This window comes from Pieris rapae, chromosome 6, assembly GCF_905147795.1.
Source record: "Pieris rapae chromosome 6, ilPieRapa1.1, whole genome shotgun sequence".
Taxonomy (NCBI): Eukaryota; Metazoa; Arthropoda; class Insecta; order Lepidoptera; family Pieridae; genus Pieris; species Pieris rapae.
Window position 1 is genome coordinate 1,687,250 of NC_059514.1, and position 139,838 is coordinate 1,827,087.

The 139,838-nt window shown below is 32.6% G+C and overlaps 7 protein-coding genes, 1 long non-coding RNA gene and 1 other non-coding gene across 13 annotated transcripts; 4 read left to right on the forward strand and 5 right to left on the reverse strand.

Moving 5' to 3' along the window:
* The first annotated feature begins 342 nt into the window (after nt 1-342).
* Nucleotides 343-33,458, forward strand: LOC110997279 (U8-agatoxin-Ao1a). Of its 4 annotated transcripts, none has more exons than XM_022265367.2 (4): nt 343-407; nt 29,598-29,709; nt 31,323-31,401; nt 32,488-33,458. In XM_022265367.2, exons 2-4 carry the CDS (start codon nt 29,625-29,627, stop codon nt 32,648-32,650), a joined length of 327 nt encoding a protein of 108 aa, XP_022121059.2. In that variant the 5' UTR covers nt 343-407; nt 29,598-29,624; the 3' UTR covers nt 32,651-33,458. The 4 variants fall into 4 exon arrangements, with proteins under 4 accessions (XP_022121059.2, XP_022121041.2, XP_022121051.2 ...); XM_022265349.2 differs by having other exon boundaries at nt 349-478; XM_022265359.2 differs by having other exon boundaries at nt 349-478; nt 32,515-33,458.
* Nucleotides 33,459-56,815: 23,357 nt separating this feature from the next.
* Nucleotides 56,816-56,887, reverse strand: Trnad-guc. The gene has a single exon. It is a non-coding gene; the product is annotated as a tRNA-Asp (tRNA).
* A 19,367-nt stretch (nt 56,888-76,254) lies between these two features.
* On the reverse strand, nt 76,255-77,378 carry LOC110997083. Its single transcript, XR_002600311.2, has 3 exons — nt 77,229-77,378; nt 76,958-77,079; nt 76,255-76,473 (listed from the first exon to the last, which is right to left on the reverse strand). It is a non-coding gene; the product is annotated as an uncharacterized LOC110997083 (long non-coding RNA).
* A 200-nt stretch (nt 77,379-77,578) lies between these two features.
* Nucleotides 77,579-104,296, forward strand: LOC110997235. Of its 2 annotated transcripts, XM_022265295.2 has the most exons (8): nt 77,579-78,024; nt 78,416-78,605; nt 78,857-78,895; nt 87,457-87,567; nt 99,625-99,789; nt 100,408-100,499; nt 100,892-101,039; nt 101,664-104,296. In XM_022265295.2, the coding sequence occupies exons 2-8, from the start codon at nt 78,494-78,496 to the stop codon at nt 101,942-101,944; spliced, it is 948 nt and encodes a 315-aa protein (XP_022120987.1). In that variant the 5' UTR covers nt 77,579-78,024; nt 78,416-78,493; the 3' UTR covers nt 101,945-104,296. The 2 variants fall into 2 exon arrangements, with proteins under 2 accessions (XP_022120987.1, XP_022120997.1); XM_022265305.2 differs by lacking the exon at nt 78,857-78,895.
* A 1,153-nt stretch (nt 104,297-105,449) lies between these two features.
* LOC110997228 (telomere length and silencing protein 1 homolog) lies at nt 105,450-110,800 on the reverse strand. The gene is made up of 3 exons (XM_022265284.2): nt 110,701-110,800; nt 106,275-106,748; nt 105,450-106,080 (listed from the first exon to the last, which is right to left on the reverse strand). The coding sequence occupies exons 2-3, from the start codon at nt 106,693-106,695 to the stop codon at nt 105,587-105,589; spliced, it is 915 nt and encodes a 304-aa protein (XP_022120976.2). The 5' UTR covers nt 106,696-106,748; nt 110,701-110,800; the 3' UTR covers nt 105,450-105,586.
* Nucleotides 110,801-113,025: 2,225 nt separating this feature from the next.
* LOC110997012 (malate synthase-like) lies at nt 113,026-120,016 on the forward strand. Its single transcript, XM_045628524.1, has 7 exons — nt 113,026-113,044; nt 113,174-113,432; nt 113,808-114,135; nt 114,748-114,922; nt 118,190-118,298; nt 118,617-118,871; nt 119,721-120,016. The coding sequence occupies exons 2-7, from the start codon at nt 113,388-113,390 to the stop codon at nt 119,970-119,972; spliced, it is 1,164 nt and encodes a 387-aa protein (XP_045484480.1). The 5' UTR covers nt 113,026-113,044; nt 113,174-113,387; the 3' UTR covers nt 119,973-120,016.
* A 1,361-nt stretch (nt 120,017-121,377) lies between these two features.
* On the reverse strand, nt 121,378-124,192 carry LOC110997020 (AN1-type zinc finger protein 2A). Its single transcript, XM_022264959.2, has 6 exons — nt 123,923-124,192; nt 123,766-123,808; nt 123,300-123,486; nt 122,975-123,129; nt 121,874-121,973; nt 121,378-121,601 (listed from the first exon to the last, which is right to left on the reverse strand). Exons 1-6 carry the CDS (start codon nt 123,975-123,977, stop codon nt 121,482-121,484), a joined length of 660 nt encoding a protein of 219 aa, XP_022120651.2. The 5' UTR covers nt 123,978-124,192; the 3' UTR covers nt 121,378-121,481.
* A 2,497-nt stretch (nt 124,193-126,689) lies between these two features.
* LOC110997210 (actin-like protein 6A) lies at nt 126,690-131,603 on the reverse strand. The gene is made up of 8 exons (XM_022265259.2): nt 131,297-131,603; nt 130,514-130,665; nt 129,706-129,932; nt 129,384-129,501; nt 129,021-129,152; nt 127,828-127,978; nt 127,426-127,626; nt 126,690-127,064 (listed from the first exon to the last, which is right to left on the reverse strand). The coding sequence occupies exons 1-8, from the start codon at nt 131,496-131,498 to the stop codon at nt 126,961-126,963; spliced, it is 1,287 nt and encodes a 428-aa protein (XP_022120951.1). The 5' UTR covers nt 131,499-131,603; the 3' UTR covers nt 126,690-126,960.
* An 861-nt stretch (nt 131,604-132,464) lies between these two features.
* Nucleotides 132,465-138,912, forward strand: LOC110997003 (probable pyruvate dehydrogenase E1 component subunit alpha, mitochondrial). The gene is made up of 8 exons (XM_022264934.2): nt 132,465-132,685; nt 132,778-132,852; nt 133,174-133,342; nt 134,247-134,470; nt 134,856-135,027; nt 136,025-136,174; nt 136,654-136,829; nt 137,836-138,912. Exons 1-8 carry the CDS (start codon nt 132,632-132,634, stop codon nt 138,013-138,015), a joined length of 1,200 nt encoding a protein of 399 aa, XP_022120626.1. The 5' UTR covers nt 132,465-132,631; the 3' UTR covers nt 138,016-138,912.
* Nucleotides 138,913-139,838: the final 926 nt, after the last annotated feature.

Genomic DNA, 139,838 nt, shown 5'->3' on the forward strand with positions numbered 1-139,838 from the left:
TACATTTTCTCATAACCACAGGAACTCGTTTTGTATAACAAGACCATATTATAATTGCATAAGATCCATGAGTAAATTTTATTCTATACGTTACATAAATTCGAAATATTAAAAATCTTTTATAATTGTAAAATAGTTAAATATTGTTTAGTTTCTGATGACACGTATTTTTAATTATTAATAAAGGTACTGGTATTCGTACTTTATGGATAAACCTTTTTCATTATCTAATGTATTCCCCTAGTAAATGCTGAAACTAACAACTCTGTATAATTCCAACAACCGCCTGTCGCTGGGGTTGCCAGCGCACGTATAAGGGCAAACGTGCCCTCGGCCGCGTCCATTCGCGCTAGGAACCGCCACCCGAACAGTCGGGGTGGCGACCACTACGATCTACGATCGCGCTCGTATGTATATTTGGTGTTCTAAAATTGTTCCAAGTTTGAAATTATTATTTCTCTGTGTTTGTGCCAGTCTGGTGAGTTATTAAGTTGAATTTGGAACGTGAGTGGAAATGCTATCAATAGCTAATTTATTTCGTTTTTTTCTATCTATAAACTCTTTTTATCAATGTATTACATATTTTATTATTTACAATGCTCGCTTCACGTATAATTTTTCAAATTTTACCAACAGTGAGGATAATGTTAATGATAAATCTCAAATTATGAATTAATTATTACTATTAACATATTTTTTTATATGTTCCCAAGATTTTTATAAATATTTGTTTTTTTTTAATTATCTAGTTATCAGTAAGTAAAATTATAAAAAAATGGCGTTATTTTTAAATCTAGATTTAAATGTTTCTTTGCGGTAAACGGTTGTCACCGGATCTTAGTTTAGGTAAAACAATTGATACAGGCTTCGATTGCTTTTTGTTATAATATCTCAAGAGAAGTATGGGCTTGGTAGCTTAAGCTGGCAACTCTAAGTCCCGTGACTTTGAGATCTTTTTTCTATGTGTGCAATTAAAACTTCCTACCTCGGAGTGTAGTAAGTTTAAGAAGAGTTTAGTCTCGGAAGTATCGTAAATCTTAATCGACGACATACGTCAGGCACAAATGGCCTGGTTCACCATTAATTTTATTCTCTTCGTTTACAAAAAAAAACAATGCAATCAAGTGTCACGGGATTATGTTTAAGTTTAGGGTTTTCTGGCAATGTATATTTCTAAGGCGGCGGTATCACTTAACATCAGGTAAGCCTCCTGCCCGTTTGTCTCTTACACAAACAAAAGTTTTACCTAAAAGCTTAATAACTACTGACTAAAAACAATTAATTACACAAAAGCAATATTTTTAAGTTCTCGTATAAATGTTATCCATTCCTTATATTTATATACACTATCGACATATTTATATACACTATCGACATATTTATATGTTCACAGAGTGAATTTACAGTAGCAATATTCTATATTATGTGTTAAATATTATATATAAACTTTATTATATTTTATTTAATGTTTCTCGACATTACCGTATTGGCATAGTCTGTTAGTATAATGTATGTATTTCATATTTATATTGTAATAAATAGATAAACCTTACAATATTTATTATTGTTAGGTTTAAAGAAATTTAATTTTATTAAAAAACAAAACATAATTGTCACATATATGAGAAACTTTTATTTGCGTATTGGCTGTTATAATATACAAATGAATCGGCATATATAATGACATTCCTTTTAATAATATATTTTGGTTATTACATTTTAAGGTTAGTTATTATATTAGAATTGTATATAAAATAGTTGTTAATTTAATGGACATTTAAATAAAATAAATATCGTATTAAATTTCTACCTCTATTAATTAATCTAAACAGCCAAATTCAAGAAATTTATAGTAATAAATCTAGATTTTATCTTAATTTATTCCATTTCACCCTAGAAATTAATATCGCTAGCCCAAATATCTAGCTTGTTCAAGCAGTTAGCAACGAGTTTCATGACTTATTTACGTCCTTATAGTAACCCGGAGTCTAGAATAGAACCTTATTTAACTATAACGTGATTTAGTGTTTAATTCAAGTTTAATAAAAGTAAAATAAACTTTAGTCGTAATTAAGTCCCAAGCTAAATGTTAAAGGACATGTGGATAATTGAAAATTCTATTGCATATTCTATTAAATGAATTGAAAATTGTATGAATTCTATCTAGTCTTAAATAACAAACTTAAATAGATTTAAGGGTTTTGTAATTGAGGGAACCCTGACACAGGTATTGAGTTACTGAAAAAGGTTCTCAAATCTTACTCAGAATGCATTGCTGTCAAATAAATCAACAAATTTTTTATAGCTGTTAAACGTGGTAATAAAATTAAATTAATAATTCTATTAGTTATACCTTGGTTGGTAAACCGAATAATATTGTTTTTTTTTTGTTTTAAATGCTATAGTATTTATTAATAAGGGTAAATTAAATCAAAATCCAAAATTTACATATATTGAATAAAATAGAACACAAAATGTTAGAATATAGTTCTTAATTCCAAAAAATACTTGTCAATATTTGAAGGTTTATATGCTACGACTATGCTTGCAACATCGTAATTGCTACGCTCGTCGAATTTTCGTAGCACGTGCTACGAAATAAATTGCATACAAACTAACTTTGTCATCTTAGCAATTCAAATGAGAGTTTTGAATAGAAAATAGGTAAATATCTACCGAAATAGTATTAGTTAAGCCTGCAATTTTCAACCTAGAGTACATATGAGAACCCCTCAATCGATGTTTCTTTTTATGTGCATCATTACATGTTTCCTACATATATGTAAAAAATACAGATCGGTACAACCTTTTTATGTCTGGGCCTCAGATTTTTGTAACTGTTTCAGAATCATTTGGTTATCTTGCAGGCAAGTAGGAACGTCGTTTTTTTTGGTTTTTAAGCAAGCCGGTTTCACGATGTTTTCCTTCACCATTCGAGCGAATGTTAAATGCGCATATACAAAGAGTCATTTGCTGCATAGCCGCGGATCGAACCTATGACCACACGAATAAGAGTCACACGCTTAAGCCATTAGGCCAACACTGCTAACATATACCTATAATGTATGTCAGGATTAAAATCATTTGCTTTAAATTAATATGTCTAAAGCTTTGTAAAATTTAGACTCAAAATTTAAAGACGTATAAATTTACTATAATTATTAACAGCTTATGTGTTTACCAGCAAATTAAAGCTCCAACAAAGTTAGGTTGTATACTCGTGAACTACTCGCAACTGCTGTTTAATAGGCCTGTACTTGTGTATGCGAAAAAGTTATGCATGACATACTTTTACTTATTGATCATTTTCCTTATCAGGCCAATCTGAGTGGCGGTTATCGTATCGCTTGGTTCTTAACATTTTGCCAATATTTTAGGTTTTTATGTATGATGTTGGAATTAATAATAATTCAATAATTAATGACAGAAATATATTTTTCACATTAAGAGCATATGCGCCCCTTTATTGTGAGCCAATATTTAGAATCTTTAAAAAAATAAATGATATTGCAGAAAAAATTCTAACTTTCTTTTTCTATTTACGCAGTTAAACCGGTAATGCAATTCATTGTAGGATGTCTTAACACTCGGCTTGACAAGGAGAGCAAATGAAGCAAGCATGCAAAACGACGAGACAGTTTCATATTACTAAATTCGATAACATAAAAAAATGTTATAAAAAAAATAATTTTACATAATTGATTCATACTTGGATATAAATGAATTTTGATTCTGTAAAAATGTAGTAATTTAACTGTTTTAGTCATAAAATAAAAAAACAGTTATGTGTGTTTTTCAAATTTACCCTTTCACTGGAACACTGTTTACAGATGTAACTAGATTACTCTTATTAAATAACAACACAGTAACAATGTTTTGTTAATTTAGTACCTGTTTGCACCTGGTAGAATTATGCGTTGTGAGTTTCCTAAGCAACGGCACCCATATTTCTATTGTTATATGTACTTAGTCTGGCCATAAATACTGATACAACTAAAAATAAACAAAATATTACATTTGAATTTGGAATGTGTCATTTTTATATGATTGTCCATTAAGTTTTCTCATTTTGGCGCCAATACTTTATATATTTTGCGATATTAAAATGCAGTGGGGTGATGAAGAGAACCAAATCACTGTGATTGGATTACACAAAGTAGGTATGGAGCCAAATGCAATTTTTAAAACTCTCCATACGCTTGGTATTAGAAAAATATTTGTGTACCGGGCTATTAATAGGTACAATGAGACCTCCTCTGTTTGTGAGTGAATAATATCTGGCCGTCCACGTAGTGTTTGTACGAAAAAGATGGTCAAAGCAGTAAGGGAAAGAATTCGAAGAAATCCTGTCCGAAAGCAAAAGATTTTATATCGGGAGATGAAGATAGCACCTAAAACCATGTCGCGTATTTTAAAAGGTGACTTAGACTTGTAGCCTATAAGAGACTAACTGATAATTTCTCAACTGATAATTTAAAAAAGATTAGGGTGATAAAATCTAAAAAAATTCTTAAGCGGTACGCATAGATAGGTCACAAAAAAGCTTTGTTTACGGATGAGATTTTTTTTTACAATCAAGCAACATTTTAACAAACAAAATCACCGTATTTATTCTCAAAGCTCTAAGGAAGCTTCCCAATTAGTAGACAGAGTGCAACGTGGGCACTATCCGACTTTAGTGATGGTTTCGTGGGGTATTAGCTATAAAGGAGAGACTGAGGCATACTTTTGTGAAAAAGGTAGCAAAACTTCGGCACAAGTGTATCAAGATACCATCCTTGAGAAGGTAGTGAAGCCCCTTAATAACACCATTTTCAATAACAAAGAATGGTCCTACCAGAAAGACTCGGCACCGGGTCATAAAGCTCGGTCTACGCAGTCTTGGTTGGAAATGAACGTTTCGGACTTCATCAGCGCTGTAGACTTGCCGTCGTCTAGTCCCGATCTTAATCCGCCAGATTATGATTTATGGTCAGTTTTAGAGAGTATGGCTTGCTCTAAACGGTATAATAATTTGGAGGCCCTAAGACAATCCGTACGATTGGCAGTGAAGATTTTTCCCATGGAAAGAGTGCGTGCTTCTATCGATAACTGGCCTCAACGTTTTAAGGACTGTATCGCACCCAATGGAGACCACTTCAAATAAGCTTTTTATATTATAAATTGTTTTTTATTTATGTATTAAACTAACACATTGTAAAAGTAATAAATGTTATTTGCAACAGAAAAAAAAATGTTTTTCTTTGTTTCAGTATTTATGGCAAGACTAGGTATGTGTGGTATTGCCAAAATGTATCGTATTATATATATGTATTTTATATGTTACTTAAGGCCTAGTTTAAAATTAAATGAGTGATTTGGCTACAAAGTACTATACTATATTTTATATATGATCAGTATTTTGTCACACTGGGCCTTAATTCAGGGGTTGGAAACTATTCCGTTATATTAAGTTTAATTTTTTTTTTATATACATTAGGATGCAAACTGGCAAGAGGCTCATCTGCTGTTAAGTAATACGGCCGCCCATGGAAACCCTCAATTCCAGAGGGCTCGCGAGTGCGTTGCCAACCTTTTAACAAATAACTACTAAGTATGACGTGTATTTCCGCTACATTTAGTCGCTTCAGTCTTTTTATCGGACTTAATAATAACGAAGGAGGTTTTGATCTGTCTAATCGCCTTTTGTATCCTCAACTTATTATGAAAAGCAAAATGCAAAGCTAAGAACTTTATTAAGTACTATCGAAAATACATTCACTTTAGCGACTTGACATATTTACAGCAGCGTGGCTGACCCACCGCGCCGTATTTGGGTCATATGTACTCGTTATATACTAACATATAGTTGACAAACACACCACCGATGTGTGCCAAATGATATTTGAAAACATTATGTGGATATAAGCCAAATTTGTTTTGTGTGCAATTCAATTACCAAAAGCTTTTGATATCATTTGTTTAATATTTGTATGATCTCTTCGTGTATATCATGTTTGCCTATAAGTGCTTGTCAAATAAAATATAGTATCTTATGTTTATTTTACCGATGTAAATGGTGATGATGATATCCTAAGTGTTGGCAAGCTTTTATCAATAAAAGAAAAAAATCATCACAAGAATATTTTATATAGATTTTTGTTATTTCATAAAAATGTCAAACAAATCAAATAAACGGTGACATTAAATCATTTATATAGATTTAAAAAGTTAGCTCCCTCTTCAGTTTTTTATGTAATGAATGTTTAGGGTTTACTTCATAGTTTTTAAACTCGCTGTTAACGTTTTTCTGTTTTATTTTATTAAGTAAGGCCCAGCGCGCCGCGCTTTTCTGACTGTGACTGTTTCCTCACTTATAACTAGTCTGTGGATATGTATAGAGAATGCACGCATGACGTGACAACTGGGTGACATTTATGTATGCCCACGCGCGAACAAGCCCATGACGAAACTGACATCGCGCCGTTCAGTTTTCATAGCAGAGCGCGCATGAGTGGCAAAATTGTCACTTGAAGCCTGTGACTAAAAAGGGGGTCCACCCAGTTTTCTTTTTTCTTCTGAGTCTGATGAGTTCACAAACAACCGTCTCTTCGAAATCCATACACTGTTTAATGTTTAAAGAAATTTATTTTTTCAGTACAAAAAAATATATTTTATTAACATGAGAAACTTAATATTAATATGTATATATTCGAGCGAGATACACGTCGCCATTAGCCGTCCAAATTTTGGTCAACTGTGTTCACTCTAGCATGCATCTTTACTGCCTTTTCGAATTTGTCAAACACACCAATATTGCAAATTTTAGATTAAATAATTGCACACCCTCATACCTAATAGACAACTAGAATATAACAAAATTAAAAAAAGTTTTGCCGCTGTCACCTTTCGCAGTTCATTATTCAAATAAACAGCAAGTAGTTTTTAAACGTCTCCTTCATACATCATCTATGGGACATGGGAAAAGAAATATTTGTTTACAAGGGTTGAGGGAGAGGTACAAACGACTCTTCACATGTTACTTAAAAACTAGTTATGATACTCTAATTCACTTTCCTAAAAATTTAAATATCGTTTAGTGTACCCAGCCTCAGCAACTTAGAAAAGTAGATTACATCCCCAGGGGTTGAAAGGGAAAGTTTGGAGTGTAAAAGTGCTTTGGGAGCATCTGGTTCGCACCGACTGTTAATTTATTTCGACAGGTCTAACAGACCTGTTATACGATATAGGTCTATCAAATTGCTTGAAATTCACGATCATTTTTGTTATGATGTTTTGTTTATTGCATCCATTATGCAATAAACAAAATGATATGGATATGATAAAGTGTTAAATTGCTCGTTCAGCTGCATATTTAGCATCGATTAAGCTTAAAAACTTATAGAATTAGCATACGAAAATAATTTAAAGGTTCTAAATAGTATGTACAAAAAAAGACCGTCAAATAGATGGACATGGATTTCACCAAACGGACTCTATAAAAATGAAATCGATTTTATTCTCACAAATAGGGCTAACATGTTCAGCGACTGTACAATTCTTAAGAATCTAAACTTCAATACTAACCACCGTATGGTCAGAGCTAATCTAAAAATAAAATTAGATAAGACTAGACCTTTTAAAGCTAGGACAAGCGAATCAAAACACCTTATCGGTAATATCAGCGAAATAAAAGAACATTTAATCCAACTAAACTTGGAAGAATTATCAGTACAAGAAAAATACAACAATGTTTTAGAAGCCATAACTTACAGTTCAAACAGAGTGCCTCCAAATAGAAACAAGTGGCATTCGGTATCAGACGAGACGTCCTTACTCCTTAAGCAAAGGCAGGAATTAATTAAATTGGAGAATAAAACGAAATCGATCAGAGTAGAAATAACGAAGCTTAGTAAACAAATTAAATTATCACTTAGGCAAGACATACAAAAACTAAGATTAGACACACTTGAACGGTACATAAACAAAACTGGTGGCATCAAGAAAGCTGTCAAAGAACTAAAAACTAATATTAACTGGATCCCAAATATAAATAACAAAAGAGGATATAAAATAACCAAACGCCCGGATATTGTCTCAACGGCGACAGATTTCTACAAACAACTATACTCTACCCAAACAAGCAGAAAGAAAGAAACGACGCTAGAAGATGGAGAAGAGGTACCTGATATATTGCCAAGGGAGGTAGAAAGGGCTATCGAGACTCTGAAAAAGGGACAAATCACCGGGTCCAGATTACGTCACCAACGAGCTTTTGATAAGTCTAAAGGAAGTATTGGTACCTACTTTCACCGTTCTCTTTAATGAGATAGTTAGAACGGAATCAATACCGGAACAATGGGCAAACTCGACGATAACACTTATACACAAAAAAGGAGACAAGAGTGACATCAACAACTACAGGCCCATAAGTTCTATAACGAATATATACAAAGTCTTCGCTAAAATAATTCTACATAGACTTGGTAAAATCTTAGATGACAACCAACCTATAGAGCAGGCAGGTTTCCGGAGTGGATATTCGACAATAGACCATATCTTCGTAGTAAGGCAAATCTTAGAAAAAAGCAAAGAATATAATCTCCCAATCTACCTATGCTTTGTTGATTATTCTAAGGCGTTTGACTCTCTGGAACATGAAAAAATATGGCAAGCCTTGCAAAGTCAGGGGATAAACAATAAATATATAAAAATAATCAGGAATATATATAAAAATGGAAAAACTAGAATAAAAATGGATAAATTAGGAGGGATTATAAATATTGAACGGGGAGTGCGACAGGGAGACCCTCTATCACCTAAACTGTTTTCGGCTGTTCTGGAGGAAATTTTCAAAAAACTAAGTTGGGATAAGTACGGACTAATGATAAACGGCGAAAGATTGAACCACTTAAGGTTTGCAGACGACCTAATTCTATTTGCCTCAACACGCGATGAACTGGAGAAGATGGTCTCAGACCTTGACACAGAAAGTAGGTTTGTCGGTCTGAAAATGAATACCGAGAAAACCAAAGTAATGACGAATTCCAGAAAGGAAAAAGTACTGTTAAATAACAATATTATAGAATACGTAGATGAGTACTTGTACCTCGGGCAGACAATATCTATGACCGATTCAACAACAAAAGAAATCGACACAAGAATAGCAAAAGCATGGAAGAGCTTTTGGGCGCTTAAAGAAGTCATGAAAAATAAGAAAACAAGCATGGTAATTAAAAGAAAGGTCTTTAATACTTGTGTACTACCTGTACTAACATATGGATCACAAACTTGGGCGCCTACTAAAGCGCAGTATACAAAGCTACAGGTGTGTCAAAGAGCGATGGAACGATGTATGATAGGGAAAACAAGAAGAGACAAAATAAAGAATACAGTATTAAGGAAAATAACTAAGGTAACAGATGTTACAACAACGATCAAGAAGCTAAAGTGGAAATGGGTGGGACACATCGCAAGAGGTACAGAAAAGTGGAGCAAAAAACTGCTTAACTGGTGCCCAAGGTACAGCAAGCGCAAAAGAGGGAGACAACTGAGAAGGTGGATTGACCACATTAAAGAAACGGCAGGTGGTACATGGCAGAGAGTGGCACAGTGTAGAGAGGAATGGCGGGATTTGGAGGAGGCCTTTGCCAAAAAAGGGCACACAGATGCACCTGAATTAGATTAAAATGAAAATTTGTTTAAATGTATAAAATATGTAATGTAGATTATCTGAATAAAGGCTATTATTATTATTATTATAAGCTGATTTTGATTACGTCATCTACATGTGTCAAAAGATCTGGGCGATGCCAAAAGGAGTAACAGAGTACATATTTTGCCAATTTTATAAGATGTTAATTTTAGTGAGATGCATAGTGAATGATGAGGACTTATTTCAAGGAGACTGTTTTTTTTAAATTTAGTAATATAAATAAATTAATTAGGTAATAGAAATTACAGTTAACTAGTTTAATCCAAAATATGATTTTTTTTTCAAATTTTCATCGTTCAAATTCCGAAAAGTAGTGGTAATATGTCGAACAAAAATTTTGGGGGCCAGATGTCGTAATTGATCCAACAGCAATTGGTTTCACGACTCCGTTCTTTTTGGTGAGGGCAATGAAATATGCTCCGAAAGAATGGGAACAATTTCATTTATTGACATTACCTTATTTAAGTTGATTAATTTAGTGATCAAATTAACTAATTGCTCGCCTGCATCGCCCACAGAATGCGATGTTATGTCTTTCAAATATTGGGGTGAGATTCCATCCAAACTTGCAGCCTGGTTGTTATATGCGTCAATTACGAAATTACATTTTTTTAAATATTGCTAAAACTAAACCACTTTATAAACTTTAATATATTTTATTAAATTTTTCCATATCTGTATTTGTTTAAACCAATTAAATACACAATAACTCATAATTGTAAAATCTATTTAAATTGCAAGCTAATTCTCAACTTAAAGGGCAATGAACAAAGTCAGAACGTAATTACAAATGTAGTATTGTCATTAAATACCCTAAGATATTTTATGAACAATGACGTAATAAAGTGGCCCAAGGTTCTACGTCATATGTAAAATCATTCAAGCTTAATAACCTATCAGATTACATATTCGTTGAAGCAGTTAATTGAGATATCTGTTAAATTAGAATTGAGTTTGCAGAGCTCTCAACCGCATCTCGTCTTGATGAAGTTAGGATGCTCTCAAACCTCGATTTTAGATCTTCAATAATATTGGAAAACAATACTTTATTTACTATACACAACTGTATTAACCTACATAGTAATATTAAAAATAAAAAAAATTATAAATAGAAAATTATAACACATTCAAAAAGTTTGCTCCCAGTAGTCAATGCCTCTCGGTATGTGTGTTCGTATTTTTTTATAAATAATTTTAATAAGAATAATATGTGTGCTCCATAGAATCGTGTTCGCAAAATCGAAGCGGTATTTTTCTTATATATTATTGGAGTAATAGTTAATTCTGTTTGGAAGAGAAGGTTTGTTTATGATTTATCTACCGGCCGGAGTAGGAAAATAATTTTTTACCCTTATAAATTTTACTCGAACGCTCAAGATTGTTATCATAACTTCGGACCAGGGCCACTCGCACTCTTCAATTTGTTTACAGTTTCTTCGTGATTGTATATTTTGTGGCCAGAACGAGTCAGGTGATTATAGATTGTGTTGCCAATAGGAATATTTTTTTTTTACACAATTAATAATAAATCGACTACGTGTCTGCGTGGTGTTCCCAAGAGGAAGTGCGAGCTCCTATTTCACCATGCCTCCTGCTGATAGATGAAAAATCTTTGTTTTTAATTTATTTTATTATTATTAAATACTTAAGATGTCATGTGGTACATGGTGTATTGGTTGGAGCTTCTCACAAAACAAAAAAAATTGCCGATTAAAAGGAGTGGCGGATAGTTCTACGTTCTACGCCCATGATTTGAGAACTGGCAGTAAATGTAAAACTAGAAGCATTTCATGTACATCTCTGTTGACGTTCATAATTCATTCATTATATTTGAATATACGACACAAGATATAATAGTAAGTAATAATATAAAATGTTGCATTTATTTATATAAAACCCACGCTCACGGGCCACCAAGGCATTCCAGAATTGTCTATTTTTCTATCTCTAGCCATCTTTCTCGCCGTCATCGCAATTAAAAAAGCCGGCCTTTCGATCTTGTGCCTCGCCATTTCACTAGTGAAATGGCCGTGGCCACAGATAATAACCATCCATTAAATAAAACAATGAAACGTCCCCTAAAAGCCTATTTGAACTGAGTGCGCGACGCCAATACACACATTTAATGATAATCACGCTAACAAATTGTCAAAGGAGAAATAATCTTTACCCAAAATCTGACTTAAACATTAATTAGAACCTCAAAATCAAACAGTGGTAAGGAAGCGAAATCACAAAGTTTAATTAAATTCAGTATGTAATATGCTAATAAGGCATTTACATACTTTGTTGAACTTGCGACGGTTAATATTGTTGTTATAAAATTTTGATTTCGATTTATTTCTGACCCTCTTTTGGTTACGCAAATTTAAAAAAGATTAAGTCAATTTTTTGGCTTTGTTCGGAGAAGCTTGTTCTTTCTTTCATTCCCCTTACAAGTAAACATTAATTTTGCGTGAATTTAATAAGTATACCAAGGGCCTATTATCTATGTCAACTGAAATGAAAAACTTTGCGAAACAGCTGCCCGTCGAGGTATTTCTGAATCAATTTGACTTAGAGTCCTTCAAGAAAAGAGTATTTCTAATATTGTGTGTCACCAACGACGCCGGGGCGATATTATACCAAGTGAGCCTCCTTTCCGATTTGCCACCGTTCTGTTTAAGATAAAATGATCTATCATTATCTTATAATTGATCAGTATATATTTTATACTATGAGTACAAAAATTAGTTACTTAAATAATTAAAACGGCAAAATACTACTAATATATTCAAGACATAACGTTAATTGCTAAATTGAAACGTACCTCGCAATATTATATAACTCCTTATTTTGAGTGAAGTGACTTATAATTTTAAAACATAAGTGAACGTCAAGTCGCAAAATGAAGAATTGGCTTCACATTTATACAGCTAAAATATTCTTATTGAATCCAAGTGCTGACTCTAAAAACGGTCTGGATAAAATAGGTTGTCGTAAACTTCCTTGAAAGAAAACTGAACTCTATACCGGTTTCATAAAGGCGAAGATAAATGTTCATTATATGTACCCAAAACAATAAGGAACACCGAATTGTTTTTTCCTTAAAAATAAGAACTGTTAATAAGTAAACAGCTGTTTTCAATTTGAGTTTTTGAGACGTCTTAATAATCATTGTATTAAAAAAAAGTGTGTGTATGTACACGCGTTAGAAGTTATATTTTTTTGGCAAATGAAAACAATAACTAAAATGCAGTAGTGCAAAAGAGACAGAGTGGTGTTTAAGGAATGGGTGCGGTAAGGACAGAAAATGAGGACAGATAGAACCTTAGGTAATTGGATGGCATGAACACACTTATTTAATCAATTATATCAATAGAATAATATAATAATGATAATTATATTTAAAGAACGCTCGGCTTCTACCAAACTAACATTGTTGAACAATTCCCAACTATTAAGTGTAATTAGCTAGAGGCACTTAGCAGAAAGTCGCCCACTTCGGATAAAAGCTGCCGTTATAGACTTCATAATTTTCCTCAAAGCACCATAAATATCTACTTTTCAGGTTACTACTCTCCATCTCTTTTACGGGAATATTTTAGCACAATTGTTATTACCCGAACCGTATTGAGGTAATATTTTATACTAATAAATTTTTACATCTCTGATACTCTGGTTTTATTGAAAAAATATCACAATTAAATTTATTACTGTAATCATATAAATGAACACATACTATATAGTAATATAGCAAATGTATACATAGAATGCCGAAATTTGAGAAAGACGCCAGGTTTTAATTTTGAAATGCGACAAGGTGTAATCTTTATGGCAGATCCGAGTGTCTCTTTTAATTGATTGTTACAGCATCCTTATGGAAATATTATTTATAAGCATTGAAAACTGTAGAACTGAATGCCACAAGCATATAAGTCCGTATGTTTGTCCGGAAGTAAGATGTGATATACGTGTTTCTTATTGGAAAGCAGAAAGCTACTCGAGCCGAGAGAGGCAGAATACGAAATTCCACCCGTATCACCCGGACTGAGCGTTTTTATTATGTCCAACTGCCCATTGAAGTATTTCCGAACCAATTCGATTAATTCATAAAAGGCCGGCAACGCACTCGCGATCTCTTTGGCATTAAGAGTGAGAATGAAAACATCAGCTGAGCTTTCTCCCTCCTGTAACATAAAAAAACGAAAATAATTACCTAATTAGTTAAATATCACACATAAAAAATAATACCCATTGGGCACGTAAATATTAAGAAAAGATTAATCGCTATAAGATGCACCACAAAGCTTTGGCTCCACGTACAATACCGCAAAGCATTAAAACTCAGAGCTTTGGAATTGCCACGTAGAAAATGTGTCATACATGTCGCTTTGTAGTCACGAATGGATTACACTTGTCATTGCTGGATATTGCTATAACCTATTATAGACGGTTTATATAATAGTAGTATTATATTACATACTATATATATATATCTTTAGTGTTTGCATATATTTCAATGTGCTTTCCCCTTTTTATGGAACCAGCTGCCCTGCGTGGACACTCTCAATGTCATAGGGCTCTCGAGTCCGTTGCCAGCCTTTAAGAATTGGTACGCTCTTTTCTCTCAGTCGAATTGGTTCCGAAATACTTCAGTGGACGCTGGTTCCTCATGATGAGCAAAAACTTCCTTAAAAAACGCTCAGTTGTAGAACAATGAAGATCGTGATTTTTTTCTAACATAACCAAAAGCAAAGCTTTCAATTACAAGTCTATATTAAGTTAGTTAACGTATAATATTAAACTCATATACTCTAACACACTATGAAAATCTCTTAAAATCGATAAAGCTATGATGATAAAAGCGATAACTCGGTTCATTATCTATCAAATTAAAAGAGAATTGGTATCAAATCCCTCCACATGTGCACGGTTCGTATGATATTGATCCTTTGAAATTACTCTACTTAATGCTCGTTAATGCTTGAAAACGTGAGCATCAATTTGTATGTCAGATTATCTTTACTAAATAGTTTAAAATTTAATGTTCTTTTACTTAGATATGTGAGTGTTTTATGGCCATTTGTTGATCTAAAGTTAAACGAGGCATTCTCAACTTTGTTGTGCCCGTCTGTTTTTTTTTTGAAAGGAATCTCGCTGTTAGCCTCAGCACGGGATGTTTTGACGAACTTAGCTTGGCCTAAAATGTACCCGTCTGGCTGTACCACCAATTATTTCTTTTATTAATACAGAATGGACCGAGAGGAAACCAGTAACCGGTTGGCTTTATTTGATACGACGGAATTTACTCACAAAATTTACGATTTGTAACGGAACTAACGACACCAATCTTTCCATCTTCTACTCAATATCCATTCGGTAGAAGGTGAAAGCGGGTGAAGGAGGATAGATGATACTTATGAATTCGCTCTGTGGAGCCACATTTTCATTTCCTCCAAAGGAGGGCATTGTTCAATTCCGCTTTTAATGTAAAAAAATCATATAAACTTCACTGTTACCATGTAAAGGCGAAAGTGTATTTATATAGAGGAAAGTAATAGTGGTGTGTACACTGTACATGTTACAATGTTCTAAATAAAAGAAATTCACATTTAAAGTAAAACAATTAACTTCTATAATGCTTAGGCAAGATAAACTACTACTATTAATATTTAATTATTAAAAGAGTGTGCTTTAACTGCAATATTAAAACTAGAATTTTTGTATTTGTTCCTAAAAGTTTAAATATTTTAGATAGTTAAATTAAGAGTTTATGTACTCTTAGTTGAATTTTATCATATTATTTTTGAAAGGTAATAAGTTTATTTGTATGTAATTTGATTGTCTTACATACCATTTAATTGAGTATGAAAGTGGTACAAATGTTTTTTACCACTCACTCCTTAATCCTTTAAAATGCGCAACCAATTTTAATGTGGTTCTTTTACCTTTTATAACAGTTACACAGGGTAATTGAAAGAAAAGGTATTTGTAATAGGTACACATTATTTATTATTATATTAAACAAGCGAAGTTAAAAATTTAAAACAAAAATTTCGCGAACGTCTTGTGTATTCTCTTTAAATAAATATAAAATATAAATAAAGAAAATATTAAAATAATTACAATAATTACAATAGCTAATAAGCTACATATATAAACTATTTTTATTACATTTATCAAATGACGTTTCTTACCTCAATAACCTCATTATATAAAATGCCAAACAGCGACGAAAAGCATTCCTTTCTCTGCTCACTTTTTACGTTTATGTAATACATTTTTATGTAACGTCATCCATTTTCATGGCTATCATTATTTTAAGACCCAATTTACTTACTTAATCTAACTGAACAAATGAAAAATAATTACCTATATAGATAGAACGAAACCGGACTGCCTAATCAAATAAAACGATGCTACTAAATCAATAAATACGCTTCGGTTATTACTGCTATAAAATAATTAATTAAGGAATCAATAGCGCTTAATTAAATTTAACCGTCTTCAATATCACAGTCGAGTGCAAAATAGAAATGTTTTAGTACTAAGCAACTTTATTGCATTTCAATTAAAGGTTCGGTCGTAACTGAAACTGGTTTGCTCGCAATATTGATAGCTTCTACTTTCTACTTCCTTACAAGTATAATAATTTACAATTAATTCTTGCATTTCACTGGACTGATAAAAATATTATTTCGTATTACCTCGACGTCCTACGTTCCACAACTGCGCGTTTTTCTAGGCAGTTTTTTGCCGCGCACTACCACTTTGTGGAACCAGCTGCCCACTGAAGTATTTCCGAACCAATTCGACTTAGGGTCCTTCAAAAAAAAGCGTACCAATTCTTAAAAGGCCGGCAACGCACTCGCGAGCCCTCTGGCATTGAGTGTCCACGGGCGGCGGTATCACTTAACATCAGATGAGCCTCCTGCCCGTTTGCCCCCTGTTCTATAAAAAAAAATGGTATTTCTTTTGGGTTTAGATTTGTGGTATAATTAATTAAACCCTATCAAGCGTTGGCTAATTACTGTCATTTGCGTATTTAGTATTGTGGTGAATGAAAACATCGTGATTAGACTCAAAAAGTAGAGGTCTTGTGTCTATTACTGAAGGAACCCCATAACTATAAAAAAAAAGGATTGTGTGGTTGTATGAAACCATGGTAAAAGTGAAACTTTTTTTCACATTATAGACATTTAACTAAAAATTTTTAGAATAGTAATATTATATTATAAAAATAGCTTTATCAATCTTAATTTTATACTTGGGAAATTGGAATGATAAAGGAATTTTAAAAGTAGACTAAGTCTCCAACTAATATTTTTATTGAACTCTGTGTCTTAGAGAGTATGGCATACATAATACTTAACAATCATTTACATTATATGCACATATTAAATAAACAACATTAATATTAAACACTGATAAAAACAAACAAAATAGCGTGGAGCACTGGCACAAATGAATAATAGTCTACACACTACACGGTCAGCTGCTGCGACCTATAGGCGCCGCCATATTGTCCTTGCTGCTATGACGAGCGCCTTTCATTTTATCCCTACTCCGCGGCCGACCGTCACGCGACATGCAACACACAGGCGAAAAAGTTCGAGACGATATAATAAAAGTTTCACTTTAAAAATAAATGATAATGAAAACAGATGCGCAAATCTGAGAGCATACTTAAAAGGTTGTAGTAGTGACACACAGAGATACTTTGAAGATTATACTTTCGGCTTATATATGATATACGCTAGCTACACGTATATGAATTTCTCTCTTATCTAACATAGCTCACGAAAATCATCATTTTTTTTTAATTTTTTAGTCAATTCGTAATCGCAGAATACTTTGTTTTAAATAAATATTGTAAAAGCTCGTGTAATTTCACTGTCGGTAAATTTTGTACTTTGGGTGTTGTAATGTACGAAGTTGAGGATTGGTTAAGTTAATTAGTAATACACCTCGGGGTAAGTTTGTTCGTCTATGAAATCTAATATCGTTAAACACAGCAGGGCTTGTCTAAAATTCTAAATTATACTGTATTTTAGTAAGGAATTATTAGTCTGGGCAACGTCGAACATTTGATTATAATCATGTTTTAGGGGTATCGATTATTTCACCAGAACAGAGAGCAAACCCGCAGAAGGATCGCCTGTTAAGTGATACCGCCGCCCATGGACACTCGTGGAAAGACTCGTGAGTGCATTGTCGGCCTTTAAATTGATACGTTCTTTTCCTGAAGGACTTACTCAAATAATGGCTAATTGGTTCGGAAACACTTACGTGGGCAGCTGGTGCGATACAGTGGTGCGCACAAACACGGCATTAAAAAACGCACAATTGTGAAACTGTATGAGGAGTTTTGTTTTCTATCCGACTATAAAATGGCTATAGAATATAAAGGTTGGTTCGGGACCCCTTGGATCTTCTTTGTAGGTAGTGCAGAAATAAACAATTGATGCCTGCCATTTTGAATAATAGCCTTTTGGCTTATATATATAGTGTACGTTTCAAGTTAAATGTTAAAGGTGTATGTATGCTATTTTTGGTCGTCTATTTACGGCACACTCATATCGATTTGCATCGGTGATTACAATCTTACCTAACCATCGTTGGACCTTAATCCAAATCAAACGAAATGCAAACAGAGCTCAATCAGTAGTAATTGGTGAACCGTAAAATCGTTTGTGCTAGACGAAGGTAGTTTATTTATCTTACAGTTAATACGATTCATTGTGAGCAGTGTTGGCCTAGTGGCTTCAGCGTGCGACTCTCATACCTGAGGTCGTAGGTTCGATCCCCGGCTGTGCACCAATGAACTTTCTTTTAATGTGCGCATTAACATTTGCTCGAACGGTGGCAGTGTGTGGGTGAAGGCTGATCTACTTGCCTATTAGATATAAAAATGATCATGAAACAGATTCAAAAATCTGAGGCCAAGACCTAAAGAGGTTGTAGCGCCACTGATATTTTTTTTTAATACGTTTCATTTACATACCAAGATGATAGCTAAACGTATGAAGCTTCAGAAAGTTTACAAAGGCGAAACTGTGAGAGCCTTTTCTACATGTTATCAATATTTTTATTGTGTTTAAATTATTTTATTTGAATTGTTAAAATTGTTTTGTTCCGTGCCTATATAGCTGTTACTCCAAGATAGTTTGGGTCGACGGAAAATCAGTGTTGCTCGTGACAGCAACATAAATCTGAGTTGGGTCCATTTTCATTATAGTTTGTGTTTGTATTTCTATAATCAAATAGTTTTTATTTCTTTCTTTCAATAATAATACCATTATAATAGACTAGACTAAGGACCTGTTTCACAATGTATGGATAACGTGCCAAATAGCTATGCAACACATAAATTATTCGAAAGATAAAAGTTCCAAATAAGATACTTCGAATTACAGCGCTATCTGACAGTCGTGAAACGCAAAAATACTATTTATCATACCAATAAGTAACAAATAGCTTATTTGGAACTTATCCGGACATTGTGAAACAGGCCCTTAGAATTCCATTATAATAGACGTGTTTTATAAAAAAACACACAGTGTTTTACAAAACGTCCTGTTTGCTTCTATTTGTTATAGTTAATTGAGTTTTAAAAGTCTATATAATTTGTAAAGAGTTAAAATTATATAACGACTTTCATTTGACAAATTCAAGGACCACTCCACAAATTAAACTACAAAATGAGCTACTAATGAATTAGATTTTTAATTGGATATTGAATACTTAATTATATATGTTTTTATTTAGATGTACTTTTTTTCTTGACACTAAAGATATGTAATATAGTGTGCTTGAATAATCAAGCCTTTGATTTTGATAAATAAGTAATTACAATATTAGCACCAGCTCCTCAATTGTTTGCCAGATGATAAAGACCATTATTATTATTTATTTATTTATTATTTGCTTAAATACATTTATTATGAACCCTGTGTCCAACTGAAATATTTATAGAAACATTTATTTTTATATAAACATAGCAACTAATAACAATACTTATTGTTTGTATAAACCAACCAAAGTTCTAAAATGTAATGAGCTTTAAACGTAAACGACTGTTCTGTGCTCGTCTTCCCTTTAGGGATCAATCTTAATAGCCATTTGTCTTCCCCAAGCAATAATTTTGCCGTAAATTCCTGTTTTAGATACGAGTTTTATTTAAATTCGTGCAAGAGCGTTAGTACTTTCCTTGTGTTTGCATATTTAGACAAAGTTGTAAAGATTAGAATTAAATCACAGTTATCACCCTGTTGTTAATTGATAAAAATATCTCTGCATATATGTATCAGTAATATTACAGCTAAAACATATAAATATTATAGAATAAAACACGTATACGATATAGAAAGCCAAAGCAGATTACATTGATAAATAAAATGAATACAAAAATTTGACCGACTTCCGATGACGAAACTCAACTTCACACACTCTGTGGTAAATACGGAAGTAGAGAGATGCAGAGAGATGCAGAGAGATCTCGCTGTAATGAGGATGTTGAGCACTCGTTCTTCTCTGTCAAAATATGTTAGCATTAAAATCTCACGTACCCGTACACGTAATCTCACAGGTTAACCGTGACTTTTTTAAATTTAAAGGTTAATATATACTACTAAAACTATTTTGTACCGAATGACAAATTGATATACTATACTTTTGTTTGATCTATAAAAGGACTATGTAAAATGCCAATTTAGTTCCTACCACGCAGCGGTGTACCCGTTTGCAATAGAAACTACACGATAATGTTTTCGAATCGATTTACGTACCGTTCATGCTAGCTGATTATTCATTCGTAATAATCATTCAAAGACTTGTAGGATATCGGTGAATTTGTGAAACGGAACGTCTCAAACGTACTTCTATAAGCGGATGGATCGCTATACTGCTATGGATACTGAAACCTCCTTAAATTATAATTTCAATCTATGTTTTTTTTTATAGAACAGGGAGCAAACGGGCAGGAGGCTCACCTGATGTTAAGTGTTACCGCCGCCCATGGACACTCTCAACGCCAGAGGGCTCGCGAGTGCGTTGCCGGCCTTTTAAAAATTGGTACGCTCTTTATTTGAAGGACCCTAAGTCGAATTGGTTCGGAAATACTTCAGTGGGCAGCTGGTTCCACAAAGTGGTGGTGCGCGGCAAAAAAGTTAGCTATCTATTGATATAAATATATTTTACATTAATTAATGAACCTGGCCTTTAACTAATAACTTGAACTTTGTAATGGAAGTAAAAAGAAATAATTAAATTAAGTTTACTTTAATATAATCTTATAAAATATCAATATCGATAAAGGCGTTTCTAAACTTTTGGGTTCGCTAATAGAAATAAATTCAAATGAGAAATTCTTTTACATTTTTACAGTCTTTGCGAGCGTTCAAAGTTCGTTAATTTGCTACGTGACTTGAATACTTTAAAAAAGTTTGCATATTGTGTTATTATAAACAAATTAAAGTGTCAACTAGCATCATTTATGATATATATATCTTGAGGAAACCGACACGTCTTAGACGCAAAAGTCGACAGCGTGTGTCAGGCACAGGAGGCTGATTACCTACTTGCCTATTAGATTGAAATAGGACAATGAAACAGATTCTGAAATTTGAGGCCTAGACTTAAAGAGATTGTAGTGCCACTGATTTATTCACTAGATAAGAAAGTAATGCATTTAATAATTGTCTTATTCGACACATTAAGATTTTAAAAGCCTGTTACTACTGGATACTCATTATAACGCATTTTATTAAAGGTTATATATATACATATCATAAATATGGAAGAAAAATATATTTATCCCTTACTCTATCCAGTATATAGTTTATTGCCAGTTCTTCTCTTCCGTTCTACGCCCCTGATTTGAGAATTGGCTGTTAATGTAAAATTAGAATCATTTTATATTTCTTTTCTTTTTTTGACGTTCATAAGTGTACATTATGTTACCTATATGAATAAATTATTTTTGACTTTTGACTTTTATTAATGTTTATATCAATATAACCTTAATTGTAGAAAAGATAAGACTCGTATTTTGTGATTGTTTCCAAGCCCAAAATACGAGCTCAAGATAGCCCAAGGTCAATGACGCAATACAGTCCCAGGAACAAACCAATAATCGTAACAATATGTACACCAAATACGAAGTAAAACTCTAGGTACGTTACCATAGACGAGAATATTAACAACGAAATGGGAGTGGAGTGCGGAAATTTTCTCGCAGATCGCATTAATTAGCCTCAAGTCAGCATTGTGAGACCGTCATAATCACTGACCTACCGGATATAAAGCCTTTTGTGTTAGACCAGACATGCTTAATCAGGTTTTGTTTGGTGCTGTTAAGGTTTAATAGCTTTTTGAGTTCAAAGGAAAACGCTACCGGGATCAAAGGAGTGGACGAAATTAAAGATTTGTTTTCTGTTTTTTATTGCGAGGCCAGCTTCAATATAAAGTTAACGAGGCTTTCTCGCTTGCTGTTTTGGGGACAAGTAAAGGAATTCTTATAAAATTTGGTCTATGTCTGAGTGATGAATTATGTCCTACGTTTAACTAGGTTTAATTCTCGACAAAGGAATAAGTTTTTAGTATAAATAACATTTGGAAACTTTAAGTAAAAAAATCCGCTTATACAGGTAATTTTCCTTAAAGTCTTTTTTTTATAGAACAGGGGCAAACGGGCTCATCTGATGTTAAGTGATACCGCCGCCAATGGACACTCTCAATGCGAGAGGGCTCGCGAGTGCGTTTCCGGCCTTTAAGAATTGGTACTCTCTTTTCTGGAAGGACCCTAAGTCAAGCTCATCCTTAAGAAAGTTTATATATAAAGAGCGTACCAATTCTTAAAAGGCCGGAAACGCACTCGCGAGCCCTCTGGCATTAAGAGTGTCCATGGGCGGCGGTATCAATGTTTTTTATATTTAAATTTTTAAAATAAATTATTCTTCTAATTTTGAAGAGCATTACACACGTGAGTCCATGAGTGAGTGTGTGGGTGTGTGTGAGTGTAATGTTAATGAATGTGATACTACATGTAAGGTCTCAGTAGCGATAATGAAGAAAAACCCACGGACCACAAGCAGTTTGAGTCGTGTGTGTTTTGTAACTTTATTCTGCTGTGATGTATCTTATAAACTCGTTGACAAAATAATAATAAAGAATAATATTCACCCAATTGGAACGCCTGACCACGCTCAGATAACGTCCTCGTTATATAATTCTCGTGACCAAATATATTTAAGGGGCACCCAGTGGTACTATAACCTTGAACTTTTGTTCCATAATTTTTATTTAATATATATTATATGATATTTATTATAGCTGTACGATTCGTGATACCAATCTCAAAGAATACTTTGATTATATCAAGTTACGAACGTCAAGAAAGAAATATATATGAAATTCTTCTAATTTTATATTTGCTGCTTATATTTGATGTAGAACGGAAGAGAAGATCTGGCAAAAAGTACTCCGCCACTCTTTTAGTCGCCAAGTTTTTTTGTTTTACATATTGCTTGTAAGGAGCTGTAACAATTACACCATGTTCCAAATGACATCTCAAGTAACTTATATGTAGTTCATGAATAATAAAATAAATTAATAACAAAGATTTGTCCTCTATCAGCAGGCGGTATGGTGACATAGGAGCACGTATAACATTCTCGTACACAACAACACACAAATATATAATATAATTAGGTTTTTGTTTAATATAAGAAAGAAAGAATTTATTCCGATCGCCTTAAGTTTAACTCGAGAACTTCGTCTTTACGAATTGGGAAAAACTCAGTATCAAAGGATCAAATAATTAGGAAAAGTTGCAGGATTCGCCTTCTGCTTCACGATTCGTTGTTTTTAAATTCATCACTTCGTAGTTCGTGTTTTTGACAATTTCTTTTGTTTTCGGCAAGCCTATGGGCCTGGGTGATGATAGCATGGCAAGTCTTAAGACTTGAACATTCCATCGAGTTCAGGATTGGCCTTGAAGTCTGGTGCCCCCTCTGCCTTATGTATATGCAAATGTAACAAACAAGAGATTTCCGTTTATTGTGTTAAAAATACTATTTAATAATGTTAAACAAACACTATGTTGTTAAATGTTCGACGAATCCTTGCCTGCTATATCAGCAGCTCAAAAGATATTAAGCAGGTAATATTCAAATAATTAATAATGGTAGTTACAATACAAATATGTTTTACACTCTCTGTGTTATTATTAGCTCAATTTTGTTTTTTTTTTATTATTACTTACTACTAATAATAGTTACTGCGATCGTGTCCTACCTGGACTTTTTCTGACTCCTTTTTCTATCTCACAATTTTTTTTTAAATGATACGTTTCATTGCTTCCAATACACTATGTCACAAATGACATGCTACGCGTCGGGAAATACGCCCCGGCTACATCGCCAGTAATATTTTCGCTCTATTTTCGTTTGGAATAGATCACTTATAACGCGTATAGGTAAAGATAAGGCATGTTTCATTCAGTCGTTTATTACTCAGTTTTGTGTACAAATAAATACACAAAAGTTGCTATCACTCACTAAAATAACTCTGCCTTTATCTACTCTGGCTTAAAAGGCGCCATAAACCTGCCAGCGAGCTTCGAGCTAAACGATATTGGGTTTGAGGGCAAGTGAACTGAATAAACACGACAGAATGGCTTAACAAAAGATTCCTATGCGTATTTTTCATAGTTGCGACTGACTTATTCAATTATCTTAATGCAGATTATTATAGAATTATTTAGTTTTTACTTTTAAAAATAATATACCAGATATGGTTTATCATATAGTTTACTAGCTGGCAATGAGTTCTTCCACTTGTATCTTGAATTTTTGAGGATACGTATCTTGACATCGTTATACTACTACCCACTAAACTTACATTCTCTAATTCGATCGCAATAAAACCCTTACCCAATTTCCAGCCAATCCTATACCACATGCCATGAAAACCTTAGGAGAAACAGATATATCTAATATCTGTAAAATAGGTCTTGAAATAGGTTAGTTTTTATAAAATTAGTAGGGAAAGTACAGAATAAATAAAAATTTAACTACTAAAGTACTCGCTAAAGATATCCAAGGAACTAATGACGCTTTGACCCCATAGTTAAATAACATTATTTTTTTCAATCTAACTACAGATTCTAAATCTTGGTAATATAATTTTAATATAAGTTATTAAAAATATAATTATTATTAAGCTAGTGACTACGTCATCCGTATGAGATATGCATATAATAATGATAGATTGTAATTGAAAGTGATAATAAATTAATAACCAATTTAATTACTATTATAAATTTTTATTTCTTAATTATACATAAGAAACTTATAGGCAATCGATGGTAGACTCTGAAAATGCAATTCAGTAGAATATAGTATTTATTTATTTATACCTTGTTATTTAATATGAGAACAGTATGTACTTTAAAACGTTTGAAAATCATTTTTCACATACAGTATACAATGTTTAATGAAAGTGCATTTTCAAGTATGATTGATCTTGCTTGCGCTCGTGGTATGAAGAGAATACCTCTTAGGTTAAAATTGCATATCAGTTTACATTTATCGCGAAACCAATTAAAATTAAACGATGTAATTTCTTGTTAGCTAAAGCTAAAATCTACTAGAAATTGTAAAAAAAATCTACACGTCTTGCTACTTTTTCTTAACCAATACTATATATAGTCTCATTTTAACTTATTGATAAATACACAATATCACTAACAATATAAAATTAACTTCAATGAATTATTTCTTAGTTATAATAAATTAAAGAAAAAATATTTCCAAAGAAAAATTTCAAATGTATTTTCACGATACGAGAACGTTTCGAACAAAACGAAAATTTAATGCATACAATTTTATTAATCTAAACACAAGGATTGCATTTAACTTCAAATTCTTCACTATTCGCTTGATCCCTGCTGTGATAACTTCCGAGCAAAGTATGGAAGATGATCAAAGATCAACGACCATCTTCATCTCGACTTATGGCAGATGCTGTTACGTTTAGATTTTGCAAAACGTGGTTGGACCATCATTTTATGTGGCCTGAAGACTAAAAAGTGTGTAAACTCAAACTCAAAATATCTTTATTATGTGCCAATATTATATATTACTTTACAAATTATACATTTAATTATATTAATATACAATTACAAACTAAAAATATATCTAATAACTAACCTTAAAATTTAATTATTAAAAAATATTATTAAAAGGAGTCCCTTTAGGCAAGGTTCCGAAGATACTAGCAGCGTTCCCTCTTTGAATAGCTAGACTAATTCTTTGTGCAAGGTATATCTTTATTCATGTAACAAATACACTTATGAAAGTCAAAAAAAAATTAATTGTAAATTTACATTTACTACCAGTTTGCAAGTCGTGTAACTGTTATATAGATATGAAAATAATATTAATATAATCAGATATCAACGCTTAGTCAAAACCCGTCAGAGTTCGTGTTGTTATTGAAACTTTGTCCTAAAACTTTGTACATCCATCATTTATGAGTTTACGACAATGACGATAATAAGATTCGGAAACTCGAAATCCAAGATGGTGTTAGTTTGTATACGATTACTAATTGCTAGATAGCTGGTTAACAAAGGAGAAAGATTTTTTTATTAACATTTCAAGAGCACTGTTAGCCTAGAGGTTTCAGCGTGTGATTCCTGATATCGTAGGTTCGGACCCCAGCACTAAACAGACACTTTTCTGTTTATTCGCAACAAAAGAAATACTACAAGAAAAATTTTCAAAAACAATGTTTACTGAGTGTAGTTAGGTACTACTGTTTCGGAGAGTTCTATCAAGAAAAGCAGGGCATAGTCATTTAAAAAATAGCTGACCATGACATGATAGTTCTAGTGTATTGTAAAAAGTTTTCTATTATATACAGAAACTATATTCATTTTTCATTTTCATTCTATTAATAGACACATAATAGCTTATGAAATATATTCTAAATACACAACACTCGAAAAATAATATTATTAGCTATATTCCTTATCTAATATTTATTTTGCTTTTATGTATGAATACTTCGTTGCAATAATAAAAAATATAATACAATTAAAATAATTCAACAAAAATGGAGGGTAACTCGCAGCTTTATCGTTTTCGAGCGATCTATTCCAGGCAAACTTTAAACCACACACACACATAGGCAACACAAACAGTTGAAGTTTCCTGGTACGTATTTATAAAATTGTTTAAACAAATGATTGTAAAGAAGCAATTGGTATAAATAAAATAGTTCAATTGATGCCAAGAATACTAATAATGGATTGACTCAATAGCAATCAATAGACGCAAAGTAATGAAACTTGTATCGAAGCGGTTTCACCCTCTTGTGGTTTAATATAGCCTTTAGGAATGCCAATAAACCTGATTTAGTATCCAAATGATTACCCTATAAACACGTCATATATATGACATTACCTTGATTAAATTAGACTTGTGTAGTTTGGTGGAATACGATTTTATTGAACCTTTCAAATATATATTGGGCTCGTGGGTTTTTCATCAAACTACGGATGTTTCGTATCGCGTGTTTGTCTTAACTTATCTTTGCTCCGGTTCAAACAATTTGTATTAAAAACTTGGCGATTGAAAAGAGTGGCGGAAAGTTTCTTGCCAGTTCTTCTTACCCGCTCTACGCCCTTGACTTGCGAACTGGTTGTAAATTTACAATTAATTTAGTTTGTTTTTCTTGACGTTCCTAAGTGTACATGTTTACCTATATCAATAAAGATATTTTGATTTGATTTGATCAACTTTACGTATACACTTACTTTTCTTCTGATATCGTTTCATTATACAAAGATTTACTGTTCATAATTTAGTAAATTTATTTGTAAAACAAAATTCATTTTCAATTCAAACTTTGATCAAACGTGGCTTGGGTCATTGTGGCGTGAAACTCAAGTGACAATTTCTGATTAGTTCCATGTTACCTCGACACTCATTCGATTGTTGCCGACTCGTACGGGAAACTTTGTTATATTCAGTCCTATTTAACCCTCGTCTGTAAAGGATGATTTTCAAGCAAGGAATAAATTAATTTCCATAATTCCGTACACAGAATTAGTCAGAAAGAAGAAATTATTAATATATACAGTATCGTGTTTGGTGAACTTTTTCTGCACTTGCTAATTATGTAATACATAACAAGTTGGATTAATCACACAAATAGTTTAAATGGTTTTAATAATGCTAGTGACGTCCTTAATATACTGATATACTTAAGAAAAGTACCAGACTTCCGGGTAGTAAATGGAAAAGAAAAAGTTGGCGCTTTTTATACAAATCTATTCAACATAATCTCATTTATCTTACATCGCTATACCTATCGGCATTACATTTTCCTTAAGAGGGTGGACAAATAGCAATATCAGTGGAGAGACATTATAGATATGTTTTCCTTATATCATAGTCGTTGGGGGAATCTCAGAGGCTTTTAATTGATATGAAATGAATAAACCTTTAATAGTTTTCTTGGATTTTATATTTCTTGCAATTTTTAAAATATAGTGACGATACGACAGTGGGTCGTGGAGTCTTGCTTTAGATAGATATTAATTTATTAGTTTGATCCGTTTTCCTGATGTACTTTATATTTTTTTCTTTACATGCAAATCGTTAACTAGAATGGATGCAAAATATAAATTACGCACATATATAGAACGCATAGGTTTTAATAATTATACAAACAAAAATATCTTTATTCATCTAGGTAAACAAGTACACTTATGAACGTCAAAAAAATTTAATTAATTGAAAATTTACATTTACTACCATTTCACAAGTCAAGGGAAATATACACTTTAATACTTTGTATGTTATCTGATGGAGTGAGTAGGGGAATAGATTAAAGAGCGAGGTGTCACAGGAACGAGGTCAGGACCTAAATAATAGTCCAGGAAGATCCAAAAGGATTACGCGTGGAGAAAGTGTACAAAGTAAAGGGAAGGAACTAACTATGAACGATAGAAATATTGTTGTATAACGACAGATTGTCAGACAGGGACGGATTGTTGACAAAGTAGGAAAATAAAACCTGAACAATGATTCCAAAGCATGACCTGTACTATAACAAAAAAATATTGAAAATACGTCAGCATCAGTCGTTTTAGTTGGCTGAGATCAGATCATTTTTTTTTAAAGCCTTCTTGCGCTTTTGCTCTAAATCGAATTGAGTTCAGCACCAACTATCAATCAATCGTCAACTATTGAATACTGGTTCATTTCTTTCTTTGTCCATTTCTTGGTCTGCTCTAAAACATAACCAATTTGCATACGCAAGATATCGCAATGAATTTTTCATTATTATTTAATGTACACAGAATTGTTTTATTAGAACTTATTAAATAAATAAAAAATAACCCAAATGTATATTACAAATACGAAATATTTTATATAAGATCATTGCGAAGCTTATAAATCAAAACACCATACTATGATCTATTTAAAGGGTGACTGAATCGTTTCGATAACCACTTATGTGGAACAGTAGTCACAAATGGAGAAATATTATTATTGGACAAACAATCTAGTTTTTTTTATTATCAAAAGATATTAGAGAATTCGTTTAATATTATTTTAAAATACATTGAGATTAATCAAGGCTTATATGAAGTAGGTTAGGTCTTATATAATTTGGTACCTTTTTAGTTTCTCACGGTGTTTATTCCTATCGTTTATCATTATGCAATGACTGTTTATTTCAAAATGAAATAAAATCGTTGTATTTCTTCAAATTTACTTAGTACTTAAACTTTATTTGTGACTAACATATCTTTTATTAGCATTTTTTCTGCTAATATAAGTCATAGACTAATGTGTATATCATATAATATGTTAAATAGGTAATAACTGAAAAACTTTAATTACAGATAAGCAGTGGTTGTAGTGAGGCAAGCATGCCGCGCACCGGCGCCATATTGCTGGTGCTAGCGGCGACGATGCTGACCCAGCATTGCGCTAATTCATCCTACATTGATCCAGGTAAGTAATAATAACCTAGTGGTGAAGCAATGTTATAGGTGCCTAATTGCATCCAATTCTCAGATGATTTTTAATTCGTAGATTAGTAGGTGATCAAACATTTCATGGTCATCGTTGGTGGCACGTAATTTCTTTCGTACGACCTCATGATCGAATGCTTATGCCACTATGCTAACACCGAGAAAAGAGCGTACAAATTCTTAAAAGGCCGGCAACGCACTCGCAAGCCCTCTAGCATCGAGACTGTCCATGGGCGGCGGTATCACTTAACATGAGGTGAGCCTCCTGCCCGTTTGCCCCCTGTTATATATAAAAAAAAACATTATTTAGGTAGAAAATATCTATAAACTTCTGCGTATTATGACTTATTAATAAAAGATTACTGTGATTCAAATGATATGAAGCTATGGTTCGTATAAGTTTGAGTTAGTATGTTATCTGTTATCATGTACCACATCACAGCATCACACCCAGTGGAATGCCTTGAAGTAGTCAATTAACGTTAGAGTAAGGGAGTGTTAAATTCCCGGCTTTTTTCTAATCTTATCTATCATTTAATAATCTTACTTTGACATATTTGATCAGAGAGGGCTTAGGCAACTGAGTGACATTTATATATGAAGCGGAAAATTTTAATGGAAGAAGGTAGATTATGTATACGCTTTAAAATTTGTACATATAATCTCCTTGTCTCGAAGCTCGCTTAAGCCGATTATTCTGTATATGGTGAGATGTATTTACTGTGCCACTGAAGAATAGCAATGAGGGCTTAGGAGTCACTTTGAAAAGTAAACAGAATTTATTTTATGTATCAGACATTTGATAGGTGAATTATTTTATTCAGCATGGGAAAGGGAATATTTTATAATCTAAAACTAATGTACTGAATTTTATAACAATCTTTAGCTGCTCTTGGGTAAAAATATATATTTATTATAATATCTGTTAAGCATAATTTTCATTTCTTCTAATTTTATTTGAAACTTCGATCGTTGTTGTTTTTGTTGATTTTTCTAGAGAATATTAATTTTTGAAGTAAACGTAATCATAAATCGATTTTGTTACCGTAGAAGCGTGGATTTTATAATCAAATTGTACAAACGGTGAAAATCTTATTTTAAAAAGGCTTTTGAATCTCTATGCATTAATTAAAAACGTATTAATCCGTTGCGAAGCTTGATAGATCTATAGAGATGAAAGTGCGTGCTCCTATTTATTCCTGCCGACAGAGGACAAATCTTTGTTTTTAATTTATTTTATTATTCTTTATTACTTAAGATGTCACATGGAACATGGTGTAATGGTTGCTCCTAGGTTGGTAGCTCCTTACATCATGTAAACGAAAAAACATGGCGATTAAAAAGAGTGGCGGAGAGTTCTACGTTCTACGCCCTTGATTTGAGAACTAGCAGTAAATGTAAAATGAGAAGCATTCAATGCATATTTCTTTTTTGACGTTCATACATTATGTTACCTACATGAATAAATGATTTTTGAATTTGAATTTGATCCTAAGACAATTTTTTTGACGTTCGACTGATGATAATATTATTATTAAATTATATCATATAATACATGTTTTCTTCATATAATACATTTTTAATAAAATACAGGTGACGATGACATCGAAGTGAGTGGCCCGGATTATGGAGACGACCCCAACGACCTGCAAGTGCTTCAAGATGTTGGCAAGTGAGTAATATCGTTCATCACATTTTATCTTTTAAAATTTAGTTTTTTTTAATACTACTTTAGAATTTTACTAGTTCAATTTCATTATTAGTGCGAATTTCAATTGAACGAAAATTAAATTTATTTTGACGTCATAAACATTAATTATAAATTTTTATTATTATATATCTTACCGGAAATGTATGTAATCCGTACTGTAATATATTACTAATATATTAATTTTATTTTTAGGAATTGTGTACATTACCTAGGAAATTTATGTAGTTTTCGAAACAATATTTTATACATTTCCTAAACAGCTTCGGAATTATATAAGTTTCCTAGGATTTGTATACAATTCCTAGATTACATACATTTCCGGTAACATTCATAATACGCAAGACAAGACTCTATTTTCTACACAAAGTTCATAATATGCATGTTGTTTCTTGATATCGTTTGTACAATCTTTGTATAAGGGCGCATATTTAATACATAATTGCTTTTTCCTTGAGAAGCACTTAAAGATAAAAACGAAATTTAACGATAAGAATACTTTTGAAACAAAATATATTTTGTTTTACAAATATATAAATTACGCGTCTCGTTGTGTGTCCACTTTGGAATCGGGAAAGAAACTATTTAACCGATTTCAATCAAATTTGCACACCGTGTGCAGTTTCATCTAACTTACATGATAGGATAGCACACACGCATACACACGTACAGTATAATTATATGTATATCACTAAAATATCACTGAACTCCTCTTAAACGACTGGACCTATTTGAATGACTCTTTTTTGGAGCCCTGGATTGTTTAAATTCACAAATGCGACCGGCAGATGGCGTGTCCGTACTTTCATACATTGGTAATATCCTAGTAACTTGATATATCATGCAGGACAAAGTCTGTCAGGTTCGCTCGTATGACATTTGATTCGCCCCCTTCACTATGTTTGCCTTCAAAGCTGAACAATTGACGTTGTTATTCAATAATCTAAATCCAGGTGCGTCTACGTTCCGTATATGTCAGATATATAATTAGGAGCGATTGATATTATTATACCATATATCAATCCTTAGGCTAGTCGGTGATGGTTTCAGACGTTCGTCGCTGATCTACGTTTTCAGGCGTGCGTGTATTCGACGCGGTGGCAACTGCGACCATCGACCTGGGGACTGCTGCCACTCTTCCTCCTGTCGCTGCAATCTGTGGGGCTCCAACTGCCGCTGTCAGCGCATGGGCCTCTTCCAGAAGTGGGGCTAGCTCGATTAACTCCTACGATGAACGGTTCTGTACCACCTTGTAACAACTACTCCAATGTTCGCCGTGAATCGTAGTCCATCGACGCCAAATCCCAACAACTGACCGACCGAAAATGACCTCTCACTGAACCCGTTGCGTTTTTTCTCATATCTTTCCGATTTGAAACAGGGATTAGTATTTTTTTTCGAAATTCGGACCACTTTAACGATTATTTCTTCTCTTTCTTAAACTAATCGTACCGAGTGTCCGCTTACTCGGTTGGGCAATCACCCAGCCTTATTGCCTAATCGGTAGGCCATGACACCAGCTCGGTCGATTAGGCCCGGACTGTCGCAAAGGATGGGTATAAAGTTCCACTTTAGTTAATTTTCTTTTCACCACCCTTGCGGCAGTCCATATACTATGTATGTATGTAGAGTAAGAGTAGATCTGCTAATTGGTGGTAAACTTATGTCTATGGAGTAGCTTAAAATAGAGAAAGTAACTTTTAAATGTTCTAGTCATATAAGACACTATCGGAAACTTGGTGAAGGACGCTTTTATAAGCCTTTATATAATACCGCCATTTGTATTTGCGATTGGCAACTTAGATTTTTAATATATCTATAAATGTGTCAAAGTATAATTCTTATAATAATGAACGAATCTTTAATGTACTTTATGCAGCTCTCGTATAGGGGGTAATAGTATTGCAGCCTAGTAGATCTTCTGTATGTAGTTTCTTATGTGTTGCTCTATGGGGTGACGATAATTACAATTAAGGATAATGAAATATGGAAAAAGATATATTATACTAATAAATGTTTATGGAGAATCCTCTCGTTTGTTTATTTTAAGAACCCTTAATAATCCTATTCTTGAGTACAGCAAACCCATTAGTAGTACTTCAATTAACTATAAGTTTTTTTTTAATTGTAATTAGAGGCTAACGAGTAAGAGGCTCATATGATGTTAATGATACCGCCACTCGTGGACACTTATATTGCAAGAAGGCTCGCAAGTGCGTTGCACGCCTTTTACATTTATACGCTATTTCATTCTGAAATACTTCAGTGGGCAGCTGGTTCCATATAGCGGTTGTGCGCGGCAAAAACTGCCTCAAATCAGATCTCTATATGTGTATTTACGCTGTGATCGGGAAAGATGACTTCCCTGACTTAAGTGGAATCGGTGCAACGTGATTGATTATTTTAAATGATTAAAGGGAAACTGATATACTAAGCTGGCGAACGCTAACAAGTAAGTTATACGTGCGGATTTGACATTCGATCGAACGGTTTACCGGTTTACGATGAACCGGCTTTTCTTAGACCCAAAAAGACGACGGCTTGCGACAGGTACAAGAGGCCGATCCGCTACTTGCCTATTAGATTGATCATGAAACACATACAAAAATCTGGGACCTAAAAAGGTAGCGCAACTGATGTAATTTTATTTTTCTTGTCTATTCATTTACGTATCAATCACGTATAGCAGGTAAAATTTGTCGGCAGATAATTTATAATGACTGACCAGTGATGTTGCGTACAAATTTAACTTAATAGAAAGACATTTCTTTCTATTAAGTTAAATTTGTACGCAACATCACTGGTCAGTCATTATAAATTATCTGCCGACAAATTTTACCTGCTATACGTGATTGATACGTAAATGAATTAGCTAGCACATACGTTGGTTGTGTAGCTGGTTGCCGATTTCATTAATTGCTGATTAATATGTTCTAAATATAAAATCTGGTATAAAACATAGCAATAATTCAAGTAACTGATTTTCCATTGACTCTTCTTAAACGTTTACTTTACATAAAAAATTCTACAAATTAAAATTATTTGGGTCTTTCAAGAAAAGAGCGTACCAATTCTTAATAGGCCGGCACGCACTCGTGAGTCCCAGAGGGCTGCCACAGCATTGAGAGTGTCTATATCACTTAACATCAGGTGAGCCTCCTGCTCGTTTGCCCCCTTTTCTATAAAAAAATTACATTACCACTAAATACATATAAAATATACTTTGTAATGTCAAGACAAATCTCTCTTGTTTTAAGGAGAGCTTAAGCGTACTTTCATTGTAATATATTAATTAAATCTATATAATCGCGAGTGAAATTATTAATGTGAGAAACAAGTTCGGCAACTGTAAGACGGCAACAGATATAACACTTACGTTGTAATTGTATAATTAGAACGCGACGCGTATTATACAGAAAGTTTTAGAATGAAATATGTATTACAGAAACCACGAAACTTGAACTCATTAAATGGAAAATGTATGAGCTGAAATGGTGATGATCACATAATGTTATTAATATTAAACATACTTTAAGCTTTTAGATACCTCTTGTATAAATATTTCTTTAGAACATTTTTGTACTCAAAATCTACATGGTGGAGGAGACTTTTATTGTGATACGGCATTTAAATAGTAATAATATATCCCCGTATAATTCTTGAATCTGAAAGACTATTTGGCTTTATTTCAGAACAGTAACTGGATCAATACTTGTATTAGCGAAGTAAAGGTTCAAAGAAGAATATGACTACGTCAGTAACCTTTAACAATGTGTTTACAACCCGTAATACCAAAACTTTTTCTTCATATGCTAGCTAAGAATCAGAATTGTATGCATAATAATACACTCAAAATCTTTGTACACATTAAAGTTTTTCTATAAGAATAAGCAAATAACACACAAACTGTTTTTATTGTGTTTTATTTTTTTTACATTATTAATTTTGTAACATTTATATTTAGTATAATTTATTATTTATTATATAGTTTGTAACATACTGTATAGGAATATATATAATATAACTTTAATAAATAAATAAATTATAGCCCCGGGCTTCGGTAGTAATACCCTGATAACTTAGTCACTCCGTATAGATATTCTGCTTTTTATGGCATTGTTAAATACCAGGAAAATATTTTATCATGCCTATTTCGGCTTATAGAGCAGTAAAAAGGTTATCTCTCAAATCATAACGTAAACAAGGTACGTGCCTGCTACACATGAATTTGATTCTTTGTATACAAATATATTTGCAAGTTTACTACTTTATCGTGGGTCGGATCCAAGTAGTTATTATTTTGGGCGGAAAATTTTAATATTTGAATACGCATTTTGTTTTTAGTAAATTTCTAAATATTTAATTTTTTCAACTACATTGTGCGTTTGATGAGAAACAATAATTGTAGGTAATACCATAAAGAAGCCATAGACGCAATACAGATTGGGTATAGAACTAGTTTTTCTATATTTTCTTTGTGGACTCTCGTCTCTTCGTGTAACATCTTTGCCGCTTTGTAAACTATGAACTATGAATATTGTAAGGCACAAAAAAAATAATATAACTTTTAAAAAGTTCAACTAAAGTGTAGTTGAACTTGTAATTTGAACAATGGTGCAATAACTGTTTTATTTGACATATCATCAAATAAACTAAATCAGTATTGTTTTACTCTTTCACTTTTTAACTAAAATCCTCTTTCATCTCTTTCTGCAAAATTGAGTTACTATTTATAGAACAGTTACGCTCTTTTCTAGAAGGACCCTAAGTTGAATTAGTTTGGAAATACTTAAGTGGGCATCTGCTTCCACATGGTGTACACAGGTGGCTGATCACCTACGTGCCTATTAGATTAATCATGAAACATACAAAAATTTGAAGGTCACACCTATAAAAGTTTTAGCGCTACTGATGTATTTTTATTTTTAAGTGCAAGTAAAAACTTTCGGCAGATATAAACTGAAAGCTCTGGATGGCGTTATTCTATAATTAACATGATTAAGAGTATTTAGAGTGAAAATTAACGTCCCCATGGCTTAGTTCGATCGAATCTCGGTGAATAAATATTATACCGCATTAAATAGTAATTTCATACTAATATATGCGATAATAAATACTTAACATACCGTTGGTTTCAAGAAAATTATCTGATCTTTCTCCTTCATATTGATAAGTAAACGATTAGGCTTCTAAGCCTGGTTTCAAACGAATATTAGATATAAAACTCTCTAATTCTCGATGTTTTGTCGACAGCATAAGGTTAAGTGGTAATTGGATGAGTCGAGAACACACACTAAGTAGGAATATTTAAAGCCTACATTTTCATGACGATAATTATAACATGTCAAGTACATCGCTTATAATATTAAAAAGTGGTTCAATTAAGAGTTTAAAGAATTTTGGTTCAACTAACCAAGTATGGAATGTTCAATCGATGCCAACATCTTTATTTTAGCTACTCTTTTAATGATAGTCTAATTGCTTTGACCTGAATTTCAGTAGAGCAGATGAAGAAAGCTTTAATTATCACGAATAGAAGACTTTGTTTTTCATACCATCGCATAAAGTTTGGTTATTACAGCATTGATATTTGTATAAGAAAGGGGTGGATTTAAATGGTGCTATTTTTCATGAATTGTATCCGTTAATAGTGGAATTTTTTGTCAAATTTATTTTTATGTGGTATGATACTTATTATATTGAGGATTACTTTTTTGTTCCTTTTATTTGCTCGATTGTGTATGACATACTTTTATATCACCATTATTGAATAGACTATAGAGAAACAACGTAAAGAGGTCAACGACCTAGTCCTAGATTTATCCTTGCTAACTTTTGAAATATATTGTTAAAAACAGAATTTTATCTAAAGTTAGACACAGATATATTTGAAATAAAGAATTAATGACAAATAATAAAAACTCAACAAGCTAAAAAAGTATTTTGTTCCATCATGGTATGAGTATTCATTCATGCTACGAAAGTGCTACGCATCGTAGATCGAACGTAAAACCTCTTGTATTAAGCTTCATTTGTTTTGTATATTATTACTGCCACCACATGAGGCAATCGTTATGATTTTCTTCATAATGTTTTATTGGAATTTTATCCTTAAGTTAAAGTACTTAAATTATAAATTAAAATAATAAACGAAAGAAGTACCAAATTGTTATTTCAACGTTTCAATTAAATTACTATCAATAATCATTATTGTTAAGATTTAATGTAAACAAGTTGGTTTATATGTGGAAAATAACGTAGACTTTATACAGATTATAAAAACAATACATCGGCTACTAATGTCTAGGCAAGGGAAAAAAACGAGTGTGCTTATGACCACACGACTGAAGTGAAACTTCCTTCTTTCTTTCTTTCTTCTTTCTTTATTTATTTATTTATTTATTTATTTAATAATAAGTAATCAACAGCTGCTTAACACATATTACACACAAAACACAAATACAATACACAAAGCCAAAACAGATTACACAGATTAAATAAAAACAGTAAACAAGCATTAAAAGACAAAGTGTCATTTAAAAGAAAAACAAAAGAATAAAATTAAAAATTGCAAAATTAGAAAAAGCTACAAATAATACTAAGAATTTATTAATATAATAAAAAAGTACTACTTAAAAAAATCGGAGTCTTCCCGCTTCTCCAGGCACTTCTTCACATCTCTCTTATTGGGGTAGAAGATATCAATGTCTTGAAAATGGTTGTCATAATTCGACAAAACCCTAAACATTGGAGAATTACGCAGGTAATTCGACTTCGTACGAGGCACACTGAACAATTTTGAGTATCTTGTCGCATACACAGGAGGAATTTTAAATGTAATTAATGATAGCAAATAGGGGCTGTCTATCCGCCCGTTAAGAATAGCATGTAAAAAGAACAAGTCTTGCTGACTCCGTCGATATTCTAGCGAGTCTAAATTAAAATATGAGCAAGAATCAGTATAACCATCAAAACCCCTATACCCCTTGTAACAAAGAAATTTGACAAACTTTTTTTGCACACCTTCCACAGCTTTTTTGTATTTTACATAATATGGAGACCAAATAATACTTGCGTACTCCAGCACGCTTCTGACATATGCAAAATAAAGGGTTTTTATGCAATTTATATTTTGAAATGTCTTGCATGACCGCTTGACAAACCCTAACTGCTTATACGCTTTGCCTGTTATGTTATCGATATGTTCTGATAGACCCATTTTTTCATCTAATAATATTCCAAGGTCTTTAACTAATTTTACTTGTTTAATGGGGATGTTATTGATTTTGTAAACATATTGTATTTTTTTGTTTTTACGTGAAAAAGTTATCTTATTACATTTGTTTATATTTATTGTAAGTTTATTTTGTTTGTAATATATTTCTAGTCTACTAAGATCTTGTTGAATTTGATTGCAGTTATCTATAGATTGTATTCTTAAGAAAATTTTTTTGTCATCCGCGAACATAAGATGTTTGGAAAAGTGAAAACAGTATTTTATATCGTATAAATAAGCATTAAATAATAACGGCCCAAGTATTGACCCTTGGGGTACTCCTGATGTAATGTTAGTGAACATGCTTTTGTACCCGCATATTACTGTTGCTTGTCGTCTGTTAGTTATGTATGACTTTATCCATCGGTAAAGATCGCCACGTATTCCAAGGGAGAAAAGCTTATGTAAAAGGATAATGTGATCAACACGATCAAAAGCTTTTTCTATATCCGTGTAGATAGCATCAATTTGTTCGCCCTCATCCATGCCTCGCAGTATATAGTCAGTAAAAGTAGTTAAGTTAGTAATAGTTGAACGATTTTTAGTAAAGCCGTGTTGTTGTTCCGGTAGTTGTTTAGAGATTAATGGACTTATAACATTATGGACTAGTTTTTCGAATAGTTTGCTAAAAGAATTAAGAATTGAGATTGGTCTATAGTGGTCAATTTTATTTTTGGAGCCTTTTTTATGAATTGGAACGACATGTGCTTCTTTCCATTTTAAAGGAAATGCACAGAATGTGTTAAGGGACAAATTATAGATATATGATAGTGGTGTTGCAAGTTCCTTACTACATCTTTGTAGGAAAACTGCAGGTATTCCATCACTACCTGGACCCTTATCTATATTTAATTTTGTTATAGCTTTAAAGACATCATGTTCCGTTATGTAAATGTTGTTAAATATAACATCTGACTCGGGTAGGTCAGGTAGATCATAAGTATCGCTGGGAGAGTGAAAGACGCTGTTGAAGAATTTGTTAAAACCATCACAAATCTCAGGCGCCGATTTGTATGAAACATCGCCAAGAACTAGCATGCTTGGGTACTCAGATTTACCTTGCCTCTTATTTCTTAAATATGACCACAACGCCTTAGGATTTTTAGCCATGCTATCTTGTATATGCTGTTCATAAGATAGCATGCACTTTTTGGATAAACGCTTTTGCCTACTACGTAACAATGAAAATTCATCATAGTCCCGCGGGTTCTTATACATTTTCCAACGTCTGTGAGCTTTTAGTTTATCCTTGATAACATGTATCAGAGATTTGGAGTACCACACGGGGTACTTATTATTACAGGTATTACGACTCATTGGGACATAATTTACAATAATTTTATTCAGAATATCGTAAAACTTTGCAGTTACTTCGTCAATAGTATCTCCATTTAGAAGCTGCGTCCAGTTGACCTTGCTTAGTTCCTGATTGATAGCATTATAGTTAGCGCGGTAGAAATTATACTTCAGATCTACTTTTGGAGACATTTTGCGTAGAAGTAAGTCAGTTGCATCTATACTCAAACAGGGATGATGCATATCGGGCTTAACCAATGCTATATCAGCTCTGGTACTATCTAGAGAGACGTTACTCAATATTAAATCCAATACGTTGTTACAAGTATTGGAAATAAAATTATGCTGTGTCAGGCCAGAAGAATGTAACTTATTTATAAAATCTTCGGAGATTTCTTGTAAATGGGTCGTTCCTTGTTTTAAAATAATAGGGCCCGAGGGAGACCAACTAATGTTAGGAAGATTAAAGTCACCAACAATTATGAAGTTGTCACTTGCGTTTGATTCAATTATATGACTGAACGAGGAAATAAACGTCATAAGTCGTTGTGGCTGCTTAGAATCGGGAGGTATATAGACCAATCCGATGTGAAGATTACGCCGATCATTAGCTCCAAGCAAATTTTCGGGTATAGTTATCCACAAAGTTTCGACATTAGTGCAGTTCCATTCAGGTCTTTCGTATGCCTGCAATTTACGAGATATATAAATTAATAATCCTCCCCCATATTTTTTATGTGATGTTTCTTTTGTTCTGTCGCGCCGAAACATAGTATAGTTACCCCCGCAGAGTTCGCTATCGTAAAACTTATCATTTAACCAAGATTCCGTTATTAGAACTATATCAAAAGTAGACAAGAGTAGATTACGACAAAATTCACTCGTTTTAGTCCGCAAGCCTCGCACGTTCTGATAAAATATGGTTAGGGTTTTATCAGACATTTAAAGAAAAATGTAAATGTACCAACGTTTACGCAAATATTCTTACTACGGCGGGAAGACCTCGACTTTTGTATTATTATTGCTGTTAAATTGTAAATCAAAAAACAAAGCGTTGCTAAAACTACTGGAGAATACACGAACAATGCCGTAAAAAAATTGATAATATAAAAATACAGATGGGAAGTGGAATAGGAAATTTTTAAGAAATTTTTGATAAGTCTCGCTCCGAATTTATTGTAGTGGCTGGGGACTCTTCGTTTCTGCGTAAAAAAATGCAACAGTTTCTGACCCAAACGAATTTGTAACCTTTGGCCGTAGCCAGTGTTTTAACGTTTTTTAACAGATATTTGTTTTCAGGGGTCAGGTGCTCGTTTACAAAGAATTTCTTTGAATTTCCAACCAATCCGATGTCAGATGTTTGAATTCCTCGCCGTTTTCTTAAACCAGACAAAATTTTATCTTTAATGTCGCGAGATCTGAGACGCACCACAATTGTTTTTGGCTTTCCTGGCATAGATTGTTTCGGCTGTATACGATTGGCGAATTCAATATCGCCCGGCTGCAAATCCACATCAGCATGTTTTGCGATTTTTTGCATTAGTGACCGTGTCGACTCGTTGCTAGTTTGAGGTAAACCTACAATCTCTAATTTCTAATAATAATTTGTTATTATTTACCCGAAAATTCACAAAACATGAACACTAAAATGAATTTACAGTTTTTTAAATGAATTTTCACTTTAAACGTAGAATATTGAATGTATTGAACAAATACTAAAGTAAAGTTAAAGTTACGTTAATTTTAAAATTTTGCCCTTTATAACAGAAACGTTCACCACAGATTTAGTAGTTTTATTAAATACCGAAAATTCCAGCATGAAATGTTTACTTCTTTCTCGCAGTTATTCTGGTTAAGTCATGGTAATTCTGCTTGCGCGTTTAATTATGTTTATTTAATTGGCCAAATGCAAGCATATTTTCAATGAGTTCAGTTAACTTCTACGTTCATGTTTCAGTTGCTTATATTTTCCTCGCATTGCCTATAAATAGTTCCCATTTCCAAGAATACAAAGGATTGCTTTTCATATCAGAATTTGAATTGAAACTACACATATTTTTAATTTTTATATATCGAAAAATATACAATATTATTTTGTGTAGATAAAAAATCTTCTGAAAAATCCTTGAAGCTATAAGGTTTAAGTTAAGTATCTTTAACAGTAACAATTTGCTATAACTTTCCTAATAATTTCAGAATTCTGCGACGAGAGTACAATAACAATTTATTTATCTTTATTGTTCAAGTTATTGTAACCATTATATTATGTTATAAAGTTATAACTTTATACAACTGATTTTTAAAAGCTCACGTTTTCCCTTTTACTTTAAATAAAAGAACATCAAAAGAAATAATGAATGGTGTTTTTTTTTTATAGAACAGGGGGCAAACGGGCAGGTGGCTCACCTAATGTTAAGTGATGCCGCCACACATGGACACTCTCAATGCCAGAGGGCGAGTGCGTTGCGGGCCTTTTAAGAACGCTGTTTTCTAGAAGGACCCTAAGTCGAAAAACCCTAAGTGTACACAAAGGGAAACTATGTTGTGCGTGTTTAATTATTTTGATGTATGACGTGTACATTATACATTTCATTTACTAATTGTTTTGTTTAAGCAATGATGATTTATACTTTAAATAGTATTTACAATATTCTCAACCTACATAGTAATAATAATTATAATTATAATTTAAATTTAAAATTAATAAATAATAAAAAAATTTTTGGATCCTTGTAGTACCTTTAACGCTGGCAGCATTTCCTCGCTGTATTGCTTATTAGTTGCCGGGGCCACCATCTCTGGGGTCCTCGGTACTATCTACTAGGCGCCAACTTCCATGTCTAATTACCACCTGTGCATTTTAACCACTCGGCCCAAGAGTCTCATCAATCAAGGCTGGCAATGAAACAAAATCAAAAGCCTTTTATTATTTTGGATTTAGAATTGTTGCAGCATGCAAACACATGGAATGTTTAGTGTGAATGCGAAAGGTCACAAATCATAGAATAGAGCATATTGTGTAACAAATCATCAGTGACGTCAAAGCGTGGGAGCAGTGGCGGGAAGCACAATCCCGATGCAATGCTAAATATATACATATATAATGTAGGGTGACCATAATGATAAAATACTTTGTACAATTTATTAACGTGTAACTGAAATAATGGATTCCCATTGGATATTAGGTGGCTGCAGTATATGAAGTAGATATTTAACCATCAGTACCATATTAAGATCTTTATATGGTAAATAGGAGATAGAGATATGGGTACAAACAAGTCAAGTCAAATTCAATCGGAAATACTTCGGTGGGCAGCTGGTTCCACATAGTGGTGGTTTGCTGCAAAAACTGATTTAAGAAACGCTCAGTTGCGGAACGACGGACGTCAAGGTGGTATGGGTGGAATTTCGTATTCTGCCTTGCCGTGCTTTTAGAGCGAGTTTTTGAAGTGAAACTTCTTTAGAATCGTTGTGATTTCAAACCGGATGCAACGAAAAAGCGACAGTAAAAAGAGACAGAAACATTAATTCATATGATTTAACGTGGGAGAAAATGAGATAGATAAACTTCTTTCGAATCGTCGTGATTTCAAACCGGATGCAGCGGTAAAGAGAGACAGAAACATCAATTCATCATATGATTTAACGTGGGAGAAAATGAGATAGCAGGCATTATACAGCCTCTCTTTACTGCCGCTTTTTCATTTGATCGAATTTCAAACTTTCGATGTTTTAGTTTTTCCCAAATTAAAAATTTATATTAAACTTATAAATTAAAATTTATCATTAAAATATACTGTTTTAAAAGAACACACACATTTAGATAATGGAAAATGATTAATTTATATATGATTAATAATAAACAAAATGTTTTTGAAGGTTTCACTTCTACCATGTGTGAATTGCACATATGTTTTTTTTTTCTATCTTACCTTAAAAATAGAAAAAGCGAATACATACATTACATACAAAATCCTTATTCGATTGCAGATAAAAAAAAGTGGCGAAGAGTTTATTTCCAGTTCTTCACTTCCGTTCTGCGCCCTTGATTTGAGAACTGGCAGTAAATGTAAAATTTGAATAATTTAATGTATATTTCTTGTTTTTTACATTCATAAGTGTACATTATGTTACCTATATGAATAAATGATTTTAGATTTGATTTGATTAAAAAAAAAATGTTATTAAATTATCTCCTAGTATATTACCCATCTTCGTAACACGCATGAATATTTCGTACACATTTTGCTCTTACGGTTCCAAATACATGTGTAGGAAAAATTAAAACCTTCACCGACTCAGGGCTTACCTCATATCATATGCACCCTACTCACGCCATTTTTAAGCTCTTTAACTGCCAATACTTTGCTATTGAATTTGTGATATGAACCATTATATCGATTTCATATGCGCATTTTATGGATGCGATTAAAGTATTTTACTTACTTAATTATTTTTACCTATTATTATTTAGTTGTAGAGCAGTTTTGGCCTAGTGGCTTCAGCGTGCGACTCTCATCCCTGAGGTTGTAGGTTCAATCCTCGGCAGAGCACCGATGGAATTTCTTTCAATGTGCGTATTTAACATTCGCTCGAACGGTGAGGGAAAACATCGGAGGTTGATCATGTCTACTTGACAAACGATCATGAAACAGACACAATCTGAGGCCCAGAAGTAAAAAGTTTGTAGCAACATTGTTTTTTTTTTATTATATAGTACATATTTTTATTTTGGAAAGTATTTCAACAATACTTTAATTAGCTCCGAATTAAAGGTCTCAGGACTGATTTAGATTAAGGTAGCAAACAGGAAACTTTGTCGTGATTAAAATATTTGGTCTAAAACATACAATTTTTACAATTAAATGTCGTCTTGACATGTGAGAGGTCTGAACAAATTAAGCACAAATCTAATCTAGGCATCACGGTACATTACAAATAAACCTTTCTCTTGTTATGCCAGCGAAAGCACCATTTGCAAAGAAACTAATAAGTACATTAAAACAGTGGAATTCAATCTCTTCACTTCTATACACAATGTATGTCTACCTCTCTTTGATCACCTACTGCAGATTCTAAATAAAAAAAAATTGATTTTGGATATGATTTATTTAAATTTAAACCTTATTCTTAGTAAAATAATTATTAATAATTTATTTTAAAGCTACTTAAACAAATTTACATGGGAAAATAACATAATGAAAGTAATCTGAACGAGATCCGAGCCTTCCGAGAATATTTTAATAATGGTTTGTTGTTACTAACAATTTTATTATCAAAGCAAAGGTTTTGGTTTTGTTAAGTATTTTATTATTTCAGAAAATGTTGTTCCTGTTAAAACAATTTTGTTTAGGACGGTGAGATTTTTCACTGACTGGGAGATAAGTTGAATCCAGAAATATGGTTGATGTTGTAACATAAAAATTTATTTACTGTGAACATTACTAGTGTATACATCGTGTATGTATAGTATGTAGTGTATAATGTGTAGTAATACATTATAGCCGATGTATTGTTTTTTCAAACTAAATAAAGTCTACGTTATTTTTCACATGTAAAACAAAGTAGTTTTTATTAAATCTTAATAGTTTAGATCAACTTTAATAACTTTTTAAGGTATTGCATAGATTTTCGAATCAACAAATTTCGTAACGAAAATAAAAACTTAACACACGATGTCGTATTACAGATGCTTTTTTGTGTAGATAGATAAACCACTCCTTGTTCTCGCATAGATTTACCCACGTCATCAAAAAAAGAATTAAGACCTAAATGTCTGCTGAATTAATAGTAATATATAAGGTAGTAAGCGTGGTTAAGCCAAGTGTTCCTTAGAGGCGCATAAATCAAGCGTTAGGTGTAATCTGAACGCGCTCACTAATTTATCCGTCGTCGAGCTGACAGCATATCATTTCTCATCTATTTTTATGAGATTATTGTGTACAGAAAACTGAACCTCGAAAAGTTATCAGATCATTTTATATCGCATTATCATACATTATTAAAAAAAAAATTTTTTAATCTGTTGCGTTGCAATCTTTTTAGATCGGGGCCTCAGATTTTTGAATCTGTTTCTTGATTATTTTACTATGTGGGACTTAAGGTTGTATTCACTTTGATTAGAGATAAGTGCAGGTTTTTAGTGATTAGGAGAAAACAAGTGTGGACAGCGACTGATTAGTGCAGGTGATTAGTTGGGCATGTCGGTGTCCTCGATGTTTTCCTTTACCGTCTGAGCGAATGTTAAATGCGGACATAAAAAGTCCATTGGTGCATACCCAGGTATCGCACCTATGACCTCAGGGATGAGAATCCACGCTAAAGGCCAACACTGTTAATAAATATATACTTATACATACTACTAGCTTTTACTTCTTGCAAAGTCAAATTTATAAGAAAATAAATTATATATATGTTTACGGATTCACGGATTATATTATTATTATTATTATATATTCCTAGTAAGTTGCGTAGTTTTAGTGATAATTTCATATAAATAATATAAATTAAAAGAATCTAAGAATTGGTACATCTTATACCTATACAGTGCCAAGTTTATTGTGAAGTTGTGTCGTCACATCCATGCTGCCAAAAAACTTTGATAACAAAAGTTGAGGAAACAAGCCAAGTATTTAAAAAAATTAAATTTGACAATCATGGAGGCAGAATGCGTAATTCAACCCGTAAGATTTTGATCCGTTCCACAACTGAGTATTTTTTGCCAAGGTTTTAACTATCGCTATGTAAAACCAGCTGCCCACTGAAGTATTCTAAAACTAATTCGACTTAGGGTCCTTTAAGAAAAGACCTTACCCATTCTTAAAAGTCGGCATAGCACTTGCGAGCCTACAACAAACATGTTACAATGCAAGTTTTTCAATTTACCTAAGCGCGAAATTATTAGATTATTTACATCTAAATGTTTCTGTTGAAATCTGTTTATATTTGTTAAATAGCTGCTCTGTATAATAATTATTTATCATTTCGTTAAAGCATAATATCAAAAAACAGATTCTAGTTATAAAAGACCTTAAGTGAAACTCTAAACGCAATATAATCACCTTGAAAGATTAACGGACTTCAAAAAACTGGAAGGATCAGTTACCTCGTATAAAAAAAATTATTTACATATTTTGAATTTTTACAGTAAATATGAAATTAATTCACAATCAGTATAGAACTAGGACCACCATGGATGGAAGAAAAATGCAGGTATTCATATAGTTTTTTTTATTACGGAAATGCATTACAACATGCAGTAAAACATTCGAAAACACAGTATTCTCTATGTGGGATACGATATCGCCACATCGCAAGCGCTCCGCAATTATAAAACATGCCGCAAGTAATAATCAAATCAATAGATATGAACTATATGTGAGTTATTAGTTGGAGTTTAATATAGTATGTTCTTTTATTAACATAGCTTTTACCCATTTAAGGAAAAAACTTTTAACCGGATTGTAGCTATGTATTATTATAAACTTTATATTTAACATAATTTTAAAATTTCCGACGTTTCGCGTGCCTTTGCCAATTTTATTTGTGCGTCATTCAATTGAATAAGTCGCTCAAGATTCTTAATTTTACTTTTTTCTTACAACTAAGGTCCTGAAAGGGAATTTAGTTAATTGTCATAGAATATTCATTCTGATTTTTGCGAAGAATAAAGTTAATCCAAACTTATTCTACTAATTTGAAACTCATAATAAATTGTAATGCGCATCTAATCCAGTACAGATGTCAGGATGAAATGGGTAGACGTTTTTGACATACACGGGTAAGCAGCGCTAAACCTCGACTTGGAATCTTACCCTTAGAAGCCATTCTATAACAATTATAGGACATAGTGAGAAAGACTGGAATCTGAATCTGAAATAGGGATTTTGGACAAACATTTTCCAAGATAAATGAGATTTCAGAGTGATCGGGTTACAACGTCATTACCAAGTCAATTAAACTTTGGAAAAAATAGCAACTACTCGACGGAATTTCGATGAAACACTTAAGTGAATTCAGAAAAAAAGTTACGTAACACTAAGTGAATTCTGAAATTGTTTGAAACTTCTGAATAATTTGAAATACTTCCATATTCAATCGACAGGATATTATTTATTAATTATTTATATGCCTTACTAAATTAATACTAAATTTTTCAACTACCTATTCTAAAAACTGGCTAAACCCGTACTTTGTTTATTTAATGGAACTTTTTATTATTAGTGGTGTGATAAAACATGCTTTATCACACTCATGCTGAGTGGCCTCCACGCAGCACAAGTTCGTAATTTAAGAGGTAAATTGATTTATTTCTTTTCCAAACAAATAAAGCACTATAGGGGGGAATCTGATTTCTTATTTGGTGATTACTTCAACAGTAATTATTTACTTTTTTACATATATATTACCTACACAATTGCTTGCATTGCACGCACTACCCTCCACACAAATGTTTTTCTAGTAATAAATGAGCTTTAAGTATAATTAATAAGGCTTATTATTATTCACAATGTTTGAAAACGATATGAATTTTCAAAGATTCCTACTAAAAAATAAAACGTTTTTGTACTAACTGTATTTTTAAGAGCTTTGCTTATTTTGCTGACAAGAAGGAGGGAGGGGGGAGGCATTAAATATGTTTACGGAATACTGGAACGGCCCCTTGGTATAACAATAATAATTATAAATAACGTCTATAAGCACTCTTTGTAGACACTGCAAAGAGAATACTTCTGCGTAGAGAGAATCAAGACGATCAGTAATACGTCAGTGATTGACAATTCGACGTGTTCTTCGCTGAATTAGGTTAAATGGAAGAAGCTGGTATTTGGGAGCAACAGCCCAGAAATGTGAGCAGTATTCCATATGAGGTCGTTAAAGAATTTATTTCATAATTTTGGCTTATGTATTAGGGATAAATAGAACATGTGTAATGCAATAAGTTAGTTTAAGTTTATGTTCTTCGCCCAGCTGGTCAATAAATCACTTTTGACAGAGGTCCAAGAGTCGTAAAACACACGATACGCCAAATGGTATTTAGTTCAAGTTAGTTACGTCGTCATAATATATTTAGAGTTACAAAGGGTCTTTTTGTCTGTTTAAAAAAATATTTGTATTAAAAAAATCTGTCACAAATATAATATATAGATGATGCTTAGTTCATCGGGTCATATAATATATAAAATCAATTTATTTTAACGATATTAACGTATGATGGACAAAACTATCTTAAATTTCGTTTAACAAAAAGTGCTTATCGTATGATCTGAACTGTTTAAACAGGAAAATCGTAACCATATTACCAAAGTTGCGTTACGAGTTTTAATTAAAAATGTTTGTCGGTCACTATTTTGGCTTTGTTCGGTAAAGGGCAACTGTCAATAAAAGGTAGCCTTTTTGTGCATTACCACGGAAGGGATCCAAAATGTATTTCAGTAATTTATCTCCGAAAAATGAATATATTTTGCTTATAAAAGAATATTCATTGTATTGTTCAGTTTACAGAGTAAACAAAAATGTTTGAATTTGAGTAAAGAAACCTATTCAGTTGATTTTGATGTGTTCGTTTTGTTTTCTAGAGTAATTTCTGCTGTAAAGTAATGCTTATCTCGTGCCTGTGTAGCGCAGTAATAATCTGTGTGTGTTGGAGTATTGTAATAATTGATTTATTGTTATAGTTGAAGATAAGTAAATGATTATAAGACCATTAGTGCACAGCCGGGTTTGGACCTCAGGGGTGTCCCAAGTATCGCAATACAGGGACAAAATGCTGCCAGAGACCAAACTTTTTAATTTTTTTTGTAAATTGTAAATATGTATACATAAATTGTATTGTAAATTGTAAATATGTATACAAAAAAAATACATATTTGATAGTTATGATAACTAATTAATATTATTCAAACAAACCATTAAACGAAAATACCTAATTCATGTTGATAGACATTGGATCGAAAAATTCAATTAACCCACTAACATCAATCTTCACAAAACAAAATATGAACAGAAATTTCTTTTTAACTCTAAGATACTTCCTGTTTTGTGTTCATCAATCATTTGCAATTTCCCAAGTCGCGATAATCCCTTTTGGATTTTTCTCCGCTACGGTCCGGAAAGTTATTAGTTTTCAATTCTTATATTTTTATCGGTCGTTGATTAAAGTGTTTATTTCAACGAAATGTATGTACATTCTTTTCATTATGTACTTTAAATTACATCAATAGAAAATTAGATCGATTAGGGTCAGTCAATTTGAAGGTTTATATTTTTTTTATTGAAAATAAGATTATTGTCAGATTTCATATACGACAGTACACATAGCTATATATATGTTTAAATTCTAAAACCTGTATATTTAATTATGTTTACACGAATAAAATCTTTAAAACGCTATAGGATAGTAATTTTACTGTAGTTTTTCGTTGCTTGTAATATTTATATTTACGATAATTGTCAAACATTTTAGAATATATAGTACGTAACATATACTATAGATATAGCCATGTATGATGAAGTAAATTGAATAAATAAATAATAATCTACTGGATTGAAGCCCTGAAATTGACCAAAATGACGAAATGTAAGTGTATGAATTTAATAATAATACATTTCTTTAAAACTACATAAGATACATCCCTCGTTCATAAAGTTCGTACTAAATTAGGTGCCAGTAAAAATGCTTCAGCTACCATTAGAGTGAATTTTACCTAGACTTGGGAATCAGTGTCATTCTCCTAAGAATGATGTCTGATAAACACATCATAAATAAATAAAATAAAATAAAAATAAACTTAACGGTTGATAGACATCCTTGATGTTCTCTTATAAAACATTTCCGATCAATATGTCAAGTTACTGGTAGCTGTTCATGCACTGTTATATTATTTGCTTTATGTTTATTAAATTCATGATAAATATATAAAATAGTGGCGCTACAACCTCTTTAGGTCTTGTCCTCAGATTTCTGAATTTGTTTTATGATCATTTTTAAATATAATAGGCAAGTAGGTGATCAGCCTCCAGTGCCGGACACACGTCGTCGACTTTTTGGGTCTAAGACATGTCGGTTTCCTCACGATGTTTTCCTTCACCGTTCGAGCAAATGTTAAATGCGCACATAGAAAGAAACTCCATTGGTGCACAGCCGGGGATTGAACCTACGACCTCAGGTATGAGAGTCGCACGCTGAAGCCACAAGGCCAACACTGCTCTATAAATATATTCATGTTGATAAAAATTTTGATTCATCAGTGTAAGTAAAAAGCCAACGTCGGGTTCTTCACTGCTTTGGCTCAAGCTAAAATGATTTATATTTGTTTTTATTTGCATCTTATCTGCTTTATTGGCCAACATTGAATCGGGATATCCGTCTCATAAAACATTCAAATGATGTCCGTAAAACGACAATGTTACCCAACAAACGGCAAATAAAACTTTGCAAAATTACGCATATTTTAAATGACACTTATATTATTAGGCCCCTTTGATAAGTTCTTATTTCTTATTTTTATCTTCTCTGTATATTTTCAAGTCTGGCAAGCACATGTTAGACATGGCTAGAAACAGCTTGACATGGCTTTAGTTTTAAGTATTGCCATGTATTAGACTTAGAATTTGTTCCAAGTATGTTGAATTCGCCTTTTAATTTCTAAATAATAAAGCCATTTCATTTCATAAAACTTATAAGTCTATTGTTATTTCCATTACTAAGAGTTCAGCAGTATGTCCTATACAATAAAAGCATTTATTAAAAATAATGTTAAAATTCTCAGGTATAATTGGAGCGATATTGATCATGCAATCGGTACGCGATTGTGATAGGTTTGCAATCAATTTACTCTGTAAACAACCGCTTCGGTTTCAATTACACGTATTTATGAAGACATAATTAAATTATATACTTGGAGTATAAGAAAAATATATTTTATATTTAAAAAAATCTGCTGCAGTGAACGCTTGATGTGTTTTAAAAACATTTTTTTAGTTAATGTGAGTACTACAAATAAATTATTACTTCTTTATTTGAATTACTTTGAAAGAGCTTCCAGTAGTAATATGAGCGGGAGTCTTTAAAAGATTTATTTATCGAACTTTTTTTCTGAGACCTTCTAAAGACAAATCGATTCTAAAATCAAATTTTCTCCATAGACAATACAAACGTTTGAAGCATATTTTACCGTTATTTCACATTCATAGTCGATAATTAATCATACGATGAAAAATATTTCATTTCTATGGAACTGGTTTCTTCAATTTATGACCACTATGTTCGCTTTAATATCGATAGCACACGCTTTTGATTGCAAGCCCAATGAAAGCTATGGAAACGGAAATTGGAAATCCGTTCTATTAGAACTACAATCGTGTTTGTCTTGAGCTGAATGAATTGACACGTCCAAGTTGTTCAATGACTGGCGGTTTTGTTTTTCTGCTAAATTTCCAGTTTTAGCTTGCAAGTAATAGCTTGCAATAATGTATTTGTACTTTTGAAATTTAAGAATGATAATAAACACATAGAACGTTGACATTTATTGAGAAGCGACACCATCTTGCATAGATAATTAAGCATTTTGGCGGGTTCGAGAAAAAACTGCGTAAGTAATCTACTAAATATCCAATAATTATCAGAAGTAGACAAACGCCTATTGTGCGGAGTAATAAATAGAGATTCCTAAGCTGAAGAACTATATAAATAATCAAAAAAAAACAAACTCTTAAATATATTGAAGCATTCTTATTGGATGCTGAGGTGTGGAGAATTCCCTCAAGTTTCCTCACTTTGCTGACGTAAGGACTACACCATAACTCAAGCGTAATCCTTCGGGACCCTGTTATTTCGTATCGAACTTGTGTCAATTTTGTTAGTTCTCTTTTAGCAATCTTGAGAAATTGGTTAACTAAAATGTAAACCCATTTCTATCTATATTATATCGGGTATATTTACAGAAATTCTAACTAAAAGTAAAACAAATCAGTGGCAATACATAGTATTGTCTTCTATCAACATTAAAGAAAATACTTTTTACTGGATTGAAGCTATGCACATAATCCACGTACGTGGTTACGTGTGAAGTGTTTTCTTTGAGTGGCACTACAACCTGTTTTGGGCCTGGACCTCAGATTTCTGATACGCTGAAAGAAAACAAACGACTAAAGGTATAAAAGACCGCTAGGCCAACACTGCTGCTGGCTGACTGCCTTTCGATTCCGTCGATAAACACACTAGTAAGGCCAGCGATACAAAGGGGTTAGCAAATTAAAGTGACAAGCCAACTCGATTACTAGACCATACAAATCCAATCGCTGCAGGAATTGTGATAACTGGTATGATATAAAAGAAGCGTGCGACAATTTTTCGTTTGTGATTTTTTTCTAAGACGGGCCTTAAAGGAAATAAAGTAATGTTAAAAATAAATTTAATTGATTGGCGTTATTAGTTTCATAAATGTAGTAATAAATAAAATGTAAAATACATAACTCTTGCGAGCTTCTCCATTTCGAAGCTCGCAAGAGTTATGTATAATAACATTCGTTTATTTACATAATAATATAATAAATCATAAAAAAACGCAAACGAAATGATAATAATCATCTTACACTATATTGTACATATACACCAATAAATTGTAAAATGTCAGTTGTGTGGGCCTTAGCATCCGGAAGCTATATCCAGGATGCTGCCTTGCCTTGGTAAAATAAGATGTACTGGTTCGGCTGTCCTGTGTCAATAAAAAAAGGAATCCTAGAATCAACCTATGACTAGCACTTCATCATCTTAGTGTCCGACTCCAAGAACTGGATCCTTAAAAATGATAAAATAGAAAATGCAGAGCTATAGTGGGTCGATTTACGTGCGCTGCGGCGGTTAGTTAAATTTTAACTACCTATCTCTGCGCCATTACGCCGGGACACGACCATTTCCGGTTAGTGTGTCAATGTCATAATTGACAAATGTCATTCTTCTGACTGACCGGTTTAGCGCAAACATCAGTTTTAGTAGTGATAAATGAGCCCATTAATTTTTAATACATTCATAACCATTCATAATTTATTTTATCATAAATATGTTTTAATTGTATTTTTTTGTAACACTTATATATTAAATAAAAAAAATTAAGCTGTAATATAACATGATCAAGAATGTACAATAGGCTGACATAACTCATCAGATATGTCACTTACTTTAAAGAACCCATAAAAACCTTAATATCTGTTTTTTATTTGCCAGCGTCGGAACCCCTAATTTCATGTTAGTTATAACCTTTTGTTTTAAATGATTAAATCCTGTCGATACTCCAAATTTTTTAATTTGAAATAATATAAATATGAAAATAAATTATTGTTCATTTAAGATAACTCTGTAAAAACTGAATTTTGTGATGAACCTCGCAATCTGTTTATGTCAATACTTGATAATCGTCTTTATTCTGTAACATATAAAGACAGATTTTGTATGTTACTCTTATATGCGGGTTTTAGAAGATAAAACTTAGGAAACTACTTAAGAACTATTGCACTGAGACGAAACTTATTCATATTTCAAGTCCATATCGCCCGCATCGTTCTTCATTTTATTCATACTTGTATGAAGAAGATCGCCGGTGAGTTGCCGGAATGTTATAAACAAATCATGTGTGACCAGTGGCTCTAGGATATTTTAAGTCTAGGCAGATTTATGTATCTCTGTCGTCGTCACATGTTTTTCTAATGGACAAGTAGGGTCTTCAGTGCCTTACACATGCCGTCGACTAGACCATCGCACAAGATGTATTCCTCCATCGTATGAGCGAGAATTAAATGTGCACAGCCAGAAATTGAATCTACTTCATGAAAGTCAAAAAAAGTTTAAATCACTAGGCCAACACTGCTCAAATTATATTAGTTACGTATGACATATTACTTAAGTACTTAATATGATATTATTTTAATTAAATATAAAATTTGTTGCGCAATTTTACCTGTTTACAGCTTGCGGCAGATTAATGATGCGAAATATGGTTGCATTTAATGCAATTTTTCAAGCTTTTTAATTTTCCATTAAAATTATATAATGTATATTATTATTGTATTTTTAATTTTTGCAACATGTATGTTTACCATATTTTTTTTAATTAAGAAACGATGGCTTAAAGATACTACGAAAACGATACTGTAGATTTCATGTATGATGTGGAGAATTTAATAAATAAGTATAAACATTTATGTTACAGATTTTTACTCACACTAAGTCTATATTTACACTTTTTTATAACACACTATTGTACCAGTCATATATTTTATCCTTATCAGCAGACGTGTGAATTTTCCGGAAATTTTAGTAATTTCGCGAACAAAAAAGAAAAAGTGGCATGATAAGTCTCTTTGTCAATGTGAAGGGAACATCTCTCATACAGCTTTTCCTGTTCAGTGCTTACTGACTTACTGTAATTACAGTAGGTTATCTGTAACCGTTTCACATTGTGGAATGAGTCAAAGATGAAGAGCTAATTGTGGTTTTTAAGAAAGGGGAGATTTCGACACCCTTCCCATTTCCCTTGCTGCTTAGCCACTCGGTCACATATCTGCCTGATTGCGTGCCTGATAGGCTAGGATGTAGGAGTCCCACAAAAAAATAGTGGTCAGACATCATTTAAGTTGTAAAACATTAAAACTTACTTGTCTGCTTTCGTTAATTTTCAGCACACAATACACACACATAATTATATTAAAGAAGGTACAGTACTAGAAGCTTGGAAGTAAAAAATAATTTGCTCCAGCTATTTAATTTGTATTTTGTATTTGTTGAGGGAGGGTAAAACTTGCTGAGTTTCTTACCGGTTCCTCACAGAACAAGGTCTCCTGGTAGTTTTGGATAGCGTAGTCTTGCTCTTTCGCGAATTTTGTTAACAATCTTGACATTTATAAGCATGCACTAAGATGTATCTAAACTGAATAAACGTATTTTGATTTGTTTTTTGTTTATATATAAATTATGTTAGCTGTATATTACAAAATAAATAAACGAATACTGCAAAATCTACTGTATTTTTTCAGGATTTGTCTCCAGCACTCGCGAGCTGGAGGCACTTTTCCCTTCGGATCATTTAACCCTATTTTCTCACGCGACCTCACACGTTGACGAGGCACCGTTAAGCAACGAATTAATGGACTTTGACCCATATCTATTCCCGAGCTGTACATAAAGTGTTTCATTTCTTATATGAAGTGCCCGCAACCTTGGTAATATAGCTGTTATTGTTACCAATATCGTAAGCATGAAATAAGAAGAGATTATAGTTCAGGCTAACATTTCTCCCAGTTTAGTGTACGTTCTGTTTTGTCCATGGGCGACGGAATCACTTAACGTCAGGTGAGTCTTTTAGTTACCGGGGTTATAAAAAAATACTTATTAGCAATCCTTTCTTGAACTGTATTCTTTTCCTTTTGCTTACGAACTTTTCTCTTGTATGAATGTAATTTTTCTTGAAAATAGTGTTTGTGATTATAGAAGTTTTCTTTCTTACCTGCTATCTAGCCGTTATAACTTAAAGTTAATTAAAAGGTGCTCGCCTATCACGCAAATATGGTTGTCGAGACAAATATTATAAAACTGACTCAAAAATTTCGACATCGAATGCAATTACCATTTACAATATTCATTTCCAACATATTTTAAAAATCAAATGTAGGTATATATACCTAATAGGGTATATGTTATAATTACCCTATTGAATTGTTAAGTTATTCTAAATAATGATATATTATGGTAAAATTGTTTAGGAACTGTATGATAAAAACACATTTACCGTAAAAAAACTCAAAAGCGAACTCTCCGGCGGGGAATCGAACCCCGGTCTCCCGCGTGACAGGCGGGGATACTGACCACTATACTACCGAAGACTTGATACGCCTTTTGAAATTAGTCTATATATTTTTTTTTTAAAAGATGATAAACAAACGAATACTCGTAGTAATCCTGTAAAGTTAGGTTGTAATATTTATACGAAAGTACGTTATAGTAAATTATATATAATAAACATTTCCTGACCAAATATAATTTATTATTTGTGTAAGGCTACGAGGTGTGAACTGAGCGTATTATAAGGCAGTTTTTTCCGCGCATCACCGCTATGTGGAATCAGCTGCCGACTGAAGTATTTCTAAGAGCGTACCAATACTTGAAAGGCCAGCGAGAACTTTCGAGACATTTTTTTTACATAGGCGGCGGTTTCACTTAACCCCAGATGAGCCTCCTGCATGTTTGTCTCCTGTTACATAAACGGAACTAAAGTAGGTGTGTAGTGGTGGTAGTACTTGTAAGACTATGTGTACCAGGAAAAATATTACTTAAATAATCACCCCACTTTACTTTATCTTTAATATTGAATATATCAGTTCAACTGTAAGCTTTTAAAACTTTTTTTCAATAATTGTATTACTTCAATACTCTTTAGAAACTTGTCTTTGATTCTTGAATGGATTGCAAAATGGCACGATCCATTCCTCAATCGTAAAATTAATAGCACAGCTGGGGTCCAAATCCATGGTCTCAGAGTCGAGAATCACAAGCCAATATTCGCATTTATAATAGAAATTTCCGCTTTGGAACATCACAATCAGTGTTTGTCAATAGAAACAGTACAAATAACGTGAACAATGTTTAGCAAAGCTTTTAAACAATCACGAGTTTGAACAATATTTTACTGTTTAACACGTCACGAACTATAATAGTTTTAAAGTTCATTTCACACTGTTTGTACATAACTCAGTGGTAAGGAGGCATTTGATCGATGATAGAAAGAAAATGTTATTATGTTAATGTGTATCACCAAATAATGTTTGGTGATTAAAAAGCAAAATTAATTCGTAAAATATTTCATTATTTAGTACAAAGACGATCTACCTATAACAAGATGTTATAGATAGATCGTCTTTAATAAGTTAATAAGTAAAAAAAATAATAGAAGGTAAGGATTAAAACTGGCAGGAACAAGGATAGTAAATTCAATAAAGACTTTTCTAAAGCAATTGTACTTTAAATCACAAAAACTCAAACTTAACCTTACTTGTGTAAAACAAAACGACTTGGCGATTCAAAATAATGGCGGTGAGTTTATTGCCATATTATCTTCTCTTCCGTTCTACGCCCTTGAATGAGAACTGGCAGTAAATGTAAAACTAGAAGCATTTAATGTATATTTCTTTTTTTGACGTTCATAAGTGTACATTGTGTGACCTGTATGAATAAATGATTTTTGACTTTGACTTATACAATGTCACTCAATAGATTCCACGTGGAACCCATGTCATTGGACCCGTGGCATAGGACAGCGATACTATTAGGTGTTTGAATAATAGTCCAAAAAAAATGATGTAGCTAACCTAACCTAGCCTAACCAACGATTTCTGACCGATAACAAGCGCACATTGTCTCTCAAAATACGCTTATATTCACGTCAGTAATCAATTAGATGTTGTGAATGGTTACCACAGCTTCCATCTAAACATTATTAGATCGTAAGAAAAGTGCAAATCGCTACTCAGAAAATCAGAATTTAAAAATGGAATACATTTACTAAATTCTTATTCATATAAATATTATGAATATTATAATATCTTGAATATTCTAATATTAATTGTAAGAAATTATGATACTATTATTGTAAGAAGTATGATAACACCGGCGAATAAAATAAATAAAACTGTTAGGGGCATAATTTTCCAGGAACATTTCATTTTGAACTCTTTTTTGGAAATAAGCATCAATATTCGCTTTGGCGGATTCGTTTCTTTCATCAACTCAGAATCTAGCAGACGTTAGATCGCGAGTAACTGAAAAGTTTCGAAATCTAGCGAGCAAATTCTGCCATCATCAAAGATATATTGCAACAGAGACCTAAAATTTAAAATATACCTATAAAACTTCCTAAAAAAGTAAAAAAGTTGCGCTGCAATTCTTGGTCATGTTCTCAGATTTCTATATTTTTTCTTGATCTTTCCGTGGTTTCCCCAACATATAGTGATTCACCAGAAGCGAGAGCAAAATCAAGAAGTTGATCAGCCCTGATTAAGGCCTGATAAACTTCTTGGCCAATATTCCTGATGAGTAAGGACTTCTTTGAAAGGCTCACTCCACTGTGTTTAATTATGTGGCCTACATATCTGGAGAGAAATATTCAAACCTAGTTTTATTGTGATTGTAAAGGCATCGATTTTGGTATATAAATCCAATAGTGTAAAAATAAAATATATAGCAGATATCTATTTAATATTGTTATAGAGGAATTAAAATATAAATTCTAGTAATATAGCGTCTCATCTGTTCATAATAATATTCCTAACATTTTTAAAAACTGTACAGCATTAAACGATCGAATTGCTACTATTTCGCCAGAATAAGACCATCGATTGAAGGCTCTTGAGGGGTCCCGCGTTTCCGTCTCGTTGGAACCTCCTAGTCCTCACTTTGTTGCCTTCTTTGCGAATTACCTACGTAAAAGCTTCCTTTGCACTTGCTCAAATTGAAGTTTCTCTTGACTTTCGCCATTATGTCAGGTAATGTGGCCGCTGTCATAACATAAATTCGGAAATGATTTAATATAATGTGGGTTCTAGTCCAAGATTTAAATATATTTAAACAAAGAACGATAGCTAACCTTAAAATAATTAAAATATAGTATTGTCTTTTATTAACATAACTTTTACACATTTAAAGAAAAACACTTTTTAACGGATTATAGTTATGTATTGTTGTATTTAAACTTATAATTATTTGTACATAATTTCAAATTTAAACCGACGTTTCGCGTGCTTTACAGCGTGCGTGGTCACGGTGACTGAAGACAAAGGTGTTAAATGTCAAAAAGTATTACAGCTGCAGAAAAAGCGGGGAAATAAATACAGATAACTCAACATTTTCTTTTTTAAAAGGAGTCCCTTTAGGCAAGGTTCCGAAGATACTGGCAGCGTTCCCCCTTTGTATTGATGGACTAATTCTTTGTACGAGGTAGGCCAGCTCTTCGGTCCTCTGTGATGTCGACTAACCTATTTACTATTTCCTTAAAAAGCCTTATAGCGTTAGAAAAAAAGTGACTTGACTTGCGAACTGGTAGTAAATGTAAATTAACAATTAATTTAATTTTTTGGACTAAAGATATTTTTGTTTGTTTGTTTAACCCACGGTCCAAGGGTCTCGAATGGAACAAAATCATATTTGGAGTCTAGTATTTGCATGATTTAGCTTTTGCAGCCGTTTAAACTCTTTTATTTAATATGTGTTATGTACATTTAGTTGTTAATTAAAATAATTGAGGTGGATAAAAAGGGTTGTCACAAATACCCTTAAAGCAAATAGGACAGCCTTTCACATCACCCTTTAAGAAAAGAGTTAACCAACTCTTTAAAGGCCGACAACGCACTCATGAGCGCCCTGGCATTGTAAGTGTCTAGTGTATCACTTAATAATCAGATAAGCCTCTTCCGTGGGCCTGTTACAAAAAAATAAGTCTTAGAACATAACCCTTAGTATAAGTTCAATATAAGTTAATTATAAGCCAACGATTTCCATGAAATTGTGTGTTATTCGTCTAATTATGTTTGAAACTTATTAATTAATTCTGAAGGCAAGAACAAATTTACCAAGAATATGAAACCCTTGTTTATCTTCAACAAGATACTCAAATGATAGGTATTCTGCTATTCACAGGCTTTTGAATATTTCATCTAAGTTTTAATTACTATAATATAAACATAATCATGTTAGAATTATTTTCACAACATTATTGTGGCAATTTCATGTGGAACAAGTTTAATTGATGGATAGTTCGCAAATAGGCAGGACGCTTGCAAGGCGTCGTCAGCGTTTTAAGATTACTCATTGCTTCATTGTGAGCATAATTTATTAGGAATTTAACTTGATAGCTTGATTGTATAAATAATACTCTATGATTTGCTTAACAAAGAGCGAATTAACGTAAACGCTAAATTTTCCCGCTAATTATGGCGTGCCGCTACTCGAAACATGTAATGAAGTAATCAATTAATTGTAAATTATAAATAAGTAACTGTTATTAATCTCATATTCGAACTCAGATATTTCAAAATAAGTAACAAACATACGCGAGAAACTTATCAAAACAATAACTAAAACCGAACAACAAAACAAATACGAAAAAAACACATTCTAAAACAACCGAATCGAGCCTTCCCGCTACGATTCGACGCCGCGGGGAAATCAAACCACCGCCCGCTAAATATATATATATATAGGATAGCTCACTGTAGAAGATTCACAATAATTAGAGAACTGTGGAAAGGGTTAATAAAAGTATATTAAATAACATAGGTAATCTAACATTACAATATTACATGTTGTGTTTGTTTCGGTTCGGCTAATACGAGCGAGTATTGTACTAGTATTTGCATTGACTTAAAAAATCTTAGTTCAGCACCTTCTTCAGGCGCCACTTTATTTTTCTGAAGGTTATCACTAGCTAATCACTAGTCTAGTGATAACATGTATTGCGGGGTATCTTGCGCTAGTCTAAACAAAATAAAGTTCTTTATCAGATGTGATGTCGGCCCACTCCCGTACATTTAGCAACCACGACTTTTCTCTCGACCTCTTGCTTTGAATTTAGTCCGTCATTATAATTTTACATTAGCTGCACCAACTCGTATATCGATGATGACGCAAAATGTATCCGAGATATGCGAGGGTACGGCCGACATATAACAAACAAATAAATAAACATAGAAAAATGTCAATCGAATCTGTTTCAGAAGAGCTTTGACGAATATGTAATACATTCGATGAGAAAGGTCCGTTCGAATATTAAATCCGCCTTCGGCGCTATCAGAAATTTTCATTTAGCAGAAGAGATTTTCAATTTCCCCTCTATACCAATTTCCGAACGCTAAACCTACTAGTTCTCACGTATTGCAATTAGGTTCAAGGTGAAGGATATACAGGAGTAGGGTGAACTTACGTGGAGTCAATAAAGACAGTAATGTATTTTTTATTTGTTTAAAATAAATGAAAATAAATAGTGGCACTACAACCTTTTAAGTCTGCTGGCCAGCCGAACCAAGTTAACATAATCGTGTTAATAAAACATTTTTCTTATCAAACTTAGCTAAGACTGATTTCTATTGTTTTTAGTATTATAGAAACCTTTAATATGTAAAGGCATATAAGAATGTATTTATGTAATCATTACAAACACATTCAAACAAATAAATATCGTATGCAAAAAACATCAATTTGGGAGTGCAGAATTAATAGTAAAAAAATACAACTTGAAAATAAGTCTGTTAGTGTGTAGTAAAAACCAAGGCAGGCGCGGGTGCAAACCGTTTTGTGATTCATTAGCGTTAGTCTCATTACTAAATCTCACTCTTTCACCCCATGTCGTAAGATATGTACATACAATTGTTATTCCACTTAATATATGACCAGCACCGTCTCTGTATCTCATTGTATACAGAGCACCATGTTACTTTCAAATTAGCAAAAACAAAGTCTTCTCAATAGATATAATCCCATACATAATAAATTAGATTACTTTTTCATGATGATATTCAAAATAAACCGTAGACGACATTATTCAGTTATTCATGATTCTTATTAGAATATTGAGAGCACCTGAAAAACAAAATATGGTTAAAGATAGGAAAAAAACGCACTCGCGAGTATCACTTACCATCAGGTGAGCCTCCTGCCCGTTTGCCCCATGTTCTATAAAAAAAGGTTTTACTAGGTTGGTTATTACTCCTATGGTAGTAAATCTGATATTCTTTATAATGAGAAATATGCTATGTGCAAATGTGCAATCACTATCGACAACACTTTATGTAGGTATGTTCGCAGAGTTAGTTCACGATAGCGATGTTGCGTCTTATGTATTTAATATCATATATAGTTTTTATTTTGCACATTATTATATTGGTTTAGTAAGGATAATACTATGTGCTTTTGTAAATATTTCTTTTTGCCCATGAGTGTCTTGACAATGCCAAACAATGACGTGCCATTGTGTTTTCATCAACAATCAACAATTAATCGTGATTAATTATTAATTGTTGATTGTTGATGAAAATATGGCCTTAAAAACAACAGCACAGTAAATTATTATAATTTAGAACTCCCTTTACTAATTTATCAGATAACACTAAAACCAAAAAAACTAACTTAACTACAATATTATGTATGCAGATGTATATTTTTACCTTTTAAGCGAAAATAATTTTAGGCTAAATCAAATATGATTTAATATTAGTAAGTAACTTTTTATCCTGCAATATTTCATTTACAAAAAATTCAGAACTATTAGAAGTTTAAATCTATGATTTAACTGAGAATCAAATCAGGTTTGTAGCGTTACAAACTAAACCTCTCAAGCGAGGTAGGTTTACACTCCGATGATCAAGAAGAGAAACTATAATACTACCAAAAAAAGAAGGTAAATTTAACGTGGTTTCTGGATTTTTGTGTAAACACATTGTGTTACATACTTCAAAGGTATTGTAAGTTCTCAAAGACCTACAAAATTGCGGGCGCGACACCCAATTAGTGAGCCAAATGCAAATTGCCATTTCACAGCCGACACGTGTGAAGGTGAAAATTTAGTCAATATACGTACCAACTATAGTAATGGAACTCAACACATTGAATGTATAATATTATTTTTATTAAAAAAACTTTTTTTCGTGGGCGTATGGGTGGAGTGGGCGACATCCCTACTATAACCCGCTCCACTCGGATCTGAGATAAGAGCACTTAAAGTGTTAAATTGTCAAATACAACAAGATTAATTTATTTGATATAATATTACTGTCTTAGAATTGTAATATAATTACGGATATTACAAATACTTCCTTTATAGGGTGTCAGTGGCCGCAGACGAACTCTTGAATGGAGACGAGCGTCCTTCAAGAGCCCTCGAAGATTCGGACAACATTCCACTACGCCGCCCAATACTCTTTGCCCTACTTTTTTTTATTAATTATAATATGCAAGTAATTACGGCATAGTTAACTTTTTATTCACAACATTGTGCCTAACCAAGGTACTTCTTTTCCTAACGTGTCACGTGTAAAATATTATAGGAATGCAATAAAAATTTGAGTTGAGTATATGTATACAAAAGTCACGTGATTTAAGAAAGAATATATTAATAAATGTGTTTATTAATTAGAAATAATTCATTATAATGTACACGATTTGAAAACCGTTTTAAGTAAAAAATACCTGTGTCAGGGTTGCCAGCTGTTTAAATGTAAAATACATTTAAAATTATTAACATCAATTAAAAATTACGTATTTCCAGTTCCGGTTTGGTGTTTAATATGACCCTTATCAAGCTTTCGACAAAACTTTGAGTATCTCTTTAGAAATCCCATTTCATTTTAATGGAATTTAAAAGTTTTTGGTGTGATTGAAGTTTATGAGGACCTAGGCTTTAATCAGTTTCAAACACCGCAAAAAGGTTGGTATTTGATATGTCGTGTCTTATTAGTTGAACCTTATTTCGTTTGTATTGGCTTGAATTAAACTATAATGTTATTTATGTATGCCTGTTGCAATTCTTGAAAGGCCTGCAACACACTTGTGAGCCTTCTAACACTGTGAGTGTCTCCTGCCCGCTTTCCTCTGTTATGTACATAAAAAACAAGTGCAGTATTTCCCAGCAGACGCTTTATTCAAATTATAAAGAGCGAAATGGAAGAAAATATAGTACATTAAAATATTTAAGTACGACACAATTTATTTGTATATTCATGAATAAATATTTAAAATGTTCTAAAAACACGATATACATTTTTATTTTAAAATAATAACAATCAATTATACAGTTCTATAATTTTCTTAACTAATAATAAAAATAAATAAAAAGAAAATTAAAATAATTCCTCGCTATCATAATTCCTGTCAGTCGCGCCAGTTCACTTGAATCCCACGGCCCAAGAGTCTATATTCTAACAAGAAAAAAATCTATAAGATCAGGTGATCTTTTTTTTTCATCATCATTTTTTCATCAGGATAAAGTAATCGAGTCTCCTACTCAATTGCCCCCTATAGGTACTATAAAAGCAAAGTAAAATTTACTATGAAATCTTCATTTTTTAAGTTTAAATTATGTTCGTGGCCATCCAATATCTAAAATTTCTGCTTAGAGTAGCTTCAAATTATTTTCCCCGACCCAATTAGCATTGAATGAACGTTGACAAGTTTTGGCTTTATTTTATACTCTCTAAGTACTCTACAAAAGTATTTAATGAAGAGTAAATTTCTGTTACTGACTGACTGCAAAAACGATGTATTTTTATAGCCCTCTAGCTCAAGTTAACTAAAAATAATTTAGCAATGTAGGACGTTCTGGGTATGGTCTAATAATAAATTACATTTGTAATTAATATTTACAATTTTATAATTACGTTAATAAAAAAACACAATGAATGCTATTTTTGTATAAAGGGTTTCAAAACACCAGTTTGATTTGTTATCCCGCGATTTCAATTTTGTGACAGCGCTTTTAATATTGCGAAAATTCTTTGAATCAGGGTAAAAAATATGTATTTTTATTTATTTCGCAATCCTACAGCTAAGAGAAATTTTAAATAATACCAAAGAATTTCACTGAAAATACAGCCAGAGATGATATAAAAATATTTACCTACAAAAATGTTCAAAAATTTACAAAAGGGAACAAACAATAAAATTATTCAATACTTTTAACTAAGAGGTACCTAATTTATGTGTTGTGTAATGATGTAAAAGTAAGTAAGTACGTGAAGGTGTGTATGTGGAGTATGCTCATGATGCAGGATTTGGTGCTATGGATATTCTTAATACTCTTTTTACCATATTCCGCTATAACTGTAATAAGTCAAGGCTTAAATAAAATTGAGGTTTTTGCATAGTTAGTGCAGATGTGAGAAACATGAAACAAAGCACGATTACGAGTCTGGTAGGAACAAGGAAGGGAAATTTTTCTAGAGAGTATAGAAAAATAAAATAATAATAATAAAAAGTTTCTTTATTTGACCCAAAACAAATACCACATTACACATATATTATATAAACTCAATATTTATAATGGTCATTACAGTTTAGTTCACAATTCATATAGCACATATACAAGTAAAGAAATATAGCTAGTGCACACTGAACAAAGCGTTTAATGATAGAAATCTTATTCGTTTGCAGCCCCGTCTATAAGCTTCAAGTGCCTGATGCCTACCACTGCTTTTCTCCAAGATTTCGTTTTCCTTCACCATACAAGCGGTTCGTTATGCATACAGAAAAGAAAGTCCAGGCGGACTTCCAAGTTACAAGGCCAATGTGAATACTTATAATAATATAATAATAATAATAAAAAAGTCTTTATTCATTTCAAGTATTTACATCTTCCTTTTCAAAGTGTAAGATTTGGGAACCCTTTTAAGTAAATATACCTGTGTTAGGGTTCCCAAAACTTAACCTACTGGTTAAACAAGGTGTAAAGGATCCTTACACACACATAAATATCATGACAATATAGGTGGAGAAGATGTCACCGATCCCGGCAGGAGACGCCAAGACTATTAAGAAAATAAAGTTCCTTTATGGGTCTCCTGGCAACTAGCTTCTGGGCCACAGATCTGTCCAATCGCTGGCTTGATAAGCTGGTTTAATCGCTATTTTCTTATAGCCTGTACGGTGTAAGCGAAAGCTCAATGAGCCGAATCTCAGAGGGACATAAATCAGGGTGCAGATGTTAACGGAGCCGCTAATTTGAGCCGGGCCAGTTAACTGCCGCTGGAGCCAAATACAATTAGCTATTAATTCATTCACAGTATAATTTAACGCAAGCCTTTATCGTTCAAACAAAGGTTCACCAAAGTGACGTTTTTATAGAAACAATATTGGCGCTACAACCCTTTCAGGTCTGGGCCTTAGATTTCTGTGTATGTTTCATGATCATTTGTTAATCTAATAGGCAAGCAGGTGATCGGCCTCCTGTTTCTGACACACGCCGTCGACTTGGGTCTAGGGCAAGCCAGTTTCGTGACGATGTTTTCCTTCGCTGTTCGAGTGAATGTTAAATGGCCACATAGAAAGAAATTCCAATGGTGCACAGCCGGGAATCAACACTAAGATCTCAAGAACGAAAGTCACCTAGTTTGTTTGGGAAGATGAAATAAAAGAGATAGTGATAAAGATTGGTAAATAGTGGCGAAGATGAGAGACCAATGGAAGAATTTGGAGGAGGCTTTCACTCCATCGGAGGTTTGTATCAATAAACTTAATGTAACCCTTATATACTTATACCTTTTTTAACTACTTTAACTACTACCATAATTATACGTTTTTTGGCTGCTTTAATTCATCAACCAGAAGATCCACTTGAAATACGCCTTTATTCCGTGCATAAGAAACTGTACGCATGCTGAAAATGTCGATGACGATACCTGATTTCCTCAACTCTCTTTCGGATGGACACGGAAGAAAGGGTGAGAAACGGACAGGATTTTCATCATCTTGCATCTCCACAAATTGTATTTGACAAATAAATACAACAGACGAAACAAATCACTTGACTTACTTAATGTCCTATAACCCCTCGGTGGGGCAGAGGGCGTCCACAGTGAGTCTCCATCGCGTTCCGTCTTGAGCCTTGTATTTCATCTCGCTCCAAGTCATCCCGGCTCTCTTTGCCTCGTCTGCGACTGTACGGTGCCAGGTTTGTTGAGACGGCCACGCTTTCGCTTTCCTTGCGGGTTCCAAGCGCCTGCTTGGGTATATGATACACCCTCGGAATAGTATGACCTATCCAATTCCACTTGCGTCTGTTGATCCGCTGACTGATCGGGGTATCTTCTCAGAGCTCCCAAGAATTTTTTCCGGCCAGTAGATGCAAAACAAAATCACGCTTTTGTTTATAATGACGACGTTTCAGCGCTCCTTGATAAAATATAACATTTTTAACTGACGCTAAATGTGTAGCGACAACGGCGACGATAACATTTTATGAGTGTTATTGCACGGTTGAAGAATTCATAAGCAACGCTTCTTGTAAACAGCCCATTAGTATGCCACAGCGCTCGAATATTTTCTTACCCTCGAATGATTAATAACTTTGATGAGAATATGTCAAGTGGGGGAAAATATGATATATACGAAAATGGAAGAAATATCATACCAATATATTTGCGTTACTTATAAATATTTAGGTTAGACCTTTACTTTTAGCGTTGATAAAATTCAGTCGTGACACATAACATGAAGTTTATCAAATATTTTAACATATGGGACTCCTAGCTCGCCATACGTCTTATTTTTGAATCTTACTTACTCAAAGTATTGACAAATCAATAATAAATAATATAATTAATCAATAATTAAATATACAATAATATTTAACAGAAACATAGTGCCGTAATGTTCTGCTTTATTGAGTTCAAGTGTAAATTCATAATCATGCTGGCTTGGTAAGATAGTATTATATGTACATACGGCTAATTCCTAAACACATTAGGTCCTTACAAATTTGAAATTACTGGACTGGCTACTTTGACCACAAATATCTCTACTTTGGTTAGGGACTTCAAACACAATTATTACAGCTATTTTCTTGTGCATTTGTTTTTCGACAACCATAATTCATTTCATTTTCCCGTTTTATTTTTTCTTTGCGTCTATTTATAAAATAGAAAATATTAAATATCGCGTTATTTACGAGTACGGATCCATCATTACCAGCCCTGCAGGAACCGGTGGAAGGATTAATGATTTGTATGGCGGCGATGCAAAAGAAAACACAGTGCGTTCGATATGGAAATTTCACCTGCAGAACAAGTCCTGTGGACGGCCGCAAACCAAAGTTGATAACGAAGAAACAACCTTGTTCTTTAGATAGACGCTTAATATTAACTAGTGTACCGTTCTTGGGTCATCGGGGTGCTTTGAATAACAGAGCATTTTTATTTAATCTATATTAAGCACTCGCGTATAACAATATAAGCGAAATAATTGACTGTTAATTGCAATGTAACGAATGAATGCAATGTAACAGTTGAAGAGAGTGCCTGCGTCTGGCTATACTCTCGGAGCGAAATCTACAGCCTTATTACTATTATACATAAAACAGGTTTGATTTGATTAACGTCTAATTAAATATACGGAAAATATTCATAGCTGTTGCGATTATGCGAGTGTGAACTCGCTTTAATGGCACTAGGTCGGTAAAGGTCTGAAGATAGCTCCGTGTCTAGAATTCAAATAAGAATAGACGCTATCAAACAGTCTAGAAATAACTTGATAACGTCATTCTTCTTTATATAACGAATCGATTAGGCGAGACGAACTATATCAGGAGTAATCTATATTAAACGTTACACTTTTTATTTACATACGGAATTAGTTTCTGGGGAGAGATTTCGTTTAAAATCCAAGTTTTACTTGTGTTGTTTAGTTTAAGATTTACTTCGTAAACGATATTTATGAAGTATTTAAATATTAATTTTAAACGATTATATTAAGATAGAGTCCCAATGAAGATAGTGCCGATCTCTGCACTGGAGATTATTGTGGGGGTAGTACCGGGTTCATAGACCAATGGCGATATGTTAGTCAAAGGGGGTGAAGGCATAATAACATGTTTGCAAGTGCATCAGGGCACCGCAAACAAAAATATAAAAGCTGTTGTTTGCTTAAAATAAATTTCTTTAAGGCAATAATATTTTATTGCTTTTCGTGTGCTTTGCCAGCGATCCATACCCTCGCGTGGTTGATAATACGAATAATAATTGTAGCCGCTAGTTTTATAAGTTTCTATAAATAGAAATAGTACTTGAAAGTTGTATTTTTTAGATAAGAATTATTACAAATATTGGTGTCTAACTAACTCTGCGCTGTCATTTTTCTAAATGTATTTTTCTAAATGTAAGATTTAATAACTAGTCTTGTTATTCATAATTATTACTTGTCTACGGCATCCCTTACATAATTTATAAGTGTGTCATAATGAATAAAACCAATGAATAAACAAAGGTAGAAAATAAGAACATGAACAAAAGTACATACATGTCTGAAAGGATAATAAATGTATTTATGTAAATAAATAAATAATATAGATTGACATTTGCATGTCTATTTATATGTGGCGGATTTTTGTTGATTTTTTGTTTGAATATTGATAATGAATTGTAGTAAATCTGCTTAGTACTTGAACGGCCTACACTAAATAGAGTATTCGATATATGGATTTACGCACTCTCCAACAAACAAATGTTTCATAAAAGATAATCAAATGCCAAAAAGTATTTTTAAATAACGCCTTAGCCTCCAAGACGATGAAATAACAATTTGTTCAAACTCCCGCCTCATTGATATTTATGTTCCTCTTTTCTTATTGAATATTATTTCATTGTTATATTTTCTACTAATTTTAATGAATAGTCTTGTTTTGCCTTTGGTCATAATTATTTAGTCTAATTTAAATCAAAACATGTTTTAGTATTTTTGAACTTACGAGCCTCTGGCAATGTGATTGTCCAATGTCCATGGGCATGTCACTCAGCATCAGATAAGGCTCCAGCCCGTTTGCCTCTTATTACATAAAATCAATAATCACAACCAGAGACAGGGAGAGACAGAGTTGGTATAATTAACTATTATGTAAAGGGAATTTAGTTTTCGTGTAAAGTGGGTACATATTTTTTATAATTTTGTTTTTAAAGAACAGGGGGCAAACGGGCAGAAGTCTCATCTGATATAAACTTATACCGCCGCCCATGGACACTGTCAATGCCAGAGGGCTCGCGTGTGCGATGCCGGCATTTTAATAATCGGTACGCTTTCTTGACCTTAAGTGTAAATACTTCAGTGGGCAACTGGTTCGACATTGTGGTGGTGCTTGGCGGACGTCGAGGTGATAAGGTAAACTGTAAACTGTGGTATGCTCACCTATTGGATGGTCAACCAATAAAAATGACGCCCGTAATAACAATTAGTTATGTAAAACATTATATTATTAATGTATTTCTGAAATGGATTACTTGGATTGCAATAAAATATATCGTTTAAATTTTAATATTATGTTCTATATAAATTTTCGTCATAAAATGAATTTGAAGTGTCAAATATTGGCTATGTTTGTTTTTTTTTTCTATCGAGCCAAGTTATTTAAATCGTGAATCGATATTTCGAAATGGTTGCATAAACTACTCAACTCCATCATATATTTTTCCATTCGCCCTACTGTAAGAAGCGATGACAAAAATGAAAACAAACAATGTGTTTTTTTGGACTTCGGCGACCAGATAGGTCCTTAATAGTTGCTGGTACTGCAAAGGCGTCGTGAAGTAATGATATAGACAGTTGTTAGATTACCTTTAATCAAACCATTGATAACTATTCGAGTTTTTTAACGCATCAAACACAAATCACCTTTTCCGTGACCAACAAGACCGCTAAAGAGGTCCCAGGGGAACGTCTCTATTTTTGTCACAGTCTTATAGCTTTTGTAATTTTATGAGGTGTAATAAACTCTGGGTGGGGTCTATTTTACAACCAATAATCACGGTATATTTCCGGCAGTCGACTAATTTATTAAGTAGTTTCTCTACGTGAAATTTATTACCGATGCTTGCACGAACGTAGTGAAAATAAAAATGCTAGTAAAACATTTCGGATACTTATAAATGCTGGATGAGCTACTTTTACAAAGTCAAATTCGGTTACCTCAATAAAATCCTTACATAAGACGGCCTTCACCCGCGATTGTGTATAGGAACGCGTTTATTCGAAAGCTACCAAACGGATATCTGGACGGTTTATAGAGATACTTAGGTTGATAGATTAAATGTAAAAAATGTATTGTTTTTTAATTTATTTGCTGACTACAATAATAAATTATGAGATCGCAAGAGTTTTGCTGAAATATACAAAACAACAGTCGAATCTGTTTTCGGAAGCTACTATAAAATACATAAACATACCACCAGAACAAAAGTATGAGAGAAATAGCACAAGTTAGCGCTCACCGTCTACAATTGAACACACATTATGATAGGATTCATGTGTATGTACATGTACCAGTGCGATGCGTTCCGTGCTTTTAAAAATATAATTTTTTGTAAAACAAAACAAAATTTCTGAAATATTAAGGTATGAACTGTGTATTTGTTATTTATTTTTTGATGCTCTTGCGTAAACTATTCTAATCTCTTGTACGAAATATTGTTTGTGTTGAGTTCTGTGTTCGGTGGCGGTTGTTAAATATATGTTAAATGAAACACATTCTTCGAAGTTGGGTAACAACTTACTTTAAACGTTTAAAAGATGAGCGTATAACTAATATAAAATTAAGGGTAATGGCTTAACTAACATAAATCCAAGTGACACTTCAATACCAGTGCAGAGTGGAGAATGGAGAGTGTTCAGAGGAGTTTAAAGTTCAAACTCAAAGTTTCATTATCGGACGTCAAGGCAGAATAAATACATTTTTATTCTGCCTTGACGTCCGTAATTGATTTTTTAATATCACCTCGACGTCCGACTTTATACAACTGAGCATTTTCTAAGGCAGTGATCTTCTATTCTTCAAAAAAGAGAGTAAAACGAATTTTCAAGCGTTCTGGCCATGTGTGTCCATGGGCGGCGGTACCTATCACTGAACATCACTTAAAAATGAGCGTGAAAAAAGTTAAAGGGCTCATCTTGGCTTCAAGTGTGCGGCTTCTACTTATTTAGTATATATATAAAATTTAAGGTTACATAACTATTGTTACGAATTATTCCTTTATATCTTATTTTTCATTCTGAATTCCCCCTATCTACAACTCTCCTACCGCACACTTAAACCATCCCACTTCTATGTCCGCAATAAATCAATGTCGATAATAATCAAACTTGATCCAAAAGTCGATTTGTGTACAGGATAAATTGTTGACATTTTAAACGTTTTAAAGGCTACCAAGGCTACCAGCCTCGCGTGTCTGTCAAATTACAAATAAAAAACAATTATTGTTTCTTCTTCAGGACTGACCACTTTTCCACGTAGGGTCAACTATGTAATAAAACACTGATATTTATAAATCGTTTATTTAAAAAATGTCGTGAACACATACACAGCTGTAACTACAGCTTGGCAACTAATAACACTGTTAATAAATGCATTATCTACATAAGAATTTTATTTAAAGGTTTTTCCTCAACGAAATCATTTATTTTCTCAATATAATTAAATTTAGAATGCTCAAGGCTAGGTTTCTAGTAACACTATCAGTCTATTTATCAATTACATCTTAATATTTCTAATTACCGAACTGTCTGGCTGCAAATAAATTTTTCCATCGAAGAATCAACAAGAGCAACAAACCCCTGAGTTAGGGCAATAACGCACTAGCGGCCAGCGAGATACATTATTACGAAATCGCCAATTCATTAAATCGCAACGGGACCGAAGCGAGGCATTTGCGGCCCGTGGTTGGTCGCAAATTTAAAATTTAATTTTGATGTAAAACATCTATAGCCGCACGTAAAACCGATTTCTAGCGTGGCGACGCATGCCGTGGCGACGCTTCGCCACGCTATATGATATACAGTCTAAATGCAGTAGTAAATTTCACATTAAAAATATTTAATGAAAATAATGTTTATTCAACAAATACTCATCGTTATCTGGAAAAAAATTGTAATATTTGATTTTATCATTATGACATATTTAGTTCCTATCACAATCTGTTCTTTTCTACATATTACTTTTACAAAATAATGACATCTGCCAGGCGTCCCGTGACAGCTCACATTTTTTCTTTTGTTTTTTCGCTTCTTACTTGAGGGATACGCACGCACTACTGTTGCCTCAATGTTGATTTTGAAGCGCGCTGTTATGTAGTTACAAATGTCATGAACATTTTTGACAAATATTTAATTGAGATACTTAGTTCTGTTAGAGACCGCCAGGGGCGCTGTAAGCTTATTCATAAAAATATTTGATAACATTACATACCATACCGATTCCAGAAAATGTTCCAGCATATAAAAGGACACTAGGGTTACTATTATAGGTCGTAATGTTTCCAATATCAGAATAGCCTACGATTCCCTTCCAAAATTTATAAAAAGATATTGCGAAATTATGCCGAAAATACAAATTTATTCACAGAATTAATATTGCCAAGCTTCGTAGAATTACAATAAAAATATAATATACAGTTGTAGAGAGCTTATAAAATTAATATCAGTCATAATAGAAATTGTTTACATAAAAAACAATATCTTGGTTAGTATTAAAACATTTCAAGAAGAATCCTATTATATTATGTGTGCGTATTACCTTATTTTGTTTAGAATTTATATTATGACTAGGTACCTTAGATCATTAAGGATACTACAGTGGAATCTGTATAACTCGAATGTCAAGGTAAATGCAAAAATCGAGTAATATTCTTTAAAGGCCGGCATCGCACTCGCGAGCCCTCTGGCATTGAGGGCGGCGGTATCACTTAACATCAGATGATCCTCCTTCCCGTTTGTTTTTTTGTTCTATAAAAAAAATGAATTTTCGACTCAAGAACGAGATACATATCAATTAAGTGTGGAGATTTCGACTTATAAGCGTGTTTTATGTGTGTATGTATGTCGAATTTGAATAACCATTCAACTTAAGTTTTAAAACGAATTAATTATTAAATATTAAAACGAATTACATACTTTTAAAAAAATATGGATGTATTCATTAATTACACGTGTACAAGACAAAAACAAAAGATTATAAGAGCCGAATTCATTTTGGATTTTATTGCTTATGTTTCGGGGAATTCCTATACGACATTCTATTTTACTAACTACGACTTACGGAGTCACCTTATTGAAAATCGAATTATATATTTTGTTTGATTTACAATGTCAAAAGAATTCGAGATACAGCATATTTAGGGGTTCAGTGGAAGGGAATGGCAATTTCTTACTTTCTGACGATTTCAACTTAACGAGGTTCAAATTATAGAGGTTCCACTGTGTGATAAACAGTTTTAAAAACTACTTAGAAGTTAGTTTTACTCTTTGGATTATTTAAATTAAAACAATAAGGAAGGCATACACCATACAAATTTTGTTTCTTGAGTTACAGAACCTTACAGAATAGTTGTCTATTATTATATATATAATATATATATATTTATATATATATATATATATATATAATATATATATATTTATATATATATATATATATATATAATATATATATATTTATATATATATATATATATATATATATATATATATAATATATATTTATAATTACATATAATTTAAATGTTTACTAAGAATATAAGAATTTTTCTACACACAAACTCTTCTATATTATGTTGTATTAATTTGTCCTACATGTCTGAATAATACATTATATTTGGTACCAATAAGATGTACAAAAAATGGCATCGTTATTTAATACACTAAATATCTTACACTATCCCCTACAGTAACGCTTTTCTTAATTAGTATAGAAAAAAAACACTAGGTTCACAATACAACACAGTTTTCTTAGACGTCAGATAGCTTTTCATTCAGGTCATAGAAATATAAATATTTTTAATTTTGGCCACAATAAGGCACAACACATGATGATATCATGATGCCAAGATTTAAAAGGGAAGAGTAAATTGACTTTATAATTAAGTTTTTATTACATGTCGAATACAGAATTTGCAAACCTTTGGTTTCATATTAAAAATATAAGTTATATTATTGTGCGTATACAAGGACAGTGTCGTCGCTAGAGTAAGATCAAGTTTCACAAGCTCTTGGAGAACTTTCAGACAACTTTTCTACTACCAAGGGAACAATATACGAAAAACCGTATACATTATTCGTCTATGTGTAATCACATTCCACATACAATTTTTTCTTAAATTTGGGATATATTTAAGTAATAATGTTTTCTTTATCAATTAATTAATATGATTTCAATCTTGTATAAGAAATTATTCAAATCCATATTTGAATATTACTTTAAAAGAAAATATGTACCATTGAAGTTGCTATAACTTAAGCTAGTCCTCATATTAAAATATGTATAACATAAAAAATGAGTATTACAATAAACAGGTACAAAATGGCATTTATAAAACTTAGGGATTTAATTCATTATATTCGTCACTTAAGGGCAATATGGTATTTTCCCAGGCATTAATGTGATCTCCAAGAAAGTGGTATCTAATTTCTACATGGCAACACAATTTTTTTACATACATTATAACTGGCTAAACACCTTTGCCAATCATATTGTGTGGTAAGGATAATTTCACTAAAATTAATATTACTTGGATTCTCATCGATCTATAGAACTATGGCAACATCAGGGATGACAATTGTACAGTTCTCATTAGCATATGGAGACTGACAGGTAGTATTGGTTGGTTTTAGTTTCTCAAGATCCACATTAACATTGCTCTTCTTTGCCAACTCTAGTATATAGTTCCTCAGTTTCATATCACTGAAATAAGAGAATAAAAAATCACCTTCCAAATAGAATATCTAACCAGAGAATCAGTGAAAACTGTTTATAAAAACACTTTTTTAATGGATTAAAGTCATGTAAACTTATAATTATTTAAACATAATTTAAAAGTTATGTTAATAAAAGACAATACCAGTGAAAACTGATTCAAATCTATATGGTATATAATTTTGGAATCTGCTTAACAGTATTATAGAAGTTGAACTTCATATTTCCTCACACATCTGATTCAAGTACAGACTCATAATTGGTTCTCTAATTTTAATTCACCTTTATTATAAACTTTTTATTTCTCTTCTTAGGCCAATGAACAAGAAACATTTAACATTTTCAGAAGTTATCTTTAACAAGATAAAATAAAAAATAACTCAGAAAAAATCAGTGAAATAAACATATTATATAAGAAAACATTTCTGGACATAACAACAAATACCTATGCCTCATTTTGTATGGATTTTACCTGATTTTCATGCAAAAACAGCAGATACAACACACCAATGCCAGTATTAAAAATGTTCCAAGTGTAGTTATTAAGTATTCAATATCATTATTATCTTCAGACATGGTATGTTTTCAAAATTTCTGAAATAATATTAAATTATATGAGTTACCGCTAACCGTTCTAGACCGTTTCATGAAATTACTGTGACTATTCTTATCTAAGTAAATAGCCAGTTAATTCTATTCCTTAAGTTACAGCAACAACATCCATTCAGTAAACATTTCTCTACCTGTTTCTCTATAAACTACTACTTAATAATGACACATTTTATACTTTTATTGCATTGCTTGCAATTATTTAAATATACTGCTGAATAGGATACAAAACAGTGTTTGCCAAAAGCGATTAGCGAATTGCGAATTGCGATCAATCGACGATCGCACAGATTAGATCGCAATGCGGAGTATAGATTACCTACATTCACTCTATCGTTAATAATTTAATTTTTTGTCTACCGTAATTTCACTCGTAGAATGAAATAATTTTTAGTCTACATATTACAAGTCACAGATAAGCTAAAAGTAAAAAAGTCACAAAATAAGTGTTAACGTCAATATCATTTTGATTCTCAATTCTCGTTTTTCATTTCAATTTGCTGCTTGCGCGTGATAACTGTACACTTCGTTACAAAATTCATACTTATTATTGACGAAAAGTGTTATAACTTTCTATAATAATTAACAAATGTAAATAAAAACACGTGGAGTTTTTATTCGGTTAAAACTGTTTGTTTGTCGTGTTGAAAGTAGAACCTTAATTTTCTTACCAGAACTTATTAGTTTGTCTTGTCTCTTGGTGATCGTTTTTGTTTGTTAAAATGTGCATACATTCAAAAACGCTTATTGTAGTTTGATTTAGCGTAATTCTAGTGGGTTATGCCCGCTGTGTGTAGTGTAGTGTAACCTGTGAAGTGAAAACGTGTGGAATGTTTTATTGAAATTATTGTGATAATACGTTTTGAATTTAAATATCAATGTCGTATACTTGAGTGAACAGCGTGTGATTTCTTAGTGAATGCGAAAAATGTGAGTAAAAGTACCATTTAAGTAACTGTAATTTACTGGTAACTGGATGTCAAATACATGCTTGAATGATTATTTACATATACAAAATATCATAGTCAGTAATTCTTCAAGTAAGATTTGTAGTAGAACTTAAATATTCTTATAAGAAAATATATATCTGTTTGAGATGTCAGATGTAAACATTTAATTACTTAATTTGAAATATCAGTACTATACCTTTTCCATAAATATTTAGATAATTCTATAAAAACTTGTCTTAATATATTTACTTAATTAAATAGACATTACAAAAAATGGGATTAACTAATGTTTATCACAAAAGAAAAAAAAAGAAATAATATGTAAGAGATGTTTAATAGTAAAGCTAAAAATTCTTCACTTTATTTTGCAGATTAATAAAACTTAAGTGACATGTACTGTTCCTGATGTCCTGTAGAAGTTTCTATGAGTTTGGCTGAGACATGCAGTCATGGCCAGGGGAAAAACGCTATACTCCCTAGCTGTTGTCATACTTGGGTTTATGTGCTTTGTAGTTGGCGCTGTTGCCATTGGACTACCAACTTGGGGTTATTATTATAGCTGTAAGTATATTTTTTTTTTATATTTTATCATTGTGTTAGCTGTGAAATGCTAAGCTACTTTTGGTTTAAACATTATTTTTAAGTTTAAATTTACTAACACTTCCTACAGCACAAGTTTAGCATCAACAACATATGAAGACTTATTTTAAACTTATTAAAATACTCTTTATTATCAAAGGTACTTCACTGTCTTGACAATTAATGAACATTTGACTTTTTCATTATAACATAAGCTTGACTAATTCTTTCAGATGATTCTGACATAGCACTCTCACTGCAGTCCTATTATTGTAAGTAATTTCTTTCTACATTGTACATAGTCTCCTACAATTAATTCTTGATAATATGGGGGCTTGTGTGGGTGTGGTGGTTACACATAATACATATTTGATTAAGAGTCATATAAATGTTAATATCTTTGGCTCTAATCATCAAAGTAATCAAAAATTATTTGTTACACTGCAGCATGCTGTCATAACTCTCTCAACATATCGCTTCTTGTATCTTCACAGGTTGTTTATACAAAATAAAGGAATAGAGATTGCTTTAGCTATAAACCTAATATAATGCAATTTACAACAACTCTTTTATTATTATTTTATATTTAGATATGAAGAAATTATATCTCAATTCTATCCTATTAAAAGTGGTGCTGAATGCGAGGTTAAATAATATAATTTACTTTTTTTTTAATCTATAGGATGATAGTAATTTTCCTATATGTACTAGTAGGAGTTTTTACGGCAACCCAGTATGGCCTTCTTTTTTGTCTTACGCAAATTATCTGATAGTGCAAAAACTCTGTAGTAAAATTGCATGCAAAATTCTAGAAATCAACGTAACTCTGCGACCGTTAAACATTTAAACGCGTACATTATCTATTTTTAACACGAGAAAAAACCGGATTTATCAACGGAAGTTACAATCCTAAGCAAAGTAGGACGGTAGAATCTTCTATACATTGTCTTACTTTTACCTTTCTAAAGCCCTATCTCGAGATTAACGGGAAATTGATAGCTTTTTTATATTAAACCTTCTTGAGTAGATTGACGCGATTGCTATAATTAAATGGTTCTTGCTTTAAACGATATTTTTATATTAACGGTTTATAATATAGTACGTAATATTTTACGCTTACTCAGAAATAAGAATGTTTTTATAATACAAAAAAATTTGATGTATAGATTGTCTTTCAATTTGAGAAGCACGAAATGTTTTTGTACTTTGTGATATTTTTGCATTTTTAAACGTAAACGCCCACGTTCCATGGTGCATTTTAAAATGTGATCCGCCCGCCAAACAGGTCGTTGACCCCGGGACCTTTGTCACAAAACTTGTACTGATGTACCATGTTGCTTATGGCGTTGCTTTTAGATACCGTACGTTCAACTTTGGTGATATATTGTAATTCATGTGATAGGTTCAGTTTAAAGCAGTATGAATATCATTCTAGTTTTTAATCTCAAGTTAAAATTATAATGATGTAGTAAATCCCTAATAAATTAATTTCAAAACTTTATAAAGAAATGTTTATAGTATAAAAAATTGATTAAAGGAAAGTAACTTTTACTAACAAAGAGAGATCTAATACGCGCTAATGTGTATTTTCTACAACTACTAGTTATCTATCACCCAATACCGCTATCGATTATGCTTTCATGTCGTAATCGAAGATTTATCACCTAACTATAAACTACAAACCAGAATCAAGGTACTTGTCAAAGCGATACGACAAAAAAGAAAAAGTTAATATCTATATTCAAAATAGTTGAAGTTATTTTAATGTTATAGTTATGTCTATTTAAATAGTTGAAGTTATTTGAATGTTATAGTTAGTCTATGATTAACCTTTGACCTTCTGTTGTCTCTGTAAATCTAATTAAATTGTTAGTAGAAACGTCATCCCAATTACACGTTTCTCAAATCCGTGTATCGAAAGTTCAAGGTATCAATACAAGGAAATTTCGCAAATTTAGGTCAAATATGCCTAACAATACTTGGAATGGTACTGAAATTCCGTGTATGCAACCGAGATATTCAATTCAAACAATGACAATATTGATGTTAAAATTTTGTTTTCAATATGAAGTATTAAACGCATATTGTAGACCAAACCTGTCACTGCTCCTCAACTCTCAATCATTTAAAAATTGGCTCAATGTATTATAACCTTATAAAAAATAGAGTTATGACGTATAATAGATTAAAAAACAATCTTGAGTTTGATATAATGCATTTTTATTGTAAACGTTTCTATCTATTCTGGAATACATTTTCAAAATATCGATATATGTATACTGTTGCTTTATGACATAGACTTATTAATTTCTGGTGATTGCTCTGTGATTATCATGAGCTATCAAAACACATGTCCTCGCCCCATATTGTCATTTGTCATTTAAATATAAATAAATCTGTGGCGTTATAACTTTTCGGGTCTGGCCATCAGACTGATTCTATTTAATGAATGTTTGTCAGTTTTATATACAAGTAGGTGATCAGATTCCTGTGCCTGATACACGCCGTTGACTTTTTGGGTCTAAGCCAAACTGGTTACCTCGCGATGTTTTTGATCACCGTTCCTGCGAATGTACGTAGAAAGTCCATTGGTCCACAGCCGGGGATCGAAACTATGACCGCAGTGATGAGAGTCGCACCCTAAAGCCAGTAATCACTGCTCATTTTGTCAATTAGGTATTGTTAAAACCCAAGGTTGTTATTTATTTCTGTCAATTATCAAGTTGAATTGAGAGTTACAGAGCACGGGCTTTAAAACCGGTAAAATGCACAAATATCTACGGTTACAACAGGTTTCAAAGATTTTAAGTCTTTGTTTAGGTGTATCATATTTATCGCAGCAAAAACATGCTGACAAAAAGGAATATTGAACTTGATAACGGAAGTTTTGATTCTCAATACAACCGTCCAACAAGTTTATGATTTGTTTGATAATGTTTAACAATAGTGTAACGGTTGTATTGGTACTGTACATTTGCGGTTAAGACAGAGTTGGTTAAGTTAAAACTTATTAATATGATAATGTCGATGATTTTTCGTCTTTGAGTGAATATCTTCTTCTTCTGGAGGTTGGCCGTCAGTCGCGTGAAGCTTGTCTCGTCTTTTATTAGACTTTTTCATGATTACTAGGGAAATATATTGAGCAGTAGTTGCACGTTGCCTTCTGTCTCAGACATTTAAGGGATCCTTCCAAGGTCGCTGTAGCCACAACTAATCTGTAGCTTTTTTTTTTTGTTTAATGAGGTGAAAATGCATTTATGCAGACCCGCATCAAGAATATCGAGCTTGACGCGGGGATTGTGGGGCTGGGTCTACACTCAAATCCCTCTATTCAGAGGGGTAGCGAGACACTACCCACTAAAAACACCTCAGCTCATCACAAACTAATCTGTAGCTGGATCAGGTGTGTTCAAACCGCCACTGGTTGGTCCCTAGATCCTGGTTCGTTATCTTGAAGGGAGCACCACCAGAGAGAGAGACTTAGTGTCGCGCGTGAAGGTGAGGGTGACAATTGGTTGGCATGGTGTTAGTTCCGTTCTCCCCTTACTCCCCAGCTTCGATGATGATTGATGTAATTTAAATTTGGAACACATATAATTAAGTAGTAAATTAGTCCGTTTGCGGTTATCGCTTCCATGATTACTCAATGCATGTAAAATTAATTACATATTAAGATTCCCATAATGCGGTTCTGCCTTGGTGCGTATCGCAGCATGACGATGCTACTCTGACAGCCATTGACCTCGTACGTCTTAGGATAGTTGTTTTTGTCAGCTTTTGTTTAGTTTTCATTCCAGTTTAGTATTCATGTGACAAAAAGACGTACGTATCAATGTCAAATGAATCGCCGGGTCATTTCATTTATTGTTTGCGATCGTGAATCGTGACGTTACATGAATAGTCACCAAATATTTATATAATATACATATTATGTCACAAACGCTATATTTCACGTTCGTGTGCAAATATTTTGTTGAATCTAATGTATGTACCTCAAAAACCGTTTGGCCCATAATTATTTATTTATTATTTTTTTATTTCAAACATACACACATTATCTGTAAATAGAAAAGAAGAATATTATTTGAACGTTTGAAAAAAATGCATCTAAATTTAAATTTGCTACCCGTTTAAGAGTAATTACCATCGACATATATTTATGTTAATATCTTCGCTAGTTAAATATTAATGACTGATTCTTTTAGAACCTCGATGATTGCTCGATCTTTTATTCGTATGTATATTTTAGAAATAATTGTAATTTGTACGTGTTTGAAGCGAACAATAAATTTAAACCACGTTTATTTAACTTTAAGAAATAGAATGAACACTATAAAAATGTCTACAGCGCTCGGCGGCGTTCTGAGAAGAGTAGTTTTAAATTGTCAAAAACTTCAAGTTGCTGCAAAATGTCTAATTCAAGCGCATTTTTTTGCATATCATATTCTGAAACTGCGTTATTATTAACGGTTGTATCTCATAACAGGTTAATAAAAGTTAGATCATCGTAGCATTCTAGTAAAGGAAACACTGATGGCTAGATTTCCTATTCAGCTCGAACAATCTTTTCACAATCGAGATAAAGCGCTGAGTATAAATATAAACCATATCACTAACAATAGGCCAATTAAATCTTTTACTCCCAAACACAATAACCTATCTCAATCCATGACTATCTGAGATAGACATTTAATCCAAGTATAGTAAAAGTGTGCCAATTACCAACCGACGGATTGTAAGAGTCATCTGTCGATACAATCTACCGTGATTGCGTGGTCGGTGTATGTGGATAGACCTTTGTATCAAAATGACAGTTCACTGTGCCAATATCCTATCTTAAGATATTATCTTAAAATATTAACACCAGTTTTTAAAATAATTAAAAAGCTAAATTTAAACATAGACATGTATATTGTAAGATTATTTGTACGGTATTATATACTTTATTTGGTTTATATTGACTAACAAATACAGAGTATAAAGAGCGAAGAGATTGCATTCTATCCGTTGCCAAAAATGGATTGTCTTCGTAGAGTTTGGTTATTGGAATGCAGATAGGAGATCGATCGACTGTCACGGTCTGATTGAAAAATGTTTGAGATTGTGGATTAATTATTTTGTTCGGTGTTAGAAAATATCATTTTAACATCGAAAAAAGCTTCTGAATTTTAATTGTATAATTCTTTAATACCGTGTACCGTGTTGAAGGTATACAAAACTAGATTAAATTAAGTTTCTAGTACACAATTTTAAATATCGTTTTGATATACTATGGGCGCGGATCAATAAACTTTATTGCCGCTATATTGCTCGGTGAAAATTAATTGTACTCTCTGACGTTTAGTTGCATTATGCCATTTCTTTAAAAAGTAGGCTATCGGTTTACGGGGGCTTTGTGAATCGTTAAAATTATCGTCTTGCACTTTACGAGTTATTGTTCTGTAATAAACCAACGGTTGGAAGTCTGCGGCGTCACGAACGTAATTTCAGTGATGCCAACTTGGGATTTCCTCTGAATTTAGAGGAAAGATTACCTGGAAGAAGAAGGTATATCTATGCAATAATTAAAAAAAGTATTTTAATATGTATTAAGCCTATATGTATAAAATAATATATATGTCTTAAATATATAAATTAAGTGTCACGTTGTTTGACAATTGTGGACTAGTAAACTACCGAACCATATCAATCAAATTTGCAGTGTGCTTTAATCTAACTTAAAAAATAGGATTACATCTCAATTTATACCCGCAATATTATTTTATTGCAAATATTTGTTTATTATTTGATACAATTCTAGCAGATGGCGCTGTGTTAAAGTAACAACGTTTCACATAATCTCATATTTGAGATTACACCTCAAATAGAGTGTACAACAAACGCAGGGAATTTAGGGGTAATTGAAGTTGGTGGTAGGGGAACATTCTGTAGGAGTTGGCATCATTTCATCATTTTATTAGTATGTAATTCGTACTTATATATAATTTCCAAAAACACAATTTATAAAAAAATAAAAATAACGAGCAAAGCTCGGCCATCCAGGTACTGTAGTTTTAAATTACATCTTTATTCTTTTGTTTTTCTTACCAATTTGCACTAGTATTAAATTGTCTTGTTTGTCTGAAATTAACCTTGAGTCCATTGTTGTTTATCGTGATCGGAATGCAATTATTGATTGGGATTTTTATGAGGCATTACGGAATAGTCCATTGCAACTCTATTGACATACATCTATGTTAATATGTTTGCTAGTTAAATACTAATGACTGATACATCATCGGCGATCGCTCGATCTTCCATTCTTATGTATGTTTTAGGAATAATTTTGTATATGTACGAATATGTAGCGAACAAATCGATGGTGGAATAGTTTAAAATTTGAAAAAATTAAGGTGCTAGAAAGTCGTAAGCGCTATAGATTGGCTATGTTTGAAACCGAAATGCATTTTCGAGGTCTACAAAAAAAATTAATACGTTTATATACCTATTTTCCTTTTTGAGAGCTTTGCGTAACAGGGGGCAAGCGGAGGGGAGGTGGGGGGGTCAATAGTTAAGCGGCCCCAAAAATGGTCAATAAAAGCGCATATTATTCTGTCTCATAACTCTCTTATTACCTATTTTTTATTTATACCTATTCTCCTGTCTTCTAAAATTCTCCTATCACATTTAGTAAAACTTGAATCATCGGAGTATAACTTTCTAGTAATACAAACACTGATAGGCTAGATTCCTATTCTGCTCGAACAATCTTTTCATTATCGAGATTAAAGCCCTGAATAGATATCACAGACAATAGGCAATTAAAAACGATATGAGTAAGAAAGCTGAAGTGAAGTGAAGTGAAGTGCACAAGGTCGGACAATTGACACGTGACTCAGGAGTTAATTAGGTGCAAATGTGGTCCCTTTACGTGCCGGTGGTAATTAGCAGTGCATGTGTTGTAAGTAGTTAGTTCCTCGGTCATTTTGATAGCACCACTAAGGCCAGTGATGCCTTCTACAGGGTTTGCCCCCCCCCCCCCCACATTTAGGGGGACACTTTTATGAAGATGTCGAGGGAGTATTGAGGAGGTCGATTTAAAATATAATTAAGTACTAATTTAACAATTTACATAAACAAAGGAAATTTTAAACGTTTTTAATATTTTAGCTTATTCCCAACGAATAGAAATAAAAACTTAGCTTATTTCATAAATTATTTTCCGTATATGAATGTAACAATTTTTTTCTATGAGAATTGATTAATTATAATATTCTACCATTCAAGTTTTGTTAAATCATTAATACATATTATTGGGTCAAAAATGCACCTTAACTCCAATATTTATTTTAAATGAATGTATTTTTAATTAATACTTGAAATTACCTTTCAAATCGAGTGAACAATAGAAAATATCTGTCAATATGTAGGGTTATTGTATGTTGGTCTTAGGCGGAATATTTTATACCAGTTCGTTGCCGGCCTTTTTAGGAATTGGTACCCTCTTTTCGCGGCGGACCCTAAGTCAAATTGGTTCGATATACTTCAGTCTTCAGCTGGTTCCACATGGTGGTCGCATGGCATGGAATTTCGTTTTTCTACCTCTATATCCGGTGAAGAAACTTATATATAAAAATATTAACTTAATTATAATTTTTCAAATTGCGTCAGTGAAATAAGTAATTTAGATAGATAATAGACATTCGTGATAATAAACCAATTATCCTCAATAATCATTTCTACTTATTAGCATAGCTGAGTCATTTGTGGCATGCAATAATTTTTCAGTAATTATTGTATTGTAATTATGTCAAGCAATGGAGTGGACACATCATTTTCTTAGTCATCTGTCTAGTCAATCATTTGGGTATCAAATTTCTGACGCCCTACTACCAACTAATATAATTGATTTGACTTTTGTAGAGTATTTGGACGTATACAGAAGCATGCGTCATTTGAATAGTAAAAGTTAAATATACAAATAGTACGGAACGTCACATGTCACTGTCAAAAACTGAAATTTCCGTATTTGAATATTTGATGAATTTTTTTCGCAACCTTCGTGCGTGGAGACGTCATTATATATAATTTTTTGTTCAATACAATTAGACAGACGTTACTAGCTATATTTAGTATTGGGAAACGATTGCGAAATAAATAATTTCAATGTTTTATTAATGCAACGTTTGATAGACATTTGTTTCTGTAACATTGCCATCTTAAACATAAGAACCTGCTGCTACAGTTATATGGGTTCAAGTGTATCCGTTATCATTTTTTTATGATATGACAGGTGGTCTAATCAACATCCTATTTTTTGTGAGATAACAAAAGACATACACCATGTGTGTAAATTAGAGTGATGCAGTTTCCATATCGGAAACTATTGCCAATTTATTAAAAGTTGAGATTCGGAAAGCAGTACTATGACTATGGATTTGATGTACTTAGCTTATTCTGGAAAAGTACAGGTTTTAATATGTTATTATAAAACTATTCAATTTGTAATTTACAACAACTAAATTAAAGAAAATAAAAGTAATACATACTTAATAACATTACAAATATAACATAATAACTTAAATATATGATTAAAATGAGGTAGGCAAAGTATTCTCATTAAGAAGAGCTTAGTCACTTACATTGGCACTGAGAGAATCGTGATAAAAACCGATTTCTTATTTTATTAATTTATTCACACTTCGTTGCATTAAAAAAAACACAAATAACCCAATACATAAAAATTATAATGGCTGTAACGGGCGGTCTTACCTAGTAAGGGAAAAACTTAACCGAATTATTTTATTAAACACGCATTGATGTATGTTACAATTTCGTTTTCTTTTCTTTGCAGTGGAGAATCCAAACTTTGACAACGGTTACTTCGGACCATGGCGTGTCTGCAAGAAGCTGCTCTACAACAGGGAGAAATGTGGCACCGACGTATCAAAGTTCCGGCCGACAAGTGAGTCTTTTAGAAATAAAAATAACCTTTTCTAGGTCTGGGGTTTAGATTTCTATATCTGTTTCAAGATAATTTATCAATGTAATAGGATAGCAAGTAGATCATCAGCCTCCTGTGCCTGACACATGCTGTAGAGTTTTTGGGTCTAAGGCATGCCGGTTTCCTTACGATGTTTTCCTTCACCGTTCGAGCTAATGTTAAATGCGTAAATAGAGAGTCTATTTGATGCGCAGACGGGGATTGAAGCTACAACTGGGAGGAGAGTCGCATGCTCAAGCCACGAGGAAAACACTGCTATGAAAATATGTTTTTAAAAAAATATCTAAAATTATAGTCAAATGAAAATATAGCTTCAGCTAACAAAAACAAACCGAGATTTTATACTCTTTAAAAACATATTTTTCTCGTTTAATAGGATCGTAATTTCGTGGCTGTATACAAAATATTTTCTATCTAAATAAACTAACTGTCAGATAAAAGCATCTGTGAGCCTAATCGACGATTCTGTATTTACGACCGATTGAGAACGCCCTTGAAACGAATTAAAATGTTCAATGCACGGATACTGGCTGAAATTGTGTGGCGAGACTGAAATGATTTTCTTGAAAGCTTTGAATACGACTTCATCTATGATGTAATTTGATTTTAAAAAATATTTTTGTCGAGAAGCTTGGGACCAGAATTTTTTCTCAATAAATGTAAACACATAACATCGTCATCGTCACCTTGTATAAATCTCTCTTGACAGATTTACCTCGTGCTTTATATACTATTAGGTATATGAATGTATTACAATAAATATTAGATGATTCGTACCTGCTTAAATATATCACATTTATAATGTATTTTCTAAAATATGTTACAATCTAAATAAAAAAAAATTTATAAAAAAAAAAATACACTTCCAGATTTAGTTTTTTACTTTTATTTTTTAATACATTTAAGTAAGAAGATTTTTATATTATTTCCATTTTATTTAAGTTATCACAATCGACGCACGTTACGTTACGTTACTTACGTTGACCTATAAGACAGACAAATTTATGAAGCCGAAAATAAAGCGAGCCGACTGATTATAATAAATCTCTTTTATTTTGTCATTAGCTTCGATTGCTAGTTTCGATTGGGGAGCGTTCAAGTATTAACGAAACGCAATTTTTGAAGATTTTAGAACCTTCCTCCCCTCTATATAAGGCACAGATATACAGACAGAATTAGTTTGTGCCGCTCTGCCATGGTCAGGTAACTCTATATTCCATATGTATTAAATGAGGGCTCTTATTTTGCAAAAATCAGAAAAGTTACGTAACGCGTTGTTTTAATCCCGTCCTGTAACGTTTTGCAAGAACCCCCCTAAATTGCGTTTCTTAATACATGAACACTCCCTTGGATTAAAGTTTTTAATTAATATGTTTAACTATGATTTTATTGCATGTATATTGTATAGTTAAACTTTCGAATTTAGGATTATAAGATATTGTTGACACAAATAGGACCCGTAAGAAAATAGCAAAATTGAGCAAGGGCCCGTTCAAGTAAGTCGTAAATTTACTGCAAATTATCCCCCCCCCTCGCCCCTTCCTGTTGTCAAAAAAAAATGTACATCAAAGTGTGAATTTTATTTATTAAACGCTAATTTTATAAATCTAAGTTGCGCTTTATAATTTAAAACAATAAAACGCTCTGAAACCAGCTGTGCTCTGTATTTGAATTTTAAAAACTTAAAAAAATTACAGTATCTATGCCAATAAAAAACTTTAACCACGACGAATGGATGTGTACGTAACCCAATACAAAGTCATTTAACCTAGTTTCGCTTTATTGCTTATTCCTGAACTGAACTTCGTTGTTGAAGGCTAAATGTTGTATTATCACGGAAGCATACGCCTTCCCACAGGAAGAAGCTATAAAGGCGACTATCGGTGCCAATTCCTTTGTTCTTTATTGATTTTCAAATTTGTAATTCTACAGTGTCTTACGCGTTTGTCTAAGCAAGTTCGATTTAGTTCACTTGTTGAATTTTTAATACCTACTAATTGATACGATGACAATAATCAATATTTATCTATTATGAATTGGCGTGACCCGGGCGGGTGGCATTTTTTCCTTTCGTTATACAATACATGTATAAATATTTGACAGTCAATTTATATATGTCTGACATAATTCTATATTTTAAAAATCAAAAATATAATATGATCCAAATATTGTAGATATATCTTGTCGATTTAATGCCATATTTTTTAATACGTATTTAATTGGAGGAGTGTTTAGCGTACCTATCGACGAGATGAACATTAAATGTTTGACAGTTATAAAACTCGGGAACATTTTGTATTGAACATTTAAAAAAAAAATTTTGGTCAACTATCCAATAGTTATGATTCTTTACTATACCTACGGAGACACAACAAAAAACATGACAATCCGTCAAGCCGTTCTCAAGGTATTTTTGTATTAAGATGTTAAGACCATGTTTGATATGTGTAAATCTTCGCCTACGCAAGGTTTTTGTGGCCCTTGAATGGTGATTTTTGTTATGTAATGTTTATAGAAAACTCTAGAAACATGACAGAATACAATGTTAATTAGCACCTTGATTACAGACGACAGTTGCGTGCTGTAACATTTCACACACCCTACATTTGTGTTTCATTTAGCTATTTTAGTTGTTAGCAAGGGAATTATGTAATTTGTATTTACAGAGCATTTTTTATAATAAAATGGATATATGTATATATATGTTCCAGCTACATATTGTGACCATGCCCTTAAAGAATATAAACTTATTAGAAAATTCACTAAAAATACTAGAGAGATTTGGAAATAAATCGTTTTTTTATTCGTAAATCAATCTGAACGTAAAACAATTGGACGTTGAACGCTTATGGTATATAGAAATTTAAATATACTTTATACACTTCACGTGTGTAAAAATTTTTATAAAATAGCACAAGACAGCACCAAATTATAGGTCTATGTGTTAAAGTGTTTTAAATAATCGAAATATTTCTTGATTAGAACAATTGTATTACCTCATCGCATTAATTTGTCGTTAACACACATTAGGGATAGGTTCGCACGTTAGTATTTTCGCCACCTTGTCGATGGTCTAACGAGCCGAGTGTTATTACGTAATTGATTTTTAAACTCCTTTGTTATGTCAATGATACGAGTGGTCACATTTCACCACGGTAATAATTTTTATTTCCTAAACGGTAATATTTTAGTGTCGGTGTGTTTCTAGTGTTACTGAAAGGTCGGTGATTTAATAAAAAGAAATTGTTTTAATTAAGTAATCCGTTTGTGAGTTTTATAAGTATATTTTTTTTAATTCTTAATCTATGGTTTATTTTTTATTGTTTTAAAAAAAATTACGTTTGAGTACATAGATATGTATTAGTTAAGTTTATTTTGAACTTTAACTGTTTAAGAGCAGTGTTGGCCTAGTGGCTTCAACGTGCGACTCTCATACTTGAGGTGGATGCACTTTCTTTCTATGAAGGAAAACATCGTGAGGAAACCGACATATTGTCTTAGACCCAAAAAGTCAACGACGTGTGTCAGGCACTGGAGGCTGATCACCTACTTGCCTATTAGATTTAAAAATGATCATGAAACAGATTCAGAAATCTGAGGCCAAGACCTAAAGAAGTTGTAGCGCCACTGAATTTTTATTTTATTATTTATTTTGAACTTTGAAGTAAAACTTATTTTTAACGCTAAAGCAATTTCTCTTGAAGAAATGAAAAATTAACATTTTTGGGTGTTTTACAAAATTATTCGTCGGCGTATTTGTAAGATTATTCTATTAATTACAATTTTTTATCATATTATTTTTACATAATATTGTAAATAGTATACCGATGAAGACAAAAGATTTATGATTAAGAATAGCTATTTGAGTTATGGAATATACAGTTTTATAATGAAACATCAAAGTAGCAATAAATTTCATAAAACCGTTAATTCATAACTTTATCTGACATTTACGCTCTCTAAGCGTAAAGTTTCGTGATTTATTAGAGTAAATACTTATCCTTTTTGAAGATGTGCTATAAGTCACGACCAGCGAGAATCGTGATTATTTTATTTAATATCTTAAACCTAGAACGGTGTCTATTGCTCACTATTTCTCAGCCATTATTCCTGTAATGGTTTAGACATAGACACATTTATTGATATTTTAAGGGCCTGTTTCACAATGTCCGGATAAGTTCCAAATAAGCTATTTATTACTTATTGATAGGATAAATAGTATTTTTGCGTTTCACGACTGTCAGATAGCGCTATACGTCATGAAATTCGAAGTAACTTATTTGGAACTTTTATCTTTCGAATAATTTATGTGTTGCATAGCTATTTGGCACTTTATCCATACATTGTGAAACAGGCCCTAAAACTGATACGAAGCTAACTTAAAGATAGAAATATTATTAAATCATCAAATATAATATAAATACTATTAAATCGATTATTTTCTATTCAGATGAGACATTTATGTTTCTAATTTTGGACTCCTTGCGTGTTTGGATTGGCCACTCCCAGTGACCCATAAGTTTTAAAGCGAGGAACACATTGAATAATATTATTAAGAGAAATAATATCAACATAATATACTTCTAGACATATGGGCGATCAGCCTTATATATTCCTTATGTATTCCTAGATATACCGGCTTCCTCAGAAAGGAATTAAATGTAAAATTTGAAGTATTTCATATATATTTATTTTTTGACGTTCATAAAATCTTCTTCATGATAAATTGGTTGTGACACAATTCATATATCGCTAGTCCCCACACTAGAGAGTTCATGTGTTGTGGCTTGTATGTAACAATTAGTTTTGAAAAATGAAAATGTCTTACAAGATATCAAGCAAGCAATAACATACATTGTAATACCTATATGAATGAATGATTGATTTTAAATTTTGAATTTAGAATCTACCTCGTGCGAGTAAGTGTTATTTGGTTGGTGTACGACTGGGAATTATTTATTATCTCTTAGAAGATGGCTCAATACTCAAATCGAACTACTAGGCTAACACAGCTCAATAAATATCGTTTTAAGTAAAACAAATCACTCTAAAAGCGGACAACATTTAATTTTCGTGCTTTGTAAATTAAATCAACTCAGAAATAAGGAAACAATTGAAATACCCGAAAATTCAAATTAGAATAATGAAACAATGTGTGTTCTGAATTTCGTACTGAGGCATACCAATTACGACATTTCTCACGGGCTACTCTCGCAAAGAAAAAATAATGATAATCTTTTATTGCTTTTATAAAGTCAATAGGATTTTATCCTTGACCTTGATTTTACAATGTGGTTTGTCAAGTGGCGATCGAGCCTGAATCGTCCTGCCAAAAGATACTTTATTTCTCAACGAATTACATTCACTTATCGTGAAAATTTAGAGTAGGTTAGTTATGAACATGTGTTTTGAAATAATTTGAAAATAAGCTATATAAAATAAAAATATTACTTTCTTACAATATGTACAATATTATTTACAAAAGTGCAGGTAGGTCTCTTCGGTGTTACAAAATGCATTATGTGACTATTTAATATCATAGTAATCATTTCTTAGACTCGTTCTCTAATTTATATTGAACTAATACGATTTTTACATAGATTTATATGTGGTTAATTATATGTACTTTTAAATTTGTAATAAAAAGATTTTATTTCTTTTCAACTGGATGGAAATGTATTAAATATTTGTGCGCCTTAATACATAATATTTAATTTCCCGTTATTAGTCCTCAGTTGTATTAAACACAATTTATCAATATTTCTTAATGAATATTTTTTATATGACTTGTTTAAAGGAATTCTTCAAAGTCTAGGCTACATTTAACTTATTCTAGAAGCAGTTTAGAATCTATTCCATAGGAGTTACGTAAATAAACTTTAATTAGTCCACTTTAGTAAGTAAAGCCTTTTTTTTTTCAAATAATCTAATACAAATAATTACTGAAATAGAGGCAGAAATGTCTTATAGACACAGGTGCAAGCGTGAAAATGCGTACTCGTTTGTCTCTCTCTGTCAAATTGTGTTTACGCTGCGATAAAAAGAGTCGGATGAGTTTTTTTAACGGTGCAATTAGACTGAATATTATAAGGAGGGAAAAGTATAGTTTTGAAAATGGCGAGTGTTTATCGATTATGCTAAATCGATCCTCCATACTTTCACTCGTCTAGGAATGTCTAGTAATATTTCTTTTTCTGTGTAAATTGGAAAGTCACGTATTGAAATCAATTTGTTCAAGATTAAATGCGGTTACTAAACTGCACTATCGTATTGTATAAAACTATGCAAAATGAATGGTTTGACCGAGGTGCCAAATCTAACACAGATACAGTGCATACACACATTCACACATACTTGACATATAAGACATTTTCTTTTTCAAGACTTTTGCTCAAAACTGTTTTAAACATGTACCATTTACCAGTGGCTAATAGTTACCCAAAACACAGTGACTCCCTAGTGTGAAGACTTATATGAATTGTCACACAACCAATTTGTCACGAAGAAAGCTCAGGCGCCTAGGAACATTCTTTCCTGTTAATGAGAAAGCTTACTTTTACTAGAAAGTAGCGAACCTAGTTTAAGTCGCTTACTCGTCTAAAGATGAACCTAATTGCACTCCATTTATAGTATTATATGTCTCGTTCCCACGCTTTAATGAGTCTTTTAGAACTTTTATGATATTCAAATGAGGCCAAAATGAAGATAACCTGTGGCTATGGCTTCACTAAACCGATGCTCATCATCGCCATTTGCTGATTTGATGTAATACATTGAGGTTACTCAGATAATTATGAAAATATATTATAGAAAGGATATAGTTGTTCAACGCAGCACACGACTCACGAAGGGACTGTTTGTATTATACAAATCGATTATCTATCAGAAAACTACACTTTAAATACATAATTACGGTTTCGATATTTGTAAATATGTAAGGAACAGCTATACTAACAATATAATATAATAGACCTGTATAGTAATTTTATTCTGGGAGTACGTTGTCTTCACATATAATTATTTAACTAATGTTTACAAATATTGTAAATGCTATTTTAAAAGAGTATGTGTGGAGTTTCTTTACTATTCTTCTCCACAACTACCTTTTCGAAGAGGCAACTAGAATCATCTATTTTATTTAATATTCAAAAGTGCATTTTAGGTGGTCTAATTGGAATAAATGATTTGATTTAAATTATGTTGAAAAAAAAGCAAAGCTAATAATGATAAGCAATAGCTGAGTTCTCAGTTAAAGGGACGTAAGCATTGTTATGTAGTTATTTAGGATATATTTGTCTGTATTAAATGATTTGTTTGTGTGTATGGACATCGCAGGCACCTTATAGCAGCTGGTTTTAAAACCTACCGCGCTGACACAGAATAAGTATTGTTTTTTCCGCAAACCCTCATTTTTACACCATCACACAAGACATCCAAATTAATTAGTAAATGTTTCAATATTTTGTATTGTGTTTTTCTTTTGTGAATGTTTGTTTTTGTATATAATTTTTGTTAGATAGGTTAGTTTTATACAGAAAATACAAATTTGATTACGGTTCTAGATTAGTGTTTTATAATAATTTGTTTAATTTTAATAAGACAGAGTTAAATATTCTTGCTTTAGACGTCCAAAATGTCTATTGAATTGTTTGAAAACAGGTGCATGTTTGTTTAGATTCTACGTCCGTATATGGGACAGCGTTGAATCAGGTGTTTGCATTGTTTTATCCGACTTAAAAAGGAGTAATTTTATAAAGGAGTTTGTTATTGAGGACAGTATTCGGAAACCGGACCAATTTTTCAAGGAGACACGTTCTTTATACGTACGAATCTGCGTAGAACATATCACATATAATTAATTCCATTGAGAGACTCATTGATCCGAGTCAATGAAGAACTGAGGGGAAAGGTCCACGTGGACGGTCGTCAAATATGTATATGAAATGCTTCTAGCTTTACATTTACTGCCAGTTCTTAAATCATGGGCGTAGAACGGAGGAGAACTGGCAATAAACTCTCCGCCACTGTTTTTAGTCGCCAAGTTTGTTTTATTTTACACAACGTTTGTAAGCTGCAAACATTACACCATGGTCCACATGACATCTTAAGTAATTATAATATAAAAAAATTTAAAACAAAGATTTGTCCTCTATCAGATGGAGGCATGGTGAAATAGGAGCAGGCACTTATATTCTTGTGGGAACAACACACAAAAATACAATAATCTTGTTACATAGATATATAAATTCCACCCTTGATTTAAAACATCCTAATCAAATAAGATAGTTCATAAAATCCAATTTAAACAGAATTTTCTCGAGGAAAATGGTGGGCGAAAACAATGCACGATGATTGACTCTGAGTCACGTTATGAAACGTGCAGAAATGTCGCTTATAATAGGTATAGACTTGTATAGAGTATAGACACATTATAAACACACCTAATTATCGTTCAAAGTATATTTATTACAACGAGGAATTATATAAAATACTAGCAGACTCTGCCAAGCATTGCTGTGGTTCAGATTTTTGTTATATTACATAGTAGTAAACTATTCAAGGGAAACGGTAGGAGAACTTATGTGACAGGTAGATAATGTACATTGCTATTTTTAACACAGCGCCACCTGTTAGTATTGTATGAAATAACAAACAAATAATTTGCAATAAAATAAAATTGCGACTAAAATTATAGATCTAAACTATCCTATCTCTTAACTTGGACCAGACTGCTCACGGGTGTGCCAATTTAATTTTAAATCGGTTAAGTAGTTTAGGAGTCCATCGCGGACAAACATCCTGATAGGAGATTTATATATATTAAGATATTATTAATGTAAATTAATATTCTATGTGTTAATATAAATATTGAAATAATTCAAATTTATTTATTAATATAGGGTGCCGTTCAAGTATTATGCCCCTATAGGGGAAAGGGATGGTTTAATTTTCTTATTTAGTGATTACGTCACTAGTAATTTATTACTTTTTTTTAATGTTTCCGAAGAGGTTAATGTACTATTTTTGAGAGCTTAACTTACTTTTACTGACAAGAAGAAAATGGGGGATAATTTGCAGTAGATCTGCTTTTGTAATCTCTTAAACGGCCCCTAGGTCGTCTAAGTATATTAGCAAAAAGTTGATGTAAGGTCCAGGCACCGTGAAGGATTCTGAGGAAGTCAGTATATCTAGAAATATGTCTAATGTCATCGTCATACATAGTCAACATTTTAACGACATCGACTGGACTAATATTTCGACGTATAAAAAACAATATTAACACGGGGTTACGGTTACTTCAACTATTAATTAATGGGTTATATCAGCCCATATTTTTCTTAAAGTCAACGAGCTAATAGGGAAATTTGTAGTTGACTTGCACCGTTCTTTCATTAATTATACATTAGTATATATGATTAAGTACCATTACTGTGTATGTACCGATTGATAACATATAAATGTTGATTTGAGGGATTTCACATTGAAGGATTCGTTTTCAAACAATACATTCTATGGTGATTAAAATAACAAAGATTCGCGTTAGTCACGAACTGACAAGAAACAGTGTTTTATTTCTCAAAACCTATTTGTATAAGTCACGATCTTCTCCTTAAAGTACTGTCAAAATTGTCAAACTTCATAAAGAAAAGTTCAGACAGCACAGATAATGATTTGAAATCGGATAATATATACAGAGAAGATAACAAACGAAATTGCACCTATTTAGCACAATTGTTTGCAATGCAATGCAATGTCACGCCATTGTCTCGTGTTCAGGGTTTTTTTTTTTATGTTTTTCTTGCAATTGTAAACAGCCATCACGCATAATTTAATATCTTAATCTGAGTCATCGGTGACCTTGTCGTGTTAAATGGCTGTGATTTAAAAATGGAATGTATTTTCTTCGGAAGAAGTCTTCTATTTCGTAATTATTTGTAGGCAAAAAATATAGTTTATTTCTTCAGTAAAAGAAATTTAAATTCATTAAACATACCATTATTTTTAATCACCAGGTTTTTTGATTTAAAAAGGCATCATCATTCATATTTGAAATCGTCACCAATATATTAAAACAAATATGTTCTTCTTATAAATAAGAATGTTATATATTATGTGATTCGTAACTTTTAAGCAACCTAACTTTTTCTAAATAAATAACTTTAATAAGTGCATTTTTTAATTGACTTCTTCTTATTTCACCTAAATTTTCCGTAGTAGTTATATACTAAAGTACTTGATATATATATATATAACTTTTAATTTCGGGTTTTATCGAACTATGACATCCATTATCAGGATATTGATCTTTTCCACCTCAAAAAGAAAGATGTCAAAAAGTACTTGCAGAGCGGGAAGACTTTGATTTTGTTTTAGTAGTAGTTTTTAATTCTAAGTATTATTTGTTGTTTAAATGTAAAAAATCAGTTTACTTTAGATATTTTTTTTAAATTCATCTTTGTCTATTAATGCACTTGCTAGTTTTCTGTTTTATATGCATATATTGTTTATGTATGTAATCGGTTTTGGCTTTCTGTATTGTCTTATAATATGTATAAGTATAAGCTGTTAGATTACTTATAAATAAATAAATAAATATCCTAGTTTTGTTCATGTTGTCTTTATCGTTTTATCAATCATGTTATTCAATTCATCATGTTATTTAATTAAAGATGGCTTCCAAGTCTAGACACAAAGACTTATCCTTATCTAATCGTTTCTTATCCCTTTTCTATTTAAAGAAATTGCTGTTTTCAATTTAAAAGTTCTAAGTTCTTATCGGAAATTGTGAACGTTAAGTAGAACTAGAATGTTTGATTCATTAATTTTCCATGAAAACACCTTGAAGTACAGTTTGCAACCTAAATGTGTGAATTGCGTTTTAATTAGGAGTTAATTGGATTAATATTTAGTATATTTTTAAGAAGAAATATGTGTATTTTGCATATAATGAACTCAAAAAAATTGTTCTTTTTAAAACTATTTACTAAGGGTTATATTTGTTTAAAAAATATTTTTGATGGTATACTTCTCATAGCGTGTTAGGGAATAATATAAGAGTAAATTTTTACGATGCGCTTGGACACCGTTAGAAAATATCGACAGACACCCTTAAGTTCTATATTATGTTTAACATTTTTATTTTTTGGTAGTACTTTTGGCTTGTTAGGGAAAAACATTTTTTTTTTCTATTGTTAGTGGCGTAGTGTTTTTTTTTGTAAAATATTTTTTTGCCATATATTAGGTTTATAAATGTTTTACCAAAACGTATGAAATTAATATCACTTCGAATAACGCTAAGCAAACTGGAAAAATCATAATTTACAGTAGCCAGTTTGCTAATCTCATTATGGGTTCTAGATAAAAATATTTTTATTATTTAAAATACAAAAATGTTCATTTGGAAATCATTTCAAGTACGCTATTATTATATTGGTTTACAGAAATCAGACGTGGACATATGACTAATGGTTAAGCGATTACTTAATTATTTTAACTATTAAAGTGTCACTCACTTACAATACAAGTAGACCGAGAGTTTTTTACGCCGGCTTTTTCTCTCGGCCTACACCCTCTGTCTTTGCCGATGAGTAGGGATGCCTACAAGGAATTGATTGACGTGGAATAAGTGATACCTAGAAGATCTTATGTTCCAAAATAAACGTATTTTTTTTTTTTTTTTTTAGACTGACAATATTATGTTAGAATTGTAACCATGGTAACAAATGATGTATTTATTTTAGTCCAAGTTTTATAAAGGCCCTTAAATCTAAATCAATTTCAAGAACATTTTTCCGCTATTTTTAGGTTGCCAAGAAATCTTAGTAGGGATGAAGTTTTCACTTCGTAATTTTTTGTTTTTATGATAGAGTGAAGTGACTTTTGTGAATATTTTCTTTACTAAATTATGAGCAGCCGTATTATTTAGCTGTATAAATAGAAATATGCATTCTAAAGGCCTCACAGTTTAATATTTTTAATCACTCAAAATGTTTTAAATTGTAATTGTACTCATTCCAGCGGCCGTGTACCTAGCGGGTGTGGTGGGCGCGATAGGTGTGACAGTGTTGGGTGTGTTCTGTGTGCTGTCGGTACTCCAGCTCGCCATGATCTCATCCAAGGAGAAGGTCGCCTTCAAGTACACGCACCTTGTTATGACCAAACTGGCGCTTGCGTTATTAGCGAGTGAGTATATTAGTCGTTAATTTTCTTTACTTATAAATGATACTTAGTTGTGAGTGAGTGGTTACAAATCTTCTTGGACGCTCTACGCTTTTGACTAGCGAACTGATAGTAAATGTAAATTTACTATTAATTGAACTTCGTTTCTGACGTTGGTATGTGTACTAGTTTACCTATATGAATAAAGTTATTTTGAGTTCGAGTTTGAATTATATAATATACTTATATAGTTTCCAAACGTGGTCTGTGAGACAAGTAAAAGTAGATAACTATAATATGTAAGCTACTAGTGTGTGCTCTTAATAAGTACTTATATGAAAATTAAAGTGATACAGACAAGTGTGTGTTCAAGTTAAGTTTAGGTGAATATTATATAGTATTTTTCCTATGATTTCTTCGTCATACATTTTCTTTTGAGGGCAAAATTTTTTGTTTGACGTACTAAAGAACTCATATACTTATAACAACTTATAAAGTGCAATAAATTATATCAAAAACAATTACTGTGTAATAATTATAAATAATTTGAAAAAAATTTGACCCATTGCTTTGTTCCATTAGTTCCGAGGTCTTTCTTTCAGGTACTCAGTTACGGTGTTATTAAAAAGTCATATTTTTCAGCGTTATTGTCAATAGCAGCTGCCGGTTTATTTGCAGTCCAAGGCGATGACAGAGGTTTCTACATCTATAGAGGAGAAGCTTTCTATGTACAGGTGCGTCCTTTTTACCCAGTTTTGGTTTCGATTTAATGTCACGTTTCCCATCAAGTACTAGAGAAAGGTGTATGCTTTTAAAAATCAATTGCTAGATTGCTCTTTTGTTTGTTTGTATCTAACAGATACCGGCAAACATCTTGAATAAATGTCCTTGCCTGCGCAGAAGGTTTTAGGTATCACGGGGGTGGGGGGGAATGGTGACGTGTCGATCGCGTGATTGGTTGACAGTTGACGTTTAATGGTTGATGCTCAAGAAGTTTGCCGGTATCTGTACATAGCTCAAAGTTGTTCGTTTTTTTAAATAAGTTTTTAGTTTTATAAATAAGTGGAAATTCAATTTGTATTAAGACTTTACTGCGATTAATTAATTTGGGATCTTCAAATTGCAGATAGTATGCATCGTTATAAATTCGATACTGTTTATAATGTCGGTATATGACACGTTATTTTCGCGGAGAGACGGTGGCGATCCTACAAACCCACTTGGTGAAGCTAATGCCACTACCATTAATAATCCAGGGTTTAAGGAAGGAAGAGGTGAGATTCTTGGAATAATTTATTACGTTATCTTCTTTATCAAAATGTTTTTAGAACCAATTTAAGTTATAGGTATACCTGATATAATTACAGATTTATTTTCATAAGGCTTGATTAAGTTTTATTAAGACCCATAAGAATAGTCCCAACTTCATATATTTTAATTTAGTACAAAAAAAGTAGTCTTAGCTGTTTTTTTTTCAATATTATATACTAGCCGCCCGTCCCGGCTTCGCACGGGTAGATTTTTTATTTTTGTAAATATTGATATGTTCTTTAATATTGCGGAACATTTTTTTCCTTGATTCGCAGCGCATGCGATGAAAGATATTTAATATGCTTTTTTTACACTTTAGGTAACATTATTGTAGTTTTTTTAGGGTACCTTATTTTTTTCTTGCATCAGTGATAATGTGGCATTCAAATGCTGAAAGAATTTTACTAATCGGTCTTTATGAGCCAATTATTTACGTAACAAACAAACATACAAATCATCTTTATAATATTAGTATACATGTACAGCTTGTAAACCAATCTTTTTCCAATTCCAAATACCCACTGGTCTTTTTCTTCTTTTTCTTCTTAGGTCTTAGCACAGTATGTTCATAGACAATTTATTTCCAGGCATATCAATGACAGACGCGTCAGGCAAACCGTACACTACGAATGGTCACGGTAGCGTGGCCTCCATGAATACCACGGCTACCACCTTAACTGGCCTCTCAGACGCCAGCACAATTACTAGGTCACCTCTGAGGTCCTCTTTGAAGAAACCCCGACCCAGGGAAGGCGAACCGGGCGGGATGGGTATCCAAAATCCAGGGTATTCGGGGAATTCCCCACCTCTCAACCGTAATGGCAGCCAGAAGAAGGTCAGAATACAGACGCACAGTACTGAGGTGTAAGTGGCAAGTTTGATTCCAAGTGGAAAAAGTTGTTAGGAAATATTAATTGTTTATTCTTTATTTCCACCTGAAAAGTTTGAATTGACTCTATAACAGTGTTAAGATTTTGATTTTTATATGGTGTAGCCATATATGAAGCAATCTAGAATAATTTTTATGTGTAAGAGAAATTGAGTTATCTATAAATATAGATAAATACAGTTTCTGTATCTAAACCTCTAACTTTAAATTTAATTAATGGCAACTCTGAGTATGTCTGTCTAAAATAAACATTTTATTTGATGTCTATACAAACTTTAACTATTTTTTTTATAAACCATGAATCTCTTAGAAATCTTTATAACTTTTGATATTTTATAGTCAGTATAATATAGAAGTTTGATTATGATTTTCTGTATGAACAAACTATAAAGTGGACACAATATATATTCCATACTCATAAAAACAAATCTAAGTGCATTCTTTTGTCTCTATCTTTCAATTTGTGTTTACACTGTGATGAAGAGAGATAAATGAGTACTAGGTATAATTGTGGAATTGATCTGAGTTTTATTATGGATATAATCAGGTTAACGGTTTTATAAAATTATTTAAGATGTATTTATAACACCATCACAAATGATATTGCACAAGTAATATTAGTTGCAAATATAACGCACTAAGGACTTTGACAAATATGTAAGCCTAATTCAGTTTCTAAATTTATTTAAAATTATAAATTGGTTGATGTTTTTCATATAAAGGATTCTCAAGTTTTAATCTAGTCTTGAGATTAGTATATTAAGTAAGACATTTCCTTTCGGAGAGCATACATTTGTCCTCAATGAATATATACAAAGGCAGGCCGGAAATGTTTTATTTTTAAATGTCATGATACTATTAGTTTCAAATTATATGTATATTTTTTGTCATGCAATATTATTAAAACGATTATTTTTCATATAAACAATGAAGTTTTAAATTTATATTTTTACAGACTTAAGCTCTAAGAAATTTTTTAATTTTTTTTTGTTATTAAAATTTATCATACTACTGAACATTTTGATATTTAAATTTTCATACATTTTTGTATATTTGCTTGAACAAAGTTCTGTTTTGTACATATTGTGGCACATAGTGTTAGGATGATAAGAATTTTATATACTGAATTTAATATTTTATTGCAATATTTTTAGTGTTTTTGATGTTACATGTAATACAGATGGAGTGAAAACCAATACATTCAAAACTAATGTTGGTTGAAATTTTAATGTATACAGATTTTGGCTGATTCAAATCAGATTACTAATACTAAATAAGTTGTTTTTAAGATAAACATAGCAAAATAATATGTTGGCAATATATGTCCTTTGTCTTGATTATAAATGTAGATATTTAAAAAATTAACCCACCAGGTTTTAGGGAATTAGATTAGTATTGGTCTCAATCAGATAAACCATTTCGTAGTACCTTAAGGATATTATTTCAAAACCCCCAAAATGAGACCATTGGCATCTCATTTTGGTGAGGATTTCTTAGACTAAGGGTATGTGAATTAAATCCAATGTTTTTGATAAACAAATTACCGTTGATGTCTAATTTCACCACTTTTGCCTTGTTTCTTTATGTAAGATACAGTAGATATTTATATATAAACAATATTTACTCGTTCTTTGGAAACCCCCTATCAATAGTATTATTTGTACCTTTAACACAATGGTGTTGGTCCGATACATTTTCCAAACATATGGCAAATTATTAATTTACATTGTATTAATTCAAATATCAGATTTTATTGTTCTTGATATAGGTACAGCCTTATATACATTCTTTTGATAATACTGTGTAACCAATTACCTCTTTGGTGAGCAGAATATCAGTCATAATTATTGTTAAAAACATCTTTCAGCCATTATGAGTGGTCTTTTGTTTAGCCTCATATTATTTGATGAACTTCATTATCTAAATTGTGCCTTTTCACTGCAAGTGCTCTTGCTTACTTAAGTTTATAGTTTTATCCGTCCACTTTCTGGTCTTAGTTAAGTCTTATGTTAAGTGTAATCAGAATTTATATGAACGTTATTTTTTCTGTAATTGCATAGCAAAAGTACGCCTTGCGTCAAAAATTTAGATCGAAATAGGTATTTTGCCACTATATGGCAGTATGGGTAAATTTTCAGAAATACTACTTATTTTAATTTATCAATTGAAATACTTTTTACGTTTACTTTTGTTCATAGCTTGTTACATTTTTAAGATTGTATTACAGCCATTTTTCATTAATTGTGAATTTTTTGTATTAAAATATTTTATGTGTACCTTTTTAGGTAATAATTATACAGTCTCCGTCCGTTATAATTTGTTTTAAGTTGCAAAATAAAATGTCCATTTACTTCGATGTGTTTTTTTTAACATTCAATTAAATTATGTTAATATCTACTCAATATGTTTCATATGTAATCACATTAAATGATAACGTAACTAGTGCTCAACCATATGATTTTTAATTTGAATTAAATCTGTTAAGCAGTTTGGAATCTTTTTTAATTTTTGCAAAAAAACATATTGTATGTCGTAATGTATGACATGACAGTATGGCAATTTTTCCAAGAGGCCTTTTTTCGCTGTTGTGGGAAAGGAAGGGAAATATCTATCAGCTATCTAGTAGTAGGAGTTAGGACCCCGCGCCAGCCATCCCCTGCCGTGCCCTTATGTTTTCAGCTTTGATGTTAACCTAGGAATAGAAATTAGATCGACTTTTTTTTTTTAACAATGCACAAAATTCTTTGATGTCGCCGTCAGCTCTAGTTCATAGCTTCTCCGCTCTCTTTCCGATTTTTCAGTCTAATGACGTATGGTTTTTACATTAAGTTTAATAACGTGAGTTAACCCAATTTAATCAAACATAAACGAACATCGAGAGTGTCCATGGGCGGCGGTAACACTTAACATCAGGTGAGCTTCCTGCCCGTTTGCCCCTTGTTCTATAATAAACGTAAACCTACTTTATGTACGATACATTTATCATACGCTACATGGCACACATTCGATATAGTTGATATTTATTGAAATATTCATAGGACACAAGTGAACTTAGCTATAATATTTACGCCCCGATTGTAGGTATTTTTACCCTTTTTTCCCTACCGAACTAGCACACCAATGCGCGGCGTTTTTCACCGATGTCTAGTATGAATAAATTGGAAAGGGTGTTAATTCTTTAATTTTACCTCTATATGATTGTATGGAATATTGGCACTTATTTGCTTTATACATAAAAAGAAATGTGATTATGTTTAAACCACATTTTATATAGAATATCTGTTAATTATTCGCTTTACTTAATTAATTTCTAGAGACACAAACTCAATAAATCAAAGAAATTAGGACCAAAATTTAATAAATAATGTTAGAATATGAAAATAATATTTTAAAATTGAATCCTATAATAAGATTTGTAATTTCAATTAAGTATAGAAATAAAAGACATCTTTACTTACAACTTAGTAAATTATATGTGTGAATCTATGAAATAAATAAATATTCCATTTATTATATCCACAACATATTTGTTACAAGACGACTTAAAAATAACTGTTTATATGTTCAGAGTAAACAACTTTAGTCTTATCACTGATCTGGCAGATTTATATTAAACAATATTCAATACTTTCTAAACTGTTTCCTAAACTTTTCATAGTGATAATCATCAGTTGCTCGTTCCCCTTTTGCTTTTTTCACTATTTTATCCACACTTTCATCTATTGAAGTTACAACTCTAACCTCCTTTGGTTTTTCTTTTTCAACCTTTTTTTTCTTGTTGTTAGCATTTTCTAAGTTAAATCTATTATGCTGGACAAAATTTACTGCCATATTTGTTGGCACAAATTGGGATGGGCCATCTTTTTTGTTTTGCCGTTCCCATAGAAGTTTCATTTTTGCCTCTTCAGTGGCTTCAATATTTTTAATTTTTGCTTCAATACCAAGGTCCACTTCTGGAATACCACTTAGCATTTGATTTGACAGCATCTCTTCTGATCTATGTGTGGAGGATACTCTTAAGTGTTCAGGAAGAGAAAGCAATGCTGCTTCTTCAGGCGACAAGTATTTGAGTGTATCATTTTCATCTCTTTCCATGTTTTTCTGATCATGCCCCTCTGTAAATAATAACATGTTGTAAAACATGTACTTTTATTTACATAAAAGATTTTGAAAATAGTACTGAACATAATTATGTTTATAATTATAAACATAGAATAGAATTTAATTGAAAAAAACCAAAAGCATTTCAAAGCCTGCTGTGCAAATTCATAAACAGACAAGAAAACAAAACTCGTTAATACCACCATACCTTTTCGTTTCGATAGTTGCTCTTCAATGTACTTCATCATTTCCTCATCTTCATCACGTTTATTTGTTTCGGCAGAGAATTGTGTCCCTATACCCGTATCATATGCATCATCTACTTGCTTAATTTTACCACCTTTTAATGCTTGCATATTTATCAATCCACCAGATTTCACTTTATATGGATCTTTACATGTCACTTCATCCTCTAAAGTAGTTTTTTGTCCAGTCGCCAAAGCAATTATACTAACACCATTGGGTCTCTGCCGGAGTTTTTGTAGTTCTTTAGCCTCTTGTAATTTCGCTAAGATTTGAACCTCATCTTCCTCTTCTTCGTCTTCCAGTTTTACTCTTTGTCGTAAATTATTTCTCTTTTTTGGTTTAAATTTAACTTCAACATCATCTTTTTCTTCGTTTTGGTCCATGACGAAACATAAAATAACTTAACTTACAATATGGTTTACAAATAATAGTTTAAGGCTTGAACAGTGCTCAAATCGGTCAACTAGCCCTAGTTTAAATTAAATTGTTGGAAGAACTGTCGCTCATATGCATTTGAAAAAAATATATATTGTGGGTTGAAGCCTACTGTATCGATTGATAAAACCAAAAAAGATAAAAGCAATACCAATTTCCCAAAAAAAAAATTACCATCGAACCGTAGATTAGACATAAATTACAAATTTGCTCCAAAACGGTTTATGCGATTTATTTTAATCTTACACGTATTATTAGATATAGCATATATTAATATTTTGATAAAAAAAAATTTGTATTAATTCGTTTCCTGGGCATGGAAAGTAATAAAAGGTAAATAAACTCAAGCGCAATGGGCTTCCCTCCGCAATTTCACACCCGCGAGCCCTGCATGCGGCTTGTCTTCAGTCCACCTCAACGCTTTGCGACGGGAGGACTACGCTTGTGTGTCGAAGCCAATAATAATTAAATATTTGCGTATTTTAGTTTTTACCCGCGGATTTTTTTAGAAATGCCAAAATATAAAAAGAAATATCAAGTGAGGCGAGGACATGAACTTCGGAAATTATTGTATGTTATAAGTATATGTATATAAGTACCTACCCAAACAAAACTCAAATTTAGAGTTGTCAAGTTTCAAGTGCAACTTGTACAACCAAGTAAAATAAGTTGCTGAACCTGATACCTGATGGAGTCTGAAAGTGGGTACTGGATCTCGAGGATGGTAAGCAGTAGACATACCGTCATTGAGCTCGTTGTAATCAGCTCAGCGAGACGATACTAGAAATGTGACTAAATGAACCTGATGATGGACTCCGAAGGTGGGTACTGGGTCTCGAGGATGGCAAGCAGTAAACATACCGTCATTGAGCTCGTTGTAATCAGCTCAGCGAGACGATACTAGAAATGTGACTATATGAACCTGATGATGGACTCCGAAGGTGGGTACAGAGTCTCGAAGATGGTAAGCATTAGACATACCATCATTGAGCTCGTTGTAATCAGCTTAGCGAAACGATACTAGAAATGTGACTATATGAACCTGATGATGGACTCCGAAGGTGGATACTGAGTCTCGAGGATTGTAAACAGTAGACATACCGTCATTGAGCTCGTTGTAATCAGCTCAGCGAGACGATACAAGAAATTTTACTATATGAACCTGATAATGGTCTCCGAAGGTGGGGACCGGATCTCGAGGATGGTAAACAGTAGACATACCGTCATTGAGCTCGTTGTAATCAGCTCAGCGAGACGATACAAGAAATTTGACTATATGAACCTGATAATGGTCTCCGAAGGTGGGGACCGGATCTCGAGGATGGTAAGCAGTAGACATGCCGTCATTGAGCTCGTTGTAATCAGCTCAGCAAGACGATACTAGAAATGTGACTATATGAACCTGATGATGAACTCCGAAGGTGGGTACTGGATCTCGAGTATGGTAAGCAGTAGACATACCGTCATTGAGCTCGTTGTAATCAGCTTAGCGAAACGATACTAGAAATGTGACTATATGAACCTGATGATGGACTCCGAAGGTGGATACTGAGTCTCGAGGATGGTAAACAGTAGACATACCGTCATTGAGCTCGTTGTAATCAGCTCAGCGAGACGATACAAGAAATTTAACTATATGAACCTGATAATGGTCTCCGAAGGTGGGGACCGGATCTCGAGGATGGTAAACAGTAGACAAACCGTCATTGAGCTCGTTGTAATCAGCTCAGCGAGACGATACAAGAAATTTGACTATATGAACCTGATAATGGTCTCCGAAGGTGGGGACCGGATCTCGAGGATGGTAAGCAGTAGACATGCCGTCATTGAGCTCGTTGTAATCAGCTCAGCGAGACGATACTAGAAATGTGACTATATGAACCTGATGATGAACTCCGAAGGTGGGTACTGGATCTCGAGGATGGTAAGCAGTAGACATACCGTCATTGAGCTCGTTGTAATCAGCTTAGCGAAACGATACTAGAAATGTGACTATATGAACCTGATGATGGACTCCGAAGGTGGATACTGAGTCTCGAGGATGGTAAACAGTAGACATACCGTCATTGAGCTCGTTGTAATCAGCTCAGCGAGACGATACTAGAAATGTGTTATATGAACCTGATGATGGACTCCGAAGGTGGATACTGAGTCTCGAGGATGGTAAACAGTAGACATACCGTCATTGAGCTCGTTGTAATCAGCTCAGCGAGACGATACAAGAAATTTAACTATATGAACCTGATAATGGTCTCCGAAGGTGGGGACCGGATCTCGAGGATGGTAAACAGTAGACAAACCGTCATTGAGCTCGTTGTAATCAGCTCAGCGAGACGATACAAGAAATTTGACTATATGAACCTGATAATGGTCTCCGAAGGTGGGGACCGGATCTCGAGGATGGTAAGCAGTAGACATACCGTCATTGAGCTCGTTGTAATCAGCTTAGCGAAACGATACTAGAAATGTGACTATATGAACCTGATGATGGACTCCGAAGGTGGATACTGAGTCTCGAGGATGGTAAACAGTAGACATACCGTCATTGAGCTCGTTGTAATCAGCTCAGCGAGACGATACTAGAAATGTGTTATATGAACCTGATGGTGGACTCCGAAGGTCTGATTAACTCTGATTTCATTTTCGGGCTTAGATATAACATGCTGCACTCGTAGGTTTCAGAACCAAGAAAAATATTTAAAATTTCAACTGGAAGACGAATCGTTGAAATTGATTATTTTTTCAATAAACTCAAAGAAATATAGTGGTATTATAGTAAATATTACCTAATATTTATTTAATATTAAATATTAATAAGTTCATATAGTCACATTTCTAGTATCGTCTCGCTGAGCTGATTACAACGAGCTCAATGATGGTATGTCTACTGCTTACCATCCTCGAGATCCAGTACCCACCTTCGGAGTCCATTATCAGGTTCATATAACACATTTCTAGTATCGTCTCGCTCAGCTGATTACAACGAGCTCAATGACGGTATGTCTGCTGCTTACCATCCTCGAGACCCAGTACCCACCTTTGGAGTCTATCATCAGCTTCATATAGTCACATTTCTAGTATCGTCTCGCTGAGCTGATTACAACGAGCTCAATGACGGTATGTCTACTGCTAACCATCCTCGAGATCCAGTACCCACCTTCGGAGTCCATTATCAGGTTCATATAGTCACATTTCTCGTATCGTCTCGCTGAGCTGATTACAACGAGCTCAATGACGGTATGTCTACTGCTAACCATCCTCGAGATCCAGCACCCACCTTCGGAGACCATTATCAGGTTCATATAGTCACATTTCTAGTATCGTCTCGCTGAGCTGATTACAAGGAGCTCAATGACGGTATGTCTACTGCTTACCATCCTCGAGACCCAGTACCCACCTTCGGAGTCCATCATCAGGTTCATATAGTCACATTTCTTGTATCGTCTCGCTGAGCTGATTACAACGAGCTCAATGACGGTATGTCTGCTGCTTACCATCCTCGAGATCCACTACTCACCTTCGGAGTCCATCATCAGGTTCATATAGTCACATTTCTAGTATCGTTTCGCTGAGCTGATTACAACGAGCTCAATGACGGTATGTCTACTGCTTACCATCCTCGAGATCCAGTACCAACCATCAGAGTCCATCGTCAGCTGATGATGATGACTCGGTTTCGGTATTTTAGCAATACTGACATTAAAAAGTTTTAACCTTAGAACGAATTAAACATGTAAAAAAATCATGTATGTACTAGTTAAATAATTGGCAGCCACCATTTTTTCTAGACCAATATTTATTTATAAATTTTTATATTTAGCTAATAATTGGTTTCGTATTCACGTCGTTTTGTTAGACTATTCACTATTTTGTTAGACTAGATGGCGTTAGTAAATTATTGTTTGTAGTAGAGGTCAAATCCTCAAAGTCATCGGCGTATGTTAGAGTCTTAAAACTTTAACTCAACTCTCAAGTTGTTTTGCAATTTGCTGACAGCTTTGTATGAACAATTTACCAAGGTGTTAGGTGATCGTGAATTTGTCACTGACACTGACAAACTATTACAATATGACATGGATGTAAGCGTTGATTAGATTGTCTTGAACTGTCAGGTTACTGTTTCGTTTTAACGTTATAGACTGTCAAGTATAAGTTGGCGTTCCTGTGGCGGCGCCTCCTACAACCCTCTGTGTTGCCACTTTTTTTGTTTATTTTGAATTGATGGATATTCTTAGATATTACTTAAGGTAAATAAAAAATTATAATAACAAAAATTATTTTTTATAGTAATTGTGGTCTGTTAGAGGCATTATTCCTTCCAAGAATTCCTTCTTCAGAGTCATCTGTGTCAGAAGAATCTGAGTCGCTGCTATTCAAATCAATTAAAAATGGTTCCATTACTGTTTCAAGGCGGTTGTCTGTTATACGATAATTATTTTCAACATTTATAAAGTGATTACAGTATTTTTGCCATTCTTCAGCACTTATTTTGGAAAATGCATTATGGATTCTCTGTTCCATGTTTTCAGAGAGGCCAGTAACATTTGTGTCTGAAAATATTCTTTTGAACGAACTCCAAATTAATTCGATTCCATTAAAGTCACAATGATAAGGCGGAAGTCTTACAGCCTTATGACCATGTCAAAGTCATCCAAATCAGAAACTGTTAATTTTCTTTTTCTACTTTTACCTGGAGTGACTAGTTTTACTGTCTTAGCCTCGAAAGTAGTGTTCTCTGGTGTGGAATTGTCATCACAAGCTGTGGATGTGGAAGGTCCTTGAGGTGCTTGATTAGGGACTTCAGTTCTCGCTGTAAAATTACTTTCCATGATTTTTCCCTCTGACGCTATACGGTTCACGGTTCTTTCAGAAACACTTTAAATAAAACAAAAAATATTTTAAGTTATCCATCAATCACATTTACTTTCAAAAGCTATTTTTATTTTTCCCTAAATTTGGGGATATAAATATCACTTGGCAATACTTTACCTGTCAAAGCCGCTGTTCGAGCAAAATTATTGTAGTACGTTTTTCTGCCACACGCCAATTTACACATGACAACCTGTATAACTTCTAAATTTCTAATTGTTTACTGTTCACGGTCTTCGGCAATGCTATTTGCTCAAATCATCACTACATATTATAAAACAAAGTCGCTTTCTCTGTCCCTATGTCCCTTTGTATGCTTAAATCTTTGAAACTACGCAACAGATTTTGATGCGGTTTTTTTTAATAGATAGAGTGATTCAAGAGGAAGGTTTATATGTATAATAACATCCATTAAATAGTGGAGAAGTACTGTTATTTTTGAGGTTTATGATGTGATGTAAATAATGACATTTTTTCCGCTTACATTGCAAACGCAGGCTGAACCCTACGAGTTTTATCAAAATAATGTACTAAGTATTATACACATTGAAAAGGTCTACAGAAAAGTCCGTGATGGTATATGTCTATCTCTTATGGATTTTTATTACATTTTTATATACAACGTTCACAGATTTTCTGTAGTGTTATGGGATGTTCTATATTTTTATAAATCACAACCCATTTTTATCTTTGTTAAATTGATATATTTCTTCATAAACAACGGTAATTAATTTATATTCTTATAGAAAGGCTCATAGGAAAAAATACATGCTCACTCATCTTAAAAGTCTGTTCTGAGTGACGTCTGTTTTCTTCTTTTCTAAGTGTCCTGTATTTATGTTGCCACATACATCAAAATCGTGTAGAAAATACTACACCAACAAACAGTATGTACATGTTTAGTGCGTATCTACGATACGCTACTGTGTATTTAGTACATTTCCTATATAAGAAGTTACTCTATGATTTAGTATCAGCATTGCAGTTGCACCCGTGCGAAGCCGGGGCGGGTCTCTAGTAACTGATAAGAACCGATAAGAGTGCTTCCTAGATACTGTGTTGTTAAAGTGCGAGCGCTGTGTTGAAAAGGGCTATAAAAGATCAACTTAAGGAACCTAACAAGTTAAATTTAAAAAATGGCAAATGTCTTACTGTTGCAATCGCCTCCACCAAAATTAGAAGATATTCAAAAGAAAATTTTTGACGGAGGCGCAAAAGCATTTTTAGGTAAACTTCATCGGCAGTTTGATAAAGAAGTAGATGAACTCTTTAAAGCAAGATTACAGCGAATGGTTGAATTAAATGCGAACAATGTTTTAAGTTTCAAAGCCTCTCCTGAGAGGATAGATAGATCGTGGAAAATTGCGTCTTTACCTTCGAGGCTGCAGTATGTATAGTATGCTGTATGGGGATATGCTTCTCACAATGGTATCATCATCATTTTCCATTTTCATGTCTTCTAGCTTGTTTCTGCACATTTTTATATTAATTAACTACAAACTCTTGAGTATATAAAAGTACACTTATGCAATTTAAATATAAAATTGATGGTTTAAGGAATCGCCATTTGGATTTAGGGGATGTATCGGCTTCAAATACTGCTCATTTTGTTAGTGCTTTGAATGCTGATGTTCAAGGGATCCAAGTGGATTTTGATGATGGTCATTGTCCAACATGGAAAAACCAGCTCGTGGCTTATCACAATATAATATCGGTGGTCTGTGGGAAATTGCCTGGTGCACCATTTAGTATAACAACATGCCCCATTCTTATGTTGAGACCTCGAGCTTGGAATATGATAGACCATGATATTTTGGTAAGTCAATTTAAGGTTTATGTAACTGAAAAACGCTTCTTTACTGATTATAGTTATGTATTATTGTAATAATACATAACTATAATCCGTAAAAAAGTGTTTTTCTTTAAATGTGTAAAAGTTATGTTAATAAAAGACAATACTTTATGTAACTGATTGAGTACTTAAAATATCATTTAATATGCAATGTCCTTATTGAATTAGATTTATGTTGTCATCTTCTATTCAGTTTACAATAAATACTAATTATCAACATAGATATTTAGAATTACACAATGGCAGCAATTAAAAGATCTCTAAAATAAGTAGTATTTTACAATAATATACTTTATACTATTAGATCAGCAACCAATGTTTGTTCCTGAAAATTTTTAGATAGATGGGAAGGAAGCAAGTGGACCTCTTGTAGATTTTGGAATCCTTATCTATCACACTGCTAAAAAACTATATGAAGCCAATAGTGGGCCATACTTCTATTTGTCTAAAGTCGAAGGTGCATCAGAAGCTAAATTATGGAATGATATATTCATATGGGCACAGAATGAGCTGCAAATACCACTGGGGACCATAAAAGCATGTGTTTTGATTGAAAATATTGTATCAACATTTGAGATGGATGAGATTTTGTTTGCTTTACGAGAACATTCTCTAGGGCTTAATTGTGGTATATGGGATTACTGTGCATCCATCATAACTAAATTTGGTAAGATATGGTTTTCAAATCCACTGCTTTTTAATTTTAGTAAATTTATCTGTACATACTAAAATAATATTCTAAAATTCTATTATTTTTTCCATATCATTTTAAAGGCATTTACTTATATTAAAGCACAGGTAAAAACTACTGAAATAAAAATGATTACAGAAATCCAATTGTCACTTAAAATTTAACAAGTACACAATAGCAATTTTCTGGTTTAATGAGTAAATTAGTTGGCCTTGTCTTGTCATTGAGTATTACTATTCTGATTGGTTTTAGTTACTTTATATTAAATGAAATTGGAATATTTCAAAGATCAATTAAGATATATTTTTTCTGATTCAAATTCATACATGTGGGATTTTTTTAACATTGTTTTGATAATGGGTATAAATACTTCTTTTGTATAGAAGATAAATTCAAGGGCAAATCCAGCTTTGGCGCCCGGAGGGGGTCACATAGTCGTGGTCATGTCAAGAACTTGATGATGACAAAATATTGAAAAAAAATAAAATTGGGTAAATTCTACCTTCCTAATACTTAAGATTTCTCTTTTAGTATAGTTATTAATTTCTAATTATCTGTTTCTTGTTTATTATTTGTTTTAATTTGCAGGTACAAACAAACAATTTCTACTGCCAGATAGAAATAAATATGTGAACATGGATAGACGCTTCCTCAAGAGTTATATGCAACTGGTAGTAAACACTTGTCACCTACGTGGGGCACCGGCAACTGGAGGAATGGCTGCGGCGATGCTCAAACCAGGATCGATTGGTACTGATAATTCGTAAGTTACATTGAAATCACTATGCAGTATGTTTTTTAAGAGTTCTCTTATATTAATAATGATAATGATGCCAGTGGTATAAATATCTTTGACGTTATATTGGAACAGTTTATTTAGTTTTCCGTTACTGTATAGAAAAGTGTAATTGTTCATAAAGAAACTAAAATCCATTAGTGCACGGCTTCAGAGTCGACAAGCGTACATTTAAGACGCTAATCCTGCTCTCTGAGACGAGTCATTTTTATTATTGTAATGGTTGCAAGTTACAAAAATTTTATATAAAAAAACTTTAGTGATTTAAAAAAGTGACAGAGAGTTTATTATCTGTACTTCTCGTCCCTTTAGCCTGAACCCAATAACTAATCCACAATCTCAGATTGAAAACAATCTGAGGTCAGACCGTGACAGTCGATCGATTTCCTATCTGCATCCCAATAATCAAAGACAGACTAACCCTACGAAGACAATCCATTTTTGACGACGGATAGAATGCAATATCTTCGCTCTTAACACTCATATTTGATTATCAATATAAACCAAATAAAGTAAATAAAACCGTACAAATAATATTAAAACATGTCAAATAGCTTTTTAAATATTTAAAAAACGGGTGTAAGTTAAAATCATAAGATAGATATTGGCAGAGTTGAACTGTCATTTTCACACATGCGTCTATCCACATACACCGATCCGACCTACGATGGATAGCTTGTATCGACAGATAGCTATTACAATCCGTCGATTGCTTAGGGCCAGTTTTTTGATCCGTAGTTAACTCAACTATTGGTTAAATATCGTTTTTTGATACGTGGTTAGAGTTACTAATGGTCAAATATCTAACCATTAGTCAAAAAAGTTAACTACTCAGTATAGCAGGGTTAAACAAGATGGCCGCTGGTTATTCATAAAGTAACAGCTGATTTTCACAGAAATCAAGCTATGATAAATACATTTATGATAAGAAAAAGTAAAAAATTAAGTAAAATGTGGTGGAAAGAGCATTTAGAGTGTGGAAAACAAGGTTTCCCTGCATAGGGTCACAATTAAGGGTGGCTTTAAAAAATGTACAGGCTATCATTGTTGTGAATTGCATAATATATTTATATAAAAGAGGGAATATCTGCCGAAAGACGATGGAAATTCTACACTTTACCTTCCATAGCAGAGATTTAGCAGATCATTAGAATCATTACTAGCTACAGAACTGCGGTAGTAAATAATGAAGTATATTAATAAATAATATTAAATTCATCATCTATTTAAAAGCCTATAATATTAACTTATATGTACCTACATACTTGCAATGAACTACATCTATACACTAGTTAGCTACCTAGGATATTCTTTAGGGCTTTCTATTACATATATGAGTTAGCATTAATCTACTTTATGACAAGAAATTTTAAATGAAACATGTGACTAGATTAATAAAATGTTTAATTATAACATAAATACAAACAATTTTTATTTAAAAAAAAAACAATACAATATTTACATGAAACCTTAAAGCAGCAATTTAATATTTTCTACCTAATTGTTTCTTCTTGCATTTCACTTGCATGGATTTTTGGTGGGCTTCAAATCAAATCATTTATTCCAATTAGACCACCTAAAATGGTACTTTTGAATAAAGATTATTCTAGTTGCCGCTTCCAAAAGTTAGTTGTTTCATGTGGAGAAGAATGGGCAAGAAACTCCACAGTTACTCTTTCTTTTAAAATAAAATTTAGAATATTTGTAGACATAAGTTAAATAATTATATGTGAAGACAATTTACTCCTAAAATAATATCACTATACTGGTCTTTATTGTAGTTAGTATATGTATACTAACTACAATAAAGACCTGTATAGTGTTCATATGTCATTGTTCACATGTTCCTCACATATTTACAAATATTGAAACCATAGAATATTTTACATTAAAGAGTAATAAAAAACCAATAAAACAGTGTAATGGATAAACATATTATTTAATGTTTATCCATTACAATGTTTTATAGTGTTCATATGTCATTGTTCACATGTTCCTCACATATATACAAATATTGAAACCATAGAATATTTTACATTAAAGAGTAATAAAAAACCAATAAAACAGTGTAATGGATAAACATTAAATAATGTGTTTGTAGTATTATACAACACAAAATAATATGTAAATTTAGATCTGCAACCAATTGATTTTGTCAAGGCTCTATGATTATCCTATGAAGGAGGACCAGTATATTTCACAGCATTCTTATCTTGAATATAATCTTCTAATTTGTAATATACTTGTTTACAAATGTAAATTTTCACTTATTGAGGAGTTTTAATGTCACAGGGTATTTTATTGTAACTTTTAACCCAATATACCGCATAAATGATGTTTGAATTTTGGCTAATCTGAAAGATGGTTCAGCTACTTCATCTTTATTTCTAGTAATGAAATTATGTCTAACAGATTCGTAACAACAAAGTTTATAATTGACTCTGACAGCTTTCTTTTGAAAAATAAAAATGGATTCAATGTCAACAGCCCGACCCCACAGTAAAATCCCGTACGAGATTATGCTTCTTTGTGCAGCAAATGTTTTCGCTTCTCTTCCTTAGAATAATTCGGAAAATCCCGCTCTCCCTTTTTGTTTTTCATAGATAGCTGGAGTGATCCGTTTCTTTTCAGGTTAGGACTGGGTAATCCTTGAGGAGCATCATCAATTTGGCGGATTCTTTTTGAGCCAAGTCAGTACGGTCCCTTTAACAAAACATAAATGTATTACTTTTGTACGAAACACAAGATAACCCGGAATAAATAACACGAAAATATGATTATGAATTATGTTTGTACTTACTTGTTTACCCGTTGGCTGCTTGCTGACATCGTTATTTATATATTTTAGTATTGTTATAGGTGTAAACCGTAATTGACTATAGTTAAAATAGACATTGAAAAACGCATTTACGATTTTACTACTGGTTAGTCATTTAACTATAGTTAAAGTAACAAATGGTCATACCACTTTTTACTACGGATCAAAAAACTGGCCCTTATTGGCACACTTATAAATGGATTAAGATGTCTTTCTCAGATGCTCAAAAATGGATTGAGATAGGTTATTGGGTTTGGGCGTTAGAAGCACTTTGTTACTGACGTTCCAAAGTGTATATTAAGTTACCTACATGAATAAATGAGATTTTGGTTTTACCAGATCTGTGTACATGCAATATTACTATTGACCTACTACCATTGTTTATATCTGAACAATGAAACACATTTATGTTTTAGATCGAAATCGATAATAAACAATGTATTGGGAGCAAAATTGAAGGAAATAGAAATGGGTGTGGATGGATTCATGGTGTATGATTCGCGTATAGTGCCGCATGTTAATGAGGTAATATGCAATTATTGAAATGCTTTCAGATAATTTAACTATTTCGTAGATTTTCGCGATAAAGTTTTCGTATAAAACTTAATAAAACTTTTCAAATAACCTTTATTTATATATTTAAAAAATTAACATCAGTTATACAAATCTTATAGTGTTATTTGTATCCGTGTCTTAGTGGTTAAGATAGGTTCCGTTCCCGGCGAAATCACATATTACTATTTTAGAAAAAAAATTATAACCCGAATAAATTTAATTCGTATCCTTAATGTAACGACTTTTATTTAATTATTAAAATGAAGGCCATATAATAATACATTCTAGCTTTGGAAGAAAAGCAGCACGACGCCCAATCAAATCCACCGTATATTTGACGTTTCCATCACACCTGATGATTTACTGGCAATACCCGCTGGTGGAGTGACATTGCAAGGTCTTAAACACAACGTGGCAGTATCCATTCTCTTCATATACCAATGGCTGGCTGGCGTTGGCCATTTCTTTTATAGTGGAAATGTGGAAGATTCAGCTACAGCTGAAATTTCTAGGTACCAGATCTGGCAGTGGATAAGGTTTGGGGTAAGTGGAAATGTGGTTTAGACGCAGGTGTTTATTGAAATTTAATTAAAATGGTTGTTTCATAATTTTTTTTATTTAATACATTTTCATTTACTCACTGAGGTTGCCTGGAAGAAATCGCTGCAAAGTGAGGCTGCCAGTTGCTTTTCATTAAATTATGTTCAATTTTTTTTCTTTTAGAAAGAAGTGTTAATAAATAAAGAAAATAAATATTGTCGTATATAATTAGAACATTCGATTATAACTTTAACTGCGGAATTTACTATAGATATGTGATATGCTTGAAAAAATAAATAATAAACCAATAATGATTGTTCTAGGAAATAAGGTTAATTAAATAGGATATTTATCTGTTACGAAAGATAAGAGAATAAATCTTAATTATTGATTTATGTTTGTCCACTTATATATATACTATTACTGTTAGCTATTATTTTCGACTGTGTCTTAACAGTAAAAAAAACACCTAAAAAGTCAGTGTAGGGTAGATAGCGGAGGGATGGGTACTTTTTCTCATAATTAAAATTTTAAAATCAAATTAGAAATATAAATCCCATAACTCTCCACATTAATTGATAAAAAACCCTTGACATTTGGAGATTTATATTTTCTTGTGTGTAATTTGCTGTGTGACTCACGTGTTACGAGATGTAATATAAAATGATTTTTTTTTCAAGTTTTCTGAATATAAGTTTTTTTTTGAAGGTTTTTGAAAAATATGGCAAAATCATTGCAAAAAACAGCTTCGATATTTTTGCATCACTTTCTTTATCGTTAGTTCCGACTTCCGAATATGTAAGAAAAAATGTTTTTTTTTTAACTTTTTACATTTAAAAAATCTATTTTCAGGTACCACTAGAAGACGATCCAGCCCGCCAAGTGACGCCAAAATTAGTTGAAAAAACCGCGGCTAATTTCGCTGCTCACGCGCATAAGTCCCTTTGCCGCTCGAACGCTGAGCGCAAACGGCTCACGGCTGCCAGATATATGAGTATGGAAATATTCCTCTCCAGGAATCCACCAGAATTTATCACCAGTTATTTGAATGATAATCACAAGTTTAGAACTCTGCATAACAAGAGTTTGTTGAGTAATTTGTAGGTTATCTGAAACCCTCACAAGACAACCATACAAACTTTTCGAAAGTCTTTAAAATCGGGTTTTATTGATAACATACGTATCCTAACTATTTTCCTAATAAAAACTTTTAATAATAATCATAATAATAAATTAGCCTTGTGTTAATGTAGTTTGTAAGTATATTGTTTTTATTTTTAAAATGTTATCTAGAACATGCCAAATTGTTTTGAAGTCACAGCCAAGGGCTTGAGACAAAATTCCTTTACGACGGTGATCTACTATCAAAGAAATATATTTGTATAAAAATAGTCACGTGACAAATCGTGAGCTAATATCCACTCCCCATGTAACGCGCCGTAACGTTTTTCTGAACCCAATAGTAACAATGACGCGTTATTAAATCCCCGCCCTTTTAATAAATTTTGACAGCCCAAACCTCCCCCCCCTCAGCTATGCGTTAATACTTGACAACTCCCTAACTAGTTTAGCATCAGTTGGCCTGTCGAAAATTAATTTTGTTTCAAGCCCCATTTCTAAGGGGCAGGTGGCCTCTCAGGAAAAGCGAGCTGTGTGTAATAAAATTACTTTTTATATTGGGAGAAATTTTAGATCCTGAATGTGATACAAAAAATTTACCAAAGAAAAAATGGCAACATTCCTTTAATTTTTAATATCCTTATAGTTTTACCAAGGATTTATATCATAAATATATTTCATTATTTTTGTAAAGAAAAAATGGGAACATTCCTTTAATTTTAAATATCTTTATAGTTTTACCAAGGATTTATTATTTTAGTTTTAAAATAAAGAAAATAAAATAAAACATGTTTCAATGCTATATATTTATCTCAAAAATATTTATTTAAATGTGAACACAGCTGAAGCTTAGTGATAGATACAAAATACATTTTCTTATGAAAATTCATTAAATTTTGTAGTGGAAATGATGTCTTAGATATTTTTCAATAATAAAAATCACAATTTTGAAAACATCAAAAATTTTAAATAGCCCAATAAAATAATACAAGTAAAGCATATTAAATGTTAGGATCAAAATTGGTATAAGAGTATTTTCACTTTTACCCATACATTAAAAGTATTATAACAATCATGACATAGCAATGTCATGCTAAAGATGCATAAAATGTTATAAATTCAGTAACATTTATAATTAAAATTTTAATTTTTGTGCATTGAAGCTATTGTCAGCATGAGGTAAAATTAACTACTACCCTAAATACCCATATTTTATTATAAACATTGTATATTTTACATGTATATGTAGTTGTACATTTAAAAGAATTACCATACCAACAAATCTTAAAATATACATTCGGCATGCATCAATATAACATATTTTTAATTAAATTTTCTTTAGCACAATATATTTAAAATAAACATACAACAATTGACTTATTAGTTATTTAACATGAAACTTAATATCAAATAGATTTAATAAATTGAGCGAATACACATCAATGTTATTTAAAATGCGACATAAAAATCAATAAGGTATTTGGTTATAATTATTTACGAAACAGTACATCTAGAGTTAGGCTCACCGCCCACTCGGGTCCGAATATTTCCCATGTTTTGTTGATCATCTTGCAATGATAAAGCCAATGCATGCGCGAGAGCTTCATCTTCAGTCTGAAAAAATAACAAACATGTTTTATTTGGCAATGACCATACAGTCTTAAATAGTTTACAAGTATGAACTTAAATTACAAGCATACATATAGTATATATGTAGTATTTATATTATACTTATTATACTATCTAAGCATTAATTGGTGCACATAGCAGTAACCCAAGTGACATTCAAATGCCATAGTAGGTAATCCTGCTTTTCAAAATATTATTTATATAAAGAAAAATATAAGGAAGTGAGTCCCTATATCTTTACATAACAGTACACTTACCATATTCCCCTGTATATTAGATGTGGTGACTCCCGAGGGTATTTGTCGAACATTTGCTATTTTGTGGTCATTTGCTTTCATGCGTGCCAAAGCTGCCTCGCTATAAAGATAAGATACTTACAATGTTATATTATTATACACACATATTAATAATCTTATCAATATACAGATTTTACTTTACAACAAAAGGGAAATCAATATATTTTTAAATTTGTAACTTCATTTACATAGATGTGTATGTTTTTAAATTATAAATATGCTACAGAACTGATTTCAAGTAGGTAAGTAATGAAATAATTTTTAACTTGATTTTCAATTATTAAAAAAATAAAAAAAATTAATTGATTATTATTAATTGTTAAAAAAATAAAAAATTCTAACTTTTATAATTTAGGAGAAGATATTTATTTTTAGAACTTCCCCATATAAACATTAGACATATTATATACATAGTCTTGTTTCGTGGTAAAAAATAATTTCATGTTTACAAGTTTCTACTTGGGAATGGCCAACATACAATTGCCCATGGGTAAAAGATTATTTTTGTAGATATTGATACTGTACAACAGTAATGGTATTTCTCAAATCAAGGGCGTAAAACGGAAGAGAAGAACTGGCAATAAACTCTGCCACTCTCTTTAATTGCAAAGCTTTTTGTTTTACACAACATTTGTAAGGTGCTGCAACTATTATACAATTTTCCACATGATATCTTAAGTAATAAATAATAATAATATACATTTAAAAAAAATATAAATATTAGACTAAAATTAGAAATAATATCCCCGCATCCATGAATTCATGTACGACCAGTCACCACAAGTAATACCTGTTGGCCGATGGTTGGCCATGCGTCACGAGTATGATGCATGGACAACCATCGGCCCCTGGCCATATTTTAAGGAGAGCCAACCCGACGCATTGACGCCACCACAAGCAATAACATTTAAGTGAGCATGACGATCCTGAATTGTGAACTTCAAATGTGAAATTACAAACATACATACAAGAACACAAAAGTTTCTTCTTTATGATATTAGCTATACAGCTGTCTTTCTTAATTTTGTAATAAAGCATTACAAATCTGTTCAAAGTACTTACGCAGCTCTTCTTCGTTTTGCAGCTAGTTTTCCTTCACATGCATGATCAGCAGTATGTCTATGTCTTAAACAATAATTAAGCGAACATTCCACACACACTAGAGGCACCATCTCTTTCGTTTTGCATCCTTTGTATGAACATCTGTTTGTAAATACCTGAAATTACACATTTATAAATCAATTTAAATTTGGTCTACTTTGAGAGATGTAAATCAATGTTTTAATTATAATTATAACCCTTAATTGATGACAGATTTTCAAGCTTTACTGTCGATTAACACAGGGTGATATTATTATGACTTCTATTGTTATGAAGTAGTAGCTACCTTATTTCGTCTTTCTCTTGCTGGGTCTGATGTACACAGATTGTCAATATGAGCCCCCACTGCAACATCTGGTGGCTCTCCTCTTTTTCCAGGTACTAGAGCTCCACAAAGCGGGCATTGTGGTACTTGCACATCACGACTATTTGGTGCAGGGCATTCATGTTTTAAGTATGCAAAGTGCTCAGCACTGAAATAATAGAAATTCAATAATATAGAATTATTAAATACCAATAATGTATCACAACAAGGTTTCATACATTTAATAAAAATTCTCTTCAACTCATAATTTGTAAAGTTAAGATAACAGACTGTTTCATTAGGTAGACGTCTACAAACATGAATCAGCCCAGGTACAATAATTGGTCTTATAGATTAAGGTGGGTGGACCGCTGGGTTAAAAAGACAGCCTTTACTTTTTCCAACTTTATGACATAATGGTAAAATTATAAAAATATTTAGTTCTTACCAGTACACTTCTTTACAAGCATCACATTTCATAGGTAGGAAATCTGAAAATATAATGTCCTATTTTAAATATGTACATAGTAAATGGAAGTATTTAAGTACGTATTTTAATCACAAGTGTTTACTAACTAGTAAAACTATAATAAATTCGTCCTTACCGAGTTTGTTACAGGATTTATAGCAGCAGTTCTTTCCGATATGAGGAAATTCCATTGTTGTTAAATACGGTTATTAGCTTACACTTTTAGATAAAGAACACTGAACACTTCAAATTACACCAAAGTTTAAAACTGACGAAATACTTCAAGATTTTTCTTTTAAATCAGTTACTACTCATCGGTTTCGTCATTCACAACATGAAATAACATTTTTTTACTGAATCATCTGCTTTTTTTTTTAATGGCTTTAATTTGTGCCAACTGGATACTAAATACTTCGCCAGTATCGTGTAGATGCCAGATGGAGAAGTCAGAAGGCACGTAAAGTTATAACTATTGCCATTTATAAAAAAAACGAGATTGATCGGTAAAAATAATAATTAAGCACCTAAAAAAAATAGTAGAAATTCGATTGTTAGTTTAACAACAGCACAGACAACACATTAACATATGATTTACATAAAAATCTACAATATGTACTAAACACAAACAATTACAATATCATAGAATCATAGAACGTCATACAGAGGATAGGTTCGTTTGGGACAGTTAAATAGTAGATGGAGATGTCTGAATAGAGTGATCCCCTATCCGGAGCTTGGTTAGATGAACAGAGTGCAAGCATGACCAAGACGCAGACGTGAGATTGTGGATGTAATTCGGCGATTTGCATTCCGATAATGACAAAATCAGGGTTGTCTTGGTACAACGTGCTTGAGCCAATCGGAATTGCATGATGATGGCAAGGAACCAACAACAGAGCTGGTGTAGCTGAAAAAAATATAAGACATTGTAAGGAAATAGCAAAAAATAATAAAGAATTAGAAAAGAAATTGGTGTGTTAGAAACACAAACTGAACACGATTAATGGCTCTGAGATATGTCCAGAACGTTTCTGTTTTATGCCTTCTTTGTTTTACTTACTGAATTAAATTCACTTTTGTCGACTCTCCCTCGGACTCTACCACTTACTCTGTGATGTCCTATCTTGTCGACATTATTGTCACAGGGAAATTGAAATGAGGAGCGCAGACCGGAACCTCAATCCGTAGACTGGTTGCGATTCGAAGCGTGTCAGGCTCAAGAAATGTTCCTGTATTTGACGAAGGGTAAGCGTGAAGCCAAAAGCTTAGCATGCGACGAACAAACGACGATTCAAAGATAATTTTTCAAAAGGAGCAGCAACGGAGCTTATACGTAGATTTTGGGACGAAAAAATAAAAGAAATTTAAAAAATTTGAATTGGCAAATTCATTCATAAATAAATTCAGAAATAAATATTCAGCAACAATTAGTGAACCTAAAAGGTAAAGGCTGTTAACTATTTTATTATTTAGAGCCAAAATATTAAAGTTTTCTTTTATTCACCTCACCAATGACTACAAAGTTTTGATAAAAAAAGGTCGAAAACATAGTATCCACATCACATCACATAGGATTCTGTCGTCCAAATACCAAACTATACATTTTTAATTATCGGGTTTATAACTAAAGATTGCAGGCCCAAGGGGATCACCCTGTTGACAACCTACTTCCGTGGACAGTTCATTAGAACGATATAACAATTTTAACTGAGAAGATAATTGTATATGATTATATAATTGGAATTCATAAACTCCAAAAAAGTATATTTCTGGTATATGTTCTTTAATTTCCGTCAACAGGATATTCCTATTTACCGAATTGAATGCATTTTTGACAACAATTTTGAGCAACGTCAGGCTGTCTAAATAAGGAAAGAGCGTAGAGTATGGGCGGCTACCTCACACCCGTATGCTGGAATGAACATATTATACGCGCAGAAAAATACGATTCCATCTTGCATCTGCATTCGTTGACCAAGTCTATTCTGTTTTAGTGTCTAGCGCATATTTGTCTTTAAATGAATTTTAATTTCCTTATTCATATGAATTGGTCAATTCTTACATTATTAGTTATTCACTTACAGCCAATACATGGTTTTATAAATTTTAGCATGACTAAAAAACAACCTCCAAATATACCATCAAATCAGAGTATACTACCCCCGTACGCTTACCAAATAGGTCGCTCTCCGGTGAAGAGTCGAGAAACTCATTAAGCTGAGAGAGTAACTGAGGAATGGGAGCTCGTTGACGCTGGACAATGCGAGCTGAACGCTTAGCTAAGAGGTTATGTTTCCGGCAGCGGAAATAATAGTCCGGAACATATCTTAATATATATATTTCTTGTGTGCGTGTGTATGTGACTGAACTCCTCCTAAACGACTGGACCGATTTAGACGAAATTTTTTGTGTGTGTTCAAGGGGATCTGGGAATGGTTTAGATTCACAATTTTGTCCGCTGGACAATGTTTTTTTAATTAATTTTCAATTTATTAGTTGTTGTTGATTTTGGAATGTTTTACATTGGATCCGACAGACGGCGCTACCATCGCAGTGTCAAATTTTAATCTGTCCCGAAATTTAAAAAAAGTTTTGTTATCATTGTGTTATATCGTGTGTGACCATGTGCTGGATCGTTAGATATTGTCATAACATTTGAATAATAATTTTCATCAAAATGGCTTATTAAAAATTGAAATTAAAGACGTGTAGACAGGACAACGTCTGTCGGATCCGCTAGTAGTCTCATAATTTTTCCCAGCAAGTATGCGCTTTCCGTTTCGTTTTTAATTACGCTAAAACCAAACCTAACCACAGCCAAATCCTTTCAAAGCTCTAATGAATTGTACCCCATACACCCACACACACTTAATAGGAAAGAGGTAAGGAATAAAAAATGTACATGTCATATGTTATTAAATTTACTTATTTACTAGTGTTTCAAGCAAATATAATATTTTTTCTAAAAATAATACACCAAGTCGATTTTTTAAGGCCAGCCCGACCGAGATACACACCCCAAACAGCCCAGGCAGAACTGTTCCCCTCAGATTAGTCTGCTGGCAGCAAGATTCCAAAATAAAATCTTGCTTGAGAATAAAACACATAAAATAATTTTATTAATACAAAATTCTTAAAAGATTATTCTATAACTTCATTTAAACTGCTATCATTTCATGGACACTTCCTCTCCAGTTGACCTTTCCCGCCCTCGTCGTACTCTTGGGAAGAGATCCACATCTGCTGAAACGATCCAATCGAAGCCAAAATCGAACCACCTGTAACAAACACAATATAAAAACTATATTATAAAGAGGAAAGATTTGTATGTTTGTAATGACTTAGCTCAAAAAGTACTGGACCGATTTTAAAAATTATTTCACCATTTCAATGCTATAATATCACTGATAAATATAGACTATTTTAATTGCATGAAAAAAATAAAGTTCCCTACAGTAACTGCAATAATGTTACCCAAAGTGTAAAAAAAGCCTATAAAATATCTTTCATCGCATACGCTGCGATAACTATTGATGATAGAACAAAAAATCTTCCACAATATTAAAGAACATATCAAAATAATTAAAAAAAAACATCTCTAGTAGCGTATATTACAGTTGGTTTAAAAAAAACCCATACCTATCCAGGCCGCAAAACGGCGCTCGATGGGCGAAGGTGCCGCGTGAGTCTTGAGCCGATGGGAGGAAGGAGCCCTGGCGGCCAGCTCTTTGGCGAGGCGCTCCGTCCAGCCTCCCATGGCTGCAACTCCACCGCACGCCACCACCGACGCCCACAGAGCGGGTCGAGCGTCTGCGTCGCAGGAGGCGGCTGCCGCGCACGCTGCAAGGACAAATGAGAAGAAATTAAAAAAATATTATTACTAAATGATAGTTCTCTATGGCAACTCTATACAAGATCCATAATTTATGAAAAAAGATTAAAGATTGCTGTGATAATAAGAGATAAGTTTCCTTCCTAGTATGAGAATTAGTCGACTCGAGTGTTCCATCCAAACTCTTGACAACCCTAAGACCAACTCACCTAAATGAGGTGCTCCCAACGACTGCTCAAATAAACATTCGGTGAGCTTGAACCTCTCTGGGCCAAAGTCTTGATGATAGCCCCCGGGGAACTCATGATGCACCCCCGGCACAACAGCAGCTGTCCGCTCATCATATGCTATCTCCGATACCTGAAGATTTATGAGATTTCTATGACAAATAGTTTCTGTTAACCTTACATATACTCTGATTTTTCAGTTGAGCAACATACAATTATTAATAAAATAAATATAGAACCTTACACAAACAGAAATTAGCACAATTTATTACCTAGTAGTAAATGAAATAAAATACAGTGTAAACTCTATGTAACATCACTCGATTTAACGACAAACCCTCTAATGCGTCGAAATCAATTGACTTTGGTTGGTTTAGCTTGTCTACCATACAATGATATACTCTGCATAGAAACACTCTCAATAGCGACAACAATTGGGTAATAAAAACTGCGCAGCTGTACATTTTTTTGTCGTTTTACTATCCTAACCCGCAATAAACTCCACTGTCGGCACCACCCATACCGAACTGTCATTGCACGTTATGTAAGTGCGTGCTCCTATTTCAATTTATTTTATTAGTTTTTAATTTATTTTATTATTCTTTATTACTCAAGATGTCATATGGAACATGGTGTGATGGTTGCAGCTCCTTACAGACATTGTGTTAAAAAAACTTGGCGATTTAAGAGTGGCGGAGAGTTTATTGCCAGTTCTGCTCTTGCGTTCTACGCCCTTGATTTGAGAACTGGCAGTAAATGTAAAATTAGAATCATTTAATGTATATTTCTTTTCTTTTTTGACGTTCATAAGTGTACAATATGTAACCTATATGAATAAATAATTTTTTATTTGATTTGAACATTCTAAGAAATTCATTCTTTTGTTTGTGGGGGCCAGTGCACTCTACTTTATCGAAACATTCCTGTATATTGTATCTTATAAATAAAGAAATATAATAAAGTTGTCAAATTAGGATTGCTTGCATGTTTACTGTTTTTGACCATGACTAATAGGTATGTAGGCGTCATGGATTATCTATACGCTATTAACTTTCTCAGACCTCAGTGGCTCACATTAACGACACGAATGTACATTTAACGACACCTCTCTATAACGCCATAAAAACGCAGTCCCTACAATGTCGTTATATAGAGTGTACACTGTATATCTTTACCTGTGCAACGCAATGGCAGAAGTCTTCATACTGACGTTTCAACATATACTGTTGCCACGATGCAGTGAGGCCAGCAGGAAGAGTTTTCAATGTATATCTGGCTCTTTCTCTTTCCCTTATCACTTCTTTAGACTGAAATTCAAGGAAAAAATATTTAATAAGTTTTTCCACTAAACTATAACAACCAAGTTTGGGGTTCGAACTCACGACCTTAGAGTTGAGAAAATGAATCTCATCTTTAATAAATCTATACTAATATTGTAATACTAGTACATTTACATGTAAGAAGTTGTTCGGACTAATATCTGCAGTTGAGTTTCATCATCAGACGTATACGACGATAATAAATACACTTTTATTAACCTGTATGCTATAAACTGGCAACATTTGTATATGCATATTATTCAGCATATTCTTCGCTTGAGCCACCAAATGGTCTCCGCCAACAGGTGATCGTACGGCCGCGTTCACCAATGCGTATCTGTGAATTTAAAAATAACCTAATGAATTATTTCAAATACATACATTAGTTGCTCGGGTTGGGAATTGTTTATACAATCAAAGATATTTTAACATCCCACATTGCAGAACAAATGTTATTTATTTTTTTATTTTTGTTATGTATTGAACCAAGTTTTGTACCAAAATTGCTTATTATTAAAGAAAATTAAAAATCCCTACTCACCCATCTACAACTGGAACAGCCGATGTCTGACTTGCACCAGCATCTACCACCAGAGCTGTAGACTTTCCATTAGCAAATGCTGCCAGTACTGCATTTTTCACAAGGAAAAATGCTGGTGCTTGATACTTTTCAAATAGAAGTTCAGCCAATTTCTCTCGAGTAGGTCTTGATGTCCATACAGCCTCAGTGAAAAGGGCGGGATGGTGTTCTGATGGTGATCGAATGACCTAAAATAGATCACAAAAAATTATAGTCTGTGAAATAGAATATGTATAATATTTCCATTATATAAGAGCAGTGTTGGCCTAGTGGCCCCAGCGTGCAAATTTCAAACCTGAGGTCATAGGTTCGATCCCCAGCTGTGCAACAATGGACTTTTTTTCTATGTGTGCATTTAACATTTTCTCAAACGGTGAAGGAAAACATCGTGAGGAAAACCGACATGTCTTAGACCCAAAAAATCTATGTGTGTCAGTCACTGGAGGCTGATCACCTACTTGCCTATTAGATTTAAAAATTGATCATGAAACAGATTCAGAAATCTGAGGCCAAGACCTAAAGAAGTTGTAGTGCCACTGATTTATTTTATAATATTTCCAAGTACCTATGGCTAGAATTTTCCAGTTTAATCCAAGAACAGTAAGATACAATAAAACTCATATAATATGTCATGTATTTTGTGTTTATGGGGCAAATTTCATCAAAATCACAAGTAGCCTCTCTGGAGAGGATATGCCTACCTACATACTACAGATACAGTAAAAAATTTATAGTTTTTTGAAATTGGAAATTTTGTTGGTAAACTTACCTTTGTGTAACAATAATCTAGCATCTTTTCAAACAGATCCCAATTTTCAATCTGTCCATCTTTCATATAAGTCTGGACTTCCATACTTGGCCTGGGTACATGTAATTCTGTGACGTCTATGTAATGCCTGAGTTCATTGCCAGTTTTTGTACCTGAAACATTAAGTTATGCCTTAAATTATGTGTATTTTTGTAAAGTACTTTTGTTTTCTATTTTCTATCTTTTTTAAAAGTTACAAGATAAAATATAAATTTGGTTACAGAAAGAATAAATATGTATAGCTATACAACTTACATATAATATTTCATTTATAATTACAGTTTGCAATTGTCGATGTAAATCTTAACTCTGTAGCTTTCCGTACTAGAATAGGTAGCTCATAAGTGTAGATAGGTTTATTACCATGTTTTACATTTATTACAATCTTGTAGGCAAGTGTGTCAATCAATAGCAATAGAAGAAGATCTATGTTCATAGAATGATTGAGTGATTACTTTTGAGCTTTCTGACCCTTCCGAAACTTTGAGTCATTTGTTTAATTCTGTGAATAGTGGTTCAATGTGTGACCATTAACTGATTAGATTGTATATAGTAAGCCAAAGAATATGCTTAAAATAACAGTCGTGAAATGATTAACTAAACTGAAGAACGATTTTAATACTCATATATTAAAATCGACGATTTGTCTCGGGCACAATAGACGATGACTTGGAGAGAGGAGAGAAAGGCTGCTAGGGTAGGATGCTTCGTAGTCGAAATAATCAAGAAAAATTATGTATTTACCACTCTGAGTAACATTGCCATCAGGTACTTTCTGCTCTGCGTCTGGAATAAGAGGTGCCGGCCCAACGCCGATAACAGCAGGAATATCAGCTTTAGGAGTATCTTCTTGCGCGTAACCAACCCGTAATGAGTGATGCCCAGGATCAAAGACCAGAGCACCTATTTCATCACCACCATATAACATCCCATTGGGACCACTCATTTTTAAAAAGGTTAAAACAATATAATTAACTGTTTGGTTTATGGCATTCCCTAATGCAAAGCGCCAAGCGGCGTTGTTTGAGAAAACAATGATTTCAGATTTGTCATTTGACAATTGACAATTTACTGCAATACTGTTTTACAATTACTGATTATGTTGACATGTAATTTAACAGTTCCAGACACGACCTACGCCGTAAACATACATACAACATATAATACGGTAAAAATTAGGCAAAGTATTAATAAATATTTTACCCAAATAGTAAATTCAGTTTTTACTTTTGTATCAAATAACGAAAATTACTGAAAATTTTTCGTAAATAGCAATGTTCCCCGAAGCTATGCTTGTTACCTAATTTGACGTCTGACAAATAATGAACGATTGCCATTTGCGGTTGCCGACCAATCAGGTTGAATAACATTGCTGCCTTATGATGGGATTTCTCTTTCAAATCAATTTTAGCAAATTTAAATTTAAAATTTTACGCAGGGCAAAAAATGCTTTCTTATTTTAATTTATAGTTTTATCAAACTCTTACTGAATTAGGACTCTCCAAGTGATAGGACATCATAAATTGTTGCAAACTATTATTTGTCGGAATAATACAAAAATTAAGAACTTGTCAAATCTAAACAATGAGTTCAAAATCAAATGTTAAAAAAAAACAAAATGTCATCATCAATTTCAACAACTGTGTCATATAATATATATTATGCATTATAAATATCGGTAAAATGCTTGTAGTTGTTGTATTTCCATAAAAAAACTTCTAACGTTTCCGAAAAAATAAGCATTTGCTGAAAGGTTTCAAAGATTATTATTATATGTATTAGTAGAAGGTTTAATAGGAATTTAAAGTATTAAATACAGTACCAAAATATTGAATGTGAAAGTTTTTGAACGTATCAAAGTGACCTCTAATTGACATCACTAACACTTTGATGTCAACACGCATACTAATGTCAAAGTCACGTTCGTGTTATTTTACTATTTCCATCAAATACTAATCCATGGGGCTTTAATTGTAAAGTTTATTAGATCAATTTAATTTCCGAAATTTCTTTCCGAAAGTGATCCGGGACGCGGATCACTCAATAAATCTGGGCTTTATAGAGACTGTTCTAAAAGCGATGAGTAAATTAATACCATCAGCCGCAAAGCTTTTAAGCGGAGCAACAGTGTCGGTGTGTTAGATTATTCTATAAAACTTCATTAATTCCATATGGTTTCATCTACAGCCAACATTTATCTTATGTTTATGTTTCCTTTATTATAGAAAGCAGCCGCCCCAGCTGTAGTTGCTTCAAAAACAAATTATAGCACTAAATCTGAATCAACGTTTGAAATCAAGGTAAGTCTTCGTAAATCTATATAGATTATCGATATTTTGTTATACATGTTTCCTTCATAATTTTTTGTTGACACTAAAACAGCTAATAGGATTTTTGCAGGCTTTGTAAATTATGTAACCTAACCTTCAAAATGACAAGTTGTTTTCCTACAAACAAAGATAGTGATTAAATTCTCCTTGAATTTGTACTAGGTTTAACAAATAAAGATTACTATTATTGTTACTATTTGGTAACTATCTGACTAAGAATATCACCACTGGGAATTTATACATTAAATTATAATGTAGGTTTGAATGTCATTCAAGTAATTATTTTTTTAGCCTTACAAACTCCACAAATTGGATAAAGGCCCGGCTACATCAGCTACTCTAACATCAGAAGATGCATTGGAATTATATGAAAAGCTTGCTGTCCTACGCAGAATTGAAACTGCCTCTGGTAACTTGTATAAGGAGAAAATCATTCGTGGATTCTGCCATTTATATTCAGGTACTTTTTACTTATTGAATATTTACAAGTTCAAGTTAGAGTTTCTGCAAAAAAACTCATGGTGTTTGAGGTTGATTTGGTGTTAAATTAGATTGAGTTATTTATTTTGAAACTTAATTCAAAATATATATTTCACTAGCTGACCTGGCAAACGTCGTCTTGCCAAACTACTACCTTTAACTCAGCGCCATCTGTTAGAATTGTATCAAATAATAAACAAATGTTAATGTTATCGTAATTTTAGTAAGAATGCCTATTTTTTTGAAAATGAAATATAGCCTATGTCACTCAGGAATGATGTAGCTTTCCAACAGTGAAAGAATTTTTCAAATCTGCCAAGTAGTTTCGGAGCCTATTCAATTCATACAAACAAACAAACAAAAAATCAAACCTTTCCTCTTTATAATATTAGTATAGATAAATAATTGTTTTTTTAAAATTATTTGATAAATGTGTATCAAAATTTTTTACAATTTTTTTTGTACATTTCTCTGTCTCAGCAGAATCTATAATAAATAAAATAAAAATAGTATGCTATGTCTGTGTAACTATTTCTTTAAAAATTATATTAACATTAAAAAAATTTGGCTTAAATGAATAGAAACATGCTCATAATATTATTAAAGTTATAAGTATGAAGAGTTTATAGGTTATATATTTTTAAAGTCTACTGATTTTTAATATAATATAAAATAATTTATTACAGAAATCAGTAAAAATACATGATTTATATAGAATAGATCTATCACATAAAAATATTACTTGAATGCATGACGATTATTTGTCACTCAATCAATCAAGGCTGAAAGGGCAAACTGATATTTTTTATTCAAGATAATTCTTACCTTAACATTTATATGCTTGTGCCTGTGTTATGCTCATAACAAAAGCAATTGCATTACAGGCCAAGAAGCGGTAGCTGTGGGTATGCGTGCAGCACTACGAGATGTTGACTCAGTCATCACTGCTTACCGTTGCCATGGCTGGACTCATTTGATGGGAGTCAGCGTCCTTGGTGTACTCTCAGAATTGACAGGAAGGAGAACTGGTTGTTCCAGAGGCAAGGGTGGCTCTATGCACTTGTATGGAAGGAACTTTTATGGTGGGAATGGAATTGTTGGTGCTCAGGTGAGGGTAAACATTTACAAGGCTCCTTAATAACTTTGTGGACTGACCAGCTTAATTCCACGTTCATAGTTATTAAATGCGTTGTCCTAATCATTAAATAATAAAGGCAGTAAAGATGCATGTTAGAGTGAACACGGTTGACTAAAATTGAGATGGCTAATGGCGATGTGTATCTCGCTTGAATATATACATAATAATATTAAGTTTCTCATGTAAATAAAATATTTTTTTTTGTAATGAGAAATAAAGTTCTTTAAACATTAAGTAAATCTTTATGAAAATTTCTTTTAAATCGGCGAGAATATTTACATTCAGATTTACATAGGAATAATTACTGCTGTTCTAGCAAACAATAAAATTAGAATTGTTTTTTTTTTTTCAATAGGTTCCTTTAGGTGCGGGTTTAGCATTTGCCCATAAATATCGCGGTGATGGTGGTGTAGCATTTGCATTGTATGGAGATGGAGCTGCTAACCAGGGGCAATTGTTTGAGGCATACAACATGGCTAAGCTTTGGGACCTACCCTGTGTGTTTGTGTGCGAGAACAATGGTTATGGTAAGAAATGTTTTAATTGATTGAATAAGATACCCGCTTTGTTGATATTTTTATATTGGCAAATAGGTGATCAGCCTATTGTGATTAATTTAATTTATTTCAAGTGACTAAGTGACCATATGATTCAGAGATATATGAACTAAGGCCCTGGTATGTATGTATGCATATAACAAAAATGTCTTGGGTTTGATGTACTTACAGTACTTAGTCTTATTAAAACAGTATTCACATGATATTGTATGTTTGTAGAGATATTTATAGAAAGACTGATATACTCTATTAAATATCTACTCTATGAGGTGACTTACAAGCGGCGAAATTACCAATTACAATCCATCCGCAACAATTTAAGAATTCGTATTTCAAATTTTATTTGCCCCAACCTGTGTATCTCCTACATAGATAAATGCAATAAAGCATTATGGTCTATATTAAAAGTGTTATCTATGGTACACTGTACTTTATTAGCTATTGAAATAAGTATCTTTGTTAATTTAAAAATAAGGTACCTTACTAAAACTACAATAATGTTCACCAAAGTGTAAAAAAAATCCTATAAAATATATTTCATCGCATGCACTGCGAGAAATATTGATGATAGAACAAAAAATGTTCGACAATATTAAAGAACATATCAAGTACAAAAATTTAAAAAAATAATATCCAGCCGTGCGAAGTCGGGACGGGCCGCTCGAAATACATATGGAACTCGCTTCGTCAACGAAACTAAACAGCTTCGTTAGAATAAATTACTGTAGATATTGTGCGGGATCTCAATACTTAGTAGTAAACTGTCAGTATAGACGAAACTTAAGTACTAACATTCCTAAAAATGACCATTTTTAGGAATGGGGATATTTTGAGACTTAAGACTGTTTAGCAGCAGGGGAGTCGGTCACATATCTACCATATTGGGTGCCTGATAGATTAGGCTGTAGAGGTCCCTGTTTAAAAAAATATGATTTTTTAATATCTTTTTTACACAATTTCCTTCCAGGTATGGGCACAAGTGTCGATCGATCATCGGCCAGTACCGAATACTTCTCTCGTGGTGACTATGTCCCTGGTATTTGGGTGGACGGCATGGATGTCATCGCTACTCGGGAAGCAACACGCTACGCTATCGATTACTGTACTAGTGGAAAGGGTGAGTCTCTTGCTAGCATCCGTGGCTTACTGGTAAACTCTCAGGAGGAAGAAGACCTGGAGATCTAGACTTCGATGGAGTAATAATTGTTTCACATGTGTATGAAATTTCCGCATACCTAATTGCGTTAATAAATTAATAATAGCTATGGCAACCAAGAGGTAGAAGTAGGCAACTTAAAAGCCCATGAAATCATGGTTGGAACGGCTAGACGAGATTGTTGTATAATAAAGAAAATTTTGGCACACAGAATGGGTTTCGTAGATTGATTTCGAAGTATTATTGATAGTATGAAATATGATATCTGAATTGATGAATATAACTTCATCAAAGCAAAATAATCTTGTATATAAATAAAAATATGCTTTTTATAGTTATGTGACACAAAACGTCAAATGTGACAAGTATGTCAAAAATATGACAGCTCTTGAATGGAATGAGTTTGGCTAACTGCTAACGAATTTAATTTGATTTTACAGGACCCCTAGTAATGGAAATGGAGACATACCGTTATTCCGGCCACTCCATGTCTGACCCGGGTACATCATACCGCACTCGCGATGAAGTGCAGGAGGTACGACAGACCCGCGACCCGATTACTTCCTTCAAGGAGAAGATTATCGCCAGCGAACTTGTTACACCGGATCAGCTTAAGGTAAGATGTGAGAATGGTTTCGAACGATTCAGGATTGAAAGTGAGTGAACGAATTTCATATGTCGAATACGTTTTTTGACTTGTGAGAGTTACTTAGCGCAGTTTCGAGTCCGATGATTAAATTCAGAAGCGAGACTGAGCGCTAAGTCTGACTTTTATACGTCAAAAATGGATTAGATTTTGACATACAGGAGTCAGTACGTACACAGTCCAAATGTGTACGCGTACACACGTAAGAAGTGAAACTTCGCTATGACCTTATTTTACCTTACCTCGTAAAATGATATACTATTGCAACTTTAAAGAAATTGGTTAAATAAAGTTTAACAAAACGCTTTCAATATGATAGACATACAAATACAAATAATATAATTATTTCATTCTACTTATTACTGCTAAGATTATTACAGAATTTCATTAATTCTAATAGAATTATTACTATTATTGTTATCGTTATTATATATTTTTGTTTCTAATGGCTTCGAATCTCTTCGAATTAACCGTGGTAGGGACAAGAAAAAGATGGCGTGAAACCGAAAAATGTGACGGTAATTTTTACAACGCCGATAAAAAAGTTTCACTTCAAAAAAATTGCCTTTATGTCGAGAACAAGTTCTTTTTTATTAGACACAATCAACTGAAAACAAACTTAGCCCATTTGACAAACGCCCTTTTATTCTTAGTCGCCCCTCTCTTGACCAAACCTTGCGTCCCACCAGTTGTGTTTTATCTCCGCCTGTTTTAACTTTTTCTTTTTATTGGATACCAACTTATAGTTTTACTCGACTCGTAAGGTTAGGAATACTTGTTACATATATACGCTATCTTTACGCTCGACTATTGTGTTATAATTTTTATATAATTATGTTTTTTTAATATCTATCCGGCCGAGTAATTTAGTAGATTGATTTTTCCAAAGAACTCCAATTCAGCCACTAAATGGTACACTGGTAGGTTCTTAGCTATTGAGTGGTTTCATGAATTTATTTATACGTTGATTTTGTAGGAAATCGATACTAAAGTTCGTAAAGAAGTAGATGAAGCAACCAAACAAGCCAAGGTTGAAGCTGAAGTCGGCCCCGAGGAATTGGCGGGAGACATTTACTACAACAATTTGGAGAATGTCATTCGTGGTATTCACCCAGCCGCGCCCCTGCAGCATGTGGAAGTCGTTCCCAGGAATTAGGAAAGTAGCAAATACACAGTTCAAAAATGCAATAATTACCTTGAAACCGTGTCTCCGTGTTTCGAAATATTTCAAAAATATTTATTAGTGAATTTATTTGTCAAAAACAAAGATGCGGCTTTGTTAATAAATCGATTTTAATAGTTAATTTGTCATAGCAGGTTTTTCTGTCTGTGTGCCTTTGATCAACATTTGGCAATTGACATTAGGATTTGTATCCCATTTTTGTAAGTAATTAATGTTGACGTCCGAGTAAATACCACTTTCTAGAAAAATCTACTAAATAAATGTATGTATGTTAAACTTGGATACGATATAAACGAAAAACAGTTTGAAGGCGTCTATTTCTTTAGACTTTTGACAACTTTAACACCGAAATTGATATAATTTCGAAATTAAATAAAAATAATGATAATCCTTACTACGCTATAAGTGATTAGTGTAAATATTTGACCAGAAAGAGACGTTTTAGACAAATTAAAGTTAGATTTTATCCGCTACGGTTATTACGTAATATCCCGCTATCCGATTTTAGTGTTGCCAGCGTTGCAAGATGGAGTAAGAATATCGTGTTATTTTCTTTAAATCGCTTCTTTTTATTACCCATATTGTTTTTATTATTGTACTTATATTTTATCTGTGCGGGATTATAATGTAGATAGAGCTTTATGAGGCATATTTATTATGCCTTGGTGTTACCATAATTGAAATATTAATTACTTTTACACTGAATATACATTTTATTTGAGATTATTTTATCTTTATTTTGTATTTGTGTATTTTTTAGTAAACTGCCAATTCGTAGATGGGGATCATATTGTATTATTTCGCACATTTTCGTTTTTATTTAAGGGATTATTTATTATTATTAGAAGAAATAAATATATTGAAATTAAAGCATTTTTATTTTTCACACCCGAAACTGGATTGTTGGAAGTAACGGCTATATGACGCCACGCCCACATTTGTCAAATATCTGCTCCAAGCTGGTGTAATATTCGCAACAAATTTGAAAATTATACAATCCTAAGAAGGGGATGCCAAAACAAGGGTGGTAAAAATCTAATATTTACTATGATGAGACGGAAGTCGGACAAAACCAGTACATACTGATAACCAGGTTTACGGCATCATGAACTTTATCATAGTATGTTTTCTACCAAATACAATAGTTTAATTATCGAACTTAGCCAAGCTAAAACAGGAGGATGCCGTGAGAATTTACAGTATTTAAAATATAGAATTCATTCGCTTTTAAATTACATATACTGAATATAGCAAATTGATTTTAAATTGAACAGTGTTAGCTGTTAGGTTATGTTAGGCGTCTTAACCTCGTCTCGTAATAGATTATAGAAATGTAATTTGGCTCTATGGAAATCTGTCAAAATAGTCACTAAATGTATATTTATTGTTAAATTTTATTTTATCTGGGAAAATAAAACAACTTCTTAAGTCACAATATATTTAACTACAAATTAATCTATATTACACTAATCACAAACAGTTTGTTATAATATAAAAATATTACCTACTATTCATCACAAATACTGTTTTGAGCACGATATGAAACAAAACCTAAAACTAGAAATGCTAATTACGTATTCATTTGAAGCGAAATTTAAAAATATAAGCGTTCGAAACTTAAATTTGCCCATAGATTACGATAAACGATCTGTCATAATTTTATTTTACTCTGTTGCATATTATATTTCTAGTTACCTATATTATAATCTTACTTCTTAGCATTATTTTTATTAATTATTAATTTATTGTACGCAAAGACACACGATGAATGCAAGGCACATAATAGAAGCATTATT

Bases quoted from the DNA above. Each gene is read 5' to 3' on its own strand.
- LOC110997279 (XM_022265349.2), top strand. From the start codon at position 410: ATGTATATTTGGTGTTCTAAAATTGTTCCAAGTTTGAAATTATTATTT. The intron at 479-29,597 runs GTGAGTTATTAA...CTTTAATTACAG, and splicing joins TCTGTGTTTGTGCCAGTCTG to ATAAGCAGTGGTTGTAGTGA. The intron at 29,710-31,322 runs GTAAGTAATAAT...AATAAAATACAG, and splicing joins TTCATCCTACATTGATCCAG to GTGACGATGACATCGAAGTG.
- LOC110997235 (XM_022265295.2), top strand. From the start codon at position 78,494: ATGGCCAGGGGAAAAACGCTATACTCCCTAGCTGTTGTCATACTTGGG. The intron at 78,606-78,856 runs GTAAGTATATTT...TAATTCTTTCAG, and splicing joins TTGGGGTTATTATTATAGCT to ATGATTCTGACATAGCACTC. The intron at 78,896-87,456 runs GTAAGTAATTTC...TTTTCTTTGCAG, and splicing joins CTCACTGCAGTCCTATTATT to TGGAGAATCCAAACTTTGAC.
- LOC110997228 (XM_022265284.2), bottom strand. From the start codon at position 106,695: ATGGACCAAAACGAAGAAAAAGATGATGTTGAAGTTAAATTTAAACCA. The intron at 106,081-106,274 runs GTATGGTGGTAT...TATTATTTACAG, and splicing joins GCAACTATCGAAACGAAAAG to AGGGGCATGATCAGAAAAAC.
- LOC110997012 (XM_045628524.1), top strand. From the start codon at position 113,388: ATGTTGAGACCTCGAGCTTGGAATATGATAGACCATGATATTTTG. The intron at 113,433-113,807 runs GTAAGTCAATTT...GAAAATTTTTAG, and splicing joins TGATAGACCATGATATTTTG to ATAGATGGGAAGGAAGCAAG. The intron at 118,872-119,720 runs GTAAGTGGAAAT...ATCTATTTTCAG, and splicing joins GGCAGTGGATAAGGTTTGGG to GTACCACTAGAAGACGATCC.
- LOC110997020 (XM_022264959.2), bottom strand. From the start codon at position 123,977: ATGGAATTTCCTCATATCGGAAAGAACTGCTGCTATAAATCCTGTAAC. The intron at 123,487-123,765 runs GTAAGAACTAAA...CTATTATTTCAG, and splicing joins GCTTGTAAAGAAGTGTACTG to TGCTGAGCACTTTGCATACT. The intron at 121,974-122,974 runs GTAAGTACTTTG...TTATCTTTATAG, and splicing joins GCAAAACGAAGAAGAGCTGC to CGAGGCAGCTTTGGCACGCA.
- LOC110997210 (XM_022265259.2), bottom strand. From the start codon at position 131,498: ATGAGTGGTCCCAATGGGATGTTATATGGTGGTGATGAAATAGGTGCT. The intron at 129,933-130,513 runs GTAAGTTTACCA...GATCTATTTTAG, and splicing joins TAGATTATTGTTACACAAAG to GTCATTCGATCACCATCAGA. The intron at 127,065-127,425 runs GTATGGGTTTTT...TGTTTGTTACAG, and splicing joins CCGTTTTGCGGCCTGGATAG to GTGGTTCGATTTTGGCTTCG.
- LOC110997003 (XM_022264934.2), top strand. From the start codon at position 132,632: ATGAGTAAATTAATACCATCAGCCGCAAAGCTTTTAAGCGGAGCAACA. The intron at 133,343-134,246 runs GTACTTTTTACT...ATTGCATTACAG, and splicing joins ATTCTGCCATTTATATTCAG to GCCAAGAAGCGGTAGCTGTG. The intron at 136,830-137,835 runs GTAAGATGTGAG...TTGATTTTGTAG, and splicing joins TTACACCGGATCAGCTTAAG to GAAATCGATACTAAAGTTCG.